Below are 144179 nucleotides of genomic sequence, written 5' to 3' on the forward strand. Positions count from 1 at the left end.
AGGCATCTGGTAGATTAAATGCATTAATCTATGGAAAGTACTTTGAGCCATCTCTAATATCTGATGATAGCTCAATAAATGTTTTTTCTAATGCCTCAGTAGCCTACAAGATAGGCTTTCCCATTTTAAGATAAGGAAATTGAGATTCTGAAATTAAGGAATATATCCAAAGTCACACTGCTAATGATTGGTGGCACTGGGTTTAAACTCTGGCTTGTTAGGCCACAAGACCCTTCAAGACTTCTCAGCATAGAAGTTTGGGTTATTTTTCTCTCTTCTCAGTGCATCTTTTGAGACTGTTGAAGAAGACCTGGTTTATGACGTAGTGCTGAGTTCATCAATGATTTCTGATTTGTAAACATCACATTTGTATTTGTAAATATCTTCTGAAAGGAAGTAGCAAAACTCTACAAAAGAACAGAGAGTTACGGAAATTTAGTCTATGGAGTCACATTTTTATAACTGTATATCAAGGGAACGATTTGACATAATATTAAACCCTTAACACAAGTGTGTGTAACTCTAATCTGAAGAGGGAAATGCCTAATTAGGTAGAGGCCAAAACAGCCTAATGTTTTTCCTGGCAACCATCCTTCCTCTCTCAGGGAGGGCTCCCCACCCTCTCTGCATTGGAGAAGATGCAGCATATTTATTTTATGGCATGGAAGGAGACTCAAGAAAGCATTTGTAACTATTCTTCACTGTGTTGCATAATACACCTTGTCAAGTTTACACTGTAGGTTGGGGTCCTCTTTGATAAATGGAAAACTAATGGTGGGTCTTGAAGTAATACTAGTAGAACTCCAAGTTGATTACTGACACCGTCTGCCAGCAGGAACTCCCAAGGAACACTGAAACCTTCAAATGATTACACTCCCTCTCCTACTTTACTGCTGCATGTCTCCCCATACTCGCCCAGGACTCTTCTGCTGTTCCTTCAGTGTTAGGTGTCTTCAGTGTTAGGTTGTTCTTGGTCTCTAATTCTCAACTGTAGTCTTCATGTCCCCAACCCCTATCCCACCTAACCAAGGCAATGCCTTCCTCCCCAGTAATTCCAGTAACCATTTCTCTGCTGGTGACTTCCAAAGCTAAATCCCCAGTTCAGATCTTTCTCTCATGCTCCAGGCCCAGCTCTCTCACTAACCACTGGACATCTCCATTTGGATGTCCCATAGATGCCTCAAAATCAATTAGTTTAAAACATCTCATTATCCCCTCTCTGCTGTATTATTTCCCTCCTTTCCCACCCAAATTTGCTTCCCACACCGCATCTAAAGTATTCTCTACACTGCAGCCAGAGGGATCTTTCTATAAAATGAAAATCTGTCACTCTCCTATTTAAGATCTTTTAAAGGCTACTCTGGATCCTTAAGATAAAGCCCAAGTTTCTCAATATGAGTTACAAAGCCTTTTGTGATTAGACACCCCACTTTCCCTAACTTCTCCAGCCTTCTCTCTCACTACTCACCTCCCCTAACACACAGCATAGGCTCTGACCTACACTTATTGAGCTTCTTGCAATTTCTGGCATATATCCCCATTCTCTTTTGGCCTCCAGGCCTTTGCTCAGGCTGATCAATCTGCCTTAGCCCTCACCTCTACCAATCAAGCCTCTTTACCTTGACTCATGTCTCCTTATACATTGGAGGTCTCAATTTAGATACTCCTTCTTCTGGAAGACCCCTCTGCCTGATTCCCTGTGTTTCTGGTAAACCCAGGGAATGTGTTTCCTCTCTCTGACTCTCCCATTACACTCTACTTTCCCATGTATTTGTGATTTTAATTGTTGGTCTTTTCCACTAGACTATAAATTCCCTGAAGGCAGGGTTTGTGTTTAGGTTGTTCAATATTGTATCCACAGTGGCTAGCCCATGGATGTATGGAAGCTGGAAAGATAGAAATAGTAATACTTCACAAAAAGTTTGGAGATCCCTTTTGTAAGGCAACAGTGTGCACTGTGTGTGTGTGTGTGTGTGTGTGTGTGTGTACTATAGATCAAATTTTTCCTTCTTGGTGTTTTGGGATGCTACTTGCTGCTACTATGGGTGAAGCCAATGGAAGGGAGTCTATGTTTGGAAAATTAGAAGACGGGAGGGCTGCTGGTGTCTAGAGTACTCTGGGAATGCTGTTTCTTTGACCAAAGTCTTGGGCCTTGCTGCTGTCCTGACTACCAGATGGCAAGCATATATGCCTCACAATGGGGCTGAGAAAGCAGTTACCTCTGTGGCAGAAGGGGAGGGATTTGTCCTTAATTTTTAGTGCAGAAGTAAAACACTTTGAACATGACCATCTAGTCCTCAGTATGAATAATTTCATATGATTTTTCCCCAAAGAGCAAGTTTAAAATTTTTTATTCTACATATGTAAGATGTACAATGTGGGTTTTAATATACATTGTGATACCTCAATCAAGCTAATTAACGTATCACCTCACATAGTTACCATTTTTGTGTGTGTGGTAAGAACACTGAAGATCTCTCAGCAAATTTCAAGTAGACAGTACATTATTAAGTATGATCCACATGCTGTACATTAGATCTCCAGAATTTATTCATTTTAACTTTAAAGTTTGTGTCCTTTGACTGAAATCTTCCATTTGCCTCGGCTTCCAGCCCCTGGCAACTACTGTTCTATTCTCTGTTTATTTCTATGAGTTCTGGCAACTACTGTTCTATTCTTCATTTATTTCTAAAGAGATTCCACATGTAAGTGAGTTTGTGCAGTATTTAGCTTTTTGTACCTAGCTTATTTCACTTAGCGTAATGCCCTCTAAGTTCACTCATGTTGTCGCAAATGGCAAGATTTCTTTCTTCTGTAAACTTGAATTATATATATATGTATATACATAGATGACAGTTTATCCATTCATCTGTCAGGTGGTTTCCGCATCTTGGCTATTGTGAATAATGCTGCAGTGAACATAGGGTGCAAATATCTCTTTGACATACTGTTTTCACTTTATTTTCCAGAAGTGGGATTGCAGGATCATGTGATAGTTTTATTTTTAGTTTTTTTGAACAGCCTCCATATTGTTTTCCCTAATGGCTGTACCAATTTACTGTCCCACATACAGTGCACGAGGGTTCCCTTTTCTCTACATCCTCACCAACACCTGTTATCATTTGAGTTTTTATATATCTGTTGGCTATTTGTACGTCTTCTTGGAAAAACATCTATTCAGGTCCTTTGCCCATTTTTTTATCAGGTTATTTGTGTTTTTGGCTATTGAGTTGTTGAGTTCCTTATATGTTTTTGGATACTAGTTCCCCATCAGATATATGGTTTGCAAATATTTTCTCCCATTTAACAGGTTCTTTCATTTTGCTGATTGTTTCCTTTGCTGTGCAGAAACTTTTTAATTTGATGTAATCTCACTTGTTTACTTTTGTTGCCTGTGCTTTTGGTGTTATATCCAAAAAGTCATTGTCAAAACTAATGTCAAGGGGCTTTTCTCGTATGTTTTCTAAGAGCAGGTGTTGATAATAGGAAGGAAACAACAGGAAATTTAAGGGCAGCAGGACCCTTAACTATCCAAGACTGTTTAAATGGTGTTTGTACTTAAAGTAAAAACTACCTGAGCATATTTTAACATATGCCTCAAGTCTGTAGCGTGGATCTGGATTGCAGATTCTCCAGTGCTCAATCATCCTATATTTGTGGGAAGAGAAGTCTGACATTTCCCAAAGGATTAAGTAATATTGTTTGATACGGAATAAAGTGCCATGTATATTGAGCTTCTTTAGGAGGATAGTTTTATTTATCTTTTTGGATTTCTGTCAAAATAAATGCAAGGGGAGGGAGGCCCAGTGCTCCACTGGTTCCTTGAACAGAGGTGAATTTACTGTGAAACAATGGCTTTTAAGCTTCAGGGGCTCCTGCTTGCATGAGCTCTAGCCATGTATTTACAAGATCATTGTCATATTTATAGAAGTAAGACATTTTAAACATAATTGATGAATGCCACTGATTAAGACCACTGCCTCTTTTCACTCCCACTTCCCTTGATGTCGGGTGGTGCTGAAGTGGCTGTGGACAAAGAGAAGTTGAGTTGGGGATACATTTGGATTACAGGGATATATTCATGTTGTTCACAGTCACTTCTGTGTTGAGTTACTACTAGCTGTCGTGATTAGGAGTGGCTTCCAGGAATATTCTTATAGACTTCTGTGCTAACTCATCTGGCATCAGGACAGTACATCAATAACAAACTGAAACATCGTAAGCTTTAGACTCTGAGAAACCTGGATCCACCTGCTCAATGAGCATAGTTCTTTGACTATCTAGAGTCTGTGCAAACCCGTGAACACCACAATTTGGCATCCCAAGTAGAAGAGTGGTGATAGAGGATTCTTTGATCCTTTGATCTACTGCCCCACATGTTACTGTCCTGGCCAAGAGCAATGAAAGATCTATTGTGGGAAAACTTTTGGCCTGATTTTACACTATTATTTGAACTACAATCTAATTTAGAACATTTTAGAACATTAGAACATTTAGAACAAGGAGAAAATGTATATTTTTTTCAGTTGCTGTGTATCCTCTCTGCTTTTGTAGCTATGTCTGTATAGCAAAAAGAGAGTGAGATGACTTGACTCTTAGTCTGTATTAATTCCTAATTTAACCCTCCCTACAACCATTTGTTTAGTTCATTACAAAGAGTTACTCTTTCAGCCTATTATATTTGTTGTTGTTTTTATAAAATATTTTTAGTAGAAACAAAAATATTATATAAAAATATAAAAGCTTTCATAAATCCTTAATGTAGAAAACAGAAGTTTTTTAAAAAATAGAATCCACTAAGTTTGTTGTAAATTCTTACCTTTTTTGGCATACAGTATATGCATATTATGTTTAACTTAGTTAAAACATTTTATGACAAAAGTGCATCATATCCATATTGCTTTTAAACTTGTCTTTTTCACCTAACAGTATATCTTGGACATCTTTCTGTGTTCTTTTTAAAGGGCTGTCCAGCATTGGGTGGTGGGGGGAGTGGCCTTGTTAATACCATTTAGTCAATCAATTCCTTATATTTGGGTGTTTTCTGGTTTTGGTGTTTCTTTTCCTTTTTTTTTTTTTTAAACTATAACAAATGATGCTATAATGAGCATTCTTGTTCATATATCTTTGCACACTTTGGGAGTTTTTTCCCCCGGTAATATAAATTTCTAGCCATGGATTGCAGGATCAAAAGATATTTACATTTAAAAACGTTAACAGATGTTTTCAAATTGCCATCTAAATCATTGTAACAATTTATAGACTCGCCAATAATGTATGAGAGTGCACTCTTTCTCCACCCTTGCCAGCCCAGTATTATCAATCACTTTAATCTTTGCCAATCTTGAAAATAGTAGCTAAGGGTTTCTTAATTTTTATTTATTTAACAGTAAAGTTGGACATCTTCTCATACCTTCATATTATTATATTCTTCTGTGGCTTGCCTGTTCATATCCTTTGCCCATTTTGAAAAAAAACTGATTATTTTCTTACTTACTTGTAAGAGTTATTTGGGATTACTTGGGATATTAGCCCTCTGTCTTAGCATGATACTTGGTTACAAAGGACACTTACTATTGCATTATTTTAATATTTCTTACTTTTTCGTTGGATACCATATCATCACTGAACATACTGCATTTTAAACTCTTAAATTAAATTCTGCTATGAAAATCCCTTCAATTATAGACTCAATGATGCTGCATGTGGGTTATTAATAGCAATAAAAGGAGATGTTTCATACAGTTAAAAAATTACAGAAGTGAGCATTAGTCAAAAATTTACTCAGAAGGTAAACTTGTTCTGTATTAGGGGAGGAAGTTGTCACTTTTCTTCCCTAAGCCAAGGAAGGAGCCTAAGTCGGAGGCAAAGTTTCCATTGCCAAGCTTACATAAGTTCTGTGATTAGAAATTAGTCCTTGTTATAGCAGAGTGCATATCCTGAATAGTTCATTTTTATGTTTCATGAATATACTGCTCAATATTAGGCTCTATATTTAATATTTATATCTAGAAAAGTTAGACAATTTTTTTTTTTTGAGACAGAGTTTTGCTCTTGTCACCCAGGCTGGAGTGAAATGGCGTGATCTCGGCTCACTGCAACCTCTGCCTCCAGGGTTCAAGCGATTCTCCTGCCTCAGCCTCCCGAGTAGCTGGTATTACAGGCGCACACCACCACACCCGGCTAATTTTTGTGTTATTAGTAGAGACGGGGTTTCACCATGTTGGCCAGGCTGGTCTCAAACCCCTGACCTCAAGTGATCCACCCACCTCAGCCTCCCAAAGTGCTAGGATTACAGGTGTGAGCCACTGCACTTGGCCAACAATTTTTAATTGTATAGGAAACTAGCATTTTTGAAGTACTTCTGAATTTAGCACCTAGGTCAAATTATGTTGGATATGTTTTCATGGAAACTGTTGTATTCTCTTATTTTGCATTGTTTGGCTCTTAATTGCTTATAATTCTGGTACATATTGAGTACAAGGAAAATATATTTTAAATATGCGTAAGTTAGACTTGCTACAAACATTGAGATTAGAAGTTGCAAACTGACCACTAGGTCATATCTGCTCCACAGGCGTATCTCACATAGTTTGAGAACTATTTTGAACTAGTTGCTAAAGCTTAAAAATAGAGGAATTTCTCTTGAAAAGTGGAATTTTGGATAATAATGGATTATATATATATATATGTTAGTCATGGACTGTCACTACATAGTAGCTATTATTTTTAGACAGAGTAAGTGCTCTCCAATTTGCCAGAGCTCCTGTCATTCTTTAATATATTACAGCTGGCCTACTTCACTCATGTACCTTATGTAGATTCCTCTTTCGTTATTTGTAGGTATATATATACATAAAGGCAGATATATAAAGAAATTTCTTAGTTTTTTCATTAATAAATTCAAGACATCCAAAGCTTCTTTGCTTTATTATTTTTCTGGTACATTTGTCTCCTTAAAAGGAGACATTAGAAGCAGTAAACATCCCAGAGATAGTAACTTTCTTCTTCAGAACTTTTTCCAACAAATCACTCCGTTGGCTGGTGAAAAAGAAGATGACTGAAAAGGTTTATACTTCCTGGAGTTCCACTATCTTGCGCTGTAATTTCTTTAGGTCTTTCTGTACTTTATATTTCTCTAAATCCATCTTTGTTTTCTGTATTTGTTGGAGGGAGCTGAGAGAGTCATGAATTGATTTAAATCCTGTAAGAGGGTAAAAGAATAGGTACACTTAAACAATGCATTAGAGCTTTTTTAAAAAAAGTTGCTAATCGGCAGTCCTGCCATAATTGATTATCATTTAACTCCAAGTGCATTAAATTCTATGAAGACCAGCCTAAAATTGTACATAATATATTTCTTGTATGTCATGAAGATCCATTCACAATAGTGTTTCAACTTACATCTGGTTATCTGGTTTCATTGTGAAATTTAATTATTTTTCTCCTCCTCTCCCCAAATATATTGCATAATTCTATATTGCAAGAGAGAAATTTAAAATATTTTATTCTTTCTGAATGCTTTGACGAGAGACTTGTGTGATTTTTTTTCAGTCTTGTTACCAAATTGAAGGTAAAGATCACAGATGAGATTTTAAATCTTCTCTGAAAGTAGCCTATTTGAGGGACCTAACAGCGGCCCCCTGCTGCCCTCCTCCCTCCTGGCACTTTGTATCTCTCTTATGCATGTCTAGTCACTCCTGACCACAGACCTATCAAACCTCAAGGCCTTAGGGCACAACCCATTTGTTATTCACTGGGGCCTTTCACAGAGTCGTTTCTCAACACATTTTTATTAAAGGCATAAAGCAGCAAACCATTAATTTGAAGTTCCCCCTTTTTAGAACTCCTCCTCATTAGTAAAATGAAAGAACTTGCAGATGGTAAATTCCTTTTCAGTTCACCCTGAAGTTTTACTAATGGAATAAGTAAAATTAAACCTCTGATAGTTAAACAGAAAGCAGGGCCTTTAAAAGAAGGGCCAGTTAAGTTTGGAACATGATTCCTGGCCAGATAATTCATTATTTTGATATGACGGTGGGAGGGGTATATTGTGAGGGTTGAATTTCCAGGCAGCAAATTCTACTTATGTGCCAGGAACATCTGGCAGATTGAGACCCTCATGTCCTCCCAAGGCACCTCCAAGGTATCTCTATACAGGACCAAATTTGGTAGGATTTACACATGAATTTTTCTGAGATCTAGAAGACAAAAGAAAAAAAATTACTTGGGACTTTCTCTAGGAAAGAAACTCTTCTGAGTCCTGGTAATTCCCTCAGAATTATGACTCAAGGCAGATGGCTGCTCCACAGCACCTATTCCATGTCCTTCCCTTTGAGAAATTAGATGAGCCTTTCAAATTAATCCTCTTTGATGTTAGCTCAGCTTGACACTGCTGCCATTAGCCTCTTCAAAATAAAAGCAGTCATTATACTGGACTCTGCTAATTCATCCCTCTTTCTCACTTCTAAAGGTCAGGTCTCCAGTCTGACATCTGTCCAAGCTCATTACTTGTAGTTCAATGAGAAGGGCATTTGATTTAGGCTCTTAATTTCATAACATACCCACAAGTCACGTCTTGGGTATGTCCAAGGATTTTCCAAGTCTGACAATTCCATGAATTAGTAAAAATTCCATGATCTTAGTAAAAAAAAAAAAAAAAAAAAAAAAAAAAAAAAAAAAAAAAAAAATTCACACCAATGGCAGGCCTGTGACATTGCCAAGTGAAGAAAGTTAATTTATTTATATGCCTTCCAGTATAATACTCATATTCTATAGGATATTTAGAAAAGTGGAATAAATACATAACGATGTCACTAATGACAAGATTGATCCCTGGCCATTAGCTCAAAGTGGAAGACTGAGGGATTGAACAGGAAAGGACAGATATTCTTTACTTAATAAAAGGTATCTGCTCACCTGATTGATATTCATTCTGCATTGTCTCTAATTCACCCCAGATCTGCTTTTCCATTTGTTCCATCTTTTTGGACAATTTATTTTCCGTATGCTTTACTTTACTTAGTTGTGTTTCCTGTTTCTGTGTGTTAATGAAATTCTCTACTTTGCTTGAAAGCTGCAGCAGTTTTTCTTCCATTTTATTTTCAGACTTTTCCTGTAAAAGAGATTATGGGATAAAACTTCAGAAATGTACATGGATTTATCTTTCAGCTTAGAGAAAATATTTTTAACATTCATTTTTCTATGTTAAGCATGAAAATTCAAACCAAGTTCCTTTGTATCTAAAACTGTGTTCATAAGTATAAGAGTTAATCCCTTTGGCCCTGTTCATTTGTAGTTTCTGGAATTCAACATGTTATGGAATAAAAGAAAAGGGCTGTAGCGTGGCCCAAATGCCTTGAGAATTTGGCATTTAAGTCTAATATTCAAAGACATTTTAGATACTGCTTTTCCTGAGTTTCTTGGACATACTCCCTCAATTTCATACCTCCACGTGGACAGACTTCAGCTGGAATAGTGACTCGCCATTCCAGTCGTTTATTAACATCACCTGGACCATACCCCAGCCCCAGGAATTCTGATTTAATTGGTCTGTGATGGAGCTCAAGAACTGATAGGATTTAAGCACTCTCCAGGTGATTCTAATGTACAACCAAGGTAGGGACTGCAGAGTCAGCCTTAGGATAATCAGCTGCTTTTCTCCTCACTTCTCCACAGGGAATCTGGGAGCAGGAACTGGGCATGGCAGGTATGACCCTTTTGGTTCTCCTCTCTTTGGCCCCGTCTGCCTCAGGAATAAGAGTTGGTGGATTCCAGTCTCTGTGTTCCTTATGGTGGGAGGTTTCTGCCAGCACAATGACCCCACGGTTACCTAGTGCTGCCTATAACTGGTAAAGGAATCTGCCTAATTCAGGAGTGAAGAGCTAGCAGTCCCACTCGGCAGCTGCAATCTTACCACACATACTTTGATAGCCTTACCAGTGATAAAGCTTTATGTTTATCTCCAACTCTTGGACTCCTTTGTAACTCTATCAGCTGTTTACAAACTCAGGTTGGAGCTGGGGACATTATTTCCTGAGCTGCCTCTGCCTAAAGTCTCTCTACCTAAGTTCTCAAAACATCTTACTTTAGTCACCTGCAGGACTGGCAGCCATTGACCACAGTGATGGCGCTGTGCTGCCCTTCCCATTGGGTAAGATGTGCTGGTTGCAGTGGGAGAGGGGACCCCTGAAATAAGTATATTTCTCATAAACCTTAGTAGCCTCACCCCAAGGCTTGGGGCTGTCTTTACATGGTCTGATCTGAAAAAAGAGTTTTGAAAACTTTTAATCTACTAACAGATCTCCAGAAAAGTCAAATGACTTGTCTGCACATCACCCAGGGAGTGTGCCTTTAACCACTGATTCCCAGGGGAGGCCCCAAGAGAGTCAGACTCCCTGGGTCTGGGGTGGCAATCTATTTTTTTTTTAAAAAAAAACCTCTTCAGATTATTTTGGTACAGGTAGAGCACACTCTGAAAAACACAGGTTTGCAGAGTTGGGGAGTAGCAAACAGGACCAGAAGACAGGCCTCTGGACTCCTATTGTGGTGTTTAAAAAAAAAAAGTTACTGAAGCAGTGAAGATTACCGTAAATGTTGAAGTACAAATTCCCAGACCTTTACTCACTGCTAACAAGGACTGCGCAGGTGCTTGCTTCACAAAATAACAGAACTCCTCACCAGTTTCTCCTGCAGGACCTTCAGACATTCATTTATATGGCCCAGGTGGTCTTTTCTATATTTGAGAAATTGGTTTTCTGTCCATTTTTTATTATTCTCAACTTCTTCATACAGATTACTTGAAAGTGAATGAAATCTAAGGGAAAAAATGTTTTGTTTCATTTTAATAAGTGAATTTAAACATAAAAAATTAGTATTGAAAAAGTCTGCAGTTTTTTGAGGTGATGAGACTCAATGTGCCTAGCAAGTATTTGTGGGGTGATGTGGGAGGTGCCAGAGACAAGGTAAGTACACTCTGGGTTCCTGTCCTGAGCTTGAGTTCAGTCCAGCTACTGTTAACACCCCCTCTACATACCCTAAAATACAAACACACAGTGACAGGAGCACTGCTGGCTAGGAGCTAACCACAGCCACACTGAAATGTAGTGTTATCCATGCAGAATTCCTCTCATGGCCTGGGGCTCACTGGTTGTGTGTGGAGGAAATACTTTGATAAGTTCCCTTGGGGTGGGGATTATTACTCATGCTAGGAGTTGTCTGTCAAAGGCCAGATAGTAAATATTTTAGGCATTGTGGGCCATATAGTCTCTGTTGCAACCCCTCAATGCTCCATTGCAGTGGGAAAGCAGCCACAGATAATATGTAAAGAAATGAGTACGGTTATAGTCTAATCAAACTTTATGTAATATTCACATGTCATGAAATAGAACTCTTTATTACAATGCATAGAAACCATTCTTAGCTGTGGGTAAATGTGGCTAAGGGTGATAGTTTGCTGACTCCTGCTAAGTGCCGGTGTATGTGGCTGGGAGAGGAGCAGGGGCAGAGAGGACCTGCATTGTCTAGCAGAGGAGAGAAAGGTCAGAGGCAGGAGAGTGGAGGAGAAAAGCCCCCAAAGAACCTGGGGAATGCGCCAAGGGGGACTTTAGGTTGCCTTTGTCTCAGGCAAAATCTTCCATAAAGTCCCCATTGCTACCAATGAGTCTGTGTGAGTGGATTTTTTTTTAGGGGGCGTTTAAAGAGGCCTTGAATTACTCATGTGGGGCAAAAGCAGAAGTAATAGAGGTACAGGAAGGTACCTACGGGACCTATCAAGATGATGCACCATAGAAGTATTAAATAACAGAGAATGAAAGATTTTTAAAAATAGAAGTGGATAAAAGGGTTGGAATCATATATCATCAGTTGAGAAGTCACTGTAGAGTGGCCGAGGGTTTGAGGAGAGAGGGGAATCCACTCTGAATTAAATGAGGTATGGGACTGGGAAGAGGTAGGATGAGGGATGGGGACTTGTGAGTGGTTTCTGTGTGTGTTTTCTGCATGTGACTTGCTCATGATAAGATGTTGGCTTCAAATTCCCTTTTAGAATAGGTAAAACTGTTAGATTGGCAAGAACAATGTTTGTTATTGAAAATATTCAGACTGTCTTACAATGTGTGGTACAGATAGTTAAAGTAATAATTGCTCTGATGTTTTCAGACAAAATTATATGCATATAATTTAGTTTGTGATGTTTATCATTGGAAATTAATTGATTAAGTCATGCTGGACATACACTGCATGTACACGCCTCTCTTGCTCTTTGGAAAAAGTGTTTCGGCTAATTATTAGAAAATACAAGTTCTGTGAAATCATTATTTTTAGGCTAATAGCTTTCAACTGGGGGCAGTTACCCCCCCTCCCACCTGCTTGCCCCTGGGGGACGTTTGATAACATCTGGAGACAATTTTGGTTGTCACAACTGAGAGGTGTTACTGGCATCTAGTGGGTAGACACTAGAGATGCTGCTAAACATCTTACAATGCACAGGAGAGACTCACAACAAAGAATGATCCAGCTGAAATACCAATAGTGCCGACACTGAGAAAACCTGACTTAGATGATGAAACCAAGGAATGGGAAATGTAAGTTAATTTTCCAATAGTTATATTAGTTACAGTCTAATAGCTAAATTCTGATCTTCGTCCTCTGAATTCTCTCATTATTTTTGACACACAGTGATATTTTTCACATAGATATGAGGCATATCTTGATTGACTGTTGAGTACCTCAACACTGAAGAAGATGGAGTTGGTTTCTATTCGTATTCTTAGTCTAATCATGATTCCCAATCACCTGTGCTATTGGTTAACAGCTGTTGGATCTCAGACAAATAAGCCCACCCACTGGATACGTAGACTCCCTCATTTTAGCCAATTATTTTCTCTATCTGGAATACTCTTCCTCAGAATATCCATTGGCTCCTGCCCTAACTTCATTCAGATTTACATTTATACACCACCTTAAAAAATAGAACTCTTTTTCCTTATTTGAAACTTCCTATTCTCTTACCCTACATAATTTTTCTCCAAAATTCTCATCACCATCTGACGCACACTAATTTGTGTTCTATCTCCTCCACTAAAACTTAAGCTCCATGAAAGCAAGAATTTTGCATTGTTCATGGCTGATAACAATGCCTGGAATATAGTAAGTGCTCAATAAATAGTTGGCTAAATGAACAAATGGGTCATTCTTTCTCATTAAGTATCTTTTATTAGCATTGCTGACAAATAACAAATCATAGATTTGTCAAGCTATTTAGAAATCTAATCTGCTTTGGTTTTCATCTTCCTTTCCCTGTCTCTGGTGGAAGTATTAATTAATAGTCATAGTTAAGGGGGCCAGTAAATCCCCAGATAATCAAGAGATAGCTTTACAATTGAGAATCCAGCCTTCAGTGCTCACCTTTACTGTATAACAAATAAATGAGAGCATTTACTCTTTTATCACTGATACAATATTAACATCCCTCTGAAAACCAAGGAAACATTAAGTATGCCCATGTAATATCTCTGGAAGGGCATATCAGTAATTGAAATTCTGAAATTAAAGCCATAAAGAATGAATTACTACTTATCCTTTTATTACAAGATTTGCTTGCAGCTGGGGATTAATTTTCCTGGTAACACTCAGAAGTTGGATTCTGTTGGTATTTTATTAAAATTTGAAAGCATTTTTGAAATAGCAATCTCCTTGAGAGATGAAAAGAATAAGTAAAATAAAGGTTTGTATAACTCTTTTTCTTTGCATAAGCTTTTCCCGGACATAATGGACATGATTTGCCATAATATATTAATTACAGAACTTACAGTTAAAATCTCAGCAGTATGAATCTATCTTAGATGACATTCCCATTTTAGATCCCAAATCTTCTATTTCAATAGGTGTATGAGCATTTCTATTAGATGTATACAGATAGGTGATGAGATAGAGCTTATTCTTTCCTTTTCCTCAAAACACAAGAGTCAGACATTTAAATTATAGCTAGAGACCTCACTAGGATGATGAGGGCTATTGGTTGTTTTTATGTTTTTAAGTGTTTATGCTGATTTAATCAAATTAAAGTACACACCGAGAGCAATTATAAGGGAGAAAATTACAAAAGAGTGAAGGAGAGCTGAGTGAAGATCTACAGACATAGCAGAGCACAAGGCAGAGAGCTGCAGTGAGGGATTAGTGGTGAAGGCAGCCAGGGTCTGCCTTCCTTGGTCATGGATGACATACAGAAATGAGGATGTAGCTCTATCCTAGGCCAGTTTTGCCACTGCACTTACGTCCCAAAACCAATGTCTTGTGTTAAAAAAAATCTATTGAATGAACTTTTCCAAGATTTTGAATTCTTGGAAACTATTACTGCTAGCAGGCTCTCAAGAACTTAGATAGGGCTTTGACCAAGTGTGAATGTAAAAAGAATTAGTGGCCTTTCATTTGCTGATAAACAGAAGATATTTTCATTTTTGTAATCATATTTGAAAAAGAGCTTAAGACAGACCATATGCTATTATTTCTTTGGAGACTGAGTCTAAGATTCTAAGTTTCATATTAGAAACCAAAAATTAGTTCCAAGAAATACTGTTTTTCTACTAACTTTACACCTACAGGTAGAACTCTCAAACTAATTTATTCTTAATGTTATGTGATTTCTAATTAGTGACACTAAAAATCAATTCTGCCTCCACTCTGATAGAAAGACTTTTGTTTCTTAGATATTCCAAATTGTTCAAATCCCAATACATTCACAGCCTGTTTCCCAGCCACCCAAGTCAATATGGTCTTTCCCTTTTAAAAATTTCTGTGGTAGAATTAGTTTTCAATAGACAGAATTGTGAGATGGAAACATCATGAATTGATCAAAACAATTTGAGCTTTAGAGTCAGACACTTTCTAGCTGTGTGATTTTGGGCAAATTAATCTCCATGATTTTGTATGTCCTAATCTTTAAGATGGGGATAAATAAGATCCACCCTGCAGAGCTGGGTGCATTGAGTATCTTCAGCACTAGTGGTTGGTAAGCATTCATAAATGACGATTACTGTATTTATTATTTCTGCCTATTGATACATCATCTCATTTAACATTGTCTTAACTTTTACTTTTCCTGTGTTTAGCTTTTCACTTATGTTTTTTCTTCTCAACTGTAAGTAGCAAGGATTATGTTTGGATATTCTAAAACACAGTTTACATAATATAGGTGCTCAAAAATCGTTCATTCATTCATTGGCTTCTACTTCTATTTCAATGTGTTGGGTGCTAAAGATACAAAGTTGAATTTGACATATCTCTGTACTGGGTAATTATTAACTTTCTACTGTGGTAGTGTTTTCAAAGTTGGATGATATTATTTGAGTCTATGCATTTGCTTCATTGACCAAACACTTTTTCTTTTCTTATAGATCACTGTCTACTAAACAAGCGTCAGCAGTAAGAGCTATCTAGGGAGTGACTGGTAAGTGCTGCCCCTGCCAAACCCTTGTTAAAAGACAGCTTTATTTCCTGATGGCCAAGACTCTTGCTGTGTAAGAACTAAGTAGGCTTAGGACATTACTTAGCAGAAGCTCAGAGGATGATCCTTCTGAGGAGGAGGCACAGTGGAGGGGTTCATGCATGTCTTTGTCGGATCTAGAGATCAGTGCCCAAATCCCAGCAATTCACTAGAAAAGTGTCAGAAAACACTGTAGCTTTTAAGTTCAATATAAGTTTAGTTGACCATTAAACTTGAATTTGTAAATGTTTCTAAATGGGAAGATTGCCTATTTAACCTTTTTTTTTTAATTTGCAGACATAGTTTTATTTATATTTATTTATTTATTTAGATACAGAGTCTCACTCTGTCGCCAGGCTGGAGGGCAGTGGCACGATCTCTGCTCACTGCAACCTCCACCTCCTGGGTTCAAGCCATTCTCCTGCCTCAGCCTCCCGAGTAGCTGGGACTACAGGCGCCCACCACCACGGCCGGCTAATTTTTGTATTTTTAGTACAGGCGGGGTTTCACTACGCTGGCCAGGATGGTCTCCATCTCTTGACCTCGTGATCTGCCCGCCTTGGCCTCCCAAAGTGCTGGAATTACCGGGGTGAGCCATCGCGCCCGGCCAGATGCATAGTTTTAATTTTGAAAAATGCGCATGTAAAGTTTGAGGTTCCTCGGCTGCTGTTTCTGGTGCTTGGCCGTCAGGAATGGTGGCTATGGAAGCCGAGGCTCTTTGTATGTTTTAGCCGCTGGTATCATTTTGACAACCTGTCTTGACAGGTTTTAATTGTATCTTGGCAAGTGAGGTGACATAAAAGCCATCGTCTCGGGTTTCAATTTATTAATGAGGATGGTGGTGGAGATGGAATTACCTTGGCGTTTTGAAGGCATTTGCTCCTGGATTCCCTGCCAAGACACCTGCGAGTAGGTGTGGCACGGGGAAACTTTTTCAGTATTGCTCTTCTCTTCTCTCCCACATTTTCCATGATTGACATCTGGTAACCACAGAGGTATCCCGAGTGAAGGTGGCCCTGGCCTGCAGCAGCTCTGCTCTTTTTTTTCCCCTACTTTCCTAAACTTTATTAAAGAAAAAAGCACTAGAACATAGTCACTTTTCTGGGATTCCTCCCCGCAAAATGTGACGTTTGATTTTCAAACATGCCAGAAGTGGACATGGTTTCCAGTTGTACTAAATAGGTGAGAAGCTGAAGTCCTAAAGTGTTCATCTTCCAACTTTTCCCAGTCTGTGGTCTGTCCTTGGATCAGTAATAATTGTCTGAACAGCTACTATGGCTTCATTAATTTTTGTCTGTAGCTCTCTGAGCTCTTCTATATGCAGCAATTGCAGAATTTGAGCAGCTTCACTAAGAACTGCGTCTCCTGCATCAAAACCAATAATATTTTGTCTAAAGCAACAGGCAAACCCTCTGTTTGATTTGCCTTAGCAACTGCACCCTGTCAGGTGCTCCTGAACCAAAATTCGAATTGCCTTAGACATTACCAGGTAATCATCATGACATTGAATCTGAAGCAGGTTAGCCTTCACACCAGCCTTAACATCAGGATTATTTATGTCCAAATTGAGCAATGGTTCTGCATTTTTAGTTGCATTGTCAGCAGTTTTTGCATAATCAGGTACTAAGTCCTTGTATTTTTGAGCATTATCTCCATATTCAAGCCTCACAGCTAAACCAAGAAGCCAGTCAATAGCTTCTTGTTGATCTTGAATCTTGAAAGGACAGTCAACATCTCTGAGACACTTTTCAAAGAACTTGTGCCAGTCACTGCTGTGGATGTTTCTTAAATTAGCTGTCTTCAATCTTGTAGTGTCTAATTTTCTGGTCTTCAAGCCAAACAAAGGTTAACCTTAACCTTTGTTAAAAGACTTTTTTAGAGACCAGGTCTTGCTCTGTCATCCAGGCTGGCATGCAGTGGTGCAATGATAGCTCATTGTAACCCGAACTCCTGGGTTCAAGCGATCCTGCTTGCCTCAGCCTCCTGGGTAGCTGGGACTACAGGTGTGTGCCACGGTGCCTGACTAAACTTAACCTTTAATGTTATTAAAACACTTTTATTTAAAGTTAATCTCTTTATTCAGAGAAAGTTCTTTCTTTAAAAAAAGTGAGTTCTATACATTATCTACTTCATTTTTAAATGTATATGTACCTCAAAATCCTAATATTAGCAGCAATTTACTTTTTTTAAAGTAGTGGAACTACTTATTTTTGTTCAAAGTTAACCTTGTTAAAAACTAAATCCAATATACTAGATTGAAACAGAAGTCTTCTGATTGAAAAAAAAAAAACCCTGTCTTACTTTCTCTTTGAGCAAAATACATTTTCAATACATATCTCAGTCAAATCGTTAATATCTCTAATGTGAAAGAATACTACAAATTGATAAGACAATGACAAAAATCCCAATACAAAATTTGATAAATAATAATGGGCAATTCACAGAAAATTCAAATGGTAAAAGGGAATGCAAATTAAAACAGATGCTTTTTTCATCCTTTGGCCAGTATTAAAAAGAGAACACATTCATCATTGGTTAAAATGTAGAGAAAGGTCTTCTCATACATTGCTGGTGGAAGTGTAAAACCCTACAACATTTTGAAGAAGAAATTTATAAAATTAAAAATATATATATATATATATATATACTCTTTAACCTAGCAAGCTTGCCTATAGAAATAAAAGTGCCAGTATTTAAGGATATCTAAGGATATACACATAATACTTTTTTTGTTTTTTGTGGTAGTCCTAAACTAGAAATAATCCATTCAGCAATAAGATAAATGGTTGAATTAATTATGGCACATATATAAGTTAAAAGATTGTACAGCTATAAAAAACTTAGAATATTTACTGATCTGGAGAGATATCCAGGATGTACTAGAAAAATCAAATAATTGAGTAATATGTATAGAAATTATTTTTAAAACCCATGCTCCCTCTATACATATAATATACATATATCCTTTCTCTGTTACATACTTATATTAACAAGGAGGAAATTGAGGATGGCTACATCCCTGGTGTTAATATTGATTACAACAGAAGGCTGAGATGATAACCTCGTTTTTCACTGTTGTTGGTTTTTTTTTTTTTTTACAATTAATGCATATTTTTACTTTTTAAAATTGGAGAAAATTTAAATATAAAAGTCAGTTGTGTAACTAAATGAATTATTAGAATTATTTGCCTGGGGAAAAGCATGGTTTATAGAGTCACTGCCACCTACTGTAATACTACTGAAATATTAAGACTTCATTATTTAAAGTGAGAAAAAGAGTCAAGTTTACACTGTTATAAAAGTGTCCAGATTCAGATTTAACAACTCAGATGACTTTCCATAAGCCAAATTCCCATAATACCAAAGACAGAAAAAATGAGCATCATCAGTAATGCAGCAGTTAGCCCTGGATCTCAAACATTTCCTTTTTCTCTCTTTTCCACTTGTTAATATACCTCATCCCTTTAAGTCAGCCTTCCATTTCAGTTTATAAATCCCATCCCTTCCCTATACAATCAATTCTTAATCTGTATATCTAGAAACAGATTACTGTTCTACTTTTCCTTTGGACAGTTTTCTTTGTCTTAATTCCAAGCTAAAGGTATTAGATCAGCTATTCACTGAACACCCTCATTGTGCTAGAATTTAAGAAAGTAGAAATGCTTTCTTAGAGTATGAAGAACATGAGTATTTTCTGTTTACTTGACAACTACTTCTCCAAGTTTTAGTAAGGACAATTGTTTTACATCAACTTGTAAGACACACATATTTCGCATTTTAGCATCTCCAAAATCAAGAAATATCTTAAAATGATGATATGCTATGGTTTAATTGTTAGCTTCATGTCTTACAGGTACAAAATTATAATGGTGCATGTTATATTCAATGGCACTTAGATTTAATAAAATACAGTAGAGACGGAAAAAAATGGAGAAAGTAGAGTATTATCAGGATACTGGATTTGATTAAGGCATTAAACCCAAACGTTGTGAGACATAGAGGAAAAAGAATAAGAGCATAAGGGACAGTATGATAGTATCCAAGTAACTATAATTTCCCTCTGCCTGCACCATGACCCTGGGAAATGATGATCATTAAAAAAAAAAAAAAAGGGAGATTTGATAATAAGGAAGCCAGTAATTTGAACATTTGTGGAGCTGTCTCCTTTACTGCTTTCTCCATTGAGTGGAGGAAAAAATTCAGTTTAAGATGGGGTAGAGACCAGTCTTAAAAAGAAATAATGTAGGCTGGACACGGTGGCTCACGCCTGTAATCCCAGCACTTTGGGAGGCTGAGGCGGGCGGATCACCTGAGGTCAGGAGTTCGAGACCAGCGTCAACATGGAGAAACCAGGTCTCTACTAAAAATACAAAATTAGCCAGGTGTTGTGGTACATGCCTGTAATCCCAGCTACTCAGGAGGCTGAGGCAGGAGAATGGCGTGAACCCAGGAGACGGAGTTTGCAGTAAGCAGAGATCGCGCCACTGCACTCCAGCCTGGGCAACAGAGCGAGACTCCGTCTCAAAATAATAATAATAATAATAAAATAATGATAATGTAAAGGAGTAAATAGAGGATGTTAGGAAGAATCTTAAAGGAAAAGCTTGTGTATCAAAATCGTTTTTAAAAATATTTGATAATCTTGAGGAATGAAATTATTTTCCATAGTGCTTTACATTGAGACATTTTAATATGCAATTGATAATAAGTAAAAATTACAGGAAGGGTAAAAATGATTGTGTCATTCAGTTGAGATATTGTGCAGTCAAAGTGAATGATAAGATTAATCTTCATAATTCTTTTATTATAAATATTATATAAGTTACTTTAGTGTAGAATATTCTCTGTGTTAGTTCACTGCTTTATTTCTTGGCCAGGTTCAAATTCCTGGGATAGGTTTTTATTTCATGCCAATGCTTTCATTAGGCGAAACTCTTTGGAATGCACTTAACAGAATTAAAAATCTTCTATTCACTTACTTGAATTCCAAAAGGTTCATTTCGTGGCGATAATCCCCCTGGACCATCTTTAAATTCGAGGTTTGCTCAGAACTGGCAGTTTCTATCTTTCCTAAGAGCTGCATCACCTAGTCAAAGTACAAGAGGGTTTGTGCATATGAACAAAACCACCAGCATTCACATTAATATACTTTATTCCTTTAAGGAGCCGGGAAACAGATTAATATACTTTATTCCTTTAAGGAGCTGGGAAACAGACTTGAACCTAAAGCATGATTGCACTTGAAAATGCCTTGTGTTCAAATGAGTATTACAGTTACACTATCTTCAAGGAAAGAATAATAGGGAGTGTTCCATTCTGTTGTCTAGAATATTCTTTTTGATCATAGGCCATCTAATGATATAACAAAAACATGCTGTTTCCATTAGTTTGTTTATTAGTCTGTTAATGTGATTATATTTCTACTTCTCTATTGTCTCCAGTTACAATACAAGATATGGTATGCTATTACCACCATATCCTCAGTGCACGTTAGGTGATCAATGGTAAATGCCCAACAAATACTTATTGAATAAATGTTTAAATGCACAATCAGGCTCTGAGGAAAACACACATGACTGGCCCAAGATTTCCAGATAGTATTCTGACATGAGCACAAGTGAATCCCAAGTGAAATGACTTAGGGCATTTAAGGAGAGGAAAAAAACAAATTCCAGTTTTAGAATTTAAGATTAGAGCACCTTTCAAACTGCCAGAAACATTGAGAAAATTTCTTTATGTAAAAGAACTGGATTAAAAAATAGATGCAGAATTGCAACCCATAATCATGCCTAAACTAGTCACTTCTAAGGAGAATGAAACTACGTGATTGGCTTTGGTCAAACAGAATTCAGCTCCTAATAAAGACGGTCATATGGAGGAGAGTGGGCATTTAATCAAATGAGTTCTTATGAAAGAAAGAGGGGAGTAACGGAAGGATTTGAATAGGTAAGTGTTGGGTGGGCAACCAACAGCACTTGAGTGGCTATTTACAGGAGAAAGATACACTTAAAACAGGCTAAAGATGGAAATGTTTGAAATAAAATAATAGGCAATTTATTATAATAATAAGCAATTACAGGTAAAGGCAAAGGAAAATAAAGCAGCAGAGCAATATTAATGTTAGGTAAAATATTACTTAAAGCAAAACACATTTAAAAATGGGACAAAGATGGTCATCTTTATAGATGAAGAGTAAAATTCATTGTGAAAATAGAGAGCTGTGAATATTTATATATTGAGCAAAAAAGCAACAGCTTTTCAGAATAAACAGAGACAATACATTAATGATTTTAAATGACTTTTCTTGACTCTTTACTGGTCAAGTAAGTAAAATATAAATAATGATACAGGAAAATGTAAAAACTGTAAATGTATTTCATAGATTTATATATCAAACCATGTAACTTGGAAACAGCATTCATTTTTTCCCAGTGCCCACTAAGCATCTGCAACAACTAAGCACATATGCAACATTAAGAAAATCTCAAATTATTCCAAAAAGCAGGAAAAGCACAGGCCATAACTCCACACTGTGCTAAAACTAGAAATCAATAAGGAAGCATAAAGGAACAAAAACCCAGTCACTTGAGTAAAAAAAAAAAAAAAAAAAAGCAACAAAAAACCCACTCTTGATTTTAGTGTTTCACATGAAAATGTGCCTCTCAGATGTCCTACTGCAAGGAGCATAACTGACCAAGGGCTGTGACTACTGTGCTCAAAATCCATCACGAGTGTCCAGACCATGCTTTCTACAGGCCGTGCCTAGCCAATGTCTGAGTAGTCCTTTGATGGGTGACTTTTGTTCAAGGAACAAAGGAACTCACTGAAATAATCTTAGAATGGCACTGCAATCCTAAAGCCTTCTTTCTCCATCTTTTTCACAGAAACCAGACCTGTGTCATAGTCTCCCTCCCAATTTTTCTTCATCAATTTTCCTCTCAATAAATTTCTTGCACATCTAATTCCTTTATGGCATTTGCTTCTCAAAGGATCTGGACTAACACAAGTGCCGAAGAGTAAATCAACACTGCAATTACAAATTTACTTAGGAGAAGATAATGGAAACATTACATATCAAAAGGACACAGCCAAATATATAATCAGAGGTAAATTTGTGGCATTAAATATTTTCATAATTATACAAGAAAGAATAAGGCAATGTAAGTGAATCATTCATTTCATAAAGTTTAAAAGGAATAAAAAATTCCTAATCAAAGGAAAGCAGGATGAAGAAATTGACAAATTGTGGGAGGCAGAATGGGCTCGCAAAGATGTCCATGCCCTCAGTCTGAAACCTGTGAAGGTGCGATGCTGTAGAGCAAAAGGGATTTGCAGCTGTAATTAAAGTAAAAGGGGGAGATTATTCTGGATTATCCAAGTGGGCCTAACTTAATCACAGGGGCTCCTAAAAGCAGAGAAGTTTTTCCAGCTGGTGTGAGAGGGACGCAGCAGAGGGTGAAGTCAGAATGACTTGAAGCATGAGAAGGACTTGACCTGCCGTTGCTGGAGAAAGGCCACATGGAAAACACAAGAAGGAAGGTAGGCGGACTCTGGAGCAAGGACCAACCCCCAGCTAACAGCCTGCGAGGACCTCAGGACTACAACTGCAAGGAACTGGATTCAAAAGTTTGAATGAACCTGAACAGGATTCATTCCCAAAGCCTCCCCAAAGAAACACAACTCTGCAGACACCTTGATTTCTGCCTTATGAGATCCTGAGGGTCCAGTCTAGCCCCTCCCAAATTTTGACCTACAGAAAGCATGACATAATGCATTTGTGTTGTTTTAAACTATTATGTTTATGGTAATTTGTTAAGGCAGCAATTGAAAACAAATATTTTAAAAATAAATGAATACAAACAAAAGGTATGGGGATTGATGTGTAATCCAAGGGCTGGTTTTTCGAAAAGGTAATAGGCAAAGTTTGTTCTACTCTACACGTGAAGTGAGGAAACTTAAGTATTAAAATTAAGAAAGAAAAAAGAGTAGTTATGAATATCTGTAAGCCAAATAACATAGCAGAAACATTCTAAAAACTGAAATTATAGGTGAAATGGAAGTCTGATAACCAGAGGAGACTTTAATTCACCTCTCAATCCAAGACAGCAGTAGACTAAAAAATAAGTAAGGATTTAACCAGTAAGTTATTCCCTGTAAGTACTGATTGAACTTTGTGCCCTAAAAATACAGAATACACTTTTTTTAGAACATGTATGAAAATGGACTATCCAGCCACCAAAAACAATCCTCAAAATATTCCAAAAACTAAAACTTACATATATTAAAAGTTTTACCTACAATGAGATGAAACTAAAAATGAATACCAGCATAACAAAACAAAAAGTCCTTAACTCAGAGGGTGGGGAAAAAACTTCCTTGATATGGTTTGGCTGTGTCCCCATCCAAATCTCATCTTGAATTGTAATTCCCATAATCCCTACATGTCATGGGAAGGACCCCGTGGGAGGTAATTGAATCATGGGGGCAATTACCTGCATGCTGGTATTCTTATTATAGTGAGTGGGTTCTCATGAGATCTGATGGTTTTATATGGGACTTTTCCCCCTTTTGCTTGGCACTTCTCTTGCCTGCCACCATGTAAAACATGCCTTTGCTACTCCTTCACCTTTCACCATGACTGTGAGGTCTCCCCAGCCATGTGGAACTATGAGTCCATTAAACCTCTTTCTTTAAAAAAATAAATTACCCGGTCTTGGGTATGTCTTTATTAGCAGTGTGAGAACAGACTAATACACTCCTCTTAACTATTTAAGGGAAAATACCACATGCAATTGCAGAATTTCTAGGAAATAATAATGAGAATACTACATGTTAAACTCTGGGGGATATAAGGAAGAAGAATGAATGCTCAGGAAAAATTCACAGCCATAAATGCTCATGTCAGCAAAAAAGAATACAAATACATGTGGTTTTAAAAAGTTGCAAAATGAACAATAAAATACCCTGCAGGCAAGGAAAAAGAAACGATAAAAGGTGAAATTGGAGAGTTGGAAAAGACAATAGAAGCAGAAAATAAAAAATATATAAAAGGATTTGTTAATTGTAAAACCATTGTTAAGGCACACCTAACCTAATCAAGGGGAAAAAAAAAGCACAAATATACAAAATAATAAAATAGAATAAATAAAAGCAGAGAGAATTAAAACCACCCTAAAAGCATTTTGCATAACTTTATGCAAATTCAAAATCTGAAGGAAACAGATTTTTTTTCTAAGAAAAAGGAATTTATAGAAGCTAACCTCTGAAGGGATAGAAAGTTTAAGCAGACTAATCAACAGAAAGAGACCTTGTCTCAAAAAAATAAATATAAAAAATGAAAGCTATCAAAGGGCTTCCTTCCCCATCAAATCATCAGGCTCAGATAATATGTCAGAAGCAAAGCTACCAAATCCTTAGAGAATACTTATAATACTCTTTAAACTGTTTCAGAACATAGAAAAATAAGAAAACTTTCAAATTTTTTTATGAGGTCAGTTCAATGGTGATTCCAAAATCTGAAAACGATGGCACAGAAAATAGGTTAATCTCACTTAAAAGCACTAATGCAAAATTCTTAAGTAAAATGTCAGCAAACATTATCCTGCACCACAACAAAATACATCATAATGAGTGTAATTTATTTTAGAAAATGCAAGGATGGTTTAATAATAGGAAATAATTACACTAGTATAACAGAGTACACATCATTTCATAAATGCTGAAAAGGTATTTGATAAAATTCAATAATTGTTTTTGATTTCTAAAAAATTCAATAATATAGGAATAGTTGGCTACTAAACATGCTTAATGGGGAAACTTACTTTCCCCATCATAAGGGAAACACAGGACAGTTAAAGTTAGGAAGAAGACCAGGATGTCCACTATTCCCACATACTATCTAACATTGTTTGGGGTTATTAGTCAAAGCAATTAGAAAAGAGAGAGAAATTTTGCATATGAAAATGAAAAAACATGAGCTAAAACTATTACCATTTACAGAGCATATGATTGTGTTCTTGGGGAGGAAGGGAAACTAAAAACTTACTATAATCAAGAAGAGAATACACTGTGGAATATAAAATTAATATTGTCTTCATAATATACAACTAATAATGAATTAGAAGGCATATCGAAGCCCCTGTTACAATAAACTAAAAAGAAAAAGATTTCAAAATCTCAAAATACATTTAATAAGAAATTATGCCAAATCTACATGAGAAAAATTTGAAAATACTCCTCAAGAACTTAAAAGCAAACTCGGACAAATGGGAAGCACACTATATTCTTGGATAGAACACTCAACATTATGACTATGTCAATTCTAAAATTTATTTACAAATTTAACGTGATTTTAATAAAGATTAAAATAGTTTATTTTTGATTTGTTTATTGAAATGAGACAGGCTGATTTTAAAATTATAAGCAAAAACAACTAATTATACCAGGAAACTGAAAAAAGAACGTAATGGAAGGAACTAGCCCTACCAGATATAAAAATACTATAAAGATTCAATAATTAAAACAGTAGTTAAGACACATATTAGGAAAACTACAAATGGACGAAGGATTTAAGTGTAAACAACAAAGCCATGAAAGTGCCTGAAGAGATATGAAGAATTCTTTCAAGACTTTGTGTAGGGAAGCTCTTTCTAACTGATTTGAAATTCCAGCAGCCACAAAAGAACTGATAAATTCAACTACAACTAGAGAACTATTTGTGCATGTCAAAAACCAAAGACCTATGACAAACTGGGGAAATGCATTTGCAATTTGTGTCATAGAGAAAACAGCTCATCTCCTTACCATATAAAGAGCTCCTAGAGATAGAGAGGAAAAATAGCCGAGTAGAGAAATAGGCAAAAGACATAAACAGATAGTTCACCAAAAAGAAATACAAATGCCCCTTAAATATGTGAAAAGATGCTCAACTTCATCCATAATAAAAAAGGCTAATTAAAACAAAAAGATACTGCCTTTTTCCTATAAGAATGGCAAAATTCAGAAGTTGAACAATACTGCATTGGTGAGGCAATGGAGACACAGGACATTTTACATATTGTTGGTGGGTGTGCAATGAGGTGAAAGCCATATAGAAGCAATTTGGCAAGATCTTTCAAAACAACACACATGTACTCTCTCTGCTTAATTCTCTCTGCTTTTATTTATTCTATTTTGATCCAGAAATCCCACTTCTGGATATGTATTCTACAGATATATCTATACGCATACAAAATGACATATGTGCAAGGTTATTCATTGCAGCATTGTTTGAAAGAGCAAAATATTTAAAAGAACCCAAATGTCCACCTATGCAAGAGCAGTTGACTGAACTATTACATACAAAGGAAGGGTATGCAGTTGTAAAAAAGGATAAGGAAGGTCTCTGTGTATCAATGTGGAAAGATGTTCAGGATATATTTGTTTAGTTTTTTTTTTAAAAAAGCATAGCTCTCTATATATACTATTTATTTACATATACTATATATATACACTATTTTTTGTGCAATAAAGGGGGAATAAAAATATGTATTTGCATTTGCTCATATCTGCATAAGGGCATACTGAATGCATCCACAATTGACTAATAAAAATGCTTACCTGTGAGGATCATGAAAAAAATGTGATGAATGGTTAAGGGGTGGGAATGAAAATTCTCTGGCTATATTTTCTTATGTAGTTTTGTTTTTGAGCTATGTGTATGCATTATCTTTAAAAATATACTAAACAGAGAGGAATTATAGTCCAATGTCACTTTTGAATCCTGATGCCAAATTAAATATTGAATTATTATACAATAACTGTATAGCTTTCATTATAGAAATGCAAGAATGTTTCAGTATTGGGAAATGTATTAACACATTAGAAGGCCAAAGAAGTCAACAAACATCACACAAATCCCCAAACCAAAAAACAACCAATATGGTGGTTCTAGATATTTGTTGATATCTAAAAGGCGTTTGATTAAAGTAGATATTCCATCCTGATAAAAACTAAGTAGGAATCACTGGATACTTCCTTAACATGATTAAAGAATATTTCTAACCAATAGCCAGCAGCAAACAGCAAAGACATTTCCAGGATAATCAGGAACCAGATAAGTTGCCTTCTATGACCACTTTTATTTAACAGTATTCTGGAATTTTTGCTCAAGACTTTAAGAAAATCAATGAAGTCTTAAATCAGAAAACCAGAGATAAAATTGCCATGTTATTGATATGATTGAGTACCTTGAAAAACAAAGAGAGTTTAAAAATTATTGGGCCTAATAAGATGGGTGAGTAGGAGGTAGATAAGGAGAGCCAGATGGGACTAGAGTAAACTATGTGCTCAGTAACACCTGCTCTGGACTAACTGGCGCCTACCAACAAATAATCAAACGCCAAACTTTCATATTTCCAATTTCCAGAGGATGTCTGCTTTGTTCTGCCCAAACGACTTCAGAGGAGAAGAGAAGTGCTTGTTTTGTATAAGATGTGACAAAGTGGAGCACAGAAAACTTTGCATTGGGCTCCACTTTAGTGAAACCATTGACTGGGAAGGTGAAAAAGAGACACTTCAGGCAGAAAAGAGCACAAACTAGAGGAAGATGTGTAATATCTTGGTGTGAGTGGGGACCTACCTACAGGGAGCTCAGTATCACTGGGCATAAAGGGTGAGTCAAGAAGCACAGATGGCCTTTAAAATCCAGACCAACCAAAGGACTTACGTGTTATTTTGTAAGAGATACAACCCATTGCAGGGCTTTAAGTGGGATGTAACATGAACAATTCACATTTATGTTGGACTTTTAATAATAATAGCTTCCATGGGAAGTTCTTTTGTTTATATTCCTTGGTTCCATAGTCTTTGAGTAAAAATAATTTTACTACTTCCAGAGAGTAAAAAAAAAACAGCAATGGTGGACTCAAGCAGTGCATGCTTAGAGTAGATGGCTGTTTTGGAACACAGCAGACATTCATTAAACATTTGTTGATTGAGTTGACTGTTTCCATGGCGTATATGAGTGAGCTGTCAGAATGACACCCTTTGGAAGAAAAGAGTTCTCTTAAAAAATTACCACCTGATTGGGCATTTTGATAAGCTATAATGATCTTACTTCTGGCAGTAACACGTAATATGAGTCCCATCTATTTTCAATTACCTTCATGTCCAAGTTCTTGGAAAGAGTTTCCAGGGCGGGCACGAATTCTTGAATGGCTTTCTCAATTTGCTGGTACTCTTGCCTGAATAAGTGAATGTCTCCAGAAAGCTTCACAATGCTTGAATCACATCTAATGGCAAGATGGAAATTGGTGTGAGATCAATACCTTTATAACATTTTTAACACTATAGTAGACACCTGCACATTCATTTGATGGCCGAAGTTCTAAAGTCATTTGAAGAATGAGTTGGTAGATATAGGAGTGTATTCAGGAATCTCTTTCTTCATTTTTCCCTTCTCTTTCTGATGAGAGAGAAACCAGGTTGAATGCATTGGCTCAAACCAGAGCACCAACTTGAAATAGTTTACATGGGGATATTGTGGTAAATTGAGGGAATTTTTACATTTTCAGCTTGATATTAACTTAGTCATAGGAGTTATAGCAAATTTTGATGTTTTGGAAATATACGCTGCTGCCTATGGTTAGGCAAAATTAAAATTTGTTCCTCTTATATATCATGTTCTAAATCCACTTTCCTCTCTTTATCCTCTTTTCTTGGCCCCCAGACTATCAATTCTCCGTTGGCAAGAAAAGGTGTCCCAGCAAATCAAAATCTACCAATCCATCTTCTCCAATTTCTCACCGTTTTAGCCTCAAACAAACTCCTGTTCCTTGAATGGTCTCAGTCAGGCATTGTCATATTAGGACAAAACCAATTCACACTAACATATGAATGAAGCTTTGGTCCATAAAGTTGCATGTGATAATTTAGGGGAGGAATTCTGGTGAGAAGGAGCTAGTGAGGTAAGCTGAAGATTATCTTCCCAGTATGTTAGGAAAGATAACACACAGAACCACACCCCCACAACCGTTACCCGTGACTCTCTTGGGGGAGAGCAGGTTGCACAGTGTATTAATGGTCAGTTTCTGTATACTTTCACATATGCATGAAGGATAGGTTGAAGAGCACTGAAGGACTTTATCTTTTGTATATCTGAGTTATCAAGGATTATTTTGATATTTGTCACTTTTATAAAATAACTGTTTTGACTGTCATCAAATAATATTAATTAGGAAATACATTTTCATATTATTATGCTAAGTGATATAAATATTGTGTGCTTTATGATGTCAACATTTTTAGGATCCCAGAATGAATCTTTTTTCCTTAAAGTTTTTGGTGCAAAAGATTTGAGGCAAAGGTGAGTTAAGATGGCAATTTTGCCTGAGCATTTCTTTAAAAAGATACTAAAGGTATCCCTTTAGTATCATCCTTAAAAATGGCTGTAGTGGGGGTGAAGAAGCTGCTGGGAGAAAAAATTAGGAATTAGTCTGATCAAGAATGGGAGCAGGATGGTACGCACAAAATTCCTGATCAAAAGATGTTTTACACCTTTGCATACACAACCTGTCATTGTCAGAATGGCACCTCTATTGTTGGTTAGTTAGAATGTCCTGATGTGAGTCCATATTAAGACCCCCAAAGACTGCTCAGGAGTGGCTGCTGCTACCACCACTTCCTGCCATCTCCCTTCTATCCTTCTTTTGTTTCCCACCCTCAGGGACAGCAGGGTCTGTGCAGTGGAGGCTACTGGTTAAAAATGTGGTTTCTGGTGTCAGATAGACCATGCTTCTGCTACCTCCTAGGTTTATGATCTGGGAAAAGCTTCTTTTTTTTTTTTTGAGACGGAGTCTTGCTCTATCGCCCAGGCTGGAGTGCAGTGGCACAATCTCGGCTCACCGCAAGCTCCGCCTCCCAGGTTCAAGCCATTCTCCTGCCTCAGCCTCCCGAGTAGCTAGGACTACAGGCATGCGCCACCACGCCTGGCTAATTTTTTTGTATTTTTAGTAGAGACGGGGTTTCACGGTCTTAGCCAGGATGGTCTCGAGCTCCTGACCTCGTGATCCACCCGCCTCAGCCTCCCAAAGTGCTAGGATTACAGGCATGAGCCACCGCGCCCGGCCTGGGACAAGCTTCTTAATGCCTACAGATTTCACTTTTCCTCATCTGAAAAAAAGGGGAAATGATGCCATGGTCACTGCATACAGTTGTACAACTTGTCTACCACACGACTCCAGGAATGCCAGAAACACGTGATTGACAATGTGAATAATGTCTCCTGGAGTGCTCAACCTTCAAAACTGTAAATGGCTGTCCTGAATAGTGTTATTTGTAGGTTATTTAGGGATGGAAGGAGGTGATGCACGCAAAGCATTTAACCAGTGCCTGACACAGGGGGAGCACCCACATAAGATTAGCAGCTATGATTTATTTACTCAACTTGAGAGTTGCCGCCTATTCATTTTCACCTCCCCTAACCACCACCCACTAGCCTAATCCCACATGTTGAAGTCAAGGATTGATTCATGGCTTTTCAAAGCTGCACTCTATATTCCAAAAGGAGTTCCTCTGCCTCCTCCTTCTTTAGAATGATTTTATTATTTCTGTTAAAATAGTATATCACCATTAGAAAAAATTTCATATCATGCCTCAAAGAACAAAGAGGAAAGTTAAGATCTTTCCAAATCCCTTTTAAAAAGTAACATTATTAATATTTGATTATCATTCTGTTCATCATTATACATATATACTTAAAATATATGTGTACATATATATATATATGTACACACAGAGATAGGAAGAAAACATAATTTAGAATACTGGGATTATATTATATGCATCAACTTTAAAATATTACATTTAATTTTACTTTAACCTAAGAAAAGATAAATGTAGTGAGAAATGAAGAAATTGTTGAGTTTCAGATACGTATTTCTTCACTATGAGAGAGATTTCTTTTCTAAAAAAAAGAAGCTATAAAAAGCTATCATAGATTGGAATTGTTATACTTGTCACAGCTGCCATCTCAATACCAACTTTAGATATTATTTGTTGACCATATGCCAAAAAATGAGAAAATAAATAAGTTTATATACTTGTGCCCTCAACATTTAAAAAAATAATTTGCTAATTTTAAAATGTTAAATTTTATGACATTTGCACTGTGTTCTGTCACTAGAATGTCTACGGTTATTTAATGTTCACTTTATATGTAGATTAGATGTTCATTGATAATCCTTTCAAACCATGATTTCTTTTCTAAGATCCTTATTTTGATTTATTCCATGGTTGGCCAGATTTTGTCATCCAGATTTTAAAAGCAGGGCTCAGGAGTACTAGAATTCTCAAGTTCTTGAGTGCTTGAGAATACCTGACTTCTCTTGTGATTGAAAGGTAACTTAGTTGAGATAACATTTTTTTTCTTTCTTTCAGAACATGATAAACATCAATCCATTCTTTTCTAGCATTGGTTGAGGTGGAGAAGTCTGAGGTGATGACATTTCTTTCCTTTTTTATGAGACTTGCTTTGTCTACCTGGATGCTCGTTGCAGTCTTTATCCTTATTGTTCAGCAACTTCAACCAGGATATCTTGGTTTCATTGTTCTTATATCATTTTTTCCATGGTCACAGTTTTTCCTTTTAATCTATAGATTCACATCTGTATTTCAAGAACACTTTCTTCTCTTATAGGCATGATTTTTTTTTTTTTTTGAAGAATTCGTTCTGTTTCTTCTTTAGGGCCTTCTATTAGTTCTATATTGGATGAGTTTTCCTTGCCTGTCATATGACAATTTTTCTACAATCATTTTTATATTGAAAAGTAACTATCTCTTTTCATTTGGTGTGGTTTACTCATGTTTTTACTTTTTATAACTCATTATTTTTGGTTGCATTTGTTATATTTTAAGAGCTTCTAAAGTAGATTAATCTTCATAGTATCTTGACTTTTTCTTTCATCTATCCCTGAGCAATTCCAGTTTATCTATCTCCTTTTGTTATCTGATAGTCTCTTTTGGAGGGAAAAGTTTTTATACCTTACTTTTAAAATTATTATTTATTTTATCAAAGTAAAAGATGTCTGTAATTTGAAAGTTAATAATAACTAATAAGCTAATAATAAACTACAGTGGTTTCTGACCCTTCCTCTCACTGCCTCTCTCAGTTCCTCTCCCTAGTGGCAAGGGCCTGAAGCCTTTTGAAAATTCTGTTGCATAAAGTTAGGTTGTTCTCAGCTTATCCTACAACTTGAAAATTGGCTTTCATTCTGCTAAGGCAGTTTTCATGTTTCCATCTGCTTTCTAGGTTCCAAGACTTCTATGCTGATATCCCTGGTCCTTATGGGTTTATATTTTAAAGAGAAAATCTTTTTACTGTAGATTCAGTGGGGCTTTTGGAAGGGCCAAATTACATGTGACTGTTCACAAGTAATCCTTTTTTTTTTTTTTTTTTTTAATTCTTTGTCTTTTGTTCTTAATTTCTTTGAAACCGGGAGAACTTTTGGCTTGAACTCTTCCTATACTTTTCTGGGCAGTTCCTTCATGAAGTGTATTCACTAGTCTTTTGCTTATTTTTTATGTATCTATTATCTGTCTGTCTGTCAATCATCTATCTATCTGTCTTCTGTCTATCTGGGGATGATAGTGGAAGTGATTCATATGCATGACTGCATTCTAATAATAACTATTATGTCTTTGAATGTTTCTGCTACCTGCAGAGGATCAGTGAGTGTGTTTGGTGGCTGGTAGATCGCATCCTCTATTCAGGCTTGCAGTATCAAATCTCTCTCCTTCCTCAGCCTGTTGCACTTCAGCCAGTTTCTCTCAGGTATAAGCGGGCAAGGAGGGAGGTCCTAGATGATAGAAATGATAAAGAACACGGTTGCATCTTTGGCTATACCTCCCGGCTGTTTGGTGTTGCTGACCTGAATCTCTAAGGGGACATGCTGTCTTTCTCCGATGACCCACCCGAGCCTCTAAGTAATGCTGCTTGATTCCATTTTGCCAATGTCTCTCAAAATTATGACTGTTGACTAGTGGGAAATCATTATGTTTAAATCTGAGAAGGACTGTATCGGTCCAAATGTCACAATATTTGGTAAGTGTGCTCTGTTTGTGGTCGGTGGTTACAGCAACTTCCATATTATATTAAAGGGAGTTTTTTGTTTTCCTTCTTTTATTTTTCACTGGCATTGAGTTGTCTCAAGTAAGAGGAGTGGAATAAGAGGTTTTTATTCTGCCCTCTCTGACCAGGCCTGTCATAATATCCACATTATTATGTTTCTTTAAAGAACATGATTTTGCTTTTAATCACAAATCAACAAAATTTATCTTTTTTTTTTTTTTTTTCACCCACATGCAGGTTTGTTCTGGAGTCCTAAAGAGCCAAATGGGGCTAGAGAGTTCGCCTCTGACTGCGGCTACGGATTGTAAGTCATATTCATCCCTAGGGGTGCCCTTCCCATGCTCACTTTTTCCTTTTTTGCACTTCACCTGAATCTCTAAGGGGACGTGACCTCTCTCTCTGATGACCCATGCAAGCCTCTAGTCTACTAAATAAAGGACAGGGTATCAAACGCAGGCTGGCAACTTTGGGAACCTCATCTCATTGGGAGGACTTACTTTTAAACTGCAATGTATTGCCATGGGAAATAAGGTGTAAAATTCAAATCTCATTGTAGTTATTAAATATTGAGACTGATTTATGGAGCAGTAAAATGTTTGCTAGCAATTATGTTAAAACAATCAACTTAATTTTACTTATGCCAAAATGCTCATTGGAATAGAGGTCCCTCTATGTGGAAAGACAGTAATCAATCTGCCTTAGCTTGTCCATTAGTCATTTGCCTGGCAAAGGCACAGAAAAGAAACAGGAGAGGGAGGGTGAATTTAAGTCTCATGGCCCTTAGCCAAACTCTGTCTCAGATTGCCAAATAGATTTCAGAAATTTTCCATAAAAGGGAGACATTTCAAGGAAAAATAAGACCTTGTCCTAAAATCACTGCTTTTGATTGAAGGGGAAGGTAAGCAAAAAGCAAGCAGAGCAAAAAGAATTGCGTATCTTGATGTAATTTCTTTAATCTCTTAGTTTCTTTGAGATCCATTTGCTATTTTGTCTTGTAAATAAAACAGGGTTTACAAAAATAAAATAATTGGTTTGTAAGTGGTTTGCAGAAAGAAATAGTTGGTAGGAGTGTCACCAGCATACCACCAAATTGAACCAAATTATATTTCATTTAAAACATGTTTGAAATTAGCCAGTCATGGTGGCGTGCACCTGTAATCCCAGGCACTCAGGAGGCTGAGGCATGATAATTGTTTGAACCTGGGAGGCAGAGGCTGCAGTGAGCCAAGATCGCGCCACTGCACTCCAGCCTGGGTGACAGAGCGAGACTCTGTCTCAAAAAAGAAACAAACAAAGAATCCATGTTTGGTTTTATCTTCTTTGCAAAATCTTGGCACATCTAAATAGGGTTGTGGGTTTGCTGATATTTGTTTTGTTATCTTGTTTCATAACTTACCCAAATGTTATAAAACTTCTTTGGTATTGATAAAATATTCATGAAATAAATATTTCTATATATTATTTATTTATATATTAATATATAATATAAATTCACCTGTTTATTCTCTGGACTGGCTGACAGTTATTTTTTTCTTGGATGAGAGTTTTTTAACCATATGTATTATTTCCAAGACGGCATCTTTTATTTTTAACAGAAATGAAGCCACACTCCAGAACTACAAAGTCTTTCCCAAAGCCAGTAAGTCGTTTATGTTGTGGGCCAACCAGAAACTTGGGCATCCCTGACACCTCCTCCCTTCCTCCCCTTTGAGCTCCATGCCCATTCCAGCTAATATTCTGATGGCGTCTCATACACAACATGGTGGAAGCCAAACATTTTATTACTCCGTTTCTCTTTCCACTTCCTTGTTATAATTGCTCCTTGTTTCATATTTTCTTCTCTGTGGCATAACATGAGTATTCAACCAGTCTCCAAGCCCAGAAACTTTGGTCACTATCCTTGACCTCCCCCTGCTTAATTAATCCTCCATGTTTATTCATGCAGTAATCCTGTAGATTCTATTTCTCTAATGTCTGTGTTGTCTGTCCCCTACTCTGGGCTTTCATGGCTAGTGCCTTGGTTTAGGCCCTGCCACTTCTCACCTGGATTGATACAATAGCCTTCCTCTGATCTCCACAACCTTTTTTTGTATTCTACCAATTCACTGCAACTAGAATGTCACAAAATATGATATGCCACCCCCTTACTTAAAATCCCCCCATGGTCATTTATAACCTTCTACATAAAGTTCGAACTCTTTACCTTAGCCTACAAGACCCCTCATCCTCCAGGTCTGGACTGCTTCTCTGGCTTCCTGTCCCAACTTTCTCAAAATGCCTACTCCAAAATACCATAACCAAAATGCCATTCTCCCAGGTAGGCCCATGAACATGTCACAGTGATCCTTCCCTCAGTTCTTTTGCACATATTATTCTTCCAAGTAAATTGTCTTTCTCACTTTTCCTTGTCTAGTTAACTGTTATAAATCCTTCAAAACTCAGCTCAAGTGTCACTTCCCCTGGGAAGCCTCTCTTCTGTGTGGGTCTGATTTGGACATTTCCGTAGCATCCCAGACTTTTAGTACAGCATTCACTGTATTGGTTATTGATACAGCTTGTTTTTCCTGGTAGACTGTAAACAGCTATAGAAAGGAGACCATGTTGCTGAATTCTAACATTACATGGCCTGGCATAAGATGAGTGCTTAATACATTTTTGTTGAATTAAATGGGTAAATACCCTAAGAGAGCTTTGTCTTAGGTAGTAATTATCTAATTCTTAGGTAGTAATTATCTAATTCCGAGAGGATTAACCAGATGGAGATGGGAGTATTTCAGGAGAGAGGAATGAGGTACTGGCAGAAGATGTAGAGATGGAAAGGTGTCCACAGTCAGCCATTCACAAGTCATCTTTGATGTGTCTGCCAGAGTGGTCCTGCCATTCTCAATACCTACACATGTTTGCTGAACTGCATACCATCAATTCTTTTGATTTAGAAATCTTGTACAAAAGATGTTATTCAAAACTTTATCCATTTGGCAGTAAATCCCATTAGACTATTATAATTCTTGTATATTTTAAATGTTTTACTCATTAGCATTTGACACATATGGGGATTTCGTACATGGTTATGAAGGTGCGTCTATGTATGGATGTTGGCATTTGGACGGTTGAGGCTGTAAAGACAGAACTCTGGTCACTTCCATTGGAATCAAACTGTGTAAGGGGTCTTTACAGAAACTTTGAATCTCACAGGTAGCGTGAGGCATTCAAAGTTCTATGGTACACTTTCTCAAATGCCATCTCATTAGTTTAGCTTAATGTGTAGACAATATCTTTTTTCCACAGCATGGAGCTTGTTTGGGAATGAGAATTCACTGGCCAAGAATTCACTGTTAAACATTAGTCAACATGCTTCTTCTCACCTGGCTACTCTTCCTCGAAGATCTCCAACTCCTTGTAGGTGTTTGATGTTTATCTCGTGTACTGCAAAGTTAGTTCCTGTGGCCGCCTGATCTCGAGCTCTTATTTGGTCTTCTAAAATCTGTAATTTTGAGTCAAATTTCCCATTAATTTCCCATCACACATGATAAGGAAACATCATTTAAAGCAGGGGTTACCTAAATGAATGCATTTTGTAATTAGGCTGATGGTGTGCATGAGTGAGAGAGTCCTATCTCAGAGAGAAGTGATCTCTGCTAATTTATCTGAGGGAAGCAGCAGTGGTTTGAGTCTAGGTGATTATTGCCAGGTGGGAAAGATGTCTCAATAGTGTTTTAAAGGAAGCTAGAAATCCAGATTTTATATGAAATTGCTCAAATTAACAATATTGGCATATTATTCAAGATCTTTTGTAAACCATATATGGACCAAACAGAACATGCATTGTGTTGATATAGTCATGGGTTGCCGTTGGCCATCACTGACATAAAAGCTTTTCACAAAAATGTATTTCACAGTTGGTGCCATAAGTTTGGAAAAGGATTTTTTTCAATATTGCATCAGGCAAGATTTTTTATGGATTGAACCAGAACCACAATGAAGTTAACACAGTGCAAGCAAGTCTGAATCAACCGGATTCATACACAATGAAAAAGAGTTTATCTAGATTTTTTAGAGAATATGAGAGATTTCTGGCTCATTTGTGTCCAGATTTTGTCCATGAGTGTTGTTAGTCACGTCTTTATTGTGTTTTGGTGTTCTGGAAATAGAACTGACTTTCTTGTACCACCAGGCTAGTGGTCCCAAGAACCATGGTTTTTAACTTTTTGTACCCATTTATAAGTATTGATTTAAAAAATTTAAAAAAATTCTGCTTGTCCATAGAAAAAAATTGTATTATACTTGACATTCAAATAAATTCCAATGTAGAGTGAAGACATATAAGAAATTGGTATTTACTAAGAAAAAAAGTGAGAGTTCTGTGTAGGCCTTTGAAAAACACAAATCTGTTACTTGGGGAGACATTCCAGTTTAAGTATTATATTTGACAAAGTCCTAAATTATGTTTAAACTATGGTTATGAATTCTACTAGGAAAGGAAGAATTTTTATAGCAAATAAATTACAAGAATTTCAAAGACCACAGACAGACGCTTGCTCATTTTTTAACTGGGATTGAGACAACCCAAGGGCAAATGAAGCCTTAATTGAAGATGTAAAAGTGTCAAAAACACTAACTAGAGTTTGGTTTTGTCTTTTTGCATGTATGCAGGTATTTTGTTTTCTGTTTTGGTAAAGACAGTGATGAAAGGAAACTTACTCTACTATATGCTAAAATATTTTCTAAAATAAGGATAAGTAAATCAGTGTAGTAAATGTATATAGCTACCTGTAATGTCATGAAGACCTTGGTAAGTGTAGGAAAGGAATATACTCTATATGCAATTCATAAATCAATGGGGGAGTAATTTCACAAGTGGGCTGGGGGCTCTAATTACTCAGAAAATAATTAATTTAGATCCTTACCTCATGTCATATATCATTATAGATTTCAGAAAAAAATAGATCTAAAATATTTTTTAAATTAAGCCATAAAAGTCACAGATAATTGAGGAGATTATTTTGTCTTTGAATGAGGAACTTTCTAGTCTTAGAAGTACAGTAGTCTCCTCTTATCCAAGGGGGATACGTTCTAAGACCCCCAGTGGATGCCCAAAACCTCATATAGTACTGAACCCTATATATATTGTTTCTCCCTATACATACATACCTATGATAAAGTTATTTATCAGTAAGAGATTAACAATATCTAAAAATAGAACTATTATAACAATGTACTATAATATCATACACACTGTGGCTGTAACTCTTGTAGCTTGAAGTGCGACAGCAAAACTAGCATGAATTTATTTTTCCTTTGTCACAATTTCATGGATAGAAGATTTGTTTTTACCATAGATTTTAGCAAACTCAGCATACAATTTTTTTTTTCCTTATTAAGTCGAGAACTAACCTTTTCCCTAAAGAAAGCTCTTTACGGCTTCTCCTTGCCATAGTGGAATTGCCAGCATCACTACTTTTGTGCTTTGGGGCATTATTAAGTAAAATAAGGGTTACCTGAACATGAGCACTGTGATACCTCATCTGAACAGTTGATCTGGTAACCAACAGGCTACTGAGTGACTAATGGGCAGAGAGTATTGACAGTGTGAATGTGCTGGACAAAGGGATGATTCACACCATGGGTGGGATGAAACAGGATATGCAAAATTTCATCCTGCTACTCAGAACAGCACACGATTGAACACTTATGAATTACTTGGTTCTGGGATCTTCTATTTAATATTTCTGTAAACTTTTGAAATCACAGAAAGTGAAACCACAGATGAAGGTGGGAGGACTGCAATAATGAGAGAAATTACAAAGCAAAATATTTGAATATTTACCTTTGTGTAAAACTTGTAAAGACACTGTAAATACAATTAAGATAGAAAAAGCAAACTGAAAAAACATTTGTAACATATACTATTGCCAAGGGTTTCAGTGATGTACTGCAAGCAGCCTGGAGCTGTATGTGAAAGTGGATTGTATACATCTCATCTTTGTGTACAGTGTCATCTTGCTGGTTGTTTGAAATCATAGGAGTATTTACACCATAGAAATAGGAAAATACTACAAACCAGGCTCTCTTTTCCCCTAGAAAAGAACTGATTGCTGATTGTTAAACACTTACTACCATATTACCAGTTATTATTTCTAATATGTAAAATAAAAGAGCTCATCAAATCAACAAAATTTAAAAGTACTAAAACTCAAAAGATAAATTAACAAAAGACATAAATCATTAGAAGAAGAAATGAAGCTGTCACTTTATTATTATTAATTTTGTTGTTGTTGTAGAGACAGAGTCTCACTGTCTCAAACTCTTGGCCTCAAGCAATCCTCCCAAGTCAGCCCCCTAAACCACTGGGATCACAGTTGTGAGCCACAGGCACTCAGCCAAAATTGTTACTTTAAATAGTCACTTTAAAAAAGTGGATTCAACACTTTCACTAAGAAAAAAATCTTATTTCTGTTCCATGAAGTTAGCAAAAATTAAAGTGATAAATTTCAATTCTGGCATAGGTAAAGTGGAAAAAAAGCACTCAAATAATGCTAATGGAAGTGTAAATTAGTATAAACTTTCCGGAAAACAATTTGGCAACATGTATCAAGAGCTTTCACAGTATTCATACCTTAGTAATTCCACTTCTAAGAATAGATACTATGGAAATAATCCAAACGCAGATACATATTTATGCACAAAGATATTTCTTTCTTAAATTATTTTTATTTTGAGACAGGGTCTCCGTCGCCCAGGCTGGAGTGCAGTGGCATGATCATGGCTCACTGCAGCCTTCACCTCTTGGGCTCAGGTAATCCTCCCACCTCAGCCTCCCAAGGAGCTGTGTCTATAGGCGTGCACTACCCTACCCAGCTAATTATTTATTTTTTCTTGTAGAGACAGGGTGTCACTATGTTACCCAGGCTGTTCTCAAACTCCTGGGCTCAATTGGTCCTACTGCCTCAGCCCCCCAAAGTGATATTTCGACATTAGGACAATAATTAAGCAAATCATGGTGTATGCACCATGCAAAGAGATTTTAATGAGACATGATAGAGTTTAGGATGAATGTTAGAATAAAAATCATGCTTACAAACATAGTCTCAGCCTCCTAAATGGAATACTTGGAAGGACTAAAGGGAGATTCATCTGGGTATTTGTAGAGATCACCATTTGGTGGTTGAATTGTGAGATATTTTTTCCCCAAGTTTAAACATTTTTTTCCTAAACTTTCAAAATAATTATGATGAACAAGTATTGCTTTTGTAAGTTGAGGGGAAAACCCACAGTAAAACAATGCTATATATAAAATTTTCTTTGAGTTAAAAATAAATTAATTCTAAAACTTGTAATCAACTGCCTTCTTAAAAAAAGGAATCATTTGAGTTTTAAAAAGAAACAAGCACTTTGATGCAATTGTGGTAGATTAAAAAAATTTTTTTTTCATTTCATTTAAGGACCTGTGTCAAACTTTAGCTCACACTTGAATTGATCTTGTTAGCCAACTTGCAAATGGGCTGACCTGGTTAATGAGGTTAGGTTCTTTTAAAATACTTGAATAGCATCCATTTCTCTATAAAGTGCTTATAGTTATTTACTAAAGGTAGCTGAATAGTTTCTTCTTCATAATGTTTTAACTATGTTATCTACAGCCTTTAAAATATTTTCTAGTTCAATTTTCCACAAACTCAATCCAGTCCTTTTCATTTTCCTATATATGCCAAACCCTTAATAGGATTGTAGGTATTTTGAGGTTTTTGTCTTTGTCTTTTGGAAAATGTTTTGGATTTGTCTTTTTTCAGAGAGCTAATCTAAGATAGTCAGTTATTACAGAAAAATAAACTGTTTACAAGATTTCTAGAGATTTGAAAGAAAGACTTTCTCCTTATTGCTAATAGTATTTTACTGGGGTATAATATGTATTGAACGCACAAGTCAAAGTGTACATCTGGGCGGATCTTGACTCAATGTAATGTAATCAACCATATAACAATCCAGATCAAAATATAGAATATTCTTAGAAACAGTTCAATGTTTCTAAGAATGTTGTTGGCTTTTTCAATTACCAAGAAGTTTTGACTCCTAAACTGGAATCTTATTTTAGCACTATGCTGTACTTACTTGATTTTCTAGTCATTTCAAAAGGCACAGGGCTGCTTGCCTCTTGTCACTTTCATGATACTTCATTATGCATGGAAATACCTTTAATCACTTTGAGAGTGGCATTGACCTTTGAGGCATTGAGGTCAATTCAAAATGTGCTAAATACCAATAAAGTGCTTTTTAAAAGTTCACTGAGAGTTTTAACTTTTCACACTGCCTCAGGTACATTATGGGGTCTGCTAAACCCTGCAGATGGAAAATAAATTAATCAATATCCTTGCCCTTAAGAACAAATTCATAAAGAAGTAATTGCTGGTTCAATCCCATAATTTTAATAAAATCCAGTATTCTCTTTGACAGTAGAAAAGGACAAGTATCGTGAGACTGCATTGTTGTCAATTCTCATGATAACTCCACAAGTTTTGGGCCAGTTTCCTAAAGTACACTATCTGTAGCCCTTGCATGAAAATTGTTAACCCAGATTCATCACGTACATTTGCACCCTAGCAACTCTCGAAGACCTCTTATACAAGCATGTTTCTCTTAATTTAGACAAAGAATTTTCTTTTTTTGATGAGAAACTCTATTTTTACTCTAATGCCTTAAAATTAATTTATTTATTCATTCATCAATTTAAGGAATATTTAGAGTGCTGACTACAACACCACTGTTGTCTGGTATGGGATATGGGATTTAGCATGAAGAAAACAAACTCTTTGACTTTATAGAGATTATATCTTAGAAAGAGAAAACAAACAGGAATCAAATATAGACCATGGTAGTTTGCAATGAGTGCTATGTGACAAAAAAAATAAAGTAGGCTTTAAGGGAGATTGAAACCATGTGGGTAGAGGTGCTATTTTATAAAATGTCATGCAAATCCTCTGTTACGAGGCTATATTTGAACAGAAACCTGGAGGAATGAAGAACGTTGCATAGGAATATCTAGGGGAAGATGATCCAGCCAGAGTGAATTATGAGTGCAAAGACCCCAAGGCCAGAATGTGTTTGGAATGTCCTAGGAAGAGCTGGGAGGCCAGTGTGGCCAGAGTGAAGGAAAGAAGGGTAGAAGATGGGGCCAGAGAAATTGCTGGCATCAGATTGCAATGGCTATACAATGGAGCATTACTGATGTGCATCATGAAAACCTCTATTTGAAGTTATTGCATTAATAGAATCTTGGAGATTTAGGCTAACATAAGCATCTTAGCACAATGTCTGACATAATGTCTTTGTTGTCACAAAATAAATATACAGTAAATATTTTTTGAATAGAAGTTCCTTCTACTTTTTGGCATAAATGAACAGCTGAAAAATTGAACTGTTTCCCTCTTAGACCACTAAAATGTAATCATCTAAACTTAAGCAATAGTGATATATTTCTGCACTTGAAAAATGACACTGATGGTTGATAATCTTTATCAAGCAATGCTGCCAAAATACAAAACAAAAACAAAATAAAACAAAAAAGAGAACTACCTCAATATTTTGGCTGAGTTTTTTGACGATGCTGGTGATGGTCTGGATGTGGCTTTCCAGTAACTTCCTGGCGAGCGATTCCTCTTTTCGAAAGCCATGGGTCCCCTGCAGGCAAGCAGAGATGTCCTCCTTGATGCGGAAGGCTTGTTCAAGAAGGAAAGCTATGGTACGCTCCTGGTTGTTCAGTCTGTCTTCTAGCTGACCTCTCTGGGTGTTTGGAATGATGGGGAGAAAAGGATGACTCCTGATCAGAAAAAGGAAAAGGAAACACCAGGGCATTACAAGAATGAGCTGGAGGAGCCAGGAACCAGAACTAGAATCCCCACTTCTGATCCTTTATTTTTGCCCTGTGAGAAGTTTGATAGGATTTTAAGCACTTGCCATGGTTAGAATTTGGTGAAGGTCTCATCTAAGAAGCAGATGCACTTTTCATGCTTCAAGCCAATTGGTGGTAGTTAGGAGTGGGTAGAGGGATTCATGAAAGAAGATGTTAGAAGCCTTCTTCCAAGACTGACGCCTTTATATACCCCTTATGAAAATTCTACTGTAATGTAGAAAAAATTAAGTTTTTATAACTATAAAGATGCAAAAGTGACTGTGTTAGAGAGTTTTCTAAGGTGTGAGTCCTAGAATAGGAGTCAGGAGGATAGGCCACCACAAAAGAATTCTATGATCAAATACACTTAGAAAACCTTGCATATGATGTCTCTCCCTTAGAGATTCACATTGTACATTTTCATATTGTCTAACAGAATTCTAATTTCGTAGTTAGGGAAATTAGTTCATGAATGGTACCAATCATAATCCCAAAAGACATAATCTCAAACACTGAAATTCCTAAAGTTTAAAATCCCTTGACTGGATTAAGGGATACCTAGAACCTGGTGAAGCAGTGTATCTTGTGAGGGTGTTTCCAGAGGAGATTAGTGTGTGAGTCTGAGTGCACAACGTGAGAAAGATTTACCCTCAATGTTTTGAGTGTTTCGAAAATCATAGAAAAAGTAAAAACACAGGTGAAAAATACAACAAATGTCTCCTGCCAAATGATTCAATCATGTATGACTTCTGCCCCTTCACACATAGTGCCATGCTTGCCTTCAAAAAACACTCTTCATCAGAGAATAAAAAGAATTCCACAAGGTGAGCAACATTCTGAACCAAAGATGCTTGCTGATATAGAGGTTCCTCCAGTGTTCTGAAACTCATTGAGTGATGAGATATTCTTAGTTAGGGATTTGACTGTCAAAGAAGATAGACTTCCGATATTTGCCACTAAATCTAACACAGACAAACTAGTGCATGCTTCACTTTGGCTGAGGAATGACACTTTCAAAATCGTCCCCATCTTTCTTATCAACTGTATGCCATCATGCCCCAGTTAGATCCAAACATTCTTGAACTTACCTGCTTCTTTGTATATTAATGACTGGAAAAAGTGAAGCACTTTATAAACATTTATTTGAAGATTTGGTGGACTTTGCAGAAGAAAATGGATTTTAGTAGAATCCCCAAACCATGACAGATTTGGAATTAAGTCCCATCAAGGCTTCTAAAAGTGAATCTCAAGGTGTCATCAATAAAATTTGTTTTTGTCATTCAGCCCAATGCATATGGTGAAAAATTCAGACAAGTGAATTGGCCACCCCATATGGTTTAAAAATATTTCATTTGTTTGCAGTGGCATTCCTCCCAGCTAATGACATTTTAGGAAATTTTAATGAATTAAAGCCACATTTGCCTGAAGAAGCCAACAAAGTTACCAACTGGTTCAAATATAATTATGCACATAGTAAGATAAGAAGACACACAATAGTGTGACTATTTGATTATCAGTATTGCTTCTGCATATGAGTGCATGTGGAATGAATTTCTGTGTACCCAAAACAGCATAGAAAAATTATGCAAAGATGGAAATATTTAATAGGGAATGCTCATGTTGGCGTATGTCGAATCATAGAAGAATTTCGAAAAGAGCAGTGCTATGTGGAAAATGAATGAAATGTGAACATATTCTCTGACGAGAGTCATGCCTTAAAAGAAAAAAAAAAGCAGCAATTCATTGCCATGCAAGACTTCAAAATATGACTGTGAATGTTGGCCAGCTCTAATGGACTACCTCCAGGCAATTGCCCATAATGTATCCCTGTAATATACTTTTTCAAATGTTGAATTTTCTTTCTGGTTCTTTCCCACTATCTTAAATTGTCAGCATTGTTATTATTACTTTTCACAATTTGCTATGCTATGTGTTTCATCTTCACATCATTTGCAGTACTGGAGTATAAATTGTATAAAGACTTTCAGAAAGTTCTAATTTGTTTTATGTATATTTTGTCAATTTGACTCCACAAAAGTGCATTATCACAACATTGACTTTGTGTGTAAGCATTGTGTATGTAAAAATGTTGAAACTTCCCCAATAAATGAAGAGATGTCCTTTTTTGTACAACTGCATTTGTGAAAGATACAATTTCTCAAGATCTCAGCTCTTTGTGCAATTGCATATGCCGTAGTGACTCATTGAAGTTTTGGATCAATCTTATCAAAAGACTTAGGTTATCGTCATGGTGTTTCAGATGACTACAGTTATAAAGCTGATTGCATAAAATTACCATAGTGTTATGCATTTATACATTTTGAATTTTGACTTATTTCTTTATGAATATGGTTCATCCACTTATAACATTATACCCATATGACTGTTGTTAGTATACCTGTATGTTCATGCTTGTAAAAATACAAATTTTACTATTGCCTATTTTATTATGTAAAGTGGCCTGTGAAATGCTCTGTCATGTTTTTATATGCTTCTAAAATAAATCTCTTTTTATAAATGTGAAGAAATGTCTTTTAAATTATTTTTTCCAGAATTATATTTTGGGGATTTTGATCTTTTTGGGATTTCCACACTTGGTATTATGACATTCAGGATTGTGTTTTTTTGGGATTATCAAACCCATTAATGGAATAGTTAACTGGTTCTAGGTCATCCAAAGCCCATGTGTTAAAACACTTGCTTATATAGTCCCCAAATACAGGTTATTTCCAAAGCCCTTATGTGTACTGATTTCTGACCCTATACCAAGTCACATTTTTTATACATGAACATGACAACATTCCTTCAAATCTATATAACTGAGTGAGAGGTTTACTTTAAATTTGTCTTTAACGCTATTAAATTTCTTGGGGATTTCTTACTATCCTATGACCCAGTAGAAGGGGCTGCGGGTTTTCTCTCTTTAATTTTACCTGCTTAGTACATTGAATTTCTGCATGAATTTTTATTTGAAGAAATGTTTCAATGTCCCAGAACTATTTATTTGGTAGAGCCAGGATTAGCTCTAGGTCACCTGTAACTTAGCCTAGGATGTTTTCCATGTTGCCGCCTCTGAATGGTAGCAAATTATGTTGTGAATATCACTGGAAAGAGAAGTCAGCCTTAAGGAAAAGGAGATTTGGCCTTTGTTAGGGCCTGGAAATAAAATGATGAATAAACCAGATAAAGCCCCTGCCCTCTTGGAAATATATATTTGTACCTATATACTTATGTAGATGTATAGATATATAGTATATATCTTTTAAAAATGACTATTATATATGCTGGATCATAAAAAGCCAAGGCCAAATAATTCATGCTTGTTCCCATTGCATGAGCCAAAATAACTATTTGCTTTAGGCCAATAGTGACAGATTTTCTTGGAAGTGAAAATGTCCTCGGGACAGCAGATTTTAGGGCCAGATTGTGAACATTAGCATTTTCTGGACTGCAGGTTTCAGCTGGGGTTGTGTTTAGCTGTGTTTATCAGAAATCCAGAGAGAGTGACTGGAGCAAGTAGGGTTTGTTTGGCTCAAGTAACAAGAAGTGGAGAGGTAGAGCAGCTGACTGAGGAAGTCATCAGGTGCCCAGCTCCTTCCGGCTTCCTGGCCCGCTCATAGTGTGTGACCTTTACCCTCAGGTCTCAAGGTTGTTGTTCCACCTTCAACTATTGTGTCCCCATTCCCGATAGAAAAGACAGAAGGCAAAAAGTAAAATAAAATGTGTGCATCTGTTGAGTTTGTCCCCGCCCGTCCTTTTTTAAATCGAGACAGCCTTTCTAAAAGACTCACTATGACACTTTTGTCTATATTTCATTGGCTGAAGCTATGTCATATAGCCACCTCTTATACCTTATTTTGTTTTGTTTTTTGAACTGGGTACATTGTAGCCTTAAACAAAATTGGGACTTTTATTAGCAAAGAGGAAGGAGAAAACGTCTACTGGATTGACTACTGGTGGTATTTGCCATGTGCAATTTTCCTCCTTTTTACCTCCAATTTGATATCAAGTATCTCTGCCAAAGGAATTTAAAAAATAAGAAGTTTGTTTCTTCCCTGTTGGTTGTTTGCTTTCTGAGGATTAATCTGTAGCTAAGTTTTTTTGGGCAATGCCAGAAGCTGGCTAAAGTTTGGCCACAGATATAATTTTATTACCCTTGTGATGGATGGTTGCTCACAAGGATCAGTGTGTGTGGATGGCAAGGCTTCAACTGCCCAGGGAAGGTCAGCAGAATCTGGTTGGCTTATAAAGGAAGAAGAGGGGCTCATGCTATGCAGATAAATAAAATATAGAAATATATTTCTTCTTTTTAATTTAGTAGCTCTGTAATTTCATCTTTATAAAACTGCTCAAAAGAAATATAATGTAAACCTTATAGACAATTTTAAACTTTCTAATAGCCACATTAAGAAAAAATTTTAAAAACCTGATGACAGGCCAGGCGTGGTGGCTCACACCTGTAATCCCAGCACTTTGGGAGGCTGAGGTGGGCAGATGACTTGAGGTCAGGAATTTGAGACCAGCCTGGCCAACATGCTGAAACCCCATCTCTACTAAAAATAGAAAAGTTAGCCGGATGCGGTGGCACAGGCTTGTAGTCCCAGCCGCTCGGGAGGCAGAGGCACAAGAATCACTTGAACCCACAAGGTGGAGGTTGCAGTGAGCCGAGATTGAGGTACTGCACTCCAGCCTGGGCGACAGAGCGAGACTCCATCTCAGAAAACAAAATAAAACAAAACAAAAACTGATAATGTTAATTTTAACAATATAATTTATTTAAACCATTATATCTAAAATGTCATTGTAACATGTAATCAATGTGAACTTTTTAATGGAATATTTTACATTCTTTTTAAAGATAAGTCTTTGAAGTCCAGTGTGTATTATACACTTATAGCACAACTCCTCAATTTGGACTAGCCACATTTCAAGTGCTCAACAGGCACATGTGGCCAGTGGCTACTGTTTGGGATAACATAATTCTAGAACCTGAGAATCAGAAAGAGGGAAGAAAACGTCACTGAGCAGTCAAAAACATTACCACCGTGTCCATACACTACTCCTGCACTTTATAAATAGTTATAGCTAGTATCTTTGAGCATTTAATACAAGCCAGACCTTGTGGCTAGCACTTTAAATGAGTCATCTATTGAATCTTCATGATAACACCATGGAGGGTCTATTAATATTACCCTGTTTTTAACGATAATAAAACTGAGGCTTAGAAAGACTGAATAACTTTTGTCCGAGTTTACCCAGCTAACAACAGTGGACCAGTATTCAAGCCTAAGCAGTCTGAAGTCCATACTACATTACATGCAGAGAAGAGGTCCCCTCCAAACTCTGCCTCCAAATCATCCCTGGAATGTGCTTCCTCCTCAATTTACCCACTATTCTAACCAACCAAGTTGGATGATTTCCGGGTCCATACAAATGTAATACCTGATAATTCTATGTTGAGGAGAGGGCTGCCTACTAATAGATGAAAGAAATCACAGATTAAAGGCAAAGATGAGCAAAAGAGTCAGAAGTTCAACGAAAAGTAAACAAAGTAAATTAGAAATGGGAAAAGACAAAGGCCAGGGCTATTTCATGTACAGGCAAAGAAACTTAAAAATCCTGATACCCTCTCTTGGCCTTAATATATTACTCCTTCCCTTCACTGATCAGCTTCTTGAAGAAGCAAGCTAGTTTTGTTGTGCCTTTCAATATGTGTGGTTTGCTCCTCACCCTATGATAATCAGATTCTTCTCTTTCTCTCTCTTCCTCCCTCCTTCCCTCCTCTCTCTCTCTCTCTCTCTCTTATTTTGGGGGAAGCCAACTGCCATATTGAATAGCCCTGTGGAGAGGTCCACATGGTGAGGAACTGAAAACTCCCGACAACAGCCAGCAAGAGTCTGGGGTGTCGACCAAGAGCTATATGAGTGAACCATCCTAGAATTCCTGATCCTGAGAAACTGTGAGATAAATATTCGCTGTTTTATGCCGCTGAGTTTTGAGATACTTTGCTACACAGCAATGGATAACTAACATGGACAGTAATCTACATGAAAAAATGAGGAAGGTCTGAGACTCAGATGGTGATCTTGGACACAAAGAAGGAGAATACATGTTACAGATATTATAAACCTAGAAGTTGTAGAACTTTGAGATAGATTGGAAATGAGCCTGAAGGAGGGAGAGATTCTGATGTTTTGGATTTGAGCTTAATGTATGATGCCACTTTTCATCAACACTGAAATTCAAACAAAAAAACAGTTAGGTTTTGGGGGAAGAAAACAAATTTGGGATTTTGTATATGGCATCTCTCTAGAGATGCCCCTTGAACAGTCTGAAATGTGTCTGAAGACAGAGATTTGGATGTTATCAGAGAAGTAAATGGTGGTTGAAGACTTAGGTGAAGAAAATGAGATTGCCTGAGCTGGCAGGTGTGTGTGTGTGTGTGTGTGCACGCGTGTGTGTGTGTGTGCGTGTGTGTGTGTGTAAGAGAGAACAGGCATTTTTGGAATCACTCAGGTAGCTTTCAATGGTGGTTGAAGACTTAGGTGAAGAAAATGAGATTGCCTGAGCTGGCAGATGTGTGTGTGTGTGTGTGTGTGTGTGTGTGTGTGTAAAAGAGAACAGGCATTTTTGGAATCACTCAGGTAGCTTTCAATGGTGGTTGAAGACTTAGGTGAAGAAAATGAGATTGCCTGAGCTGGCAGATGTGTGTGTGTGTGTGTGTGTGTGTGTGTGTGTGTGTGTGTGTAAAAGAGAACAGGCATTTTTGGAATCACTCAGGTAGCTTTCAAAAGGAAGAGTTGCGCCACGACTGCTCACCTTGGCTCCTACCCCAACCCACATACTTCAACTCTCTGGTGGGGTGGGGGCCTAGGACCTGAGAAATGATGGGGGATTCTGTGGGACTCACAGAGCAGACTTTGGTCCCATGGAAAATATTGCCATCCCCCATGCCCAGGGGTCCTGTTGTCTCTGCAGAGCCAGCACACCTCTACTTGGCTGTGGCTGGGTCTTCAGAGGACTCATTCAGCTTCAGCCTCCTGGGAAAATAAAGCTTTCAGCAAGCAATACAGAATTGAGAGTTAGTGAGAACATGGGAGCTAAAGTAAATCGGCCCCAGAGGGATATGACAGCTCATGTGAGACAAAGTGCAGAAAGAAAGGAAATGAGTTAGACAGTTATTCAGAGGTTAAAAAAAATCCCGGGCTGACTACGGTTTTGACAAAAATGTTGAATAAATGTGGCTTCCCATCCTGTCTCCCTTACAAAATCCTGAAGGACTTGGAGAAAGTGAAAAACCCCTGGGGTGGTGGGAGCTGTTTTAAACTGGTGCGTGTGTGGGTGGTGCTGTGGATGCCGTGATGTGCCACCCAGCTCCCCGTTCAGGAAGGAAGGACTTATACCCCCCAACTGTTGGGAGTGCTGCCAGCTGGCAGACTTCAGCTGTTAGCTTTCTCTGAGAACTGCCTTGTCAAGGTCATGCCCACTTTCTGGGGCAGCTTTATTCAGTGATTGGACAGTGTGCGGGTATAAAGGCCTGGCATGCTTGGTCTAACTCTGGACAACTTTGAAGGGCTGTCCCAGCTCCAGAGCTTCCTGTGAAGTTGGTTGAAGTCTTCTTTGGCTCAACTGTTGGAGCCATGGTACCTAATATATATAAAATCCATATATAACTAATTGAAGTTAGTTGGCTCAACTCACTTCATATAGTTCAACTATTCCTTCTGTTGAGTTCCATTCCTTTCCCTTCCCTTCCACAGGTGTTGATCCCAGTGTGCTCTGTAATAAGCCTGCTATTCGCCAATCTCCATCTCAGAGTCTGTTCCCTGGGCAACCCAACCTGAATCAGATGGCTGCGTTGGCCTGGGACAAGAGACAGCTTGGGAGGGCTGTGGGAAGATAAAATAGGGAAAGGGAACAACATAAGTCTGCTCTTCTTCTCTATTTCCTTGGGACCAGTTGTTCTGACTCCTGTGAAATGTCAAACTATTCTAGGTGTCCTCTAAAGAAAGATTAGGCAGGGCAGAGGGACTGTGTTGGTAAGGAGTTGGAGCAGTAACAATAACAAGAAATTTGGGGAACAATTGACTTTGGGGAGTTGCTGCCACCTTGTTTCACTTCTAAATGTCCACAGGGTGGGAAAGCAAGTGTTCTCCTAAACCTGCTTCTTCCTGGGGAGCAAAAGGTGAAGACCTGACAGGAGAAGTTATTTTGTGGAATAGGGAGTGGTTTCTGGTGCCTGGGGCTCATCCACACCCCAACCCTGGACTCACTGGAGCTGACAAGGCTCCATTGGAGACCAGGATCTGGCTGAAATGCCCAGGGGAAATGAGTTCAAAGGCCAGATTAACAGGACTTTTGAGGAGCACAGCCTTTTTAAAAGTAATTAACCTACAAATAAACAACCTAGTAGATTACAGATTCCCACAGAAGAGAAATATTAAAATGTACACAATAAATTTCTAAAAGGCTATTGAACATATTAAGAGAGAAGACAACAGAAGATATTAGTAAAATAAGAAAAACTAGAAAATGTAAAAAGTAAGTAGAACCATTAGGTATGGAAAATATAATTGAAATAAAAAATAAAAGGTAGGATAAATATAACAGAAAAAATAGCTAAAGAATGAATTAGTGATTTGGAAGACCAGACTGAGGAAATTTACCAGACAGAACAAGGAATGGTCACACAACTTGGAGATTCAGGGTCACGATTTGAAACTCACAGATTCCAAAATCAAATGTTAACATTAGCTCCCACATTTTCTCATCATTCCAACAATAAGCAGGGGACATTAATGCTAGTCATGTGACCTAATAGGGTAGCTGCAGAAATAACACCCAGCAGTATTCTTAGGCTCCAAACCCACAGTTATTTTAGTTCTTTCTTCCTTTCTTGATCCTGGCCACCATTATCTTTTCCACTTTTCCTCCTAACAAATAGCACATCCTCCATACAGCAACTAGAGTGGTCTTTCTAAAGTGTAAGTGGTAGCCCTTGACTACTTAAAACCTTCCTATGGCTTATCCATTCTCTCAGAATAAAATCTTATCTCTCCTTTCTAACCTCATTTCCTCCCATTCTTCCCTCCATTTATCTCATTCAACCACATAGGCCTTCTCTCATAATACCCCATTTTATCTTCTCGAAAGCATTTGTCATTATCTAAAATTATCTTATTTACTTGTTGCTGTTTATTGTCTATCCTCCATCACTAGAATGAGAGCTCCCTATGTGAGGCACTTTTCTAGCATGTTCTGCACAGTCCCCCAACATTGAGAAGAATGTGTGGCACATAGTAGGCAGTCAATAAATATTTGTTGATTGACAGACTGATTTCTCTACCTGGACTGTTCCCTTAAGGCTCAGTTGTTGGAAAACTGGACAAAAAAAAAGTGGCTCCATAAAGTCACAGCTTGTTAGAGCCTCAAGACATAGTTTACTCTCTTGAGCAATATAAAATAGTCTCAGCCTGGGTGAGATTCTTCTTTTCTTTTTTTTTTTCAAATTGAATATTTCATTAACATGGTAGTTTTTGTAACATGTGCACACACACTCACACACTCAGAGAGATTCTTCTTTTCTATCACCTGGAAATCTGAGGTGCAAAGAAAACTTTGCCAAGGGGTTTTGTGAGTCAGATTGCATTTACCACTCATTTGGTTCAAAAATGTTCTTTTGGAAAATCACCAAATGGTACCTACCATATATAAAATCCATTCCCCTAAAACCCCCACCATGCTGTCAGTGCTACCCTGGATTGGATGTATGAGTCAGAGGCAGAAGGGAAGAAGATGCCAGGCTCTGCAGAAGGTGACACATAGCCTAGTGGTGGACTGCAGATTTGCTCATTATTTTCGTTGAGCCAGTGCTGCTTTGTGGCCTCTAGACAATCTATATCCCAGATTTGCCAGCAAAGGTATTTGGTCTCCTGGTTTTCAGTCTTGTACAGACACTTATAAATTATGCTTCATTTCCCCCCAAATTTAGAAATTGTTTTCTCCTAGATGTTCTCAGTACGGCAGATACCATTGGTTACCTTCCCAACAGCCACCCCTAACTTCTGCCTGACTTGATTCATCCTTCCTGTCCCCCATGTCCTTCTGAGGGGCAAACTAATCATAAAGATTCCATTCTTCTGGGTTGAGATGCAATTGGTTATGGTAAGAGCATGTGAAGCAATTCTGGCCCATGAGATGCAAAGAGAAACCTGCTATGGGGCTTCTGGATAAAGTGTCTTTGCCTTCAAGAAGGGATACACAGAAGAAACTTCCCTCTTCTTCGCTGAATGTTGTCCTGTCTGTGCATGATGCTTGGAACTACCAAAGGCATCTTGTGATCATGAGGAAAAAGGAAATGGCAGACAGAAAGAATAAAAAAAAACACCTGGCTGCTTAATGATGTTCTGAAGCTACTAAATTTACCAAACTCTGGATTTTTTTTGTTATATGAGCTAATCAGTATTTCTACATTTAAACCATTTTTGGTTAGTGCTTCTATCATGTGCAGCTGAAGGCATTGTGTCTATATCTAGTCACTTACCAATAAAAATGTCATTTCAAATAAAGATACATTAAGTACTTACTAAATATTTACTCTAGTTCATATACAATATTTACTCTAGTCCATACACACATTTACTCTAGTCCATACCTGTAATACTACATATTTACATATAATGGCTCTGTTCCTCAAGGAACTTAGGTTAATTCAGTATTTCTTATACTTGAATTGGTATCACAGGGGAGGGTGAGGGAGGGAAGTTGTTAAAATACAGATTACTCCACTCCAACACAAACCTACTGAATCAAAATTTTAGGGTAGGCAGGGAGAGTAAGAATATGCATTTTAAGCAAGTGCATAGGTGATTCTAATGTATCCTAAAGACTAAACACCACTGATTTCTTCAAGACTGGTCATGTGAATCAGCGAATAATATAAGGCAGGATATATAATGAAGTGCTAAAGTAGTGAACTATGGAATATGAGCTCTCAAGTTCTGTAGACATCCAGAAGCAGCTTGGCACGTTGGAAAGCAAGGTAGACTGAGGGTAGAACACAGGCTCCACCACTTACCAACCGAGTGTTCTAATTGCTTCATCTGTAAACAGGGCCAACAAGGCCTATTTTGCTGTGTGGTTGTAAGTTCTGAGATAATAAGTGAGATGCATGCAGTAGAGAGGGTGGTGAAACCAATGCCACACATCTGTATGTCTGAGGTTAGGAGGGTCCCAGGGCCTCACTCTTGCGGGTGAGGTGCTATTGGCTAATGTCAAGATTATATTCAGAGAGAGCAATGAGAGGGCAGACCCAAGCCAGCAGGTCTGTGGTCTTGTCTGTCAGGGCTGATTTCAATGCTGTGGCTATTTGGCCCATCGAAGGAAGCCTTTTAGGAGGGTATCACCTACTGCTATGCAAAGCTATTTGCCTGCAACCATGGAGACATTAAGTGGGATGCAAATGCTGGACTGTAGTTATTTCTTCTCCTAAATTTTTAAAGATTATTTTTAAAATTTATTTTATGTTTAAGTGGAGAGCTTTCCTTTTTGAAATTCCTTTTCAGGCCTGGGATTTACTATTAACTGTAGTCTTATTATTATTGCTAATTCTTAAGGTTTAATGAAGCACCAAATGATGGCTCTGTTTGGTTTTATTTACATGGTTCCTGAAGATCAACAGACAGCTTATATTTTTTCCCTATTTGCATTGCCACAAGGACAGAGAATATTGTTTTCCAATTGACCTTTCTAAATCAACCATGGAAGAACAAACACATGAGCATGTCTCAATTTTCTAAGGGAGATTCCTGACGAGGCCATTATTCAAATCATTAGGTATTGCTAAGGGATAAAAACTGAGGGCTTTCCCTAGTAGTAAGATATAAATTTAAGAACCTCACGCTTTCTTAGTATGTTATGTATGTCAGTGGGACCTAGATCTAAATTTAACTATGAAAGGAAAGAAATAACTGGATATTCCAGACTAGTGCAGATGGAGTCACCAACCACAGGAGGAAAAATTCCTAGGGGGCCTTTTCAGAGAGATATTTGGGCTTCACATAGATCATTGATTATGTAGCTGACAACTGAATCCGAACAGATTTTCCACAAACTCTTGAGTTCTATTTTTCTGTAATTCGGTGTGACTTACACCAGCTGTGCTGTAGCTGGCAGATCAGCCGGTACATGGAGCCTCTCACTTCCCTGCCTGTTCTGTTCTTGTGAATAGAGCCCTAAATTTACTGGGGAGATTCTGATAACCATTTTGGCAACCTGTAATACTCAGAGAACCAAACTTGAAAATTTAAACCTTTTTCTAGAACACAAAAAGGCATACCAAAGAAAGATTTCTACATTTTTATGAGATCTAATATATGACTAGTTATGGTCTGAGTGCAGAGAGTCCTATAAAAAAAAAACAAAAAACCTGAAGTGAAATCTCAGAGAATATTTTGATGCCTCACAAAAATAATCTATGAGTGTATGTGGGGAGTGATGAAATAAAAAAAACATTTTCTATAGTTTCTGTGTTGCCTGTTTATAACCACCCTGGCAAGTGGATGTTTGTAGCTGGAGAGACTTCCACTGCTGAGTTTTAGGTAGGGCTGAATGCTCTGGGGGGTGAGGCAGGCAATTTGAGTTCTGGTGGGCCCAGTGCAGGAGGAAGTACACCAGGCCAACAGGGCTGGGCCAGCACAGAGCATCAGGAAGGGCCCAAAAAGAACTCCATATAGTGGCACGGTCCAGAAGAGACTGGAGAAAGAACTGGTTGTGATTCTTTTCCAGTGAAAAGTGATGCGCTCTATAAGGCAGACTCCTCATGTTCAGCAGAATTTTTAGTAAGATTGCAAAATGAGTGATGTGCCTGGTACGATTGGTTTTCCTTCATGTGGAGGCATCAAGGTTGACAAAAGTTCCAAACAGAGTCCCTGTGTCAGTGAGGGCAGGGTGGATGTCTGGGTCATACTTACAGGTGAAGCATATGCAAACTGCAGTAGCAAATTGTTTTGATGATGTTGGGAGTTCCTGTAGCATTTGTGGCCCTCTTGAGATACCTTCCCATATTACCTTGGTCTTTGGGGGTGGGGGTGGGGAGTGTTTAATGTGAGTCGCCAGGGGAAAGAACGCTGTACTTGGAGTCAGAAGACTTGGGTTCAAGTTCTATCTCTGTCACAAGCTAACTTCAACCTCTCTGAGGTTGCCCGAAAGAGGGCTCCCTCTCTGTTCTGTGGAGAGAGGGACTCCTGACCCTCCCACCTGGCTGACGAGATCAAGTTAAAGGATGTGTACCTGAAATGCTTTGCAATGTCTTGTAAATATGTCTTGTACAATGTTGTATATATGTGTTCTTACAATTATTTATAATTATTAAATATTGTTATGGGTTGAATTGTGTCCCCCCAAAAGAAACAGTGAAGTCTTAAAGCTTAATACCTCAGTATGTGAGCTTATTTGGAAATTGGGTCTTGCAGATATAATTAGTTAAGGTGAGGTGCTACTGGAGCAGAGTGGGCCCCTAATCCAGCATGGCTGGTGTCGATGTGAAGATGCCTGTATGTATGTATGTGTGTGTGTGTATGTATGTATGTATGTATGTATGTGAAGGTGGCTGTATGAAGACAGAAACACAGGGAAACACCACGTAAAGATGGAGGCAGAGATTGGAGTGACACATCTACAAGCCAAGGAGTGCCAGGGACTCCCAAAAGTCACCAAAAGCTAGGCAGGAGACAAGGAACAGGTTCCCCTTGGAGCCCTCAGAAGGAACCAGTCCTGCTGGCACTTTGATTTCAGACCTCCAACCTCCAGAATTGTGAGGTAATACATTTCTATTGTTTAAAGCCACTCAGTTTGTGGTAGGGAGCTCCTAGCCCAGGAGAAATGTAAGGAATTTATTATAACACTATCTTATTTCTATTTAGTGCTTATAGTCAACGTATCATTTTCATTGCATTCCACCACTACCCTGTGGCATGAGTAAAATTTGTCTCTACTTAGGAGGAAACTGAGGCATGGAGGCTATGAGTCACTCAGCAGCGAAACATATTAGTTAGCCTCTCCTTTTTCTCCTACATCACAGCAGCTTTGCTTAGGCCAGTTAGTGGCTCTTCCTGTTACATTTGCACTTTTCTCAGAGGAGAAAGGTGTGTCTTTCCCTCTGCTTCTTCATATGTAACTTGCTGCCAACATCATGTAATTTTTCACCAAGTCACCTTTCCTGCCTGGCTCACATCTCTCCTCGGAGTCCTAAGGGTCTTCTCAGAGGCCCAGAGGTTGGTGGGGGCTCCCTCTGTGCTCTAGAGAACTGAGATCAGCATCAGCCTGACCTCAGTGGAGTTCTCACGCTTAAGCAGAAGGTCTTAAATGTGACAAGAATCCAGACAGCCTCTTGGGAGGGACTGAGCATCATTTGGGCAGCCCCTTCCCTTACTAATTGGAGGTCCCTATGGGTAATGCCCAATCCCTGTGACTGTGCCCACTCTCAGCAGAGCCTTGCCCATCACAGGTGGGTGGGGGGGCATGAAAAGAAGAAAGAGAAAGACCAAAAGACTGCACTGTGGCTGATAGCAGCACCATCCAACCTAACATGATCTATCCATAGAAAGTTCAACCAACAGAGTTTTGTCTTCCTTTCTCATGCATTGTAATGTGAAATATCTGTCTTCATCATGTAGTAACAAAAGCAATGCATCACGGAATAATAAAGTGTCTGCCATGGTGCTAAGAAAAACCTTGAAAATGAATACTTTCAGACCCTGAATTCCATATTCTACTCATGAGGGGAAGTCATTAATCATTTATTATTTTGCCCATTTGACTTGCTGAAAGTTTTATGTATCCAGATTTTAAATATCATTCTTTGGCTGTCAGCCAGACCCTCATCTTCACAAAATGTACTCTTGAGAGAATTCCTGAGTTATATATTGGCTATAGCCCAGCCTGGAAAACTCAGTAAAAAACCTCAGTTCCTTGGCCTCCTTTTTGTTCAGGAAAGTTGGAATTTGCCTCATGGGCAGCAGAAACTCAGGATTCATTTTCTCCAGAGACTTTCAAATAGAATCCCAGATGCTATCATAGTTCCAATTTGTATTTCCCTCCTTTTCACCCCAGCCATCCTTGCCCCCTTTCTGTTCCTGCTACACCATAAGAATATTCCTGCCTTCGAAACTTTGCTCTTCCCCTAGATGTCCACATGGCCAAATTCCTCACTTCCTGGTCTTTTCTCAAATGTCAGATTCTTAATGAGGCCTACCCTGGCCAGCTATCTAATAATTCATTTCTCTCCTTCCTGCTAGAATGGCTCCAAACGCATTATTAGATAGCTCCCTGAGGGACTGGATTTTTACTTTTTGAGTTGTTATTCTTTGCTCATAGTATTACCTGTAAATATACCCATATAGGTTTTAAGGCCAAACCTCTGAAAACCTGTAATATAAATTCAGGCCATTTAATGAGTTGATAATGACTTTTACTTAAGTACTCTGTTTGCATGTCAATCCATTTGTTGTCACCCAATGAAAACTATGAGTTGAAGGCTGAAGTTTTTTGTTTTATTTATTTATTTATTTATTTATTTATTTATTTAGAGATCGAGTTTCACTCTGTGACCCAGGCAGGAGTGCAGTGGTACACTCTCCATTCACTGCAACCTCCACCTCCCGGGTTCAAGTGATTCTCCTGCCTCAGCCTCTCGAGTAGCTGGGATTACAGGTGCACGCCACCATGCCCGGCTAATTTTTGTATATTTAGTAGAGATGGGGTTTCACCATGTTGGCTAGGCTGGTCTTCAACTCCTGACATCAGGTGATCTGCCCACCACTGCCTCCCAAAGTGCTGGGATTATAGATGTGAGCCACTGTGCCTGGCCAGTGAAGTTATTTTAAAAACCATTGTTCTTTATTTTTATTTTATTGGATTGAATATGTCAATTCAAAATGTCTGCACTTATTACTGAAACGCCCAAATGCTATTTTGCTTTTCCAGTTAATCAGCTGATTTAAGCAGAGCTCTAACAATTCAATTGTTCTACCATTACTTTCCATTAAATCTGTCAACTACAGTTCATCAAGTGTATTCAGTACATCATGATAGGCTACTGGAGGGATACCAAAAATCATAAGGCCATAGAGTGCCTTCCTTTAGGGAGTTTGCAGCCTGTTCTGAGAGATGCGAAGAGAGAGACCAAAAGACAATTAACAATGTGAAATCATAAATAGAAAGTTCCAGATATATGGTTTAGATAGTAAGAGAAGGGGTAAGGGAGAGATTAAGGTAGAAATAAATGTTGGAGTGAAGTAATCTTTATCATGCTTTTGCTTTGCATTATAGACTATTTCTTCCTCTTTGTCTTCATTTTAATTTATCTGAAAGCCAAAGAAATCCAAAAAGTTTATCGTCTGCTGCTTAAGTTTGTTACCATTTTCCAGGAATTTATTTTCTCATCTCCTGGGATGTACATCACCAGCTTGAGCTAAAGAAATCCACACAGGTTTGTAATAGAATTTGACGGATCAGAAGAATGATTTTTATTTTCCATTTGTCATGTAGAGAGTCAGGTAGGGACAAGTTTCCCTTTTCTCCTTGGAAGATAAGGTTAGCTAATACATTTATTTATAATAATTATTTTTGTGCATACTACATTCATTGTCCTTAACTCAGAAAAAAAGTCATCTGTCCAAATATTGCATTTTTTAAACATTTAAAAATATTTTTCCCATGCTTAGTTTTATTTTTTTCTAAATCATAGACTCATAGTCATATAAACAAATACAAGTTATGTGGAACATGAAAAAAGGGGCTAACATACTGTGATTGAACTATTTGGAATGTACTAAATTTAACTGGCCAAGGGACAGGGGAATTCTTGTGAAAAAAATGCAGTAAAAATTAGTGAAGAAACCTTGTCATCTTAATTGTTAAAGATAATTTTTAAAAAATCGAAGTTCAAGGTGTATTTAGATTTTTCTCTTCACATGAACTCATTTCATTCATTTGGCTATTTTTTTCTTCTGTGGTCATGATTATTAAAATCAGAATTATTTTAAAGCTGCAGTAGTTTCTAGTCCAACCTCTTTGTTTTTCAAATGAAAAAACTAAAGCCCAGAGACATTATGGAACTGACTGGTGTTACACAGCAAAGTAGTAGAAGGACTGAGACTAAATCCCCAGTGCCGTGAAAACATGAATGACAGCATTAGACCAAATCCTGCTTTGACATATGGAATAGAAAACAACTCAAATTAATATGCATTGCCTCTGCAATGCCACCTGCATCACTGGCATCCTTGGGTATTTTGGACAATGTGCATGTGTTAACAGTGTGTTATTCTATTTCCAAGTGCCTGGAGTTGTCCCTCTGTGGTACACCTGTCCTGGGGGAGCTCCAGGTATGGCACTGTAAATAGCAGAAACAACATCTTCTAGTGATTAGTGAAATACATCTCAAAATTTCCTGAGTTTTTATCATGAAATGTTAACAGGTTTACTTGGTTTATTTTGAAGTCAATAGTTAGCTATATCTGATATTGTCGCAATATGCAATATGTTGTATCGCTTTTCACCTAAATCTACAGGAACCTATGGAGGTCATTTAAAGAAAAGGTAGTTAAATCTGCTTGTTCTGTCAATCAGAAAGGAACAGGGTCAGGTTTGTCTTTCTGACATGATTTAGTCTCTTCTGAATGCAGAGAACTTAAAGGTTTCATTCAGGTACATTCATCTCTGACTGAATAATTAAACACAGGATTTTTTTCTTTTTTGCATATGAGATTTGTCACAATAAATGCAGTTAATAGTTAAAACTAGTTGTAATTTACACACTTACTTGTCAACATATTCAACTAGATCTGTAGAATTCTTGGTTGACATTTTGGCTGGAGATAATCTTACCTAAAACAAAGGTTACAGATTCAGAATATATCATCTGCTTCTTTACAGATTACTTCTATGCAGTTTATCTTTAAAGAGTTTTAATTTTAAACAAAATGTATACCATAGACCAGATAATCAGCTCAGTTAATCTTACACATGTCCCCTTTGTATTGCTAATGACTAAAAACAAAATTAAGTTCTGTGGAGATACTAGAGAGCTGTATTTCATAGATTTGGTATCACAGTCAAGAAAACCTTTTTGGAAAAGTCAAAGCCATAGATTATTCGTAGATAATTTTAAAATGAAATATCTAATGATTATTGACTGAGTTACTAAAGAAGTCTTCACAGAGTGAATGATTCCTGACATGCTGATTTCTAAGGAGAAACAGCTAATTTTCAAACACAAAGCCTTGAACTAGAAAACTAGCCTATCCAAGTACCTGGATGTCAGATTATTATAGCCAGAGCAGTCATACACATGATTTACTAACATTAAGTATAGCTGGCCATATGTACACTTAACTGGCAACTTCTAATTCAATAAAATGGTACTACTAGAAAGTTCTATTTTCATGAAAGTTGATAATTTGCAGCATTTTTATGACAGGAAAGAAGATACCCAATGTACTCACTGTTTTTCATATCTCAAAAATGCCTTAAAATCTTTTTTTTTTTTTTTTTTTTTTTTTTTTTTGAGACGGGGTCTCGCTCTGTCGCCCAGGCTGGAGTGCAGTGGTGCAATCTTCGCTCACTGCAAGCTCCGCCTCCCGGGTTCACGCCATTCTCCTGACTCAGCCTCCTGCGTAGCTGGGACGACAGGCACCCGCCACCACGCCTGGCTAAATTTTTTTTTGGTATTTTTAGTGGAGATGGGGTTTCACCATGGTAGCCAGGATGGTCTCGATCTCCTGACCTTGTGGTCCGCCTGCCTCGGCCTCTCAAAGTGTTGGGATTACAGGCGTGAACCACAGCTTCCAGCCGAAAATGCCTTAAATTCTAATGTTCTTTTAAGTTTAAAAAAAAAGACAGATTTATCCTAATTTTAATAGCCTATTGCTGAACTGTATTCAATATGGAGAATATGAGTGGTATTCCACCTCAGTTAAAAACTTTAACAAAATATATTCCTAGGATATTTTTTCTTGCTTTATGTTACTGTGTACTATAATGGTGGGCAGAATATGTTAAGACTCACATACAGAAAGCATTCCTTTTTCAAATGCCCAAGAAATTACTACTTCTTAAGTTTTAAGAAACTTAATTGGATACCTCCCTCCTTCAAAAAAACTTTAAAAAATGTGAAGTCCATTATCAGGGATGCTAATAAAGAATGCCTGAGAAAGCCTCTCCTGACTCAGCCCTTTTGGTGGTGGGCAGGCAGAACAGGCTCGAGGCTGCTCACGAGGAAGCCTATGAACCCCCAGGAGAGAGCTTGTACCCTCCCCCCATTGCTGAATGGGGTCTGCAATGGGTCTAATGCTGTTAAGCCACATCTTCCCCTAGAGAATGGATCTACTGATTCACTGGGCACTCAGGTGCCCACGTTATGGAAACTGTCCTAAGTCAGAGGACCTGATGCCTTCTACCGTGGAGAGTGTTTTCACTCCTGTTTCCCACTGAAACAGTACTGAGTCCTGAGACCTCACCTACTTCATTGCCAGTTCTTTCCTCCTCACCTTTCCACTGCTCCCTCTGGTCTGTGGGGGGATCTATTTTTGGCATTTCCTCAGCAACCGGTTGGTCCCTCCTTATGTGTTTGGAGAGTAGTCCTCTCCAAGTATTTGTGGAATTAAAGTGTACGATGAATACAGTGTCCAAGGGCACTAACTTGTCCTCCTTTCTCCTTCTGGAGTGTAACAATTAGATCTATGTTTTATTTTTATTTTATTAATTTTTAAGTCTTATTTGAAAGACCACAAGTAGCATCTTCTTAAAAACACACCTACGACACACACTTTTTAAGTGACAGATGTTAAGCACAACAATGGAGGAATATTTGGAAAAGTATAGAAAAGTTAAAGATACAGAATAAAAATTCTCGCTTGTAATTTTGCTACCTAGAACAAAAGCCATTGATGTTGGCTTTTGGTGCAATTTTTTAAATGTAATTTTTAGGTATCTAAGACAGTATTTAAATTTTTATATCTTTGCTAATTGAACATAAGAGTCAGTTCTGTTTTATCCTCATTCCTATAAGCTAGGATGTTATTATATATAAAAACTGTCTCACAAACAACTTGATGGCCACTATGGGAATTTTTTTACATATATCAGTTTTATCCATTTCATAATAATGCTTTGGATGTTATAGCTTTTTGGTTTTATGGGCTATGAAATACGTTCTTGTATATGACATAATTTTATTTGACATGATGCCCTATAAAGTGGATATCATTACCTTCCCATTAGTGTAAGGATGACATTAGTTACCTTAAGAAGCTGAAACCCTTATTATGGAAAGAAATTAAGATGACTATTTTTTATAGGTGAGGAGCTTCAGGATCAGAGAAGTATGGGACTTGCCCAAGATCATGTAGATGATGATGATAATCATACTGTAGCCCTTCCTACTTGCTAAGCACTTACTTAAGTGACTCATTCAAACCCACAATAACTTTGTATGATAAGCCTAATTCACCCATTTTACAGAAGAAGAAACAGAGAGGTTAAGTAATCATTCCAAAGTCCCACAGCTAGTATGTGGTACAGCCTATTATATAATACATACCAAAAATCAATGTTTGATATTGTGCTAGTGCTTTATGTAACAAGTGACTGCATCTGCCTCTTGTTATGTAAATTACAAGGTGTTAAGAGAAGTACAAAAAAAGTCTAAAAACACTGCTTTAAAAAATGTTCTTTTTAACGGAGAAGATATGACAAGTTCTAATAAAGGAAACATTCTATTTAGCTATACCGGTTTTCATGTTAGAGATAAAGATAAAGTCTGCACCTTGAGTTTATCATGGTTCCTTTTGAATCATCATAAAACATACATAATGATCAACTTAAAAGAATTTTAGCCCCATATATTAAAAATCAGTCTAATTAATGACATTGTAAATTGAGGTCATTTTTCTTTTTAGCTTGTGTTTTCAGCAGCCATTTTGCCAAGACAGAACAAACAGGAAATGTGGGAGAACTGTTCTTCCAGAACTTCTTAAACTCTCTAAGCACTCTAAACTTTAAAGAAGCTGAGCAAAGTATTCTAATTTTAATGTGAATATTGAAAAGTACTTGCTTTCTTTTCTTGGTTATTGTCTGAGCCAGGAAGGGGGCCATCAGGTTCAACTGGCTGTTCCTCTGCAGTCGCAGTTGGAGAGGCACTTTTGTTTACATTTGTATCTAGGTAACCAGAATGCTGAATCAGGTCAGGAACTATGACAAGTGAATTTTTGCAGTGCTGCTAATTTTTTTTCTTAATTGAGGGCAGTTTCTGTACATATAGCTTGGCTTAAAGGGAGGCTTTCAATTTGCTTTACATTTCCCCTCTCCTCACTTATCCCAATTCTCCCCCATCCCCCCATAACATCTATAGTTAGCTAGAAAGGCATTTCTTTACAGATACTTCTATAAGACCTTTAGAAACTTTTTTAGGATCAGACAGCTCTAAAATAATCAGGAATGTATTTTTTTATTATACTTTAAGTCCTGGGATACACGTGCAGAACGTGCAGGTTTGTTACGTAGGTATACACGTGCCATGGTGGTCTGCTGCACCCATCAGCCCATCATCTACATTAGGTATTTCTCCTAATACTATCCCTCCCCTAGCCCCCAACCCCCAAAAGGCCCCAGTGTGTGATGTTCCCCTCCCTGTGTCCATGTGTTCTCATTGTTCAACTCCCACTTGTGAGTGAGAACATGTGGTGTTTGGTTTTCCGTTCCTGTGTTAGTTTGCTGAGAATGATGGTTTCCAGCTTCATCCATGTCCCTGCAAAGGGACATGAACTCATCATTTTTTATGGCTGCATAGTATTCCATGGTGTATATGTGCGGCATTTTCTTTATCCAGTCTATCATTGATGGGCATTTGGGTTGGTTCCAAGTCTTTGCTATTGTGAACAGTGCTGCAATAAACATACATGTGCATGTGTCTTTATAGTAGAATGATTTATAGTCCTTTGGGTATATACCCATTAATGGGATTGCTGGGTCAAATGGTATTTCTAGTTCTAGATCCTTGAGGAATCACCTCACTGTCTTCCACATGGTTGAACTAATTTACACTCCCACCACCAGTATAAAAGCGTTCCTATTTCTCCACATCCTCCCCAGCATCTGTTGTTTCCTGACTTTTTAATGGTTACTATTCTAACTGGCATGAGATGGTATCTCATTGTAGTTTTGATTTGCATTTCTGTAATGACAAGTGATGATGAGCTTTTTTTCGTATGTTTTGGCTGCATAAATGTCTTCTTTTGAGAAGTGTCTGTTCACATCCTTTGCCCACTTTTTGATGGGGTTTTTTTTTTTCTTGTACATTTGTTTAAGTTATTACTCTGTTGTGCCCAAGCCTTCTGAGGGTCTTCATTGGGATTCATTATTTTGTTTATATGTAATAAGAAATAGAAGAAAGATAGTGAAGTAGGAGAAATTTAGAGACCTCGAATAGTCCATAAGTACCTGAACTCATGATGCTTGCTTTTCCAGCTTTATTTTTTGTAGATTTGATATTTTTGAAAAACAATCTCTGTGATTTTTTTCTTTTTTCTGAGGAAGCCAATGTACCAAGGAATTGTAATTGCATCCTAACTAAGGTCTTCCTGTTTCTGGGGCCTCTTCCCTAGGGCGACTTAGTAGCATTGTGACTGCAGGAAGGATCTATGATGTCAGTGTGGCTGGCCCTCACAACTGAAGTCAGGAAGTCCCTGGGATTTAGAAGCTTTGAATGTTTTCTGTAGTGCTCATCGTCATACAAATCACTAAGCCTTTCACTTCTTTGTCTCATGGGGTGGGAAGTGGCCATTGTTATACTGATATTTCACACTCTTCTCCTGATTTCATCTTCACAGTTTGAAAAGTGACGAGTTATCATTAAGCTAGACAAAGAGGAAATGAAATGCTGCGGTATGCCCAAATCTTTCTCCAAGTATGTTAGGGAGGAAGCTAACTCTTCTAGGTTACAAGGGGACTTCACAGATAGTGCAGCACTGATGAAAAGTGACATGGGTCAGAGTTTTACAGAAATGAAAATATTGAACTTTGCGTTTGTACGGGAAATTTTGTTCAGTTATTTAGCCAAAAGGGGGTGGATTGTTTTAGCTGTAAAATGTTTGTCTGAGTTTTAAAATTAGAATTTGCATGTTTGTTAGTACTACTTGGCCTCCATATACAGAATTGATGCTTTGGCTAAGTTGTTGTCCAAATTATGGTATCAGATTTGCCTTGTTTAAAGGCACACAATGTTCAGGATGCTGAGTGACAAACTTTGATCCCACAGATAAGGGACACCAATGATTTGGGCTTCCATGCATATCCCCTAGTCCTAAGCTAAGCCCCTAAAACTCAAAGATGCAGTAGTTCATGGTTTGCAAGCAGTCCAAAAGGCTCATTATGCTACCCTAATCACCATTGTATCTAGTGCCAAGGGAGACTGACACACAGCAGTGACTAAGAGCAGGTGGCTACAGATTCTGAGAGAGTGGATTGGAACCCTGACTCCTCAACCTACCAGCTGTTTACTTTGGACAAAATTACATCACCTCTTTAAGCCTCAACTTTCTCCTCTGTGAAATGAGCTAATAATATCGATCCCATAAGATGGTTGAGAGGATTAAATGTAATAATAATAGTGCTCAGCTGAGGGCAGCGCCAGGAATCCACTAAAAGATAACTATTATTAGTGATTATTTCACAAGGTGCCAATTATCGAAGAAATAGTCACAAGCAGAGTCTGTGTGAGAAAGAAAAACTAGATTTAACCTTGCATAACAACTTTTTAAGATTCTTTCTCTTCTTAAATTCAGCTTTTAATCCATGGTATTTGGTTAGAAAAATGGGCCCTACTAAAATGGACAATTTTGGTAGGTTTGTTCTCTAAACATAAATGGCTATTCAATTTTAACATAACAATGCACATAATATATATGTATATTATTAATGTCTTCTCTGGTTTGAATCTCTCCACCAAAACTCATGTTGAAATGTAATTGCCATTCTTTTTTTTTTTTTGAGTTGTAGTCTTGCACTGTCACCCAGGCTGGAGTGCAATAGTGCGATCTTGGCTCACTGCAAGCTCGGCCTCCCAGATTCATGCCATTCTCCTGCCTCAGCCTCCCAAATAGCTGGGACTACAGGTGCCTACCACCATGCTCGGCTAATTTTTTGTATTTTTAGTAGAGACAGGGTTTCATCGTGTTAGCCAGGATGGTCTCGATTTCCTGACCTTGTGATCTGCCCACCTCAGCCTCCCAAAGTGCTGGGATTACAGGCGTGAGCCACCGTGCCTGGCCTATTGCCATTCTAATAGTATTAGGAAGTGGAGGCTTTAAGAAGTGATTAGGTCATGAGTGCTCTCTCCTAATGAATGAATTAAAGCCCTTATTGTGGGAATGAGTTAGTTATCATAGGAGTGGGCTCCTGATAAAAAGGATGAGTTTGGCTTAGTTTCTCTCTCTCTGTCTTGCATTCTTATTTCCCTTCTTGCTATGTTATGATGTATTATAAAGATGTATCCTCTCAATCTTGGACTTCCCAGCCTCTGGAACCATGAGCCAAATAAATGCCCAGACTATGGTATTCTTTTTTTAGACAGAGCCTTGCTCTGTTGCCCAGCCTGGAGTGCAGTGGTGCGATCTTGGCTCACTGCAACCTCTGCCTCCAAAGTTCAAGCAATTCTCATGCCTTAGCCTCCTGAGTAGCTGGGACTACAGGTGTGCACCGCCATATCTGACTAATTTTTGTATTTTTAGTGGAGACGGGGTTTTACCATGTTGGCCAGGCTGGTCTCAAACTCCTGACCTCAAGTGATCCACCCATCTCAGCCTCCCAAAGTGCTGGGATTACCGGTGTGAGCCACCATTCCAGGCCCCAGACTATGGTATTCTGTTATAGCAGAAGAAGATAGACTCAGATAGCTTCCCACTTGTCTAAAATGCATATGTAAAATCCTTCTCAGAAGTCAATAATCTTCATATATCTTTTCTAATCTAGGGCTAATAAAAGCACAGAAATTAAAAATGTTCAATTTCAATCTTTAAAGTGGCCTTATACTATAGTATATTTAATATAGATCTAAAGACATAATCCTGACATGGTGGTCAGTGATGGGGGATAGTCAGTGTTGAGGGTCATCAGACAGAAACGCTATGTGTTGTGCACTACACAACCCTCTGGGGCACTCATGGTAACACTGTAGATTTTCATATTTGTTACAGTAATTTTTCAGGCATATATCAAGAAAATATCTCATTTTACCAGAGAAAGTCAGGATAATTTTCTGACATGGAAGTAAAGGGTTTTGAGAAAGAGGCACCTATTTTTAACTCACACAAGGAGTGTACAGTGAGGCACTGTCAATGACCAACTGCATATATGATGATGGTCCCATAAGATTTTAGTGGAGTGGAAAAATTCCTATTATCTAGTGATGTTGTAGCCATCATAACATTGCAGTGCAATGCATTACTCATGTGTTTGTGGTGATACTGGTGTAAACAAACTTGCTGAACTGCCAGTTGTATAAAGGTATAGCACATGCAATTCTGTACAGTACATAATAGTTGCTAATGATCATAAACAACTATGTTACTGGTTTATGTATTTACTACAGTATACTTTTTATCATTTTTTTAAATTTTTAGTTGACACATAACTATACATATTTATGGGCTACACAGTGATATTTAGATACACGTATACAATGTGTAACAACCAAATCAGGGTAATTAGCATATCATCACCTCAATCATTTATCATTTTTTTGTGTTGTGAATATTCAAAATCCTCTCTTCCAGCTTTTTGAAAATATACAGTAAATTATAGTTAACCATTTTCACCCTACAGTGCTGCAGAACATCAGAATCCATTTCTCCTATCTAGCTGTAATTTTGTTTTCGTTAACACACTCTCCTCATTCTCTCCTCCCCTTACCCTTCCCAGCCTCACAATTCTATTCTTTATTTCCGTGAACTCAATTTTTTTTTTCTGCCACATGTAAGTAACAACATGCAGTATTTATCTTTCTGTTCTTGGCTTATTTTGCCTAACGTAATATCTTCCAGCCTCATCCACATTGCTGCAAATGACAGGATTTCATTCCTTTGTATAGCTAAATAGTATTCCATTGGGTATATAAACCACATTTTCTTTATCCATTCATCTATTGATGGACATTTAGGTTGAATCCATATCTTAGCTATTGTGAATAGCACTGCAACAAACATGGGAATCCAGGTGTCCCTTTGATATACTGATTTCCTTTCCAGTAGTGGGACTGCTGGATCATATGTTAGTTCTATGTTTAGTTTTTTGAGAAGCCTCTACAGTGATTTCCATATTGACTGTACTCATTCACATGCCCACCAACAGTGCATAAGTGCTCTCTTTTCTCTGCATCCTCACCAGCATTTGTTAACTTTTGTCTTTTTGATAATAGGCATCCTAACTGGGGTGAGGTGGTATCTCATTGTGGTTTTAATTTGTATTTCCCTTATGATTAGTGATGTTGAGCATTTGAGCATTTTTTCATATTTCTTTTGGCCATTTGTATGTCTTCTTTTGAGAAATGTCTTTTTTTTTTTTTTTTTTTGGCATGGAGTTTCATTCTGTTGCCTAGGCTGGAGTGCAGTGGTGTGATCTCAGTTCACTGCAACCTCTGCCTCCTGCGTTCAAGTGATTCTCTTGCCTCAGCCTCCCTAGTAGCTGGAAGTACAGGCATGTGCCACCACGCCTGGCTAATTTTTGTATTTTTGGTAGAGATGGGGTTTCACCATATTGGCCAGGCTAGTCTTGAACTCTTGACCTTGGGTGATCTGCCTGCCTCGGCCTCCCAAAGTATTGAGATTACAGGTATGAGCCACTGCACCCGGCCCTTTGCCTACTTTTTAGTCAGATGATTTGCTGCTGTTGAGCTGTTTGAGTTCCTTATATGTTCTGGATATTAATCCCTTGTCAGATGAATAATTTGCCAATATATTTTCTCATTCTAATAGTTGTCTTTTTACCCTTTGATAGTTTTCTTTGCTGTGAAGAAGTTTTTGGGTTAAACATAGTCCTATTTGTCTATTTTTGTTTCCATTGCCTGTGCTTTTGAAGTCTTTAAAATCTTTGCCTAATGTCCTGAAGTGTTTCCCCTATGTTTTCTTCTAGTAGTTTAATACTTTCAAGTCTTACATTTAAGTCTTTAACTTGTTTTGAGTAGATTTTTAAATATAGTGATGGATAGTATTCTAGTTTTGTTCTTCTGCATATGGATATTCCATTTTCCCAGCACCATTTATTGAAGAGAGTATCCTTTTACCATTATATTGTGCTTGGCACCTTTGTCAATAATCAGCTGGCTGTAAATGTGTGAATTTATTTTTGTTCCATTGGCCTATGTGTCTGTTTTTATACCAATACCATGTTATTTTAGCTACTATAGCTTTGTAATATATTTTGAAGTCAGATACTATAGTGTCCCCAGCTTTGTTCTTTTTGCTCAGGATTGCTTTGGCTATTCAGGGTCTTTTGTGGTTCCAAATTTTAGGAGTTTTTTTTTTTTTTCTATTTCTGTGAAGAATGTTATTAGTAATTTGACAGAGAATGCATTGAATCTGTAGATTGCTTTGGGTAATGTGGTCGTTTTAAGAACATTAATTATTCCAAGCCATGAGCATTGACTGTCTTTTCATTTGTTTGTATCCTCTTCAATTTCTTTCATCAGTGTTTTATAGTTTTCAGCGTAGATGTCTTTCACCTTTCTGGTTAAATTTATTCCTAGACATTTGATTTTTTCGTTAGCTATTTTATGTCTTTTTCAGCTAGTTCATTATTGATATATAGAAATGCTACTGATTTTTGTATGTTGATTTTCTATTCAGCAAATTTACTGAATTTATTTATTAAGTCTAAGAGTTTTTTTGTGGAGTCTAGGTTTTTCTAAATATAAAATCATGTCATCCTCAAAGAGGAACAATTTGACTTCCTCTTTGCCAATTTGGATACACTTTATTTCTTTCTCTTGCCTAATTGCTGTGGCTAAAGCTTTCAGTATTATGTTGAATAGGAGTGATGGAAGTGGGCATCCTTGTCTTGTTCCAATTCTTAGAAAAATGGCTTTCAACTTAACTGCATTTTTTCTAATTTTTAAACACTTTTGTTAAAAACTAAGACAAACATACACATTAGCCTAGGCCTACACAGGGCCAATATCATCAATATTACTGTCTTCCATCTCTTGTCCCACTGGAAAATCTTCAGAGGCAATAGCATATAATGTTAGCTGTGAGTTTGTCATATGTGGTCTTTAGAGTGTGGAGGTATGTTCCTTCTATGCCAGTTTGTTGAGAGTTTCTATTATGAAGCAATGTTGAATTTTGTCAAAAGTTTTTTATGAATACATTATGATGATCATGTCATATTTTTCTGCATTCTTTTGATATGATGTATTACATGTATTGACTTGCATATGGTGAGCCATCCATGCATCCCTAGGATACATCCCACTTGATCATGGCATATGATCTTTTTGGCATGTCATTGTATTTGGCTTGTTGTATGCGTGATGCACATAAATGCAAAACTTCTCAACAAAATATTTTGGGACAAGAAATGGAAGACAGTATAGGCCTAGGCTAATGTGTGTGTGTCTTAGCTTTTAACAAAAATGTTTAAAAATTAGAAAACATAAAAATGTAAAAATAGAAAAGAGCTAGGATATAAAGAATGAAAAATTTTTTGTACAGCTCTATAATGTATTTGTGTTTTAAGCTATGTGTTATTATAAGAGAGTTAAAAATTAAAATGTTAAGTAAAAAATTATAGTAAGCTAAGGTTAATTTATTATTAAAGAAAGCAAAGGTTTTAAATAAATGTAATATAGCCTAAGTGTACAGTGTTTATAAAGCCTACCGTAGGGTACAGTAAAGTCCTAGGCCTTCACATTCACTCATCTCACTCATCACTCATACACTGACTCACCCAGTGCAACTTCCAGTCCTGCAAGCTCCATTCATGATATGTGCCCTACACAGGTAGGCCATTTTTTATCTTTTATACCATATTTTTACTCTACGTTTTCTATCTTTAGATACATACATACTTACCTTTGTGTTGCAATTGCCTTCAGTATTCGGTACAGTCACATGCTGTACAGGTTTGTAGCCTAGGAGCAATAGGCTATACCATATAGCCTAGGTGTTTGGTAGACTATACCATGCAGGTTTGTATAAGTGCACTCTATGACATTCACACAATGATGAAATCACTTGACACAGTTTTCAGAATCTGTCCATTGTTTGACCTTTGTAAAGCAATACATAACTGTATTTGGGCCACTGACAGCCAGTACCCTGGGTGTCCTCTGTTGAACCGGCCTTAACTAGTCATGGGCCAAAGCAGCCAGTCGTCATTGGCAGGCTGTGTTCTCCTCGACTCTCTTTTATTTCTTTCTTACTTTTGCCTAACCTCCTACCTGTTGTCTCAAGAGCTCTTAGGGTGTCCTTTGGGTCTCCCTTAGGGCTCCTCACCTTTCCTTGTGCTATTCTGATTTTATCTGCTCTGGCCTTCTAGTAATCTCTAATGTGTTTAGCACTTAATATTTAGGCGATGTTCTTCATGTTTCACCTCATCATTCTTACAAGTGAGGCTGCACAGGTGTGAATATCCTGATTTTACAAATAAGAATACAAGGAGGTTCAGAGAAGTCAAGTGACTCACTGAAGAAACTGGTGAAACTCTGACTGAGTAGACCTCAGGCCTGCTGTTAGTCTTGTGTACCATTCCTCCTGGGATGCATCACACCGAATTCCACTCAAGTGTAGGGCTTTGACTTCCATTCTCTTCCATTCTGTGTTTGAACCCAGTGGAGAGACTAGGGTTGCTATTTCAGTGAATGGGGTATTTTTGAGGCAGGGTATATTTTCATTCCCCTCAAGTTGAGTGACTGATTTATCTAGTCTTGAGGGAGATGATATGGATCATCTGGTAAAGTAGTTAGAAACATGTTCTCTGGCAACAGACCACCCAATTCAACTCTCCTCTCTGCTGCTTACCAGCTGGTTAGTCTTGCAAAATGATATAATCCTGCTTTCCACCTATAGAATGGGATGATGATAATAGCACAATATTAATGATTCTGTAACAATATAATATTATAGAAATTAATCAGATATGTAAAGCTGTTAAAACATGGGCTAGAGCACAGTAAGCACTCAATAAATCTTAGCTCATGTTCTCTTAGGTCGAACCATGTCTGTTTTATTGAATTTTCTAGGTGGGTTTCTTAGTAGGGACTCAATAGCTGTTAAATGAATAAATGAAAGACTTTGTACTTTAGCTGTGAAAGATCCAGCCTGTGGAAGGAGCCAGAGGCCAGTTTCCATGCACTATTTCTGAATGGCCCCAGCCTCTCTCCTAGTGCGTGGATCTGGCCCGTCTCCCATTACCACAAATCTCATTCTAGGAACCTCTACCACTAACTCAGCATCAACGGAATTCTCTAAGATTTCTAGAACCATTTATTTAAGAACAATTCTCAGCACCTCCTAATTTAAGGCATTGATTGTTCTGGGAACATTAAGAAAATGTTGAAAGTCTCCTTTTCTCAAGAAACTTCATTTCTCTGTAGGGGAGAGGGGTGAGCCCACAGCTGACTGTAAATCAAGGCAGCCAGGGCTACATTATATGGTCAAACAGTTCCATCATCCTGTGCTTCTCACGCTTCCTCAAACTTTCTTGGCTAAACCAAACCCAGGCTAAATCCATCTGTCTGCTCACTCTGCCTGTATTTTTGCAGCAGAACATGGCTGGGAGAAAACATGCAACCATGTTGACTGGTCTCAAAATTTACGACCACAAACCTTAAGTGGGTCCTTAATGCTTCCTGGCAATTATAGTATCAGATTTCCTTAGTTCATCACTCTCCTACTCGCCTAGATGACTCTCATGCCTTTTCCTCTGACCTCAAACTGCCATCAACAACCCTGTCACCTGCTGACCTTTCCATTTTACTTCCCCAATTAAACAGAAATAATCGGAAGGGAATTTTGACAAGCTCCACCCCCACCCCCACATCTATCCGTGACCTACGTGCACCCATGTCCATATATTCTGCCTCCTCCTGTTCAGCAGATGAACCATCTGTGCTCCTCTTCAGGGCCAATGCCCCAGTGGTCCTCAGATCTCACTCCCTCTCAACTATTCAAAGACATTGCTCCAGGGATTTTCCCCTCTGCCCTCTTTATTGGCTCATTCTCACCGGCGTGCAAACATACATTTATTTCTCCCACTCACCTTAAAACCAATAAACAACCTTCTCTTGATCCTATGATATATCCCCTTCCAGCTACCACTCAATTTGTTCCTTTTCTGCACAAGAACATTCCCTGAAGTGCTGTTTATATTTTTCTCTTCATAGTTTCTCTCTTTGCTATGGTCTGAATTGTGTCCTGCCCCCTCTGATTCTTAGGTGGAAGCCCTAACCCCCAATGTGGAGATAGGGTCTTTTGGAGGTAATTGCATTTAAATGAGATCATAGGGTGGGGTCCCAGTCTGACAGAATTGTGGCCTGAGAAGGAGGAAGAGGCTGAGCATCATGGCTCACCCTCATGCCTATAATCCCAGCACTTTAGGAGGCTGAGGCAGGAGGATCACTTGAGCCCAGGAGTTCAAGACCAGCCTGGACAATATAGTGAGACCTCATCTCTATAAAATATTTAAAATTTAGCCGGGCATGGTGGCAGCGAGTGCCTATAGTCCCAGCTGAGTCTGAGGTGGGAGGATCGCTTGAGCCTGGGAGGTCAAAGCTGCAGTGAGCTATGATTGTGCCACTACACTCTCTCCTGGGCAACAGAGCAAGACCCTGTCTCAAAAATATAATAAAAATAAGGAGGGAGAAAGAGAGATCGCTATCCCTCTGCCATGTGAAGACACAGGGTCTGCAAGCCAGGAAGAGGGCCTCACCAGGAAACAAATCTGCCAGTGCTTTGATTTTGGACTTCTAGGCCTCCAGAACTGTGAGAAAATTAATTTTTGTTGTTTGAGCCAGCCTGTTTGATATTTTGTTAGGGTAACCCAAGTAGACAAAGACACTCTTGAACCACTGTTTTCTCGGCCATGTTCTGCAGTACAGATATGGGCGGGAGTAAGCAGAGAGATGGATTTAATCAGGGTTTGGTTTATTCAAGAAAGTCTGAGGAAGTGTGAGAAGCACAGGATGATGACGCTGTTTGACCGTATAATGTAGCCCTGGCTGCTTTGATTTAGAGTCAGCTGTGGGCTCACTTTCTCCCCCATGGAGAGATTAAGTTTCTTGAGGACAGGGGCTTTTTTTTTTTTAATATTTATATTTCTCATTACATTTCTCAGTGACCTCAGCACAATCGATGCCTTTAATTAAGAGGTGCTTGGAATACTTCTTAAAGAACTCCTAGAGAATCTCCTGATGCTGAGCCACTAGGTAGAGGCTTTCTATCTATCCCTTGTAACTTCCATTGATGCTGCTCTTGTCAAGATCCCCTCTAACCTGTTTATCAGTAAATCCAGTGGTTAATTCTCAGCCCTCATCTTACTTGCCCCCTTATCAGCATTTGACAGAGTTGACAGCTGTCTTCTCCCTGATACTCTTCCTTTACTTCTCTCCCACTTTTCTGCTACTCCTTTGCATGGATTTCTCGCTCATCTCCCTGACTTCTGAGTGGTTGATCCATCATCTCAGTTGCCTAGACCTTTCCTGAAAATCCCGCATCCTTGGAAACCCCTCCTCTACCTCTGAATGTTGACGTGCCCTAGAGCTCAATCCTTGGACTTCTGCACTCGCTACCTTGATGATCTCCCCTAACCTAATGGCTATAAGCTGATGTTCCCTCAAATCCCCTTGCCCTAAAAGCTGCTCCCTATATAGTGTTTTCCATTGCAGTAAATGGCAATAGGCTTTTTCTAGTCTGCTCAAGCCCCAAACCTTAGAATCCTTCTTCACCCCTCTCTTTCTCTCATATCCTACTTGTTTACCCCGCCTTTATAATATATTCAGAATTGGGAAGTTTCTAGCTGTTTCCTCTGCTAGTCCAAGCCACCATTATGCTAGCCCAAGGCATCATTCTTTCTCCCCTGGATGATTGCAATGGCTTTCTAATGCATTTCTTATTGCAATGGCTTTCTAAAACCAATCTTGCCCCCTCTCATAAATTATTTTCAACAAACTAGTCAATAAGGTCAAAGTTAAGACTGAAGATTTTCCATCTCGCTCAGAGTAAAGGGCAAAACTTTTCTAAGATCTGCAAAACCTTCTGAGGCGACGAGACAGGGTCCTCCCATAGCTGCTGATGCCATCTCCTGCTACTTTTTCCCTTGCTTACTCTCCTCCAGCCATGGTGGCCCCTTATGATTCTTTGAGTACACTGGCAGGCCCTTGCCTCAGGGCAGTTGACCTTGCTGTTGCCTCTGTTTAAATGCACTTTCCCTAGATCTTTCCTCTTTACCCCCTTTCTTGCTTCTCGACTTTACTCAAATATCACTTTCTCAGACAGCCCTTCCCCGGCTATCTAAAACCACTGTTTCCTTTCATATGACACATACTTCCTGTTACTATTTCCCTCTGAGTATTTTACCTATCTAATATATGTAAGAGTTAAAGAAAGAGGAAAGAAACATGAAGAGTGACTCAACAGTCAAAGACAGATTTATTTTGGAGGGTAAGCCTGAGAGGGACTTCTGACCAATTTCAGTCAGGAGCGCTCTCACCGACTAAGAGTATTTAAGAGTTCAGGGTGGGAGAACTTATCACAGGCTTGGAATGTTTCTGTGTGGAGGAGAAGTTTATTGCAGAGTTGAAATGTCTCTGGTTGGAGGGGAGGTTATCCGGGGGCTGACATCTCTCTGGTCATAGGAGAGGTTATCTTGGGGCTGGCATATCTCTGGTCAGGGAGGGGTTCATTTTAGGGTTGGAATGTTTCTGGTTGGAGATGTCATTTGTGGTTTATGGTTATGCTGACATTAGCCATTAGGCTGATGCCCTTTGGATTGGATTTAGGCAGTTTTTGATCAAGGGGAATTTTAAAATGGCAGTGCTTGTGAAAGATGGTGATGCTCCTGCTCTGTCAATATACATTTTAATTCTTTACCCCGCTAGAATCTAAGCTTCATAAGAGCAAAAATTTTTGTCTCTTTATTTCACTGCTCTGCCTCAATGCCTAAAGTGGTGTCTGGCACATTGTAGGTGTTCAATAAATATTTTAACAGAATTTGGCACAGTCTGTCACACATATTCACATGTGCACAGTAAAACAAACAAACAAAAAATGACTAAAAAACAGATGAAATCTCATGTGATGGCAAATGCAGTACACAGATAGGTGAGCTAACAATTCAAAGACAATGACCACTCCTGTGGCTGTTTATTTATTATGTTGCCCCCAGGTATAGGACTCATAGGCCTTTGTGGGGCCAATAAAAGCTGTGCTCATTGTTACTTTACAGAATCTATATGTAGTAGGTCTATATGTAGTAGATCTATACTATATGGCAGTAGGAATATTTATTCTAGCTGCAAAAATCTTTTTTCCTGTGGAGAAGTTTCTTGTTCTGCCAGAGAGGCTCTGAGCAAGGCCTTGTGCACCCAGCAGTCTGCTCTGAAAAATGCTTAGTCAGCATCCCTGAGACATCAGCCTACCAGGACCAGGCTGGTGGTGGGCAGCCATCCTAGATTGCTGCTCTAATGATGAAGATCTATTTTTGTTGTGTATCAAGACTGGTGTCCCCAACTCTCCAGCCTGACACAAGCACCTGTACTTCAAGGCGACCAGAAATATCTGTTTAAAATGCGTATAAATAGATTCTAATTCCAAAATCAATGGATGTATTTTTGGCCCTAGACATCTACACATTTAGGCAAATGGCTCTAGGACAGAAGTTAATATTGTATCTGTTTTGTCTCATCAATTTAAAGAATAATGAAAGCCATAAGAGAAAAGTTTTCCTGCGCTCTGGGAATACCTTTTTGTCCCGCCATTAAAATATATATGATTCTATTCTGTACAAAACTTACTCCCGAGGAACCCTCTCTTCTGAAGAAAGGCCCATTTCAATAGAGGCTACATACCCACATCTCCCTATGGCCATGATTATTTACCTTGTAAGAGTTTGGGCATCTTCCATTCATTATTGTTGCTGTCTAGCATGCCTTATCTTTTTAAAAATCAAAGTAAAAATAATTTGTCTAATGCATTTATTTCCCTAGAAATGTGTGATTGATTTTCATAGGTATGGAAACACCTAGGCCATATTGTAGAGTAAGGAGATAGGAACAAGTCAAACATTTTACTGAATGCCTACTATGTGCAAGGCATTCTACATGTATACTCATATATTTATAATTCAGCCATTCTCATAACAACCCAATGAATATATTATCTCATTTTACAGGTGCAAGCTGAGAAACTTTCTCAAAATATGACAAATGCATGCTCTTCCCATCTTACCAAGCACCTTATCACTAGGTCTCTCTATATCTTGTCTTCTTCTGCCCCCTTCTTTTTGGCACCACTTCTGCCCTTTGCCAGGCACCTTGTGCTTAGATACTCAAGTTCCCCACTGAAGTCATCCAATCATTCATTCTCTCATTCATTCAGGCATACAAGTATTCAAACACTTATTGGGTATCTTCTATGCACTTTTCTAGGTCTTGAGAATACAGCAATACCAAACAGAAAAATATCTCTGCCCTTGCCAACATTCTAGAAGGGAATGGTCAATAAGTACACAGATAGCTAAGATGCAGTGTGGTGAGTGCAATTGAAGAGGAAAGTCCTGTAGCTGCAGGAGTGGAGAGGAGGAACACATAGAGGCCTGCAGGGAAGAGGGAGGGAAGAAGACTTCTTGGAAACTGTGACATCTGAGGGGAGTTTTGTGGCCCTGTGAGAATTAGCCTCATGCAGTGGACAAAGCATTTCTGCTCAGTGAATGTCCATTCCCACAATAGGTAGTGCAGGGTGGCAGGACCAGAGGGTTGACAATCAGAGATGAGGCTGTACAACTGAGTAGAGGCAAGACTCTGAAAGGCCTTGTATCTTTGCAGGCATGATAAAGAGTTTGCAATCTATCCTGCAGGTGATGGGGAGCTGAGTTGTCAAGTAGTGTTTATTGAGTCCTTGAGTCCTGTGGATGCACTTATGTGCTACAACAAAGCCTAAAAAGATGCTGATGAAATGCAAACATGGGCAAATGTATGAACTCTGATTCTACTTTGGTGTAAAGGTAAACTTAATACCTCAAGTCAATAATGTAATATATGATGAAAACTTAAGTCCTTGTGGAAAATTCTGTTATATTTCTTCCTCGTGTCTAAAACTGCTGTTTTTTTTAACCCCTTCAAACTATTTGGAAACTTGGGACCCTGAGGCCACATTACTGCTGAGGAGTTTCACAGCACTTTGTCAAAGAAATACCTATTAGTTACAAAGCAGTTTCATTTTTGTGACATGAAAAAATATACATATGAATTTGAAAAGTCTCTGTGCAAAACAAAAAGACAAAAAATCAACTTTGAAAAATTATTTCCCAGAATTGGGGTGCCTCTATAATTATTTTTATGTTTTAATGTTATATTCAATTTTCACACATATATAATTTTACATAAAAGTGTAAATGTCATATAGCATAGAAATAACAGAAAGGATTAGTATTCTGAATATATAAAAACATATTCCAAAGTATACAGGAATGGACACCTGTAATTATCCCTTTTGAAATAATCACTGTGTACATTTTTATGTGTTTCTTTCTATTTCTATGAATGTGTATGTATGTATATGTATATACATACATATGTGTATGTATGTATGTGTATGTATATACATATGTATATGTATGTGTATATATACATATACATGCACATATATAATTGAGATCACATTATATATAATTTTATATCTTGACCTTTTTCACTTAACCTTAATTATAGGCTATATTTTGACTTCTCACTTGTTATTACATATTTTTGAAAATCTGATTTTATTGGCTGTATAAAGTACATTCTATGGAAAATATAATTTTGTTTATCTGCTTTTTTATTTCAGGGACTTTGAATTGTGGTCTTTTTTGTGGATATAGTACTCCAATAATATTGTAAACAAAATCTTTTCATATATTTCTTATTGTTTTCTAAGTAAATAGTGGACTGATATGGTTTGGCTGTGTCCCCACCCAAATCTCATCTTGAATTGTAGTTCCCATAATCCCCACGTGTTGTGGGGAGAACCCAGTGGGAGGTAACTGAATCATGGGGATGATGGTTTTATAAGGAGCTTTTCCCCCTTTGCTCGGCTCTCACTCTCCCTCCTGCCATCCTGTCAAGAGGTGCCTTCTGCCATGATTGTAAGTTTCCTGAGGCCTCCTCAGCCTTGTGGAACTGTGAGTCAATTAAATCTCTTTTCTTTATAAATCACCAGTCTTCATAGCAGCATGAGAATGGACTAATACCTAGACAGACCTAAGGGTAGGAATATTTGTGAGGATATTGATAGATACTGTCAAATTGCTCTAAAAGAGATTATTATATTTGTGCAAAGCAAATTAAAACTATGCAACAAGAAACAAATTTTCATACCCAAATGCAGTAATTACAGGTCTGAAAATATGTCCTAGGGAAATAACCCAAAATAGAGAAGAAGACATATATCAATGTGTTCATCACAGTGTTAAAATTACCAAAAAGTGGAACTTGCATAATTTTAGGAAATCTGAACAGTATTACTTTTGTAGGACTTAGTTATAATATGACAACCATGAAAAAGTATTTATTAATAATTACTTATAATATGGAAAATGTATACATTACAATGCTAAGTGAAAACTCGGGATAAAAAATGTCATATACAGTTTATTGTATTTTTATTACCTTTTTTATATTTTAAAAAGTGACTAAAAGACAACTCTTCCTTTGTTGTACAATTATACTTTTTTATTCAAGTTTCCTTACCATTGTCAATTTTTGTGTAAAACTTCAGTCATCTTTTCATTTTCTAATGGTGTACTCCAGTTTTTACGTTTTGCTAAGTCATGATAGAAATCACAAGAACTTTCTAACTGCAGCCTGCCTTGAAGTAAACAGCCTGAAGGTTTCTGCTAATTCCAGAATGCTTTCACAGATTCTAGCCGATAGAGATAGATGTTTAGAATCAGAAATTCCGATTTGATTACTGACTTGCCCAGCTCTCTACATCTATTAGAAAGCAGCGCAGGGGAAGTTTTGTCTGGTCTATGATTGATCTGTGAAGCATGCAGGGAAGCACTTTCAGAGGAGAATGATCAGCTTCAGACTGAGAAAGCACTTTTCCCTCCAAATCTCAGCCTTGATTTTCATCAGTCAATAATACATTTTAGATTTTAGTTTGTTTTTATTTTTTAAGATGGAAGAGAAAATTATTTGATGTGACATAAAATGAGCAATGTTTTGAAGGCTATTCAGCAGGAGAGCTCTAAAATTTTTGTAAGAATTGGGAAGTTGCTGTAATTATTTTTATGTTTTAAATGTTACATTCAATTTCCATATATAAGCATATAATTTCACATAAATGGTTGAATGTGATTTCTTTTTTCAGTAGAGTCTTTTTTTTTCTTACTATTTTTACTTCCTTTATCTTCTAGCCCTCTTACCCATGTAGCCTTGGTAGGAGACCTTTCTAACTTCAGAACATGTCAGGTAGGTTAAAACACCCCTATTTGACTCAGATTTTTGGGCGGATACTGCACTTCAAATGTTAGCCAGGTTTGGAAGCTCTGTAGCAACGGATTCTCATTAGTAGTCTGCTAAACCTATACTTCGAGAAGTGTTATCTGATTTTACACAAAGAATTGAAGACCTAAAGTTGCTGGCAGGTAAACAGGTTCTTTTTTTGTGTGTGTGGTACTCCAGTTTAAAAATGCGGAAATAGGCCAGGCGTGGTGGCTCACACCTGTAATTCCAGCACTTTGGGAGGCCAAGGTGGGTGGATCACCTGAGGTCAGGAGTTCGGGACCAGCCTGACCAACACGGTGAAATCCTGTCTCTACTAAAAATACAAAAATTAGCTGGGCATGGTGGTGCATGCCTGTAATCCCAGCTACTCAGGAGGCTAAAGCAGGAGAATTGCTTGAACCCGGGAGGCAGAGGTTGCAGTGAGCCAAGATTACGCCATTTTACCCCAGACTGGGCACCAAGAGTGAAACTGTCTCAGAATGAATGAATGAATAAATAAATAAATAAATAAATAAATAAATAAGTAGAAAATAAAAATGCAGAAATAAACATTATGTGACTTAAAAGATCATCCTGTGGGCATTGACAGGGAAGGGCATAAGGGGACCTTTTGGGCTGATGGAGATGTTCTAGAGCTTGAACTAGTGGTGGATACATGAGCATAGAGGATTTATCAAACCTGGCCCAACTATGTGCTTAAAATAGATACAGTTTATTGTAGGTAAATTATACACAAATGAAGGTTATAAGACAAAAGCATTTCTATTCATTTACACTCTGGGTTTTGGAATTTGCTGTGAAATCCTTTCAAAAGAGCTCCAGTGTCTTGATAATAATGTCAAGGATATACCTACACGTTTATTTTCACTACAGTCCTCATCCCTCCTCCACTGGTGGTAACGTGAGTTTCAGATGATTTATTCTGTGGAGCCACTTAAGGACTAGGAAGGGAGGGTGTAGCAAAAGTGGCTCTGCGGGTGACCAGGCGCCACTCAAGGAAATGTCAGCAGCTGTGGGCATTGCACCCTCATTCTGCTACAGAAGTGGCTCGGCTCTCTGTTCTTCCACAAACATCTTGCAGGTGGTAGCAAAACATGTAGAAAGAGGCAGTTCTTGATGTGGTATCATGGAGACAGAGTACAATTCTCTCTCAATTTCTTTTTCTCTCTCTCTTTCATTACTATATCAAATATAGGTCAGGCGGAACAATTGGTACAAGTTAATAAGACATCATTGTTTCTGATGCAAGCCAATCTCCAACTACTTGTTACCATTTTGCTTAAGGTGGTTTGGGGCTAAACTTAATTGTGCTTTTTGTTCTGTTGTTTACTTTAATCATGATAACCAATAAGTTATACTTCAAGGAATGATTTCATAGTATGTCTGCCCGAAATTCCCCTTGGTTAGAAACAGTGACATTTAGACCATGAAAGGGGCAAAGCAGATAGTCTCATTTCCCCTAGCCTCCCAACATTTAGACTTTCATTAAACACTGTTCTCCCTGTATGTTATCAGGGAGACCCTGCCTTACATCTCAATTTTTGTTAAATGCAACAATGCCTATGTTCATGTACGCTCTTCCTTTGCTATTACTAAGTCCCAGAGAGGGTCCAGTCATAATTCTGGCTTCAGCCAAAGCAAAGGAGCACAGTAGAGTCAGGGAGATCTGGTGGGGCTGGAAAATGCAGAAGGTGGAGGAAAGTGTGGCAGTGAGTGAATCTGATGGGGATCTGGGCTGGGAATTGTGAGAGAGGTAGGGGATCTGGGCGAGCATGTAGCTGGCATGGGAAAGCACACTATCTACCCAAATGGCTCCACCACCTCCGATGAAACCTCTAAACCATGTTTCCCAATTACTTTTTAATATTCACAACTACAGTTCACAAATGTAAAGTCTGAAAATAATGCAAATTTGTAATCTAATATTGGGTGTGTAACACTGAATCAATGAATTTTTTATGCTCATAACACAAAGAAAAACTTAATTCAAATTGGTTGTATAGAATCTATGATAGTTTATGGAGTTTAGGTTGAAGTTTTTGATAGTGTTGTCAACCCTTTTAAGAAAAGCTCTAGAGTCTCAATAATAATGTTAAGGATATACACAAAACTTAAGAAAGATACTACAGATACTCATGAGGAAAAATTTCAACCACTTTCAAGAAAGTCAGAAAAATGGATTTATGGATATATGTCTGGTGTGTGTGTATGTATGTATTTTAAATATCTCAACAAAATCCCTAGGAATTCCATTGAATAATTTTTTACTAGCCTAGTTTAAGTAATAAATAACAAAACTATATATTTAAGTAATGAAACTATTCAATAATGAAGTTTTCATTTTATCCAAATTGAGAGAAAGAGACCAACAGATATTTACATTATAACACTTAATAGATACAATAATGGCACTGACCAAATGATAAAAGCTGTAGGAAGTCAATCAATTATCCACTAAGATTCTGTTCTTTAACATTTCTCCAGGTGGCACACCCACAGTAGGACGGACCTGGAGCTGCTACCACAGTTGGTGGGAGGGGTGGGCCAAAGGGGAAAATATTGCCCCTCTCTAGGCCTCTAACCCCTCAGGAGATCTTCCTCATCAGATTGGATACGAGTATGACTAAGATGAAGATAATTGCTTTTTAAAGGAAAATGCCAGTGAGTGCTGTCAGCAAGATGAGAAAATAAGACTTCCCAGCTCTCGCCCTCTTGCAAAAACATTAATTTGAACAACTATCCATGCATGAAAATACCTCCACAAGAGCTAAGGGAGCACAGAAATAAGAAGCTGCATTGAAGAGGGTAGGAAAGATAGTTTCACATTATCCTCGTCACCCTTCACCTAAGCTCACACAATACAGTGCAAAGATACTGTCTACCTGATCCATTTTTGGGCAAAACCAAACTTTTGTCAGCTTTAGGATGACTTCAGTTTTAGGATGACACAAAACGTGAGAGACAGAGCAAAAGATGAAAATAATACAGGATCCTGGGTGACTTTATTGAGCTACTAAGTCAAACATTTCTTGAAAACTTTATTACTTTAGACTTTCAAGTTTTATAAAACAATATATAATCCCTTTATTGTATAAATCAGCTGGAATAGGATTGTCTGTTACTTGCAATAGAAATATCCAAGCTGATATGTTTTTAAAAAAGAGTATTATTACCACATATATCGGTCATACTCTTTAGCTCTTAGGTATAAACATAAGTAAATGACATGATTATTTTAAAAAACTTTGGATAAGCAAATCAAAGTTGTAAGACAGACCACTGACTTAGTAGTATTTTATTTGTGAGATAGATACTGAATCACTTGATGTAGAATAGTTTTTAATGTTTTTAATATCTTTTTGAAAGGGATTTGAACATTAAAAAATATAAAAATTTTACCTTGCCTTGGCAACATGTTCAGATCTCAACACCAAATTTATGTTTCTCTCTCTCTATATATATATAATATATATATACATACACACACGTATATATACATGTGTGTATATATACATGTATATATACAGAATATATATATATAATCATAGTTTTAAAATACATATTGATAAAACATGATCAATCTAGTCTGGGATAAACTTAAATTAACTTCTCTGTTTGCAAAAAGCAAAATTATTTTAGATTATTTCTAATTGCTAATGAACCTGTGGTGCTTAAGGGTATTAGGGTTTTCTAGAGGGACAGGACTAATAGGATATATGTATATATAAAGGGGAGTTTATTAAGGAATATTGACTCACATGATCACAAGGTAAAGTCCTACAATAGGCTGTCTGCACGCTGAGGAGCAAGGAGGTCAGTCCAAGTCCCAAAACCTCAAAAGTAGGGAAACTGACAGTGTATCCTTCAGTCTGAGACAGAAGGCCCAAGAGCCCCTGGCAAATTCCTGGTGTAGATCCAAGAGTCCAAAATCGGAAGAACTTACAGTCTGATGTTCGAGGGCAGGAAGCATCCAGCACAGGAGAAAGATGTAGGCCAGAAGACTAAACCAGTCTAATCCTTCCACGTTATTCTGCCTGCTTTTATTCTAGCTGCACTGGCAGCTGATTAGATGGTGCCCACCCAGATTGGGGGTGGGTCTGCCTCTCCTAGTCCACTGACTCAAATGTTAATCTCCTTTGGCAACACCCTCACAGACACACCCAGGAACAATACTTTGCATCCCTCATTCCAATGAAGTTGACAATATTAACCATCAGAGATGTGGAACAATTTCTTCTAAGTACAAACTTAAGCTTTTTTTCCTCCCTGTACCTTTCATAACAACTCAGGTTTTTCAAGTTTCAGGAATGAAAATAATTCAACTAACTGAAGAGTTATTAAGCTGAGAACATAGATAAAATCTTACTATTTCAAGTAGAGCAATGTAATCTTAAACCACTTGAACATTAGCCAGCTTGTAATATTATTATATGTGGCTGAAAGAGCATGCCACAAGTTGTCATGAAAGAAGAAGTTCAGAATAAAAGTTCTTTTCATGTAAACTCATCTTTCTTGTCCCTTTGATGTTTTCACCTCCAAACAGGAGAAGCAGTCTTGGAAATCTGAGCCATTTTCCCTCCAGCAACTTTCATTAACCTTTAAGATTGTTTTTCTTGTTTACTGAAGAGCTGTGACTTGTCCTATTGAAATCTTGCTCTTGACTCAAATCTCTGTTACTGCCCCTCGTCTGAGAGACTTGCTAAAGCAAGAGAGAAAGAAACGGATAGAGAGAAGTTGATATAGATGTGCATTGTGTTTTCTCTACACAGTAAACATCTGTTCATAGAGCATAGCTAAGTATTTCTCTGTGTAAATGTGGAAGGGTGGGTTCAGGAAGCTGTGAGACAGCAAGATGTTTCTGGAAGGAACTGTATCAGACCAGGAGGACTTATTGGCCACATTGGTCACAAACAATAACTAGATGAAAAGAGGACCCACAGGAGTTACTGTAAGAAGATGGATGTATCAGCTCACCCTAGGGAGCATCTGACTGTGCTGCCTTATGTCACGACTGCAGGGAGATAAGGTCTTTAGGTGACTCTCCTCATTATAATGAGATACTAATAAGGCATAATGAAGGAAATAGTAAACCCAAGTGGGACATTTGTGACCAAGACTTGGAGGGGCCTAGAGATGGAAAGAGGAAGCTTTAGCAGGGAGCTTGGAGGTACTGAAGGGGAGGAGGCAGGAAGGGGAAGAGCCAGACTCCTCACTGTGTCACTGAGTCTTAGGCTCCAGCTGGTTACTAGGACAGCTTGAGGCAAGTGCTTTCAAGCAGGAATTCACAGGAAAGGAGGTTCTGCTACTCTGACTCTGTGCTTTTACTGGAAAGACTACTGCCAAACGCTATTTGGCTGAGAACAGGCAGACCAATCCAAGTTTGTACAGGACTTTCCCAGTTTTAGCACTAAAAGTCTTGGGAAACTTTTCAGTAGTTGGCCACCCTAGAACCCTGTGGAGTTGGATTTGGGCCTGGTGCTTAGCGACCTTGCAGGAAGTGGTGCTCTCTTGGATGCCATATTACTGACCAACACAGGTCAAAGAAGAATCAGTGGAAGAAAATTTAAAAAACATAGTTTATATAGGAGATTTACTTTTCTCTGCATTTTAATTTGGGTTCCAGGTGCCCTTGATCCAGGGAAAGAGGGACAGAGTCATTACTATTGAGGTTCCAGATCATACTTCCAATCTTCCTCCAGGCTAGGTAAGGCATCAGTGATCAACAGACCTGTGTTCTGAATTCAGGGGACAGAGAAAAGGTTTAGGACTATGAGGTGGAGGAGGGTGGGAGTAGATGCCTGGCTATGGAGTAGGTTTCTTCTTTCCCCCACCTCTGCCACAGCAAGAAGCTAGCTATTCATTCAATTTTACTCTTTCTCCTGATGGAAAACAAAGTGTATGCCACAGTTCTTGTTGGGAGAAGCCATTACTATTTGAAAATATGGAAGAGGGGATCAAATTATACAAAAAAATCCACTGATTTCAACTAAAAATATGTGTGTATGTGATAAAAAACAGCTGGGGAAAATATATAAGATAAAATAGTGCCACGGAACAAAGAAGAGTCATATTAACCTGTAGGAGCAGTTACCTGTCCTTTGTGGAAATTAGAAAACAGAACAGTAACACTCTTTCACTCTAGAAAAGGCTGTCCAGCACGTGGGTGAGCCTCTGCTGATGTGAATATATGATGGATACAGAGCTGAAGAGCTCCTAGTGGGGTGGAGTGGGACATAGAAGAATGGGTAATTTACCTTTGAAGCCTTTGAAGCTGCTTCAGTGGCTTCAAATTATTCATTGGGATATAATACTTTTTCCTTGATGGAAGACTTCATGGTCAAATAAGTTTGGAAAACACTTCCCTTAGCTCTCTTTATAGTATGTACTTTAGCATATCAAACTACTTAAATTTGTTTAGCTATTTTCAAAAACCTTATTTTATTATAAATTGGGAAGCAATTATTATCATCTCAGGGATATAGTGACCTACAGAACACAGTTTCAGAAATACTGCCTCAGAAGGTTTGTTTCTAGAATAATACCAGTGAAAATCTTAGAAAAGGATGTCCTTGAAATTCTTTTAGAGGTCAATGGCATCTTCACTGGTAAATTTCCAAAATGGAACCTTCTGCAATTAGAGGTATAGGACCAGTGTCAATACCAACTGCCCAGGAAATTCGGTCCCTCCACTTAAACCCAGGTTTGACATTGGAATGCCTGCATTTTCAGAAAAGAAGCATTATCTTATTTCATTGGAGCTCTGAATCATTGAATCTTTGTGAATTCTCTTGTTAAACAAATCTTTTAAATCCAAAATGTAAAATGAGACATCTTTCAGAAATGTTGTAAACAAGGAAAGGGTTTAAAAGGCAAATATGATAATTGAAGTGGCCATTTGAAGGTCCAAGTGATAATTTAAAAAGAAGATTTATCACTTAAGACAATTGTTGAAATTCTTTCTAAAATTTAGATGGAAGAAAAAATAAAAATTATGTTGAATAAGGGCCCACTGAGAAAAGATTGCTATTTACTTGGGGAAATAGTTGAACTAGTTAAATACAAATATAATTTCCACTCAAACACTACCCTTACAATTGTAAACTTGTTGAAAGGGCAAAACATAGGAAAATTACTCTATAAATATTTTATAACTAGGGAACATTTTAGCGGAGCAGCCTAAACATAGCCTTTTAGGTTAGAGACAATCTACTCTCATTTTTATATGATGTAAATAGGTCATCCATCATTATCCGAGATAATTCTTTTGCATTTAACTAGAAAAAAGGCTTTGTTCCGATGAAACAGTAGGCACTGATTAATAATATTTAGAAACAAGATATATTTTCTTTCAAGAATTCTTCCGAAGATCTGTCTTTATTGAGTTTTCCTAAGATGTATGAATCTTTGTACAGATTTATTATACTTGACTAAAGTCTTCTTGAAAAGCAGTTTCTCTCTGAGAGTCATGAGACACAGGGAGAAGAGTAGATATGTGGGCCTTGGATGACCTTCTGTGTTCTTTCTGGAATTGTCATGTTCGTACACTGAACCATGCCTGGGAAAATTTGTGAATGGTGTTTTTCTTGGGGACTTTCACACCCCCCAAGAATATTTCCCCTCCCCATTTTATAAGCTCCACAGGATCCAGCCCTTTAGTTCCCTGACTTCGCAGAGATCCTTCTTAGGTACTCCACCCTGGCCTGCTTAATAATGCACCTTTCCTATATGTCATTGAAACTTCAAATCTTACCCTCCTACCTTATTCACAAGAGCAAAACATTGGAAACAAATGTGAAACAGTAAGAAAATTTAAAAAATAGATTCTTATGAAATACTAATAAATAATTAAATGGATATTTTGATCACTAAAGAAATGTTAAGCAAAACAACTCAGACGCATGAAGACAAATGCCACATGTTCTCAGTTATAAGTGGGAGCTAAATAACATGTACACATGGATGCAGACTGTGGAATGATAGACACTGGAGACTAGGAAGGTGGTGGGGGACAGAAGGTGGGTGGGTGATGATAAATTACTTAACGGGTATAATGTGCGTTGTTCTAGCAAGGGATACACTAAAAACTCTGACTCCACCACTATGCAATCTATACATGTAACTAAATTACCTTTGTACCCCATACATGCATACAAAAATATTAAGGAAAAAACAGGATATAAATTCTGTGCATTATATAATCCATATATTAAATTATTTTTAAATATATTCTACATATGTATGTATATATGTATATAAAATATGTAAATTCTATCTATTCTCCCTATACCCATGTATCTATACATACATGCACACACACTGTTTATAGCACTTATCTCTTTAATTACAGTTGATTTTTGTCTTCTTTATGTTTTATTAACTCCAATTTCCTACAATGAATGTGTATTACTTTCCTAGAAAGAAAAAATGAAAATGGTTGAAAATAATAGAACTATATTCTCTGTGGTTCATGTATTTGAATCCTTGGTTTTTGCTAGAAGAACTGAATCTATTTCTGTTCCTCCAGCAAACTGATATTATGTTAACGTCTGTCATGCAGACCTTGAATTTTGTGTCAAGAAGTCTGGAGAATAGACTTGGCTCTCTGCTGATTGGCTCTGTGACTTTGGGCAAGTTCCCTGGCCTCTCTGAGCCTCAGTTTTTTCACCAATAATAGAAGAGGTCTGGGAGGATCATGGCAGACGGGAAGCAGGACTAGACTGCAGCTCCCACTTGGACAGACAGAGCAGTGTGTGGAGGTTCACATCATGAACTTTTGCTCCAGAACGATTGCAGGAATAAATTAGGAAAGCCAAGAGAACCCACAGTGCTCTGAAGGAAGCAGATTGCTCCTGCAGGACCCAGGGGACACCCCAAATACTGTGAGTGCCCAAAGTGTGGAAGTGGGAAAGAGGGATCATCCGTCCCTGAACACACACTCTCACTGGGGAACCTGAAGGTCTAGATCATGGGAGAATATTCTGACCTTACTTGGAGCTGAATCAATCTAGAGAGCCGAGCAAAATACAGGGGTAAAGCCCTGTGGGCTCGCTGGGTCCCCTAGCAAGCCATTCTGCCTTGCCTCACAGGGATCCTTGAGGAAAGCTGCCAGAGGCACCGGGAAAAGGCCACTGCAGAAGAAAACCTCCAGCTGAAGTTTGTAACAATTTGAACCGACAGAGAAGTCTCCTGGCCAGAACTCGGGGGAGGGCATGAATCCAGTGTGCAGACTTCACAGGTAGGGGAAGCACGAAAGCCCTATTTACTTTCACAGCTGGGAGGCAGGTTGCCTGGGGCAAGTTCTCAGCCCTGCTCACCCACTGCCTGGAAATAGACTTGCTACTGTTAGGTGGGGCATGGTGGGAGTGAGACCGGCCCTTTGGGTTCCGTGGGAGCTGGGTGAGGGCTGTGACTGCTGGCTTTCCTTCACTTCCCTGACAACCCACATGACACAGTAGAGGCAGTCATAATCCTCCTAGGAACACAGCTCCATTGACCTAGGAATCACACTCCCATCCCCAGGAGCAGCTGCAGCAAGACCTGCCCAAGGAGAGTCTGAGCTCAGACATGACTAACCCTGCCCCCACCTGATGGTCCTTCCCTACCCACCCTGGTAGCTGAAGAAAAGGGGCATATACTCGTGGGAGTTCTAGGGCCCTGCCCACTGCCCCATACTACCACAGCTGATGCTCTCTTGAAAGCGCTGCCTCCTGGCAGGAGGCCAACCAGCACAAAAATAATGCATTAAACAACCAAAGCACAGAATCCATTTCACTCCCCTGCCACTTCCACCAGAGCAGGTGCTGGTATCCCCAGCTGAGAGACCCACAGACAGTTCACATCACAGGACTCTGTGCAGACAACCCCCACTAGCCCAGAGCTTGGTAGACTTGCTGGGTGGCTAGAACCAGAAGACAGATAACAATTACTACAGCTTGGCTCTCAGGAAGCCACATCCCTAGGAAAAGAGGGAGAGTAGTACATCAAGGGAACACCCTGTGGGACAAAAGAATCTGAACAACAGCCTTCAGCCCTAGACCTTCCCTCTGATAAAGCCTACCCAAATGAGAAGGAATCAGAAAACCAACTCTGGTAATAAACAAAGTTCTTTAACACCCCTGCAAAATCACACTAGCTCACCAGCAATGGATCCAAATCAAGAAGAAATCCCTGATTTATCTGAAAAAGAATTCAGGTTAGTTAATAAGCTAATCAGAGAGGCACCAGAGAAAGGTGAAGCCCAATTTAAGGAAGTCAAAAATTGATACAAGAAATGAGGGGAGAAATTTTCAATGAAATAGCATAAATAAAAAACAATAAATAAAAACTTCAGGAAACAATGAACACATTTATAGAAATGCAAAATGCTCTAGAAAGTCTCAGCAATGGAATTGAACAATCAGAATAAAGAATTTCAGAGCTTGAAGACAAGGTTTTCGAATTAACTCAATCCAATAAAGATAAAGAAAAAAGAATAAGAAAATATGAACAAAGCCTCCAAGAAGTCTGGGATTATGTTAAACGACCAAACCTAAGAATAATTGGCATTGCTGAGGAAGAAGAGAAATCTAAAAGTTTAGAAAATATATTTGGGGGAATAATCGAGGAAAACTTCCCCAGCCTTGCTAGAGACCTAGACATCCAAATACAAGAAGCTCAAAGAACACCTGGAAAATTCACTGCAAAAAGATCATCGCCTAGGCACGTTGTCATCAGGTTATCTAAAGTTAAGACGAAGGAAAGAATCTTAAGAGCTGTGAGGCAAAAGCACCAGGTAGCCTATAAAGGAAAACCTATCAGATTAACAGCAGATTTCTCAGCAGAAACCCTATGAGCTAGAAGGGCTTGGGGTCCTATCTTCAGCCCTTAAACAAAACAATTATCAGCCAAGAATTTTGTATTCAGCAAAACGAAGCTTCATAAATGAAGGAAAGATACAGTCATTTTCAGACAAACAAATGCTGAGAGAATTCGCCACTACCAAGCCACCACTACAAGAACTACTAAAAGGAGCTTTAAATCTTGAAACAAATCCTGGAAACATATCAATACAGAATCTCTTTAAAGCATAAATTTCACAGGACCTATAAAATAAAATACAATTCAAACGAAACAAAACAAAATAAAAAACAAGGTATACAGGCAACAAACATGGAATAATACCTCACATCTCAATACTAATATTGAATGTAAATGGCCCAAATGCTCCACTTAAAAGATACAGAACTGCAGAATGGATAAGAATTCACCAATGAACCATGTGCTGCCTTCAAGAGACTCACCTAACACATAAGGACTCACATAAACTTAAGGTAGAGGGGTGGAAAAAGACATTCCATACAAATGGACACCAAAAGCGAGCAGGAATAGCTATTCTTACATGAGACAGAACAAACTTTAAAGCAATGGCAGTTAAAAAAGACAAAGAGGGACATTATATAATGATAAAATGCCTTGCCCGATAGGAAAATATCACAATCCTAAATATATATGCACCTAACACTGTAGCTCCCAAATTTATAAAGCAATTACTAATAGACCTAAGAGATAGACAGCAACACAATAATAGTGAAGGACTTCAGTGCTCCACTGACAGCACTAGACAAGTCATCAAGACAGTCAATAAAGTAACAATGGATTTAAACTATACCCTGGAACAAACGGACTTAACAGATATTTACAGAACACTCTACCTAATAACCGCAGAATATGTATTTCATTCATCAGCACATGAAACTTTCTCCAACATAGACCATATGATAGGCCACAAAACGAGCCTCAATAAATTTAAGAAAATTGAAATTATATCATGCCCTCTCTTAGACCACAGTGGAATAAAACTGGAAATCAAGTCCAAAAGGAACCTTCAAAACAATGCAAATACATGGAAATTTACCTGCTCCTGAATGAGCATTGGGTCAAAAATGAAATCAAGATTGAAATTAAAAAATTCTTCAAACTGAATGATAATAGTGACACAACCTATCAAAACCTCTGGGCTACAGCAAAGGTGGGGCTGAGAGGAAAGTCCATAGCCCTAAATGCCTACATCAAAAAATCTGAAAGAGCACAAACAGACAATCTAAGGTCACACCTCAAGGAACTAGAGAAACAAGAACAAACCAAACCCAAAACCAGAAGAAGAAAGGAAATAATCAAGATCAGAGCAGAACTAAATTAAACTGAAACAAACAAACAAACAAAAAATACAAAAGATAAATGAAACAAAAAGCTGGTTCTTTGAAAAGATAAATAAAATTGATAGACCATTAGCAAGCCTAACCAAGAAAAGAAGAGAGAAAATCCAAATAAGTTCAATTAGAAATGAAACGGGAGATATTACAACTGACACCACAGAAATACAAAAGATTATTCAAGGCTACTATGAACACCTTTACATACATAAACTAGAAAACCTAGAGGAGGGGCATAAATTTCCGGAAAAATACAATCCTCCTAGCTTAAATCAGGAAGAATTAAATACCCTGGATAGACCAATAACAAGCAGTGAGATTGAAATGGCAATTAAAAAATTATCAACAAAAAAAGTCCAGAGCCAGATGGATTCACAGCAGAATTCTACCAGACATTGAAAGAAGAATTGGTACCAATCCTATTGACACCATTCCACAAGATAGAGAAGGAGGGAATCCTCCCTAAATCTTCTATGAAGCCAGTATCACCCAAATACTAAAACCAGGAAAGAACATAATCAAAAAAGAAAACTACAGACCAATATACCTGATGAACATAGATGCAAAAATCCTTAACAAAATACTAGCTAACCAAATCCAACAACATATCAAAAAGATAACCCACCATGATCAAGTGGGTTTCATAGCAGGGATGCAGGGATGGTTTAACATATGCAAGTCAATAAATGTGATACACCACATAAACAGAATTAAAAACAAAAATCTCATGGTCATCTCAATAGATGCAGAAAAAACATTTGACAAAATCCAACATCCCTTTATGATTAAAACTCTCAGCAAAATCGGCATACAGGGGACATACCTTAATGTAATAAAAGCCATCTATGACAAACCCACAGCCAATATACTGAATGGGGAAAAGTTGAAAGCATTCTCTCTGAAAACTGGAACAAGACAAGGATGCCCATTCTCACTACTTCTCTTCAACTTAGTACTGGAAGTCCTAGCCAGAGCAATCAGAAAAGAGAAAGAAATAAAGGGCATCCAAATTGGTAAAGAGAAAGTCAAACTGTTGCTGTTTGCTGATGATATGATTGTTTATCTAGAAAACCCTAAAGACTCCAGAAAGCTCCTAGAACTGAGAAGAGAATTCAACAAAGTTTCCGGATAGAAAAATGTACACAAATCAGTGTAGCTCTTCTATACACCAACAGCAACCAAGCTGAGAATCAAATCAAGAACTCAACTACTTTTCAATAGCTGCAAAAAAATTAAAATACTTGGGAATACACCTAACCAAGGAGGTGAAAGACCTCTACAAGGAAAACAACAAAACATTGCTGAAAGAAATCATAGATGACACAAACAAATGGAAACACATCCTATGCTCATCAATGGATAGAATCAATATTGTGAAAACGACCTTACTGCCAAAAGCAATCTACAAATTCAACACAATTCCCATTAAAATACCACCAAAATTCTTCACAGAACTAGAAAAAACAATCCTAAAATTCATATGGAACCAAAAAAGAGCCCACATAGCCAAAGCAAGACTAAGCAAAAAGAACAAATCTGGAGGCATCAGATTACCTGATTTCAAACTATGCTATAAGGCCATAGTCACCAAAACAGCATGGTACTGGTATAAAAATAGGCACATAGAGCAATGGAACAGTATGCATAGCCCAGAAATAAACCCAAATACTTATAACTAGTGATCTTTGACAAAGCAAACAAAAACATAAAGTGGGGAAAAGACACCTTTTTCAACAAAAGATGCTGGGATTACTGGCAAGCCACATACAGGAGAATGAAACTGGATCCTCATCTCTCACCTTATATAAAAATCAACTCAAGATGGATCAAGGACTTAATTCTAAGACCTGAAACTATAAAAATTCTAGAAGATAGCATTGGAAAACCCCTTCTAGACATTGGCTTAGGCAAGGATTTCATGACCAAGAACTGAAAAGCAAATGCAGTAAAAACAAAGGTAAATAGCTGGGACTTAATTAAACTAAGGAGCTTTTGCACGGCAAAAGGAACAGTCACAGAGTAAACAGACAAACCACAGAGTGGGAGAAAACCTTCACAATCTATACATCTTATAAAGGACTAATATCCAGCACCTACAACAAGCTCAAACAAATTAGCAAGAAAAAGCAATCTCATCAAAAAGTGGGCCAAGGACATGAATAGACAATTCTCAAAAGAGGATATACAAATGGACAACATACATATGAAAAAGTGCTCAACATTGCTAATGATCAAGGAAATGCAAATCAAATCCACAATGCGATACCATCTTACTCCTGCAAGAATGGCCATAATAAAAAAAATAAAAAATTACAGATGTTGGTGTGGATGAGGTGAACAGGGCCCACTTCTACACTGCTGGTAGGAATGTAAACTAGCACGACCACTATGGAAAACAGTGTGGAGATTCCTTAAAGAACTAAAAACAGAACTACCATTTGTGTATATATATATACACACACACTATATATATACACACACATATATGTACACACACACATAACACACACACATACACACACATATATACACATATACATACACATGCATACATATGTATGTATACATATATATATTCTAGAATACTACTCAGCCTAAAAAGGAATGAATTAACAACATTTGTAGTGAACTGGATGATACTGGAGACTATTATTCTCAGTAAAGTAACTTAGGAATAGAAAACCAAACATTATGTGTTCTCACTCATAAGTGGGAGCTAAGCTATGAGGATGCAAAGGCATAAGAATGACACAATGGACTTTGGGGACTCAGGGGTAAAAGATGGGAAGGGGGTGGGGGATAAAAGACTACAAATTGTGTGCAGTGTATACTGCTTAGGTGATGGATGCACCATAATCTCACAAATCACCACTAAATAACTTACTTATGTAACCAAACACCACTTGTTCCCCAATAACCTATGGAAATAAAAAATGGAAAAAAAGAGGTTTGGAGGAGACAACCCTTGAGGTGCCCCTCTAGGTCTGTGAGTCTGTGGCTGTAACTCCCCCTAGTAAGATATGGCTACTGGAAGAGTCTTGTGCTTTGGTCCCAAGGAATAAATTTAAATGAATAAACATTTTTGTAACATAAATGGAAGTTTTTTTGTGAGAAGTATTTGTGGCCATGTAGGCTGTCCTGGGCCCATATTTATTACTCTAGGATAATAGTTCTCAAACATATGTGTTTATCATAATCACCTGGAAGCTTGTTAGAATGCAGATGGCTGGGTTCCAACCCAAGAGTTTCTGGTTCCATGGGTCTGGGGTGGGGCTGGAGAAACAGCATTTTTACAAGTTACCAGGTGATGTTGATGGTCTGGAAGAACCTACCTAAAGAGAATATCCTGCTTAGGGAAGGACATTTCTAAAATCTGTAAGTGTTTTGGATCTCTCTCTCTCTCTCTCTCTCTCTCTCTCTCTTTCTCTCTTTCTCTACCCTCTCCCCTCCCCTCCCCTTCCCTGCCCTCCCCTCCCCTTCCCTTCCCTTCCCCTCCCTTCCTTCCTTCCTCCCTTTCTCTCTTCCTTCTTTCCTTCCTCCTTTCCTCCCTTCCTCCCTCCCTCCCTCCCTTCCTAGAATTCTTGGAAAAGTGTTCTGAGAGTTACTCGAGGATACCTTCAAGGATCTTTTTATTTTAAAATAAATGTATTTGAAAACATTATTCCTCTAAATGCTCTAAGTAGGAACAAAGGAAGGAATTAATGAGAGGCTGGGGTCTGAGGGTGGAATAGGGAAGAGAACGTTGTTGCAGTTGACTCCAGTCTACTGCACGTAACTGTCACATAATTTCTTTGACTAATTAATTAAACAAGAAAGTGAGATGGCTTTCTCAAAGGTGCATGTTTAACCTAAACACCAGGATGGTTTCAAGATGTCACAGTTACTTGATTGGCACCTGGGTAAGCCCTCATGCACATTTCCTCTTTCTTTTTACTTGACTTACAAAATCCGTGGCAGCCTAGAGGGGTGTGCATCAGAGTCAGCAAACTCACACAGGGGTGCTGACAAGGCAGCCTCCTCTGCCTATGGAACTAGTTCTCATTCCAGAAATAAATCAGGTATTGTCACCTCCTAGATTGTTGCACACACCACTCCCTTTTCCTGGAGTGCCTAAGACTAAGCAACTTCTTTTTCTTTATTTTGTTCTGAGAGCTCTTTGTAAATCATTTTATTGTAGTACTTACTACATCTTACTGCCATTGCTCAATGATGAACTGCAAATATCTTAAGTGCAGGGATGGTCTCTGTATCTCCAGAACCTAATAGAGTATGTAGGAAGCATTTGCTATTGAAAATAGGGCCATGGATATTCATTCACAGACACAATTTTATCTTTAATATAAGTAAAATGATCAATAAACAAGACCACAACTCAAGAGCGAGCAAAGTGTGAGAGATCAAATACCCTTGTAACTATCTTCCTGTTCAAATGAAGCATAACCATAAACTTCCTCTGGTCCCCAGGCACTCTCAGCTCTCAGCCTCTCACAGTCTCTCTCTGCTCCAGTATCTGCCAGTGCTTTTGTGGAAATTGCAGGAATCTGCCTTGGCTTTCTCATCTAACTTTTCCCCAGACATCTCCGAAGGGGATTCCCTTTTTTGCTTCTTTTCTTAGAGACAAAACAGAGCCCTGATATTTTAAATGAATGAAATGCAGTATAATGTAATTAATGCTTAGAAAGAAGCTTGGATGTATTTGACGGTATTTTCAATTGTATTCTTGCTTTTAAAAGAAGGAGGTATTTCTCTCCATTTATCTATCTAGCTATTTAAACTAGCTATCTATTATATATTTGTTTGTATGGATAGAACCGTGTCTAAAATGACATTTATCTCCTTTTAATCGCGGATATTTTAGATGGTAGAATTCAAGTATTTATTTAGATGCTGTTCTTTATCCAGGTCAGCATTGGTCCTTAATTAGTGAGCATGCATTATTTTTATAATTGCTATTCCAAAATAATTAAAGAACCTACTGCTTCTGTAAATATTTAGAAGACTCCATGCCTCATCTAATGTCAAACTACGGATTTATCTGCCCTGTTATTTAGAGGGCCCCAAACACAAAGATGCATAGTCTTGAATTACCGAACTTCAGAATGGAAAGATGTCTTGTATTTATTTATAGCAGTTTTGACTTTTGAAATGCTGCTGAGCTGAACTTGGGTGCCTTTTTAATCTGCAGTACACATGGGGAATGAATCTGACACTATTTACCAGGTAGATTAAAGAGAGGGATATGTCAGGCAGCCAAGGTGGCTTGTGTTTAGAATGAGTCAAAGCAATGGTGTTCATCAAGCTCTCTCCCCAAAAGGTATGTAGCTTCAGAGACTAAAACATAGTGTACAAGGTGGTCATGAAGTGATTGTTCTCCAGGTGTGATATTATGGAGGGTTGTTGTCTTAAACGTAGTTGGTAAAGGATCTTTTTTATCTTGCAGACTTTATGGGGTTTTGGTGCTGCTATGGGCTAGCTATTAGTTCTTGCTGGGAACCGAAAGTTAAAATGGAAGTTTTGGCTGAATCCTTGGGTGATAAGTATCACATCAAAATATGAGCTGTGAGAGCATCCTATAGGAATTTCCAAGCAAATACCCCAAAAGTAGTTATATGATTCAGACACCTCTCTATTACCTCAAGGATAAAGAAGGTCAGTTGTTGGAGATCAGGGAATATTTGTGAAAAGGATTTCATCAGACACCTAGTCCTCAAGGAGGAAAGGTTTATATGTGTGTGGGTACTTCCCTTGCAGGCCGAGTCAAGAGAGAGGGGCTTTGGTGGGATCTCTTGGAGAATATGACATGTGTCCCCTTAAGTTACGAGGACACACTGAACTGGTGTCTGACTCCTTCCTAGGAAATATTCAGGGTGAGAGATGGGCTGAGGACCTGCTGTGGTCTCATTGAGCCTGTAGGATGGAGTAAAAGACATACATTAGAATGACAGGGAATGAAGGTGGTCTGGGGACGGAGCTCTTCGGCTCCCTTTGGGATAGTGGCAGAATGCACCTACCGCAGAAAGTGAAGTCCCAGAGAAAATAACCCTTTGACTTAGTTATGGCCCAGGGACAATAGCTACCCTTGTACTGAGATTAAATCTATGCAATGGCTTGCTCCAAAAGGATGACAGGTCAAAGGCGGGATAAGAAAACATGTCAGTGGAGTCACTAGTTTATAAGCCATGTTAAGATATACTTGGGATAGAAACCATAAAAACCCTAGAAGAAAACCTAGGCAATACCATTCAGGACATAGGCATGGGCAAGGACTTCATGAGTAAAACACCAAAAGCAATGGCAACAAAAGCCGAAATTGACAAATGGGATCTAATTAAATTAAAGAGCTTCTGCACAGCAAAAGAAACTACCATCAGAGTGAACAGGCAACCTACAGAATGGGAGAAAATTTTTACAATCTACCCATCTGACAAAGGGCTAATATCCAGAATCTACAAAGAACTTAAACAAATTTACAAGAAAAAATCAAACAACCCCATCAAAAAGTAGGCGAAGGATATGAACAGACACTTTTTGAAAAAAGACATTTATGCAGCCAACAGACACATGAAAAAATGCTCATCATCACTGGCCATCAGACAAATGCAAATCAAAACCACAATGAGATACCATCTCAAACCAGTTAGAATGGCGATCATTAAAAAGTCAGGAAACAACAGGAGGATGTGGAGAAATAAGAACACTTTTACACTGTTGGTGGGACTGTAAACTAGTTCAACCATTGTGGAAGACAGTATGGCGATTCCTCAAGGATCTAGAACTAGAAATACCATTTAACCCAGCCATCCCATTACTGGGTATATACCCAAAGGATTGCACATCGTGATGCTATAAAGACATATGCACACATATGTTTATTGAGGCACTATTCACAATAGCAAAGACTTGGAACCAACCCAAATGTCCATCAATGATAGACTGGATTAAGAAAATGTGGCACATATACACCATGGAATACTATGCAGCCATAAAAAAGGATGAGTTCATGTCCTTTGTAGGGACATGGATGAAGCTGGAAACCATCATTCTCAGCAAACTATTGCAAGGACAAAAAGCAAACACCACATGTTCTCACTCATAGGTGGGAATTGAACAATGAGAACACTGACACAGGATGGGGAACATCACACACCGGGGACTGTTGTGGGGTGGGGGAAGGGGAGAGGGATAGCATTAGGAGATACCTAACGTAAATGACCAGTTAATGGGTGCGGCACACCAAATGGCACATGTATACGCATGTAACAAACCTACACGTTGTGCACACGTACCCTAGAACTTAAAAGTATAATAAAAATAAATAAAAAGAAAATACTATGTTTGTCAGAGTTGTTTAAAAGTAAGAATATGATATTCTCAGCAACAATAAAAGGAAAGAATGAAAAAAAAAAGATATACTTGGGATAAGTCAGAATTATGGCACCAGTTACTTTGGGTTTCCATATGCAACCTCTTACATAATTCCTGAAACATTAATTGGTCCCATACCTGCTGAAGAAATCATTACCCTCAAGTGGAAATTAACAACAATTACAACATGAAACCAAGCAACCAATGAACAAAAACTGCTTGCTGGTAGTTCACACATCACTAAATATTGAACAAATTTAAGGAGTATCACTTAGGGCACTAGATGATTAGTTTGACCTGGGACACCCACATGTCATGGTTTAGCCTTGTACTTGGGATTTTGGTGACTCATAGCTTGGTCCTAAGCTCATTCCTTCACTCTTTAGCACAGGTCTTGCCCCTAACACCATATCCCACACTATCTGCTTCACAGAGAAAACACAAGATTGGGGCATTTTGAGAATAAACCTGTAAAATCAGAAAATTATAAACCTGATTTTATTTAAATCAACTTTAGTTAAAGAGTATAACTAAAGTTCACAGATTATCAGTTCCAAATAGCAATTGTTCATAAAGAACCAGGAAAGAATGGGAGTCTGTTGACCCATGAGATTTGTGAGGATAAGTCTTGAATTGGCCATTACATCTTAGATAAATAAGATAAGGTGACAAATATTATCATAATGGTTACTATAAAATGATAGTTGAAGATAAACTTATTCTGTGTCTTGTCATCATAAAATTGAATATTGTTTCTGTTTACTATGGAGGACATTCAGCTTTCTTAAAATATTGAGATGCTGATTTGAGTAATTTCAAGGAATGTTGACTTGTAAGTTCCAGACTAGACTAGACTATGATATGTATAGAAACCCAATTTATTAGAGTATTTGTTGCAGAAAACTATGTTTTTACTTACATTTGTAAACTATGTTTTTCATGAGAGGTTGATTTACCATAGAAGGTTAAGTGTTGGTGATTATTAACTAATGGTATGACTAATGTAGCTCAGATTAACTCAGTAAGAAAAGAAGGACTGTGGATTTTTTTAAATTAGGAGCATACCTAAATGCATAACTATAACTCTTCTTTATGATATTTATTTACAATTAAAATGGAGAGTCTAACATATTAACTTGGAAACACTAAGAAAATTTTGAATTCTTTTCTGTATCTTACAGTAAACTTTACCCCTGTCTAACCAACCAACTCTACCTCCAGGGTAGAGGTTGTAACAAGATCTGACCCTGAAATCCAGACAATTTCCTTGACTCATTTTTGCTTCTCCACTTGTCTATTATTCAGAATTTTTGTTACAATTTATCAATATTTTAACTCTAAATGACTCAAGCAAAAGAGCTTAACTCACACAACTGTAAGGTCTAGGCAATATGTTAGGCAAGATCCAGTATCGCTGGGATTGGCTGTCTCAATCCCAGCTCTGCTTCCTCATGTTGGCTTTGTTCTCAGGCAACTTCTTCCCTCAGTATGGTCAGATGGCCACTAGCAGCTCGTGCTTCCATTTGAACAACTTAGTGGGAAAAGAATTCTTTCTTAACTCTTCCAATAAAAGCCCTGGAACTGATGGCTATTGGTTCTGATTGGCCCAGTCTGGGTCCACCCCAAACCAATCACTATTTTAGAGAGATGCAACACTCCAGTTGGCAAGGTCAGGGTCACAGCTCCCCTCCCTGTGAACAAGAGGAGGACCTGCCTATTAGATAGACCTAGAGAGCAGTGTGAAGGGGATGTTTCGAGTAAGAAACAGGTCTCTCTGGTTTATGTACAGCCTTGTCAGGCCTGGCTTGCTGTTCTTCCTTCTTTCCTGACAAACTGGTGGAGTTTGTCAGTGTGCACACACTGTGCCCTCACACTATGCCTGGCCCCTATCTGCTCCATTTTTTCCTCATCTCTAAGCCCTCATAACCTTAGCCCCGCATTAGAAGCTACATGGGACACTTTAACTTTAAAAGTTAATGGTACCCAGGCCCACCTGAGAGATTGTAATTCAATTGGTCCACAGTAGAGCCCTCTTGGCTGGGTTTTGCAAAAGCTTCCTAGGTGATTTTAATGAGCAGGGTTGAGAACAGCTTCCTCAAGCTAAACTTGATGCTGGCAAGAACTTGTCCACCATTCACACCGAGGAAAATAGCTGTCCTAGAAATTTAACCAGACCCAATCCTTCAGCTGAAGGAATGAAGCACGAATGGTGACATTACAGTTATATACCAGGACAGAGAAAATATATGGAGAAACATAGGCCCTTCTTATTACTCTTGAAATGATACCAGAAGCTGTCCCTTATTTTGTCCTTGCATATAGTTTACCCAGTCTATAATTAACCTGGCCAAGATGAGTTATCAAATAGATGTTGTTCATTGATTTTTAGAATGAGAGATGTTTAAAAGTGCAGGCTTTGTGTGTGTGTCTGTGTTTCCTCCACCAAAAAAAAAAAAAAAAAAGATTCACTTAAAGAGGAATAAATCTTATGTATCCTTGCTTTTTCATACTGATTCTTTTTTCATTTTCTGTCCCAGGATTGAATTGTCATTGCTTGGCTCTCAAGAACCACGTTGTATATTTTCTGCTGCATGAATCATTATAAACAACAGCTTTGGGAAGGCATTCTAGGGCCAGTAATTACACTGATGAAACAGAAAGACTGTATTCCAAGTGAGGTTAATTTTAGCAGAAGTCAGATAAAAATGTTGTCAACTAACAGCAAACATGCCGGCAATTGAGCCAAAAGCACTGGTAGCAGAATCTGCTTGTTTGGGCTGAGCAATTTCCAGGGTCACCACAGAGAGCCAGACCGGACCTCCTGGTAGCCCCAAGTTGCTTAAAAGTTTGAAGTAGACATAATTAGCTGATTATGTAATAATCCTGAGAAATTACAAATGGAAAGTTTTCTAAATTAGAAATGTAACCAAGGGTATATAATTCTGACCATTTTAAGTTATGGGTGTGAGGTGGGGTTGCAGGGTGGGTGGTGAGGCTTATAGATCTCTGTAGTTGAGAACTGATCCAAAGTTAAAACATTTATTTCTCCATGGAATAAGCTATTCTGTGAAGAAAATCCCTGAATAGAGAAAAAGAATGTTGCATCTTATTAGGAAAGACATTTAGATGTCTTTTTTTAAACATCCATGCTTAAACTTTGTTAAACATTATGTTTTCTGCAAGGAATACAGTTTCTTTAAGAAATCACATAGGCTCCTTGTAGCCAGTATCTGTCTCAGTTCAGCTTACGGAAATGAGTTACTGGATAATTAAGCAAATGAGTCTTTCCAGAAAAGAAAAAATTAAGGCTAAAAATGCAAAGGCAATTGGTGAAGAAGTCTGCCACTGAAGAGAATTTTGGCATAAGGAGTTCAAAGCATGACTTAAAAAAAGCCTTCAACAAACTCAGAGATTGCCTTTGGAGGATACAAGAATACCAACTCATTTTAAATATAATAAATACACGGAAAGAATCAAGCATCTACCTTAATTTTCCTGTAAGAACTATAACTGAGGGTAAGCAAGTACTAGATAAAGAGTAGTTCTTCCTTAGAAAATGTTTTATCTAATGAGGAAGGAATGTTAGAATCAGGAGATCACCATTTTACAACCCTCAGTGAATTAACGGATCTGTGAACTGACCATCAACAGCTCCTGACGTGACATTTAAAAAATGCAAACAGAAATCATGTGCCTCCTAATGGATGTATACAGCACCACCAATCAAGTAGTCTTGCCAACAAAAAAAGAAAAATATCTTTATCTATCCATCATCTGTATATTTATCTCTATCTATTAATCCATCCTATTATCTAGCTACCCACCTATCTGTCCATCCATCTATCCATCCATCCATTCATCCATCATCCTATCAATCTATTATTTAGCTAGCTAGCTAGCTATCAAACTTCAATGTGATCAAACCTCTAAATATTACTATCAACTTATAGGAAATAAAAGAGACAGGGGAACAAGCTGTTCAAAGACACCTTGAGAATGCAAACGGCAGAAGTTAGAAAGATGGAAACTCCGTAAGACAAACAACTTGGTATCTTCAGTAATAAAATCAAAAGGAAAAAATATTAGCTATAGTAGAAACCTGTAGATTATTAGAGGCATAAGAATAATATTAACTAACTATGTTCCTTGGTTGAATCCTAGTTTTAACAAAAAAAAACTTAAAAAAAATTTATAAGCCAGTTGTAAAAATATGAGCACAAAATGAATATTTGATAATATTAAATAATTATTGTTACTTATTAAAATTAAAGTCTATATTTTAGATATATAGTGAAATATTTACAAATGAAATACTCGAATACTTAGGAGCTACCTCAAAGTAATCTGATGTGAGTGGGGAAGTGGTAAGGAGTTTAGAAGAAACGAAAAATTATATTAAAACATTTGAAGCTTTGTGATGGTTACGTGGGGACTCATGATAGATTAAAGATACATTCGTCTGCTTTAATATGTGTGATGAGGAATCCAACTTCATTTTTTGACGTTTGACTGCTGAAAGCTTTTAAGCCTCACCCTTCCCTCATCCCCTTGGACCTCACATCTGGGCAAACTGATAAGAAAGCCTGGTGTTCCCTTCCTTGTCACAGATGGGAGAGCCAAATCTTGCAGGCCCCTTCCCAAACAGGCAAACCCTCCTCGTCTCCCCACCCAGGCCAATCTCCTTTCCTGGCTTCACCAAGCCATTTCAAACCTGCTTTAGAGGCCTGCCCTGCTCTCCCCAGAGAACTCAATTATGTAGCCAGTTGGTCAAACATGTGGGTGGCCAGGGGACCCCCACTTGCAGCTGGTGTCTGAAGTAGTGGCAGTCTTGTTGGAGATGCTGCTTTTTAACTTGTGTGGTCTGCACTAAATCTGAGTGGCTAAGATCAGAATTCTGCTGCAGTCCACAGTATACTAGTTGGTGTCAGATAACTCTTCATTTACTCCTCTCTCAGAAACATCTAGGAGGAAGTCATAAAACCCATCTTCTTTTCTAAATATACCTCATTGAGCCACTGGGATGTCTCCTTTATACAAAAATAGGAAGGTTTGGGTAGATTGAAAATCATAAAAGCAATTAAATGATTCTAGAAAGCAAGCTGTATCTGAGGAAACAAGAGGCAATTTCTCAGCTATGAGAGAAAACTATTACACTGACTCCACTCAAGCGCAGATTACTCTCGTTGGGCCCTGCTTTCTTTCTGACAAGCCTAGAGCTATTTTCTGAAAGCACTAAAGACTTCAATGTTAAAAATAACTTCAAGCTGAAGACAGAGGAACATAAATTAATCCATTCATGCAACATATATATTTATTGAATGTCTACATATGCCAGGCATAGTTCTAGACTCTGGGCATCTATGGCCAAAGTAGACACAGTCTCTGCCCTTATAGAGCTTAGAGTCTAAAAAGGGCTTGGATGGGAGAGATAGACCAGAAAAGTAAGCAAATAAATAAATTAACGTTTAAAACTGTGATAAGTGCTTTAAAGACAAATTTAAAAGTTAGCTGGAGGAGAATAGCTGGAAATGATGATCTCGGTGTTGATGGGCAGCTATGTGAAGAGCAGAAATGAGAGTGGGTGTAGGTCTCCCAGGTGTAAAACCCAGGCATTGCACAGGGCCCTGTGCTTAGCAGAGTTTCATGCTTGCTGTAAAGCTCAACTGGCACCATCTTGAAATTCTTAATAATGAAAAAGAACATCCACATTTCAATTTTGCACTGAGACCTGCAAAGTATGTAGCTAGTCCTGTGGAAAAGCATTACAATTAGAAAGAATAGAATTTGCTCAGACTGAGACAAGGAAGAATCGGTTGTATGAGAAAAGTTGAAAGACAGCCAAGAAGGTTGAGGGGAAAGAGTGAGGAGTTGCGTGGCAGGAGGTGAGGCCAGAGGGAGGCAGAAGCTCTGACAGTTGTGGGAGTGTCCTCTCTGCTGTGGCCATAAACTCAAATGAGTCCAGTGGCACCTTTTTAGTCTATTTTCATGCTGATGGTAAAGACATACCTGAGACTGAGCAATCTACAAAAGAAAGAGGTTTAATTGGACTTACAATTCCATGTGGCTGGGGAAGCCTCACAATCATGGTGGAAGGCAAGAAGGAGCAAGTCACATCTTACATGGATGGCAGCAGGCAAAGGGAGAGCTTGTGCAGAAAGACTCCCATTTTTAAAGCTGTCAGATCTTGTGAGACTTATTCACTATCGGGACAACAGCACAGGAAAGGCTTGCTCTCATGATTCAGTTACCTCCCACCAGGTCCCTCCCACAACACATGGGAATTCAAGATGAGATTTTGGTGGGGACACAGCCAAACCATATCAGGCACAAAGACCACGCCCTCCTGGGGAGCTCTTTCTGACAATCCATCCCTAAACTGGGGCTGAAGCCTTATGGCACAGGCCAATAAGAGACAATAGGCAGCTGGAAGAGAGCCAGCTGACTGGAGGCTTCCTGTTGGTGTTCTCATCTGGAGGCAGAGGGAAGTTGGATCTGGAGGTAGGGACCAATGGGGCCATTGCTGGGATGATGGGGCTTCTGTCAACCATCATCAGGGATCCAGGAAGGTAGAAGCACCAAGTAGAGGAATCTTCAAACGCCTGGGAATTATTTTTCTCTGTATTCTCACTTTAAAGTAATATCTCAAATCCTGTATTCTTTCTTCGAAGAAAATCTGGCATTTTAAATAAAGTCTATTTTGATTTGATGAAACAGTCAATTTATAAATCTAGTTGGCTGTTACTAAGTTATGAATAACAAATAACGCCAACAAGTGGTGAGTAAAACTTAAATCATTAATACATTTCAGGTATTTTCTGCTATGTGTAAGGTAGGACATTCTAGACTTTTTTATTGTGTGAGACAAGCAGCTATTTTTATTTCTCTCAAACCTTGAGATCACTAGATACTCAGGAGACAGGGGTTTAACAGAGCTATCTTCAAATTGATTGGAGACAGGAAATTGCTACCAGCTATTTTCTCTGCCATCTGAAAATCCAGGAGACCTTAGGAGAGAAGGCATAGTGCAGTACAAAGGTCATGTTGGAACCGTTATTTAGAGTGTCTAAAGTGTCTACATCTTTTCCTCACCAGTGGGGGCCCCTAGGCCAACAGGTCCTCCTGACCAGGTCATAGTCTCAGACAATGGTGCCAGGGTGGGATGTAGTGATTGAACTGGTACAAGATGGCCTTGGTAGGTAGCTGACTTTATAGACCCTCGATACCCGCCATATCTGTTTGGGGATAAGAAGATGCTTAGCAGGTAGGTCTTCCTCTACTCACCTGAGGAATGAAGCTTATGAATTAGAATAAAGAAAGCGGTATCTGCAGTTGTTGAACACCTATGATGTGCCACGCACTTTAAGTGCATTCTCTCACTTAATTCTCACAACAAATCAAATAAGCAGTTCTTCTACAGTTGCTAAAAGTGAAGCTTGAAGCAGTTATGTAAATTACCTAAGGACCGGGGTCTTAATGACCACGAGTGGAACCCTGGAATTTGTGCTTAAAGTCTCCCTGAAGTCAAAGTCCATTCTCCCAGTGTTTACCCCATTCCTCCCCAAGGAAGCCTCTTCTCCCGTTTGCCACAGAACTGGAGCAGAGCTGGGTCTGCAGTCAGCATTGTGTCCTTTTCAGACTGACTGATTCCTGATTGGCCCAGTGCTTGCAAGAAACAGATGGAACAGACACTAGGATGCTGCTATGCTCAAAAGAGACAATCAAGCCCTGCTCCATAAGACTTTTCTACATGACATTTTGTTAGATAGTTTGAAATGTTACTGAAATCAGGGCACTAAAAAGCAAACAGCACAGCTTGGTTCACTGGACGTAGGCTGAGATTGGTTGTTATGTTAAAACTGAGAGATTCATTGTTATTATGTTTTTAAGATACTGCCCAGTTCAGCACAGTGGGTTTTGCTTTAAATACCAGATGGCTCTGAATATCCAGCCAGATTCTCTCAGGGTATAAGAAATTTCTTGGCAGTAAACTGGGCATTTGGGGAGGTGTATTAACTCTTTCTGACTTATAATATGTTGACTATTGAAGTGCATCTTTAGTGTTCTCAAAGTGTTAAAGAGACTCATTCGGAGAACTAAAAACTACCTAATGCATATGAAAAACAAGACATTATTAAAGAGAAATTACTACCAACAAACTAAAAATGATGCATTAGATATAAGCAATACTGTCTCTAAATTGAGTTTAACTATGACCACTGAGATGAGTGAAAAGAATGATCTAGCCACACTGGCCTCCTTTCCCCCTGAATTGGTGAACCCTTTCCAGCCTTGGGACCTTTGCAAATGTGTTCCCTCTGCCTGGAGGGCTTTCCCAACCCAGCTCCATAGTGTGATTGTCTTTTTCTTATCCTCTTGGCCTCAGCTTAGACGTTACATCCTCAGAGGGCACTTCCTTAGCAGTTCTCTGTCACTTTGCACCAAGTTTATTCCTTTAGCAGCATTTCTCACAACGTGGCATTTTTTTTTTTTTTGGTCGTCTATGTGTTTATTTCCTACCTCCTCCTCTGGAATATAATCTCCATGAGGGAAGGATCTAGCATGTTTGCTTTAGTGATGTGTCCCCAGCTCCTAGATCACAATGCCTGGCACTTTCAGAGAATCAATAAGTATTTGTTAAAAGAATTCATGATTAACTATCCCTTGACATTTGACAATAATTTTGAATGCCAAATTTCTCTAGTAAAAACAAAGTCTAAATTTTGTCTTTATAACTGATCTTCCTCTTAATAATTATGAATACCTTATTCCCAAAACAGAAGTTGATATACATGTAATACATTAGAAATAGCAAGCAGATGTATGGGACTATGTATTTTTTCCCTCTTTTTGAAGGAAAAAAAATGATAGTACACTCTTACATGGAGATTCAGAGCGCAGATAGTCTTGAAGCAATCAAGGTATTGACTGGCCTTCACGTTTGCCTGGGAGAGAAAAGTATGAGCAGAAAGATCAGAAACAAACTTAACCTATTACTATGTTGAGAATTCATATTAAAGGACTTTTGACTGAATTAATAATAGCAGAGAGGAAAAAGAAAAATAGACTGACAAACATGATGAAACAAAGAGTAATACTGTGGTTTTTATCTAAACTAGGTTTGAAAATTCTTCATTGTCTAATTATTTCTAGAAGATGTATGCTGGGTTACATTTTATGAGACTTTAGCTAGATTGTTAGAAACAGGAAAATAAATGTATCATTCTGGTATAATTAGAAAAAAAGAGACAAAAATGATGGCACAAGACTTTCAAAGGATTTGGAGAGATAATATGTTCTATAGGACTTGGATTGATAGCCTAAAACTTTGTACTAATCTGGGTAAAGTAAAAGCATATTTAATTACCTAAAACCACCAGTTAAGAAGGAGGAAGGGTACTAATTTCAGGAGGGAAAAAATTATGTGGCCTTGATAATACTAAGTACTAGATGTCTTTATTGTAAGTCTTTTCTCACAGATGGAATGATACTAATTGCATATGAAAATATTATGATATATGGAGAAACCAAGTTTTTAATTATCCCAAATTTATCATTTTTTCTCATGCTCCTAATAAAAAACAAAGCTCACATTTTAAATTAATAAGCCTGCCTAACCCCCAGAATTTGGCATCTGCATCTATCTTGGTATGGATGAGAATACATTTTATTTGCAATATGTTGCTTGTTTGATTATTATTCATTTTCCTTTTGATTGTCAAAGTGCTTCACTGCAAACCAATTCCTCTCTCACACTTTTAAAATCCCACTGCAAGGCTGGGCAGAATCCTTATTTAGTCTTCTACCACATTATGGCACCTAACCTATGGCATTACCCTAGGCTACTATGATGTTCTCCACTACTTTGGCCTCATGGAGCTCATTCTCCTTTCTTTGGGTAACAGAACTCTCATATTTTCCTTGGGGACCCAGCTGTGACTGTGACCCCAACCTGGCCACATGGCACATCCTGCCCTCCTGGCTACAAGGTTTGGTTGGGGCTAGGCACTTGACACAAGCTGATCCAATCAGAACTGATCCTGGGACTTTTACAGGAGCCAAAGGAAGAAGGCTTTTCCTCCCCTGGATTTTCAGCTATGACCATGTTAACTTGGAGAAAGGAAGCCCACCATAAGGATTGAGCTTGCTGGAAATAAAGCCACACAGAGGGTGATGGCATAGCCCTGAGATGGAGAGAGGCTCCTACCTGACAACTGTTCTGAGCAGGTGGATTCAGCTTGTGACTTGCCCTCTGATTGGATGGAGAGTCGTCCATCCTAGAGGTTCATTGTTAGTTCGTGGGCCAATGACTGTCTATTATAAAGTTATCACTCATTCATGGTGAAAAGAGAAAAATCAGATTAAGGCCAAGAGTTTTCAAAGAAGTTAGCCTTTCAAGTTGAAGAACTGCTCCTGTTTCTAAGACTGTAGACTTTGTACATCTTTTAATGTTAAATAGTCCTTCATTTGTGATAGTAGACGGTATTTTTTTAATGTCCATATTTGGAATATAAGTATGTGATGACAGCTGCTGTAACACCAGATATTAATAGATTAACCCAATAAATTAATGTCTTCCTCAAGTAAAATCTGAATATAGGGACTATCCCCCAGTTCACTCAGGGACCTGAGTTGGCTTCCATATTGTGGGTCTGCCCTTACCCATATTCCCCAAGGTCTCATCTGTCCAGCTGGCAATGTAGGAAGAGAAGGAAGATTGCTAGAGGGAAATTTTTATTGGTCAAGCCTGGAAATGTGATATACAATTATTGCTATTCCTATTCCTTTGCTAGAACTCACCATGTGGCCAAACCTAACAGCAAATAAGGCTGGGAATTACAGTTTAGCTGTCTGCCCAGGAGGAAGAGGAAGCAGGATTAGTGACAACTTAGCCAATCCCTCCCACATTTGGCAAAATTAAGTTTCAAGCCTTCTGTTATATATCTTCTTTTGTTCTTTGAAAGTTTAGTAGTCTACAAAATCCAAAAATACCTGGTAACTACTGATCTAACTTCAATTCCTTTATTCCATAAATGAGAAAACTTAATTCTGAAAGGTAAAATAATCTGCCTAAGATAGCACAGCTGTAAGATGACACATCTGTACTTAAATGAACCAAAGCCAGGATGGACAGCTTCCATTAAGCCAGGGTTACCCAAACTTCAGTCATTCAAGTCATTCCTTTGTTATCAGTTTAACTGCACCACCCCTACAAAAGATATGTTAAAGTCCCCCAGTATTTCAGAAATGTGACCTTATGTGGAAATAGAGTTCTTGCAAGAGTAATACAATTAAAATGAGGTCATTAGGGTGGGCTGTGATCCATTATGACTGGTGTCTTAATAAAAAGGGGGAATTTGGACACAGACACACAAAGAGGAATATGACATGAAGACATAGACAGAACATTATTTACAAGCCAGGCATGTCTGAGGCTACCAGAAACTAGGAGACCTGGAACAGATTCTCCCTCACAGGCCTCAGAAGGAATCACCCTGCTGGCACCTTGATTTCAGGCTTCCCAGCTTCCAGAACTATGAGCCAACAAATTTCTGTTGTCCAAGCCATTTGGTTTGTGGCATTTTGTTATGGCGGCCCTAAGCAACTAACACAACCTTCATGATTTTTGCCATATTTGTGAACCTCTTGTGGTTATAAATTATGAGTTACAGGGTTTTGTTCTAAGATGACTCACCGTTCAAATTTAAATAAATTTCTACCCTGAGTCCTTTGGCATACAGCTGGGCCTGTCTACATCTTCATACCCCCATGTCTTCTGCATGGGTTGAGAGCCCTCAGTTGGCCTCTTTCCGAGGCAGTGGGGTAGGAGCTGCGAGGGACCTCCAGTAATAAGAGAAATGCAGTACAGTGGTTGTTCTAATCGTGAGATGGTTTTGTTGCTGCACTCCATCAGAATGTCCTTGGTCTCTGAACTTACTTGGATGCTGACAGCCCTGCGTGCTGTCTGAGCTAGATATCACTGCAGAAGGCAGGAGCTGGGGAACGGGATTCCTTATTCCTCCCTGTTTGAGATAAGTCTAGCCTCTCCTCACCTGTGTGGTTTTCGACTGTTAAAATCTAAAATGATTGTCCTTGTATTAACTGAAATCATATTACATGGTCCACACTTTGGGAAATATTGCCCCAAGCTGACAGCTCTGGCTGCCTTTACTCATACTGACTCTTGTACCTGAGGTGTCCTCACCTCTTTATTCTGTTATCCAAATATTTTAATGCCCAATAATACCTCTTCCTTCATGAAACCTTTTCAGGTCCCCATGATCAGAGTACTTCTTCCTCCTGTTGACCCACAGCATCTATTTTTCTCTTCATTCATTGACTCTGACGCCTGGACTGCACTGCTTCAGGCAGTTGGATGTCCTTGTCTTGCATTATTATTTACTTTTTCATTGACCCTTGTCATATACATCTCTGTATCCTTATGTATGTTTTCATGATTAAACATTTATTGAGCAAGAGCATGATAGATATGATAAATGAAGTAAAAAGAAAAAAAGCTGTGATATTTCAACCTTGATCTAGTTTTTTAAAGACGCAACACTCATAAAGATGAAAGGTACTATGGAGGTGAGTAATCTGAAAACCGAAATAGGTAAATACCATGCGGATCAAAACTATTCCAATATATTAAGACTCTGAACAAATTCTAAAATGCTCCAAGAAACAGAGAAGTCAAAGATAGCTGATAGTAGGTTAAGAAAGATTGCATTCTTCATATAGAAAAATTGGAATAAAATTAGAAATATAATAAAGTAATTCTGTTCATCTTCCCAAGTGTGTGGATTATTCAATTTGTAGTTTTGTTGGCCTCATCCTTTTTCTGGAGCATTTCCTTGCTCATTGGCAGCTCAATCAGGGAATTTATCTTTGGTTCTCAAAGGTGGCTCTAAAGGTCAGGTGGAGAGAGGAGGCTAAAGTCAAGCAATGACATGGCTCAGGATCTGCAGGAAGAGATTTCACCTTGTTCCCTTTCAGGAGGTACAGAGTTGGCTCCGGCTTATTCTCTCATTACTAATGTCCTTTAGTTCACTTTGTCTTTGAAACGGGCCATTTTTTTTAGAACCAGAATCTGCTGAAAGACACAGTATTTTATTTCATCCCAACTGATGCCATCGGAAAATATGGATTTTTTTAAAATTGGCAGATTTACTGTTCATTTTATTTCATGTAGGGAACTGAATACTTAAAATGATTGGGAAAATTACTAAACGGTCAAAAAATCTGTACATTTAGTTTTCTTCTTATTTATTTAGTTAGTTTTTTAAATATACTTTAAATTTTAGGGTATATATGCACAACGTGCAGGTTTGTTACATATGTATACATGTGCCATGTTGGTGTGCTGCACCCATTAACTCGTCATTTAACATTAGGTATATCTCCTAATGCTATCACTCCCCACTCCCCCCACCCCACAACAGTCCCCGGTGTGTGATGTTCCCCTTCCTGTGTCCATGTATTCTTATTGTTCAATTCCCACCTAAGAGTGAGAACATGCGGTGTTTGGTTTTTTGTCCTTGCGATAGTTTGCTGAGAATGATGGTTTCCAGCTTCATCCATGTCCCTACAAAGGACATGAACTCATCCTTTTTTATGGCTGCATAGTATTCCGTGGTGTATATGTGCCACATTTTCTTAATCCAGTCTATCATTGTTGGACATTAGGGTTGGTTCCAAGTCTTTGCTATTGAGAATAGTGCCTCAATAAACATACATGTGCATGTGTCTTTATAGCAGCATGATTTATAATCCTTTGGGTATATACCCAGTAATGGGATGGCTAGGTCAAATGGTATTTCTAGTTCTAGATCCCTGAGGAATCGCCACACTGACTTCCACAATGGTTGAACTAGCTTACAGTCCCACCAACAGTGTAAAAGTGTTCTTATTTCTCCACATCCTCTCCAGCACCTGTTGTTTCCTGACTTTTTAATGATCGCCATTCTAACTGGTGTGAGATGGTATCTCATTGTGGTTTTGATTTGCATTTCTCTGATGGCCAGTGATGATGAGCATTTTTTCATGTGTCTTTTGGCTGCATAAATGTCTTCTTTTGAGAAGTGTCTGTTCATATCCTTTGCCCACTTGTTGATGGAGTTTGTTTCTTCTTGTAAATTTGTTTAAGTTCTTTGTAGATTCTGGCTATTAGCCCTTTGTCAGATGAGTAGATTGCAAAAATTTTCTCCCATTCTGTAGGTTGACTGTTCACTCTGATGGTAGTTTATTTTGCTGTGCAGAAGCTCTTTAGTTTAATCAGATCCCATTTGTCAATTTTGGTTTTTGTTGCCATTGCTTTTAGTGTTTTAGACATGAAGTCCTTGCCCATGCCTATGTCCTGAATGGTATTGCCTAGGTTTTCTTCTAGGGTTTTTATGGTTTTAGGTCTAACATTTAAGTCTTTAATCCATCTTGAATTAATTTTTGTATAAGGTGTAAGGAAAGGATCCAGTTTCAGCTTTCTACATATGGCTAGCCAGTTTTCCTGGCACCATTTATTAAATAGGGAATTTTTCCCCCATTTCTTGTTTTTGTCAGGTTTGTCAAAGATCAGATAGTTGTAGATACGTGGCATTATTTCTGAGGGCTCTGTTCTGTTCCATTGGTCTATATCTCTGTTTTGGTACCAGTACCATGCCATTTTGGTTACTGTAGCCTTGTAGTATAGTTTGAAGTCAGGTAGCATGATGCCTCCAGCTTTGTTCTTTTGGCTTAGGATTGACTTGGCAATGTGGGCTCTTTTTTGGTTCCATATGAACTTTAAAATAGTTTTTTCCAATTCTGTGAAGAAAGTCACTGGTAGCTTGATGGGGATGGCATTGAATCTATAAATTACCTTGGGCAGTATGGCCATTTTCACGATATTGATTCTTCCTACCCATGAGCATGGAATGTTCTTCCATTTGTTTGTATCCTCTTTTATTTCATTGAGCAGTGGTTTGTAGTTCTCCTTGAAGAGGTCCTTCACATCCCTTGTAAGTGGGATTCCTAGGTATTTTATTCTCTTTGAAGCAATTGTGAGTAGGAGTTCACTCATGATTTGGCTCTCTGTTTGTCTGTTATTGGTGTATAAGAATGCTTGTGACTTTTGCACATTGATTTTGTATCCTGAGACTTTGCTGAAGTTGTTTATCACCTTAAGGAGATTTTGGGCTGAGACGATGGGATTTTCTAGATATACAATCATGTCATCTGCAAACAGATACAATTTGACTTCCTCTCTTGCTATTTGAATACGCTTTATTTATTTTTCTTGCCTGATTGCCCTGGCTACAATTTCCAACACTATGTTGAATAGGAGTGGTGAGAGATGGCATCCCTGTCTTGTGCCAGTTTTCAAAGGGAATGCTTCCAGTTTTTGCCCATTCAGTATGATATTGGCTGTGGGTTTGTCATAGATAGCTCTTATTATTTTGAGATACGTCCCATCCATACCTAATTTATTGAGAGTTTTTAGCATGAAGCGTTGTTGAATTTTGTCAAAGGCCTTTTCTGCATCTATTGAGATAATCATGTGGTTTTTGTTGTTGGTTCTGTTTATATGCTGGATTACATTTATTGATTTGCCTATGTTGAACCAGCCTTGCATCCCAGGGATGCAGCCCACTTGATCATGGTGGATAAGCTTTTTGATGTGCTGCTGGATTTGGTTTGCCAGTATTTTATTGAGGATTTTTGCATCGATTTTCATCAGGGATATTGGTCTAAAATTCTCTTTTTTTTGTTGTGTCTCTGCCAGGCTTTGGTATCAGGATGATGCCAGCCTCATAAAATGAGTTAGGGAGGATTCCCTCTTTTTCTATTGATTGGAATAGTTTCAGAAGGAATGGTACCAGCTCCTCCTTGTACCTCTGGTAGAATTCAGCTGTGAATCCCTCTGGTCCTGGACTCTTTTTGGTTGGTAAGCTATTAACTATTGCCTCAATTTCAGAGCCTGTTATTGGTCTATTCAGGAATTCAACTTCTTCCTGGTTTAGTCTTGGGAGGGTGTATGTGTCAAGGAATTTATCCATTTCTTCTAGATTTTCTAATTTATTTGTGTAGAGGTGTTTATAGTATTCTCTGATGGTAGTTTGTATTTCTGTGGGGTCGGTGGTGATATGCCCTTTATCATTTTTTATTGCATCTATTTGATTCTTCTCTCTTTTCTTCTTTATTAATCTTGCTAGCGGTCTATCAATTTTGTTGATCTTTTCAAAAAACCAGCTCCTGGATTCATTAATTTTTTGAAGGGTTTTTTGTGTCTCTATTTCCTTCAGTTCTGCTCTGATCTTAGTTATTTCTTGCCTTCTGCTAGCTTTTGAATTTGTTTGCTTTTGCTTCTCTAGTTCTTTAATTGTGATGTTAGGGTATCAATTTTAGATCTTTCCTGCTCTCTCTTGTGGGTATTTAGTGCTATAAATTTCCCTCTACACACTGCTTTAAATGTGTCCCAGAGATTGTGGTATGTTGTGTCTTTGTTCTTGTTGGTTTCAAAGAACATCTTTATTTCTGCCTTCATTTCGTTATGTACCCAGTAGTCATTCAGGAGCAGTTTGTTCAGTTTCCATGTAGTTGAGTGGTTTTGAGTGAGTTTCTTAATCCTGAGTTCTAGTTTGATTGCACTGTGGTCTGAGAGACAGTTTGTTATAATTTCTGTTCTTTTACATTTGCTGAGGAGTGCTTTACTTCCAACTATGTGGTCAATTTTAGAATAGGTGTGGTGTGGTGCTGAAAAGAATGTATATTCTGTTGATTTGGGGTGGAGAGTTCTGTAGTTGTCTATTAGGTCTGCTTGGTGCAGAGCTCAGTTCAATTCCTGGATATCCTTGTTAACTTTCTGTCTTGTTCATCTGTCTAATGTTGACAGTGGCGTGTTAAAGTCTCCCATTATTATTGTGTGGGAGTCTAAGTCTCTTTCTAGGTCTCTAAGGACTTGCTTTATGAATCTGGGTGCTCCTGTACTGGGTGCATATGTATTTAGAATAGTTAGCTCTTCTTGCTGAATGGATCCCTTTACCATTATGTAATGGCCTTCTTTGTCTCTTTTGATCTTTGTTGGTTTAAAGTCTGTTTTATCAGAGACTGGGATTGCAACCCCTGCCTTTTTTTGTTTTCCATTTGCTTGGTAGATCTTCCTCCATCCCTTTATTTTGAGCCTGTGTGTGTCTCTGCACGTGAGATGGGTTTCTAGAATACAGCACACTGATGGGTCTTGACTCTTTATCCAATTTGCCAGTCTGTGTCTTTTAATTGGAGGATTTAGCCTATTTACATTTAAGGTTAATATTGTTATGTGTGGATTTGATCCTGTCATTATGATGTTAGCTGGTTATTTTGCTCGTTAGTTGATGCAGTTTCTTCCTAGCCTCCATGGTCTTTACAATTTGGCATATTTTTGCAGTGGCTGGTACCGGTTGTTCCTTTCCATGTTTAGTGCTTCCTTCAGGGACTCCTGCAGGACAGGCCTGGTGGTGACAGAATCTCTTAGCATTTGCTTGTCTGTAAAGTATTTTATTTCTCCTTCACTTATGAAGCTTAGTTTGGCTGGTTATGAAATTCTGGGTTGCAAGTTCTTTTCCTTAAGGATGTTGAATATTGGCCCCCACTCTCTTCTGGCTTGTAGAGTTTCTGCCGAGAGATCCGCTGTTAGTCTGATGGGCTTCCCTTTGTGGGTAACCTGACCTTTCTCTCTGGCTGCCCTTAACATTTTTTCCTTCATTTCAACTTTGGTGAATCTGACAATTACGTGTCTTGGAGTTGCTCTTCTCGAGGAGTATCTTTGTGGTGTTTTCTGTATTTCCTGAATTTGAATGTTGGCCTGCCTTGCTAGGTTGGGGAAGTTCTCCTGGATAATATCCTGCAGAGTGTTTTCCAGCTTGGTTCCATTCTCCCCATCACTTTCAGGTACACCAATCAGATGTAGATTTGTTCTTTTCACATAGTCCCATATTTCTTGGAGGCTTTGTTCATTTCTTTTTATTCTTTTTTAGTTTTAAAAATAATTTAGGTGGGGGAGTGAAGAAAGATAGCTAAGCACTTTTGACACATATTTTATGCCAGATACTGTGATTTATGCATTTATTTGTCAAATAGGCAATACATTTGATAGTTCACAATTTGAAAGACACAGAATGGTACACAGAGAGTTTTCCTCCCATCTTTTTTCTTCAGCACACCTTGTTTTCCTCTTTGGAGTTCATCAAAGTGAAATGATCCTTGTGAGTCCTTACAGATATATTTCATTCATATTGAACCTAATTTTTTTTCTTTAAAAAATGCACAAATAGTGATATATTACATACTCTATTTTTTTTTTTTTTTTTTTGAGATGGAATCTCACTCTGTTGCCCAGGCTGGAGTGCAGTGGTGCGATCTCAGCTTACTGCAACCTCCACCTCCTGTGTTCAAGTGATTCTCCTGCCTCAGCCTCCTGAGTAGCTGGGATTACAGGTGCATGCCACCACACCCAGCTAATTTTTGTATTTTTAGTAGAGACGGGGTTTCACCATGTTGGTCAGGCTGATCTTAAACTCCTGACCTCAGGGATCCACCCACCTTGGCCTCCAAAAGTGCTGGGATTACACGTGTGAACCACCACACCCTGCTTACATACTCTGATTTTATAGGTTGCTTTTTCCTTGAACAATTTATTTCGAAGATCATTCCATATAAGTATACAAATAATTCTTTTATTTTACAGATTTTTGTTGTATGGATGTGAATTTTTTGAACCAGTTTCCTATTTTTGTTTATTTAAGGTTATTTGTAAGCCTCTGTAATTACAATCTTTTAATGAAAAACCATGCACATGTTATTTCTTAGCTGTGTGAGACTGTATGCATGATAAATTTTTTGATGTGGTATTGCTTGTTCAAAATATATATCCTTTTTATGTGATAGATGTTGCCACATATCCCTCCATAGTTACTGTACCAGTTTTCATTCCCACTAGCAGAGAGTTATTAGGACCATAATAAAGTAGTTGAATTAATCTTTCCACAATCCTATGAGCCTAGCATGATTATCCTATTTTGCAGGTGAAGAAACTGAGGTTCCAATGAATAAACATACTTGACAAAGAAGGCCTAGCTAATAACAAGCAGTACCAAGCTTTGAACCCAAGCTTATCTGAACACAAATACATAAATCTACCTTCTTTCTGCCATGCCATCCCCTTGTACCTTATTATTTGTATTATAGGCACAAATTTCCAGAAATGTTTGTTTTCAAATTCACATGATTGTAACAAAAATGCTTACAGCAGTATGCATCGTTAGTGTAGCACTTAACTTTTAAAAATGCTCTCATGTTTGCAAGTATATACTTATAAAAAGACTCGGGAGGGCAGGTTATATATGTGAGCATTCTGACACTGGTAAATAAATTTTTTAAAAACCTGAATATTTAGTTACTTGCATAAGGTCACACAATGAGTGAGTGGTAAAAGAGGATCTAGAATCTTGCCTTTCTACTATTTAGCACCATGTTATACACGAGGTGTGCGGATGGCTGACCCCGCCCCAAGGAAAATGGAAACAGACAGGAAAACAGGCAAGTGCACCCACCTATCTCATTAGACAGTGATGATCTCTGGTTCTTTGAACCAGGATAGGCAATCACATGTGAGTTCAAAATGCTCTTTCATCACTCCTTTCTTTTTTTAATTTAGGACTATATAGTTTGATATTTTTCCCAAAAAGAAGTGACAGACTTGTAAAAACGGAGGGGGTGGGAGAAAATGGTTACAGTGTAAGATACAAGAAATAATGAAGTTCTGGAGACCACACAAGACTACAAGCTCAGTAAAGCAGAGATTGGTTGTTCTTTTATAAAATAAATATTTCATATACCAAAAAAAATTTCCAACATAGTACATTATAAAGCATAACAATAGAACAATCACCTGGGGAAATATCACCCAAACCAGAACTCTGACACTACCCATACCACCGGGGCCACCTGTATGTTCTTCACCCATCCTATCTCCCTACTTCCTCCAAAGGTGGCACTATTCTGAATTGTGTGGGTTTTAAAATCAATTCTATCACTTGTGTATATAGTTCTAAATAATACATAATTTAGCTTTTGATAGAATTTCACGAATCCTGGGACATGGCAGAAAGAATGAAAGAAAGAAAGAGAGAGAGAGAGAGAGAAAGAAAGAGAAAAGAGAGAAAGAAAGAAAAGAGAGAGAGAAAGAAAGAAAAGAGAAGAGAGAGAAAGAAAAGAAAGAGAGAAGAAAGAAAAGAAAGAGAGAAAGAAAGAAAAAAGAAAGTAAAGGAAGGGAGGGGAGGTAAGGGAAGGGAAGGGAGAAGGAAGGAAGGAAGGGGGAGGGAGGGAGGGAGGAAGGAGGGAGGGAGGAGGAAGGGAAAGAAAGGAAGGAAGGGAAAGAAAGAGAAAGAAGGAAAGGAAAAAGAAAAGAAAAAAGAAAAGAGAGAAAGAAGAGAAGAGAGAAAGAAAAGAAAAAGAAAGAAGAAAGAAAGTGAAAGAAAGAGAGAAAGGAAGGAAGGAAAGGAAAGGAAAGGAAGGAAGGAAGGAAAAGAAAGAAAAGAGAAAAGAAAAGAAAGAAGAGAGAAAGAAAGGCAAATAAGGAAGCTCAGTCCATTCTGTTTCACCAGCCATTGAAACAGGCAAAGATGTGGTACATTACTAAAGCCTCTTTTCCAAATAATGCTCTTTGGTATTTAATTATGAATATTGCTGTCAGTTATTATAAAAGAAATTCTTATTAATAACCATTAGGAGAGTGGAACTGTTTAGACTAATGCAAGACCAGCTCTTTTTCATACTTTTCAGGCATGAAGATGGATGCTATTTACATTTGTGATCTCTGGGAGGATCCCAGAACCTATTAAAAATAAAGGAACTTTAGGCCAGGCATGGTGGCTCACACCTGTAATCCCAGCACTTTGGGAGGCCAAGGCAGATGAATCACAAGGTCAAGAGATCGAAACCATCCTGGCCAACATGGTGAAACCCCATCTCTACTAAAAATACAAAAATTAGCTGGGCGTGGTGGCACATGCCTGTAGTCCCAGCTACTTGGGAGGCTGAGGCAGGAGAATCACTTGAACCTGGGAGGCGGAGGTTGCAGTAAGCCAAGATCGCACCACTGCACTCCAGCCAGATGACAGAGTGAGACTCCATCTCAAAAAATAATGATAATAATAATAATAAAATAAAGGGACTTTATGTATGTTTTATGTATCTAACAAAAATCCTCTTTTGTGACACATTTTGGAAAAAGTAAATTATTTAGGTTAATTAAGTATTGCAACACCAGTACATTTCCCAAATAAAATAACTGGATGTACTGCAAACATACTGAATATATCAAACACAATAAACTTCATAAAGAATAAAAGTTTAGGAACTACCAAAATCTCTAATGAATATCACGTCATTGGCAAGTGTTGTTAATTTTATCCCATTGCTATCATGCACTCTTAAGCCGACAAGCTAATCACAGAGTGCTCTTTCATTCACTTGTATCAAGAACTGAAATGACTGTGTTTATTTCAAGGTCTTGGTTTCAGATGCAAAGTCATCAACCAGTGGCACTATAATTAAGTCGTCAAGAAGTAAGAAAGTTCTTTTGAAAAATGGTGTTAGCATGGCTTGTTCTAGCAAGTTAGAAACAAGACGAGTTCGCTGCTCAAGGCTAAAAACAAAACATTCTAAGAAGGTACTCCAGGCAAGTCAAGCCTTGACATTAAGGCTATTAAACATTTAGTAGATATTTTTCTTGTGCTGTTTAAATGGAAAGAGGAAAACATATATTTGAAGTATATTCTTAGGTAAAAGGTGAAGATAAAATCAAATAATGTAAGTAAAGAACAGCAATGAAAAATAATGACATTTAGTATTTGCTGAACACTTACTAGGTATCCGGCATTATTCTAAGTATTCTGTGTATTACATCATTCAATCCTCAAGTAGATGGTGTTACTAGTCTCATTGTACAGATTAATACATAGGAAAAAAAAAAGTTAGCCAACTTTCCCAAAGTCCCATATGTAGTAAATGATGGTCAAGATTGGAACCATGTATTCTGTATTGGTTTTTGCGGCTACGACAAATGGCTACAAATTTAGTGGCATAAACAACATAAATTTTTTATCTCGTATTTCTGTGTTCTGCAGGACACAAGTCTGACACAGGTTTCATTGAACTAAAATCAGGATTCATCAGGGCTGCATTCACTTCTGGAGGCTCTAGGAGAAAATCCATTTTCTTGCCTTTTCCAACTTCTAGAGCTGCCCACATTCTTTCACTCATGGCCCCCTTCCTCCATCTGTAGAGCCAACAAAGGAGAATTGAGTTCTTCTCATGCTGCTTTACTCTGACCTTCACTTTACCTCCTTTGCTTACTTTTAAGGGCCCTTGTGATTACTATTAATACATTGCCTACATATATCATCTAGAATAATCTCCCTATTTGAAGGGCAGCTAACTATTAATCTTCATTCCATCTGCAACTTTAATTCCCCTTTGCCATATAAGGTAATGCTTTCACTTTCCAACTTTAGGACATGTTTTAGAGGCCTGGGGGTTACACTTCTGCATAACACACAGTCTTATTCCAAAGCCCATGCTTTTAATTTCACCTACTGGCACTGCAGAAATGTTAATTAACATTTATTATTTTGAAAAACCTAGTTTGCAAATTTTTTGTTATGTATGATCCAAAGTGAATATATTTTAAGAAGAAAGCATTTGACATAATGAATTTGGTAATGTTACCTCAATATTATTTTATTCAGAAATGCTGATTTGTTGTAGGCATCCATGCATTAACTATTTTCTGAATGTTGTTTATGAAGTATAGGGATGAGCCCTCACCACTAGATAGAAAGCCTGGGGCAGCCAGGTTCTTCTGTGGGAGAGGGTCCTGTTTGTCCATCTGAGCAACAGCAATTGTATGCACTGAGTTAGAGAGGATCTAACTCTATACCTTCTCCTGGTTGGGCTGAACTGAACCCACCCTTGCCCTGTGGCCCCCCACCGCCCCACGCTTTGGACTTTGCTTATATGGTAGATCCTGCTTACATGGTAGATTTACTCCTGCAGATTTGTCCCCTCCTTGACTCTTTGGTAACTTCTTGGCAATCACCCATCTTCACTTGTTAGTTTTGGCAACTAGACCCTATTTAAATAGGGATCTCCTTCCCCAGTACTCCCTCCTCCATTTCCACATGCATTATTGCCTTGGAACCATGGTGATGAGGTCGTTTTCAGCTGGGTTAGTCTGCTACCTGGCTGAGCACTGAATGTGGACATGACATATGTAGACTATTCCCAGGAAGTATGAGTTTCACAAGGAAAGAATTAGGGCAATAACTTGAAGCTAAAGGGAAAGGAATTGGAATGAACCTGTTTATTGGCTGAAGAAAGGAGCCAGGGAAGAATGACAATGACTGAGGATACAGAAAGATCAAAATCTCAAAAGAAGCAAAAAGGGATTAGATTAAGAAGGGTAATTCTAAGAAAGACCAGAGAGGGTCAATGTAGCTATCTATATCACAGGGGAAGTTGAGGTTGAAGCCAATGGAAAGAAATGCTGGAGGGACTAGTTTCTCTGAAGTAGGATAAAAGATCACCTGCAAAAAGAAATAAGTAAAGAAATGGGAGAAGTTGAATAGTGCCAAGTAGAAAGTACTTTTGTTTCAGTTCTCTAGTGCTTCAGGACAAATCACCCAAAATTTTGTGGCTTAAAACCCAGCCACTTATTATTCATGATTCTGCAATCTGGGCTAGATTCACCTAAGCAGTTCTTCTACAAATGGTGTCCAAGGTGGTTCCTGCACTTATGTGTCTGGTGCCTCAACGAGGATGCCTGGAACAACTTGGACTCCCTCAGAGCCTAATGGTCTCAGGATAGTTAGACTTCTTACATGATGGCTGGATTCCAACAGGGAGGAAGCAGAAGCTGCCTCGGGCCTAGTACTGGCATGGTGCCACTTCCAAATCATTCCTTTGGTCACAGCAAGTGATGAGGCCAACCCAGAGTCAAGAGGAAGGAAAATAGGTTCCACTTGTTGAAGGAAAGAGCAGCATGCACATACAGGGAGGGAAGGATTGATAGCAGCCATCTTTGGAGTAGATCTACCACAATCTGAAGACTCCTCTGAGCCTGGAAACCGTCTAGTTTCCTATTGCTGCTGTAATGAATTACCAAATTCTTGGTGCTCACAACAACACAAATGTATTATCTTACCATTCTGAAGGATGGAAGTCTGAAATGACTTTTACAGGACTAAAATCAAGGTGTTGGCAGTGCTCTGTTCTTTCTGGAGATCCAGGGAGAGAATTTGTTCCTTGCCTTTTCCAGCTTCTAGAGGACGCCTGCTTTACTTGACTCATGGCCCCTTCCTTCATCCTCAAACTACATCACACCAACCTCTGCTTCTGTTGTGACTTTTTTTTTTTTTCTGATCTTGACCCTTTTGATTACATTGGACCCACTTGAATATGAGGATAATCTCCTCATTTAAGAGTGTTAACCTAATCACATCTACAAAGTCCCTTTTTCCATGTAAGGTCACATATTCACAGATTCTGGGAATTAGGGTGTGGGTACATTTTGGGGGGCATTCTGTTTATGCAAACTTTAATTTGTGACACTGTCAATATATAAAGTTCTGAGAGTATCTCCAATGGAACTCAACTTCCCAGTAGTAAGGGTAGAGAAAATAGATTATTGAATTCATCCAAGTTTAGGGGTCAGTAGAGTAGGATTAAGGTATAAGGCAAAGAGGTAAGTGAATTAAGGAAGCTGATAGAGGTCATTGAGTTGATTGTTCCTAGGGCCAGGTAAGAAGAAAAGAAAACTCAAGAGGTCCTGATAGCCTAGGAGAGGATGTTGGTGAAGTCCGATAAGATTTTTTTGGACAAAGACAAAGGAGATGTAGAAGGATAAAAGAGTGGTTGTGACTCTTTCCCTTCATTTTCTACCTACCCATTTTCCTTTCTCCTTTCATTCCCTCCTTGTTTCCCACCCCCCTCCCTTCCTCCCTCTCTTTATTCTTTCTTTCCTTCTTTTCTTTCTTTTTTTCTTCCTTCAAAACAAATCGGGATATCTTAATCTTCTTTTAAGAAAATTCAACATCACTAAAAACAAAACTGTATTAGTCCATTTTCACACTGTTATAAAGATACTACCTGAGACTGGGTGATTTATAAAGGAAAGAGGTTTATTTGACTCACAGTTCAGCATGGCTGGGGAGGCCTCAGAAAACTTCCAATCATGGTGGAAGATGAAGGAGAAGCAAGTACCCTCTTCGCAAGGCAGCAGGAAAAAGAGCAAAGGGGGAATTGCCAAGCACTTTTTAAACCATCAGCTCTCATGAGAACTCACTCACTCTCATGAGAACGGCATGGGGAAACTGTCCCCATGAACCAATCACTTTCCACCAGGTCCCTTCCTTGACACCTGGGGATTACAATCTGAGATGAGATTGGGTAGGGACACAGAGCCAAACCATATCAAATACTTTTAGACAGAACATTGTTTTTTCTTTTTAAAATGTAAGCTAATGCATATCTTTGGATAGGCAGCTCCAGTCGTGTCAGCAATCTGATCTGTAACATTGATACCCCCAGACAAATGTTTCAATAGGAAACCTAATGAAAGGGATCAATGGGTCTGAAAATAATGGCACTACTGATCTGACAATCAAAAAAATGCCAAAATTTATTAGTATTGAGCAAACAGAACAGTTTATGACTAGATAAATGTATTTTTAGCAATATTCCATTTTGACAATATTTTGGTTCCTTTTAATTTTCTAGAACTCTAGGTTGCAAGGATTTAAGATGGGATCATCATCATCCCAGAACAGTGTTTTAATCTACTGCTTTGATGGAGGCAGAGCTTCTACATTTATGATTTCAGAGGAGAAGTAGTTCTGGGGGATGATCTGGGTAAGATGTGACCATGAGATGGGATAGCTGATGTAGACTGGAGGGGGGAGGTCATTGGAATGAAGGGGACCAAAGAAGGAGCCACTCATGCAGGAATCAGGAGGAGGCAGAAGCTCAGACAGCAGCAGGCAGTGAGTGCAGGAGCCAAACCCTTACTGACTGTCGAGGTTGTTTGAAGGAAACAATGAGGGGAGACAGGGAATGGAACAGTGCCTCAAACAGTAGTTTGGAGAGATTAACAAATGATTAATAAAAAAAAGTTTTCTAAAAAAAAAAAAAAAAGGTTCTGTAGTCCAGTCCATTTGAAAACACTGAGGAAACTCATTTAAGTTGGCCTCTGCCACATGGTCTCTCTGAGCCTTTGGTACAGTCATATGTATTCTGTACCCCAAGTTAGGGGAGTGGGGAGCTCACCCACAGTCTTCAGAATTTATCAAAATGATTTGACCAAAGAACAGCTGCAGAATGTCTTGAGGAATTTGTGCTTCCTGGGAAAATGCTACTGTAGAAATTCTGGGTGAATCCAGAGAGAAACACCATCTCTCTTCTGTGCTGGCCCACACACTGTGCTGTGCCCATCTGCTGTGTATCTTCCCCATAACTTTTGGAAGATTCTTCTTCAACTTTCCTTTTTTTTGTTTTCTTTGAGGCTGGATATCGCTCAATTGTTCAGGCTGGAGTGCAGTGGCTTGATTGCGGCTCACTGTAGCCTCGACCTCCTGGGCTCAAGCAATCCTCCCACCTCAGCTTCCACTCCAGCCATGCGCCACCACTGCCCAGCTAATTTTTGTTTTTTGGTTATTTTTTTGGTAGAGATGAGATTTTACCATGTTGCCCAGGCTAGTCTTGAACTCCTGGGCTCAAGTGGTCTGCCTGTCTTGGCCTCCCAAAGTACTGGGATTATAGGTGGGCTCAGCCACCGACTGAGCCCAACTCCTTCAACTTCTTAACTGTATTTCCTCTTTGATATGGCTTTTGCATTCATTAGTCTCCCCCTTTGGAGAGTTGCTATATTGCTGCAGTGAAAGGGCTTTGATTGCCATCACACCATCTTTTCTTCTTTATTGGTATCTTAGATGGCTCAGGCTGCTACAACAAAATACCATTAACTAGGTAGCTTATAAACAACAGAAATGTATTTCTTATGGCTCTGGAGGCAGGGAAATCCCCAAGGCACCAGCAGGTTCAGTGCCTGGTGAGTGCCTGCGTCCTCGTTCATAGATGGTGCTTTCTTGCTGTGTCCTCACATGGTGGAAGGGGTGAGTGGCCTCTATTGCAAAGGCACTAACTCCATTCACGTGACCCTCTTTTATAAAGGCACTAATTCCATTCACAAGAGCTCTACCCTCATTACCTAATCACCTCCCAAAGGCTTCGCCCCTGAATACTATCTCATGGGTGATTAGGTTTCAACATATGAAGTCTGGGGAGACACAAACTTTCAGACCATAGCAGTTGGTAACCACTGCAAACCATTGCACAGGTTAAAGCAGGCTGTTTTTAAACTCATGGGTAGTTTCTGTGGAAGACTATGTAGGATGAGAGATTGTATACTCTACCCAGGACAGATTTCACTGTGTTCTAAGAGGACTAATGAGTATTAGACAGGGGAACATAAGCTATTTTGCTGGACATGATGTTAACTCTTTTCAGAAAGTTTTCTTAAAGTAAGTGTTTTTATTCCTCTTAGGAGGAAATCCAGTGAAACTAGAACATTTTGACAGATGTCTTATGAATCATAAAAGGTCAGTTTGCTGCCAGTTTCCGATAAATCTTGACCAAAATGGCCCTTACTTTCCCCTCAGCTTGAATAGACTTTAGACAGGCTTGTTTTTGACTCTGGGCCCCAGACCTCCCTTCTTTTAGAGCATTTACTTTAGAAAACTTATCATTGCAAATCTTTCCTCAGCCCCTTTGAGATGTGAATTTTTAAAAAAGCCTCTTGCCAGTTTTATAACTCAGGAATGTCTTTTCAAGCACCAAGGAGCAAGCCATCCCCTTGAAATGTAATCATCAGTCAAGGAAGACAGCGCCCCATCTCTCAGTGTCTGTGAGAGGATTGGAGTCTAACTTTGGTGGGCTTCTTTTTTCAAGTTGTAAAATTACCTCCTTGCAGGAAGATATGAAAAAGTTTACTTTTCCTTTGGGGAAGGCAATTAGCATACATGAGTCATCTGTAATCTGCTCACCCCAGCTCTTAGTAACTCTTTAGCCCTTTGTCTCTATGAAAGGGGTACAGTCTTGCCCTGTACTTCCTCCCTGATAGCTGGCAATAGCATCAGAATAAAATCAACTTCTGTCTGCTCTTTTCTAATGGGAATTTTTTCTTTAGCAATCTGCAGAGAGCCCAGGCACGGTGGCTCACGCCTGTACTCCCAGCACTTTGGGGGGCTGAGGCGGGTAGATCACGAGGTCAGGAGTTCGAGACCAACCTGGCCAACGTAGTGAAACCCCATGTCTACTAAAAATACAAAAATTATCCAGGCGTGGTGGCGCATGCCTGTAGTCCCACCTATTCAGGAGGCTGAAGCAGAAGAATTGCTTGAACCCAGGAACTGGAGGTTGCAGTGAGCCAAGATTACGCCACTGCACTCCAGCTTGGGTGACAGAGTGAGACTTCATCTAAAAAAAAAAAAAAAAAAAAAACGAAAAACAATCTGCAGAGAAAGCTGATTCAACAACTATAAGGGATGAGGGTATAAAGAGAGAAAATGCAGAAGCTCTTTAGTTTAATTAGGTTGCATTTGCTTTTGGGGTCTTCATCATAAATTCTTTGCCTAACCCAATGTTCAGAAGAGTTTACCCTAGGTTTTCTTCTAGGACAAGCTTGTTCAACCCATGGCCCATGGGCTGCATGAGGCCCAGGACAGCTTTGAATGCAGCCCAACACAAATTCATAAACTTTCCTAAAACAGTATGAGACTTTTTATGCAATTTTAAAAAACTCATCAGCTATCATTAGTGTTAGTGTATTTTATGTGTGGCCCAAGACAATTCTTCTTCTTCCAATGTGGCCCAGGGATGCCAAAAAGATTGGACACCCCTATTCTAGGATTTTTATAGTTTCAGGTTTTACATTTATGTATTTGATGCATCTTGAGTTAATTTTTGTATATGGTGAGAGATAGGGGTCCCGTTTCATTCCTCTGCATATGGCTAGCCAATTTTCCCAGCACCATTTATCAAATAGGATGTCCTTCCTCATTGTTTATTTTTGTCGACTTTGCCTAAGATCAGTAAGTTAGTTCAATCTCTATGGAAGACAGCATGAAGATTTCTCAAAGAGCTAAAAATAAAACTACTATTGAACCCAGCAATCCCTTTGCTGGGTATCTGCCCAAAAGAAAACAAATCATTATATAAAAAAGAAACCTGTACACATATATTCATCGCAGCACTATTCATACCAGCAGTCATAGAAACAACTTAAGTGTCCCTCAGTTGTTGACTGGATAAAGAAAATATGGTACATATATACCACGGAATACTATGCAGCCATAAGAAAGAATGAGATTATGTCCTTTGCAGTAACATAGATGGAGTTGGAGGTCATTATCCTAAGTGAAATAACTCAGAAACAGAAAATCAAATACTGTATCTTCTCACTTATAAGTGGGAGCTAAACAATGGGGACACATGGACATAAAGAAGGAGATAAAAGGCACTGGGGACTCCAAAAGGGGGTAGGGTGGAAGGGAGGTGAGGGATGAAAAATTACCTAATGGGTACAATGTTTATTATTTGGCTCATGGGGGCCCCAGAAACCCAATCCCCACCAGTATGCAATATGCCCATGTAACAAACATGCATGTGTATCCCCTGAATCCAAAATAAATAAAATATTTTTAAAATGGGAAAAAACATGTTCAAAAAAATAAATAAAGAGACCAAGTGGTTGGATTAGTTGTAAGTAGCAACTGGGCAAGGAAAGAGCTGCGATTTCTAGTTCAAGTTGCAGACAACTGCACGTCAATTTACTGCACCCATTAAAAGAGGAGGTGGAATATTGTGCAAATTGATGAGCATAGGCTTTGCTAGGGAAGGAGTAGCTATTTTGGGGAGATTTTTGAGAAGGGTGGATTTATTTAAAAGCATGGTAACGCAGTTAGGACCCTGGTTGCCAGTGACAGAAACCTGACTCCAAATGTCTTAGCCATAAAAGGAAATTTACTGGTCTATGTAATTGGAAAGTCTAGGGATGATGTGTATCAGGGAATCAAATGATATGTTCAATAATATTTATCAAGTGCCTCCTATGTCTTAGACATTGTTATAGACACTGGTGATACAAATTTTTGCCAACCGAACATGTAGCATTCTGGGCCCTCACGGAGCTTAGAGTCTAGTGTCAATGTCATCAGAACCTCATCTCTCTCCATATCATTACGGCTTCATCCCTCTCCATTTGTTGAGTCAGTTCTGCTTCATTTTCCTGTGTACTGTGGCTTTCACATCAGAACCCATGTGCTGGCAAGATGGCTACAAGAGTCTCAATCTCACATTACCATAGGTTCAAGTCTGGGTAAAAAGAGAGCAAGAAGCTTTGCCAATAGCCCCTGAAAAGTTTCTGAGAGTTGCTGTGATTGAACTAGCTTGGGTCATGGGTTGGTCCCTGAACCAATCACTGACCAAAGGGTGAGACTGTATTTTGATGGGTTAGGCCTGGGTTACCAGTTTACCTCCAGTTCTAGGATAGAACCCTACCTTAACCATTTGGACTGAGAGTGGGTAGAGGGTATGGGTCCCCCACATGAAAGTCTTGGCAGTGGTATATCACCAGAGGGGATATGAATGTGTGAGAAGTAAAATGCAAATAACCCCTATCGGGGCAAATTGGTTAAAAACACAGAATCTGGAATCAGACTGCCTGAGTTTGAATCCATCATACACTAGTTACATATTCTGGGGTAAGTTACTTAACTTGTTTGTATGGCAGTTAACTGATCTGTAAAATAATGCCAACCTCATTGGGTTTTTATGAGGACTAAATGAGTTAGAACAAGAGTAGTCAGTTCACAATCTAAAAAGAAGGCAAGTAAAGATCTTCTCTCAAGAATTCTATTTAATAAATGGCGGAGAAGAATAGTTTATCCTGCCTTAGTCATGTGCTCATCCCTGTGGCTTGACTAGGGGAAGGGTTGTGTGTAATATTCTAGTTTGGCAGCCCTGATACATTTAGGTAGTGGGGAGAAGGAAGGATTAGTGCCACCTCAACGCTGAAATGGGCTTGAGTTATCAGCAGAAGGAAGGAAGGGACTCTGGACAGGTAAAAACAATAGATGCCTACTCTATTAAGTTATACTAATCTGTTGGCAACTATGCCATGAACTTTAAAAAACTCATTGAGTGAACTTGAGGACTGCTTGGGGACATACTGCAAATAGACTCAGACACCACACCTAGGTTCTATCTAGACCTGTCCCTCCACTAAACCTCTCTTGGTCATGGTTTCCTTATGAATGAAGTAATAAAGTCAGGCAAGGTGATATTTAAGGTAGCTTACTGATCTAATATTCATTGAATATCCATATGCATTGTTTTAATTTTTAATTAAAATTTAAAAAATATTTTAGAAATCTAAGTCATGTGTGGATATAGTATAAGCGGTTAAAGAGTCCTACATGAATTGTTAGAAAAAATAGCCTCCTTCTTTCCTCTTCCCATCATTTCTATTCACTAGTGGTAACCAATTTTAACACTTTTACCTGATTATTGTGGTATTTACCTCTATATTTCTAATTAAGCATGCTAATTTTGCTGATTTATGATATTATAGGTCTATGTGCTATCCACTGATTTCCCGCTATGGAAGATGAAGATTTACTCCTCTTTTAGCAATCCCCTCTTCTAAATCCCAAATTATATACACTCAACCCACACATTATTTTTTCTGTTTTCCTATCTTCCCAAGAGTTTATCATACTTTCAGTTAAATCAATATTCAGTGTTTATATTACTATGACTAAGTAAATTACATAGTATATTTTGTTTACTTGTCCTTTCTCAAATAACTTTTTATCTTCTCTAGAATTAATTGTATTTTTTGTGTTGTTTACTTGCTTTGTTTTCTAGGTCCTTTATACTTATTCAAACCCAAACACTCCCCTAATTTTTAAAATATCATCTTTTTTTTTAATTTTTTTTGAGACAGGGTCTTGCTCTGTCACCTAGGCTAGAGTACAGTGGCCCAAGTGATCCTCCCACCTCAGCCTCCTGATAGCTGAGACTACAGGTGTGCAGCACCATGCCTGGCTAAGGCGCCTGGCTAATTTTGTACTTTTTGTAGAGATGGGGTCTCCCTGTATTGCCCAGGCTTGTCTTGAACTCCTGGGCTCAAGCGAGACTGCCTCGGCCTCCCAAAGTGCGGTTGTAATAGGTTGTTACAGGCCATTGTGCCCGGCCTGAAATATCCTCTTCACGGCCAGATTCATTAGACGTTTTCTCCTCACCAGTTTGAGCAGCTTGCTTTCTCAGCCTGGTTCAGGGCTAACATCCTGTACTCATTTGCCTCCCTCTTGAGTTGAATTATCTTTTTCCTTTACTTTAAATCTTCCATTCTCTTGAGACACTCCCTTATTTTGATGGAACACAACCTTAGTAACTTTCTGAGAAAGGGTGTATGAGAGGAAACTTTTTTAGATATTGCAGACCTGAAAGTTTTACTTTGTTTTTCGTGTGTGATCTGTTTTTTCTTTCTAGAACAAGAGTGCACAAACTTCTGTAAAGGATGAGATGTGTGTTTCAGGCTTTGGGGGCCATAGACTTTCTCACCACTACTCAACTCAACTTGGCTGTTGTAGTGTGAAAAAAAGCCATCAGCAAGGTACAAACAAATGAGCTTGGCTGTTCTGATACAATGTTATTTACAAAAACAGGTGGTGGGGGTGTGGCCCACTAGCCATGGTTTACTGCCTCCTGCCCTAGAAGCTTACAGGATTTTCATTTGTGTACATTGTCTGAGATGTCACTGAATATGTCATAAGATGGGCCTGTTGGGCTGGGCTTTAGTCACCCCATCAGCCTAGTAAGTCAGGCCATTTAGTCCTGCAGAAATTTTTTTTGAATTATTTCTTTGATAATTAATTTTTCTAACTTTCTCTCTCTGTAACTTTTATTATTCAGAGGTTGGATTTTCAGGACTTTTTTTTTCTAATATTCTTAGGTTTTTTCCTTCTATTTTCTATGTCTGTTTCTATTTCTACTTTCTGAGAGTTTCCTCAACTTTATCTTCTGCTTCGTCTACTGTATCTTCCATTTCTAAGGACTCTTTTTGTTCTCTAAATAGTCTCTTTGTGTGTGTTTTAAATATCACCTTCTTATTTAACGGATGCAACATTCTCTTCTATCTCTCAGGGAATCTACATAATAGTTTAGTATTGATAGTTTAACAATAGTTTTTTAAAAACCTTTCTTTTTTAAAAATTTATTTTATTTTATTTTATTGTTTATTTATTAGTATTATTATTTTATCTTGAGACAGAGTCTCACTCTGTCATCCAGGCTGCAGTGCAGTGGCACAATCTTGGCTCACTGCAACCTCCGCCTCTCGGGTTCAAGAGAATCTCCTCCCTCAGCCTTCCGTAGCTGGAATTACAGGCTTACGCCACCACAACCAGCTAATTTTTGTATTTTTAGTAGAGACAGGGTTTTGTCATGTTGGCCAGGCTGGTCTCGAACTCCTGACCTCAAGTGATCCACCTGCCTCCGCCTCCCTAATTGCTAGGATGACAGGCGTGAGCCACCACAGCCAGCCAAAAAAAAACCTTTCTTTACCTTTATGCCTTGGTTTCCTTCAAGCTGCTTTTTTCTCTTTGTTCACTCTGGTTTCTACCTTTCATGTCAGAGGCTTCCCTCAGTTGTCTGTGTCCTTGGCTGTCTGCTCATATCTAGCACTGGAACACAAAAATCTAATGGGAACCCCTGGCAATGCCACACTATATGGTTCTGTTGCTGGGCTGTTTAACTGGGAAAAATCCCAGTGTCAGTAGTTCTTCTTTTGGGCTGCTCAGAGTCCACGGAGAATTCTCTATGCTCCTGGCTGCCACTGTTCTGTGAGCCAAGTGGAAGAAGCAGGCTGGGGAGCTACTGATGTCACTTCATTCATTCCCTGTTTGTTCAAGCGTAGCCCTACTTTTACCTGTGCCTCTATCTCCCAATCAAGAGACCTAGTTTTACCCTCTCTAGACACTTCACTTCCAGCCTTCTGCTGGTATCAAGGAGAAGAGAAACTGCACTGTGCAGAATGGGGAAGGAGGGGCTCAGGAGCCCCAACTTCCTAAATAGACTTTCAGGCAGTCTTTCTGTCTTTAGGGCCCCCTTTGCCTATTCCAGAGGTGCCTGGTGCACTTAATTCCTGAGACTTTGGGAGTCTTTGTAATGTATAGGTGTCTGTAGTTTGGCTTTCCCCACTGTTGGTTTAGGATTTGGCTTGATCCTGTTAGGTCTGTTACCAATGACTCAGGTGCTTTCCAGCTTCCAAAAGTTTGTGGCTCTTGTCACTTCCCTTGTTTTTCCTTTGTTTTTGTAGGTTTATGCCAAAACACCCCCTTTTCTGTCATTTTAATGGGGTCTCAGGAGGGAATGAAATAAAATGCATTTGATAAATTTATTACTGTAATCAGGATGACCACTAATTTATTTTAGTAAAATAAAATGTATGTATTTAACTGATAGAAATCAATAGCTGCTTATTGTAGATAATATAGAAGGGTACAAAGAAAAAGAAAATGATCCCTCTTAGTCCCAGAAACGCCATAGTTATCTGATCACTCACATGCAAGCCTTAGGTTATTTTCAGTTTTCTCATATTACTGACAACACACATTGAACAGATTTATAGGGAAATCTTTGCAACATTCACAAATATTTCTTTAGAATCAATTTCTAGAAAAGAACCGCAGTGTAAAAGAGACTGCATAATTGTATTGCCTTTATTCCCTTTGGGAGAGAAAGATTGTACCACACATTAACTTCTAACGGTGGAATTTTCAAACCAACAGTGGAGGGGGTTGCATCAAACAACATGTAAGATCAGTTTTTATTTTTGAACAGCTTTTATAAAACTTTTAATGTGGCTGGTATATTTAAAAATTATACTGAATAGTAAAGAGAAAATTTCAAATGATTATAATTAACTGCAAGAAAGGAAAATATATATTTTAGTAGAAGCAGTTAAAATAGGAACATAAATGAATATTTCAGTTTTTGTATTTCAACTCTTTACTAATTTTTCATATAGTATGAGTTAGGAACATTTAATTAATATGTTAGCTTTTTTTTTTTTTTTTTTTTTGAGATGGATTCTCACTCTGTCACCCAGCCTGGAGTGCAGTGGTGCGATCTTGGCTCACCACAACCTCCACCTCCCGGGTTCAAGCCATTCTCCTGCTTCAGCCACCCGAGTATCTGGGATTACAGGTGCGTGCCACCACGCCCAGCTAATTTTTGTATTTTGAGTAGAGAAGGGGTTTCACCATGTTGGTCATGCTGGTCTTGAACTCCTGACCTCGTGATTCACCCGCCTTAGCTTCCTAAAGTGCTGAGATTACAGGCGTGAGCCACCGCGCCTGGCCAGCTTTTGTGTTTTAATTCTTTACTATTTAGTATTCATATAGCAAACTTTATCCTACTTTAGAAAGTTATCTTTTGTTTATTTGAGGAGCAAAACTTCTCAACCTAGAGTAAGTACAGGATGGGTGGGATTTGTGCCCCTTGGTGGAATGTGAGTGTCATTTCTGAGAGAGCAGGGGCCGCGATGCTGCTTTCTTCCTCAACCCCTCATTGTCATCATCACTATTTTTAGCATTGCCCCTTACCATTTACTTTCACAGTCACCATCACTTTTTAATCTTCAGCACAACCTCATGATGGATTATTTTATAATTTCCATTTTATGAATGGGGACCAAGAGAGACAGAGGTTAAATGTTTCATTATCCACGTAGAAAGAAACAGAGGAAAGATTTTAATCTGAACCTTCCAGCTTCAAAACTCATTGCTATTTCTGTTATACAGTGTGTGTTCTACCTTGCCTAGCACCGGGGCTTCAGATAATTATTTTAAATGAATGCATTTGAAAGGTCCTGTCGTCAGAACTGGTGTTGAAAAAGCAATAACCACCAGAAGACCAATGAAAGAGGGCCAAACCATAAACTGTACAATGTTTTTCCTGGCATCTCTGTTCCAAATGATTGTCTGTATTGGCTCCAGGAATAATATCATATTTCCTAATAAATGGCTAAAGCTGAAATTATTGCAAATTTTATGCAGAACACTATTCCTAATGGTGGGAGGAATGCATATTTTTCTCTTTCAGTTATATTTGTCCTTTTAAATTGTCTGGAAAGAAAATCCATTTTTATAGAGACTAACTGCTGTATAGGAGTTGATATGCCAAGTAATTTTTCTAATTGGTAACCAGATCCTAAAAGGTGAAAATATGCCAAGGATGCAATTCTCTTTGGGTTTGCACAGATTACAAAGAGTTTTTCATTCTTTACCACTGATTAATAGATTAATAGATTGGTGGCAAAGGATGAATATCTGAATTGCCACTGTTCACGGTAGGATTGGGCTCCACAATCAGTGTCATGAAGCTTCTCAAGGAACATAGATATTAATTGCCCATGTATTACCAGATAGCTGTTGCACCATTATCGAATTAGTTAACATAGTGAACTGTTACTGCTTCAACAGGAATGCCACACTGTCTTCAGTTTGGTAGAAATGTATGCAATTTGAAATATTTCAGACTGTGAGCAGTTCCACACTGAAGACATGGTTAAGCAGGAGGACCTCTAGGGCTCCTTCCAACTCCAGAATTCTTTGAGTCTCAGTGGAAATCTTCCTTGAGCTGAGAGCCTCACACAGAAAGAAAGTATTTTGTGCTGAAAAACAAACAGACTTGATATAGGACAGACCTGAAATTGAATCCTGTCTATTCATTTACTGATTGTAGCCACACTCAAGTGCCTTCCTTTCTCTGAGCATCAGTTTTCTGTCTTTAAAATGGGTATAATATCCATCTCATTGTTTTGTTGGCAGAATAATTCAGATTATGCATGTAAAGTACATAGCAGAGGGTCTGGCCCTTGGTTGGTGCAGAGTACATGTACCTCAAAACACGTAGACCACCCCAATTTTAGATGAGTGCTTGGGTCATGGTCAGGGGAAGGTCTGTAAGACTAGGAGTTTTCTTGGAACATCCAAAAAGGACACAGGAGAGAAAAGAGAGAGAAAGAACAAGGGAGAAGGAGAAAGAGAGAAGAAGAGAGAAAAAGATGAGAGGAGAGGTGAGGGAAGAGAATAGGGAGGGGACGGGAGGAAAAAGAAACCTTTGTCTAGAGAGCCTTGGGTGGCTTTGATGAGAGGATACTTGGGAACAAGGAGTAGGCCGATGGGACTTGATTCAAGTTGACCTCCTAGTTTTTGCTTTAAAGTTGGCTCTTAGGAGATTTTTCATTACCATTAATTCATTTGTCAGCTGAAATAATTTTCAGATGATCTGTAACCAACCTTTGTTTCACTGGGAAATAAAAATCCTTGTAAAACTGTGACTGCAGTTTATTCTCAGAGCAAATATATGATGGCAGGCAATGGATTACAGAAGCGTGTGGCACATAGCTGGGCTCCTGTCCAGGTCTGTTCTCCTCCCTGAGAGAAAGAAGCAAACAACATAAGCGAGATGGAACACCATCCCTTACTGTTGGGGTGGGGGGAGGATATTTTCAGCTCTGGAATGTGAGGATTTGCCTAATATTTCTAACTATGTATTTGCCAGAAAATGTGGCATCTAGGGAGATCAGGAAATGCAGTGACTGTGCCAGAATGTGGTGCCCTCCGCTTCAGTCTGGCATGTCAGCGACTGGCTGTGGCTGTTGGCTAATACTACTCAGTGGTGCTCGTGTTAATTCCCTTTCCAGTAGAAATTTCTTGTGGTTAATATCAGCAGCTACCATGTAGCAAGCATCATGCTGGCTTTTACATTTACTCTTTAAAACAACCATGTGAGGTAGGTGAGGAAACCAAGGCTCAGATAAATCCATTGGCTTGTACACACATGGCTATTGTCATCGGAAAGATTAAATATTACTCAAAAGGATGACCATAGTCACTGCATTAACATTCCAAGACAGCAATATAAATCAATTTCATGAGAGGAAATCCTATTTTTGGTCGTGTAAAGGAACCAACTACCAATCAAGGATGGAGTCTGAGAAACTAAATTGCTGTGCATAATAAAGTAAAAGAAACATTTAGGTTGTCCGCTGGCGACTTGAGTAGAGGACAGGATTTCTGGAAGACTGAGGAAGGAATAGAATGGAGAGTCTTTTACAGGCAGAGTAGGCTGGCCACCTGGTGGCAAGCCAGAGCCTGAGGAAGAAAAAGACCCTCCTTTGATTGCAAATTATCTGTGTATTTCTAGGGACAGTGGAAGCTGTGTTCAATTCAAAGCTGGTTTCTGCACTGTGTGGGATTACTCTTAGTTGTAGTCAAAACTTAGTCAAACCTTGTTACATTTGAGAGTCTTGTGTTGTTAGCACTTTGCTTGTGGCCCATGTTTGGGGTAAAGGGAAGAAGAGAAAGAACAGCAGTTACTTCAGAGAAGATATGAGTAGTGATTGAGCGTCAGTCTGGCAGCAAGAATTTAGAGGAAGGAGAAATGGAAAAATGTATGTCCCTTCTCCTAGAATCCTCAGAAATATTGAGGAGGAGCTGGACTTCTCTCAGTACGTGAGTCATTTCATTTAGATTATGAAAGAAAGGATAAACCCAGAAAGTGAGTGATATGGTTTGGCTGTGTTCCCACCCAAATCTGATATTGAATTGTAGTTCCCATAATCCCCATGTGTCATGGGAGGGGCCAGGTAGAGGTAATTGAATCATGGTGGTGGGTCCCCCCATCTGTTCTGGTGAGTGAGTTCTCAGGAGATCTGATGGTTTTATAAGGGGCTTTTCCCACTTTTGCCCCGTACTTCTCCTTGCTGCTGCCATGTGAAGAAGGGCATGTTTGCTTCCCCTTTAGCCATGATTGTAAGTTTCCTGAGGCCTCCCCAGTCCTGTGGAATCATGAGTTAATTAAACCTCTTTCCTTTAAAAATTACCTAGTCTCTGGCCAGGCGTGGTGGCTCACACCTAAAATCCTAGCACTTTGGGAGGCCAAAGCAGGCAGGTTGCCTGAGCTCAGGAGTTCGAGACCAGCCTGGGCAACATGGTGAAACCCTGTCTCTACTAAAAATACAAAAAATTAGCTGGGTGTGGTGGTGCGCATCTGTAGACCCAGCTACTTGGAAGGCTGGGGCATGAGAATTGTTTGAACCCGGGAGGCAGAGGTTGCAGTGAGCTGAACTCGCACCACTGCACTCCAGCTTGGGTGACAGAGCAAGACTCTGTCTGAATAAATAAATAAATAAAATAATAAAAATAAAAGAAAAACCAGTCTCAGGCATGTCCCATAGCAGCATGAGAACGGACTAATACAGTGAGAGTCTTGGGGCTTTTTGATATTATTGAGTGACAGCAAAGATTTGGGGCCCAGATGTGCCTGACTACAAAGCCCAGCTCCTTTTTGGTTGCTCACTGCTCTGCACTGTGCTGACAGCATAGCACTAGTTCAACTGCACTAGTCTCAGATGCTCTGTGTTGATATCCCAGGCAGAGTGTACCAAACAGTGGGGCCTATCTTTTCCCTCTCAGCGTATAAGCATTATTGACCTTTTATCACCACTCCAGTGTCAGTTTTTATTAGAACAACTTCCTGTTGTCAAAGGAATTTTTAGTGGAGTATCAAGAAAAACTGAAGAAATAGAGTCATAACTTAATAGCCGCAAACTTTTCAGATGATCTGAAAGTAGGTTTATTAGCTGAAATTACATTTCTTTTCTGTGAGAAAGGCCCACTTTGCCACTGAGTTTGTTCCATCATATTTTTAGTAAAATCCCTACATCTCAGTCAAATATGAACTGACACTGTGCTGTATAAAGGGGATGGTCCAAGAAGATGGCAATGACTTGACTGATGTGAGTATTGTGTGAATAACTAATAATTTCCCTAAGAGTAGGGTTGATAACAAATATGGGTTGGATACTATGAATTAATGTCATATCTTCATTTTCTTAATAAATAAATATCTCTTACATAGCAATGTTTCTAAGGCAATGTCATTGTAATCCTTTCTTTAATTTTACAGATATATTTTAGAATACATGTTGTCCAAGTGACTATTACAGTTATCTCTCACTTATTTTATATTTATATGGAAAAATACCTTTTTACAGCCCAGTTGTGAGATAGAAAATAAATAAGCAAGTCATGTAAATAGTCAAAATAGATACAACTCAAGCTTTTACTTTATGTGACAGCTCAGAGGGAAACTCCAATACATGTTGGTTGAATAAACAGATGAATGAGTGAATGAATAAGCTTACTTAATAATTTATTTTAAAGATAATTCTAATAAGCTTGGATATTTATTTTTCCCAGTCAATAGGAAATTAGAAGAAACCCTTTACAAGGAATCAAAGAAATTAGTAAAGTAAGACTGTTAGGGACAAATACACTGATAAATGGAGTGGCAGTGTGGGGCAGTAGGCAGTTAGAACCCAATGGTCAAAAACTAGAAAACACGACACAAGAACAAAGAAAGGCACAGCTATCTGCGATTACCACTAAGTATAGTGCAGTGCTTCTCAAAGTGTGGTCCCTGGACCAGCAGCAGCAGCAGCATCACTTCACAGTTTAGAAATACAGATACTCAGGCCCCATTCCATACCTACTGAATCAGGAACTCTGAGAGTGGGGCTCGTCAATCCATTTTAACAAGTCCTTCAGGTGATTCTGATGGCTACTACAGTGTGAGGGCCACTGGTCCAGTGGTATAAAATCTTCTAGATCTGGGAGCATCACTGCATTTCAATAGGGTGAAATGAGTGTTTGTGACTTGAATCAGAGTGGAAAAGTTACTTCATATGGAATAGCCCGTCTGAGAACACAGGAAAGTTACTGTCGAGTGACCATCCATCTTGTTTTCGGGGACAGTCCTGGTTTAGATACATTGCCCTGGCAATTATAAATAGCATCCCTGTTCTGTCTTGAAAGTGTTCCCTTTTGGTTGATAAATTATATGGTCACTCTATTAGAAGTGTTAGAAAGATTATACTCAAAATTGTTAAAATCATGAGATATATTGGAATTTAAATGAAATAGTTAAGTTATTTGGTAAATTCCTTCCCGTCATGCCTTGATAATGACAGATCATGAGGTTTTAGTGTCTTCATACTTTTTTTGCCCAGAATTATAACCAATGTTCTTTGGCTAAAGGTGGATTTTCACCATTCTTCTACAAGCCAGGTTTTAGGCTATTCTTATCCTTTGCTGAACAGGACCTAGAAACCACCATGATACCCATGCTGTATCCCAGTATTCAAACCTATTGTCAGTGATAGAGAAGGGCTAATAATCAGAAAGTCTTGCCATCTCAGTAAATTCCAGATCCCCACATAGGCATACTTTCTTGAAAATAAATGCAGTCACTTAACTCTCTTGTCTTAGTCCTTCAATCTTTAATTTCCTCCTCAAATCTGATCAGATACATACTTCCTAACATCAAAATAATAGACAGACTAGATTAAAATGGGGTTGTTTCACTCAATTAGCTATTAAAAATTATTTATTTTAGTGCAATTTTTATAGATAGAAGGGTGGAAATTTGAGAGGATCAAGTTCAATTCTTTCACTTTACAGACGTGGAAACTGAGGCATAGAAGGGTTAAGTGACTTGCCCGTGGCCACACAGATGGTTATTTCAAGAAATGAGATAAGAACCCAGGTCTCCCAACATGATTTCTTCTCTTACTCTTACCTGGATGCCCCAAAGGAGTGGGGGAGCAATTTTATGGTTACCTCAATTCTGGTTTAGAACAAGAAATGGGAATAAATCATTGAAAGTGGAGATTGAGGGACAGCTTTTATGGGTAAAGATATGGGAAGACTTTTCTGAAGCCTCTTTTGGAATGATAAAAGTGGAAACACCATTATATAGAAACTTATTTTTAGTAAAAATTTAAAAAATCTGTGACTGTTTTAACAGAATATACTCTGTAGTGCAGTAGCCTTTCATGTTCAAGTGAAACAATAGAATAAGTTTCTTTACACACATTTTTTACATCTCCCTTTATAGTAACAGGAATCCTATTTTAGTCAATTTTTTTTTTTTTTCAAATGAATGAGCAACTCTTCCCACTTCAGGTGAAAGGAAGGCTGCCCATTTCATAGTCAATGCTGCAAGGAGGCTCTTGAGAAGGCAGGATGGTTTTGTACTTAACAATAGCGATGCCAAATAGCAGAATTTCTGGGTTTTCTCCACCTGCTGCTGGGTCTGGGAGGAAGGGCAACTGTTCCTCAAGAGAGCTGTCGCTTTTGGTATTTTCTTCCCCAAAGGTAGGAATAGATGGTGCAAGGGCATCATTCCGCACTAATAGA

General features: G+C 38.3%; 1 protein-coding gene and 1 pseudogene across 1 annotated transcript; both read right to left on the reverse strand.

Annotated features, from left to right (window-relative positions):
- Nucleotides 1-2476: 2476 nt before the first annotated feature.
- FAM81B (family with sequence similarity 81 member B) lies at nucleotides 2477-66656 on the reverse strand. Its single transcript, XM_008976349.4, has 10 exons — nucleotides 65974-66656; nucleotides 64589-64692; nucleotides 61298-61362; nucleotides 43158-43401; nucleotides 36956-37074; nucleotides 28626-28755; nucleotides 20464-20570; nucleotides 10681-10816; nucleotides 8920-9115; nucleotides 2477-7204 (listed from the first exon to the last, which is right to left on the reverse strand). Exons 1-10 carry the CDS (start codon nucleotides 66095-66097, stop codon nucleotides 7071-7073), a joined length of 1359 nt encoding a protein of 452 aa, XP_008974597.2. The 5' UTR covers nucleotides 66098-66656; the 3' UTR covers nucleotides 2477-7070.
- On the reverse strand, nucleotides 16675-19251 carry LOC106634755 (RNA transcription, translation and transport factor protein-like; annotated as a pseudogene).
- Nucleotides 66657-144179: the final 77523 nt, after the last annotated feature.

The sequence above is a fragment of the Pan paniscus genome, chromosome 4, assembly GCF_029289425.2.
Source record: "Pan paniscus chromosome 4, NHGRI_mPanPan1-v2.0_pri, whole genome shotgun sequence".
Taxonomy (NCBI): Eukaryota; Metazoa; Chordata; class Mammalia; order Primates; family Hominidae; genus Pan; species Pan paniscus.

What these genes read in the sequence shown, in the direction of transcription:
- FAM81B (XM_008976349.4), bottom strand. Translation starts at nt 66,097, where the DNA reads ATGCAATTACAATTCCTTGGTACATTGGCTTCCTCAGAAAAAAGAAAA. An exon ending in CTTCGAGGAAGAGTAGCCAG is followed by an intron (nt 28,756 to 36,955) that starts GTGAGAAGAAGC and finishes TCTTGCCATTAG; the next exon opens with ATGTGATTCAAGCATTGTGA. An exon ending in ATGAACCTTTTGGAATTCAA is followed by an intron (nt 10,817 to 20,463) that starts GTAAGTGAATAG and finishes TTTTTCCCTTAG; the next exon opens with ATTTCATTCACTTTCAAGTA.